At 41.0% G+C, this 115,419-nt stretch overlaps 1 protein-coding gene across 3 annotated transcripts; it reads left to right on the top strand.

Annotated features, from left to right (window-relative positions):
* The first annotated feature begins 11,773 nt into the window (after positions 1 to 11,773).
* stard13a (StAR related lipid transfer domain containing 13a) lies at positions 11,774 to 98,678 on the top strand. 3 transcript variants are annotated; one of them, XM_072658289.1, is made up of 15 exons: positions 11,774 to 11,854; positions 20,348 to 20,378; positions 77,817 to 77,888; positions 81,239 to 81,320; positions 85,917 to 85,980; positions 87,844 to 89,141; positions 89,420 to 89,590; positions 90,713 to 90,872; positions 91,263 to 91,461; positions 91,551 to 91,764; positions 93,409 to 93,523; positions 93,705 to 93,953; positions 95,170 to 95,387; positions 96,072 to 96,248; positions 96,970 to 98,678. In XM_072658289.1, the coding sequence occupies exons 2-15, from the start codon at positions 20,360 to 20,362 to the stop codon at positions 97,085 to 97,087; spliced, it is 3,156 nt and encodes a 1,051-aa protein (XP_072514390.1). In that variant the 5' UTR covers positions 11,774 to 11,854; positions 20,348 to 20,359; the 3' UTR covers positions 97,088 to 98,678. The 3 variants fall into 3 exon arrangements, with proteins under 3 accessions (XP_072514390.1, XP_072514389.1, XP_072514391.1); XM_072658288.1 differs by lacking the exons at positions 11,774 to 11,854; positions 20,348 to 20,378 and adding an exon at positions 48,481 to 48,862; XM_072658290.1 differs by lacking the exons at positions 11,774 to 11,854; positions 20,348 to 20,378 and adding an exon at positions 64,345 to 64,478.
* Positions 98,679 to 115,419: the final 16,741 nt, after the last annotated feature.

The following is a 115,419-nucleotide window of genomic DNA, read 5'->3' as shown; positions in this document are numbered from 1 at the left end:
AGATGTTGTGCAGTTGTTTTTTCTAAATAGATTAGACCAGTGTCTACTCTGAAGTGCTGCTGCAGTGTGCATTTTTGTTTCAGTCCAGACTCAACATATCAGATAATTAACAAACACTTCCTGACTGTGCATTAGGTCCAGAGGTGGGTAGAGTAGCCAGACTTCATACTCAAGTTGAAAATTTTTACCACGTTAAAGTTATTAATCAAGCAGAACAAAATGTTTTGTAGAAACGTAGGAGGTTAAACAATTGCAAGTACTAACTTGCATATAACACCACAGTTGAGTTTAGTATATTCAACATCTGTCAGCATAGAAGCAGAAGTTTATTTTGCCCTTCTTGGAATAACTTTGGTCATTAGTCAGTTGCTAAAACTGAAATGTAAGACTGTAAGTAGTATCTCAACATGAATGGCTAAAGCGAAACTAGGTAGAAAGTAGATGTCTATCTCTGCAAAAATACACTATATGGACAAGGTATTGTGCTTCCTGCTCATTGTTTGTTTCTTTCCAAATAAAGGTGATTAAAACGTTGATCCTGCTCTTGTTGGACCAAATGTCTCTACTGTCCAGGGTAGGCTGGTTCTACTAGGTTCTGGAGCATTGCTGTGATGATTTGATTGAATTCAGTAAAAAGAGCTTCCCACCTCATCCCCAGCTCCTAAACGCATCCCAGAAGTATTGGATGAATACCACTATTCCAGAGAACACAGTTTCACTGCTCCATATCTCCATTCTGGGTGCTTTATACACCTCTAGCCCACCCCTAGCAATAGGCATAGTGCCAATAGGTTCATGTTTATCTGCTCCAGGGAGTCCTATTATATTGGTAATACTTCTTTACAGGCCCTAGACAAGCTGTGTTTGTGCATTTGCACATTTGTGTCAGCAGTTTTTCAAGTAACTGAATGCATTCATTAGAAGGGGTGTCCACAACCTTTAGAACTTCAGGTTAAAGTATTATCATTTGGAATTCTAAAATCTATAAATGTGTAAAAACCCACACAAACAGAATTGAGACAATTGTCAAAACTTATGGCCAAATAGACACTTTAATTGATGGTAATGTTGCTCAGAGTTCTGGCTTTGAGGTCAAAACTTTGCCAGCTTCTGGCGGTTGCCTCGGAGAGTCAGTGGGCTTGTTTATGAATGAGTGAGTGACGTGTGAGTGAGCCTGGCTGTGTCTGCATGTTCGTATGCAGGACACAACAACACAGGAGATGGTTTCCTCTCACAATGGCCCAACGTCATTCCATTCACTCTCGTTCTCACAACATAGCAACACCAAGAATACCAGGCGTCTCCACTCATCTGAATGGGGCAACTGTGGGAGATTTTCACTTTGTTCTTTATAGATATCGATCAACTTCTGCATTTTTGACTGTGTGTATTGTTGGGCTGTGTGCTTGTGTCTGTGTACATGATGTATGTGCAGGCATGCACAGGCGTAGAGGAACATTTGTCAAGTAAATGTAACATTTACACACACACATATATATATATATATATATATATATATATATATATATATATATAATGTTTTCAACAATGTATAATAATGGTGAAGATATGAATGCTTAAGCATGCAAAAGTAAACTAAATTACTTTAGTTTTTTACATTCCTCAACGAAACCGCTCCTTTGTCTCGATGCAGCTTTACACACTTTGCTTTGCACTTTTTGTTTTAAAGCTGAGCCCTTGTTATAAAATTATTTGGAATAAATTCACACACAGCCTTTATCCTCATTTTTAGTATGTTTTATAACCATGTAATCATAGGCCTTTAGATATAAATGCCTTTTAATATTGTGCAAAAAAGATACCTAACATTTCTGAAAACGTTGAAACCAAATGTTGTCCAAACTTTTGACTGCTACTGTACCTCAAGGCTTAAGAGTACCAGGAAAGCGCTGTGTGAAACACTCTGTACTCCAATCACCCACCCCCACCCCTCTCTCTATCCATCCCCCTCACTGTGCCTCTCTTTCTGAAAGAGTCTCCTCCCCTCTCTAAGTGTACACAATATAAACACCCTTATGTCATGTGTCTCCCATTGCACAGGTAGTGTCTGGAAAAAGGAGTACACTACAAGGACAGTCTATCAAGCCAGACTGGAGCACCGATACAGTGTTTTTGCATGCAGTATGGGCTGAGCTTTCCCTGAAGTAGGAGTACCATTTTTGAGACAACACGGTGGCCTTTTTCCGAGTATATGCTCTTTGGATTGTTGAACATTCAGGTAACCAGCTCCCATGCATGCAGAACGTTCTAGTATCTCCATCTCTCTTATCACTCAGTTTTAGTAATGAGTAGTAATGTTAGAATTATGTATTATATCACTTTCAGATAAATTAGAAATACCTTGTTGCTTGCAGGAGTACAGTTAGGGACCTACCAATAGTACATGTGGTCAATGGTGGCTGGGAAATTGTATTGCAACAAATGGGCTATAGTCTACATTTTATAGACATGCTGAACATTTGTAATGGACCTAATGCAAGGTTTGTGGAAATGAGCAGTATTTTTCCAATTTAGTGGAGGGTGAGTATATCTCAGTAGTATTTGTTTGCTTCAACAAACAAATACTATTGCTAGAAATAATGTAGTATACAACCTACACTGAAAAAATGGTAAGTACCTGACGTAGATCTGGCAAGTGATTGCAGATGAAATCAACAAAAATTACTTTCTTTAAGTTTACAAAAATTATGTTCATGTTGCACATTTCATTCATTCACAGCCACATGATACATGTAATTGATGTGCTCTTTCTGCATTTAAATGTAATGTAAATTCATTTTCTCCAGTACTGATAAGATCTTTTAGGAATGGAATGTGTTTTCTCAGCTGAAAATATCTAAATGCATGATCATGTAAAGTATGATATGCAGCTTTGGCTGTGATACACTGCACCGTATGCAAATTTGACCGCATAATGAAAAGAGCTGAAGGTAATAAAACCGCTCATAACATATCCAGGCTTGAGAGCAGTTACTGATGCCAGAACTACCATGACATGCAGAATACTTAATACGTGTTCACAGGTTTTTTATATGTTAAGTTGTCTTTAAAAAAAATACTTAACCCCTTAATTCCAGTTTATCATTTAGTTATAACGCTTACATACTACAACTAATGAACATTTATTACATCTTAAGTATTGTTCAGTAATTACATGAAAAACAATGCCTACTAGTTGTGTTATTAAATAATTGGTGGGAGGAATGAAGGTCTGGAACTGCTGGCAGTTCTGGGGAGTTGTAGAGGCCAAGTTGCACTGTTACTATGAATTAGTTAGTAACTATAATGGAACTAATGTACTAATGTTATGTAGTTAGGAGAGTGCGGAAATAAAATGTGGGAGCCTATATTTTGCCTTTGCAGTTTAGCCTTGAGTTGGTGTAAGGAATAATGATGTAGGTTGATTAACTGTGATCCTTCTTGTATGTTTTCAGGTTTATGACTGCAGAAGAGTTGAAAATGAACGGCTCTTTTTTTTTCTTCTTTTTCTAAAGACTCAGTGACTGTGATTTACGTTGGTCCACAGAAGGAACTGCACTTTAAATCAAGAGAGATAATCATGTCGAACCTCTGTGGCCCTGTCTTGACCCTTCCAATTCACCAGAGCTCTCGCACCCTGGAAAGGGAAGTTACAGTCCCGTCCATCCCACTCCTTTTCCAGTCTGGGGGCGGCTCTAGACCCGTTTGGCACTCGGCCAAGCTGTGTGGCCTAACCCAGTGTACTTGGACTTGCTGCTGTCCTGCAGCACAGCCTTTTTATGCTGGCCAGAATGTGGCCCAGATAGAAGCTTCACGATCGCTGCCTCGCGTGGTTAAGCATAAGCCCAGCTCAATCGTGTTCTCAGACAAGAGTGAATCAGCACAGCACAATTACTTTATCAGATCTGAACACAGACTCTTCAGCAGTGAGAGTTCAGATGGAGAGGCTTCCTCAGGGCAGTGTGATGAAGATAATGATGATGATGATGACGAAGAGGATGATGATGGTGTTCCTCTTCAGCTGTACAGGCAGTTTTTCATTAGCCACAAACGGAGAGACATGAACAAAAATAGGCTAAAAATAAGAAGATCAAAAGTAGGGCCAGTCCCAATGACCCAAACCCAAGAGGTCATTGCAGTTGAGGACAAAATGCATGGTGTTACAGTAAATGGAGAGAAGGTGAGTGAATATTCCACTGCTTTTATGTATGCCTGTTGTATGTTTTGGCTTAGTATGACCATAGCTCATAGAAACAATAAGTAGATAGCTTTAAACTTATTTTCCTGGAGACTTTTGTAGAGATTCCTGGTTGGTAACTGCTTGATTCACGTACGCTTGAACACCTAACTTGAAGATTTTTTTTCTTTTCTCCCCTTTGAATCTTTTAGTACTGCTGCACTTGCACTAATGAACCTGTTTAGTTGTAAAACTCAGAAATCAAAACACACAGTGAGATGAAATGAAATGAAAATTTAATATTACCATTATAGTGGCCAAAATTATTGTTACTGTGCTTAAAAAGTAAAAAAAAAACTTTACTGATTCACAAACTGAAATTATTTCAGTGGCATTACTTGGGTTGTCTGGAGAATGCACAATCTGGGGAATAGCAAAGGTATTAGGGTTCCCCCTCCCAGAGAACAAAAATGCGTCTGCCTCCATCATATTTTATGCGTCTTCCGGCTCTTGTCAAAACTCTGCCGTGTGTCTTAATGGAACATTTTCAAACAAGTGTTGCAGTCTGTGGATACCTGTCAATTCCTAAAGTAAAAGCATTTCATCTTTCATCTACCCACACTGATTTGAAGCTCAAATCCAATTCTTGAAATCTTTTGGAAGTGTTTTGAATGTCATTGTAATACTTGTCTGATCACACAGCAAAACAAATCATGCCTGTTCATGATTTCATCTAAACAGAAGTGTGACTTTGCATAAAATTGCTAACAAAGAGGAAAGAAGGTACATAACTGTGCATAAAGGAACCTGAAATCACATTTTGAGATTGTGAGTAGAATTAATGACTGAATGATTGACATCAGTTATGTGCATCATTTGTTACCCATTTAGGTTTCCTATGCTACATTCGTTGTGAAATAACATTGCATTAGACTGAAATCATATTATGTTTGTTTTTTTTATTTTTAATACACTTGTTAACTGCACAGTGGTAGAAAGCATCTTTAAATTCACAAGCTCCCGTTGTGGCTTATTAACTTAGTCTTTTTAGCTACATTTTGTTAAGTTTTAAGTTAAGTTAGATTATGCTAGAATTGGGGACAACAGTCTTTAGGAAAAAAGGAATGTTCAATCTGGGCACTATTCGTAGCTCAGTAAATTGATAAAGGGCTTAAAGCTACAGATCACTGTAGAAGTGCCCTTCCTCCATCGGATAAATATGGTTTGCCTACATTTAAAATTGTTTATAAATACAAACTTTAATATCTCTGGAGGCCTTTGGAATTTCTTGTTTTGCACAGGAAGTGGTTCCTGGCTGCAGACAGTTTGGGAACCTCTGCTTCAGATGCACTGCAGATCAGTGTTTTCCCATACGACTTATATTGTCAAAGGATCGCTTCACTGAGCTGCATCAGGTGTGTTGGAGCATACAAAACACACAACTGCAGTTCAGAAGGACTGCAAGAACAGAGCAGGGAACAGCTGGTACAAATCAAAATGTATCCACTGCTGTGTTCTAGTTGGTTTATGCTGGTCTGGTTCTGAAATGATATAATGCACAACACAACATATGCTGTTTTTTGCTGGTTACGGACTATTGTGCTTTTATTTATTTATTTGTATTTTTATTAAGTAGCAAGGTCCAGTGTTATGTTTGTAGGAGACCACTAGAGGGTGGTGCTCATACACTGTTCAGTGCTTCATCCCCTGACGTATAACCACTGTTATGTGCATATTCAACCAGGACCTCTACATGGAATACTAGTGCCGTCCCTGTCTATTAGCTTCAAATCTGATTGTTATAGAGCATGTTGGTGATCAGATATTAACTCATGAGATACACCAAAGCATGTCTAAGGTAGCATTTGGTAAAGGTGAGAGGGAGTATGAATGTGTTTACAATTCAGCACTGGCATGTTCAGCTTCCAGGCTATTCCTCCTGAGAAAGCCCTGACATTCACTTCTCCCAGCATGCACTGCAGCTGTATGTTATGAATTTTGGATGATCTTTCTCTCTCACACACACTTTCATTCCCTTTCTGTCTCTCCCTCAATCTCTCTCTCTTTCTCTTGCCACCTGTCAGAACAGATCAGATATGCTGGCATGCCTTATTTATAACCCACATTATGTGTGTTACTAGGTGTGTGTTGTGGGCACTTAACGTGACGTTTTGAATTAGTCCTTTACCCCTGGAGATCATTCTGACTGGATGGTTCATGTGCCTTAATTTAGTGACGCAGTTCATCATAGGTGGCTTTGTTCTCATGTATGTTTATTTAAAAATTTTTATTTATTGTAGCTACACTAAATGTCCGTTTTTGTGGCCAATCCTTCTAATGAATTTATTCAGCTAATTTAGGTTGCACTGACACCGATGAACACACAGCTTGTCTATTCCCTGTAGAGAAGTATTGCCATTAGAATAGATAACATGAACCTGTTGTCACCATGTCTAATGCCAGGTGTGGTCTACAGGAGTTTAAAGCCCCAGCATTGAGCTGTGGGGCAGTGGAACTGTGTTCACTGGAATGATGGTGCTCCATCCAATACATCAGGGATAAGATGGGGTGGTGATTATCCAACACCCTTATCTCACAAACATTCTTGTTGCTGAATGCAATCAAAAAACTTTACAGCAATCCTCCAAAATGCAGTAAATGTAGTAGAAATGTAGTTTTTTTTTTTATACCTTTGATTTCAGAAGAAACAATGACTATTACTTTGGGTACATGCCTCAGCAGGACACCATGTTTTCACCATGCTTCTTCAGTCCATTTTCTATGCAACAACATATTGGAGTTCTTAAACTGGTTTTTGGCCTTGTAACTTAAAGAGTCAAAGCTAGAGGTCATTTCTTTCTGTCCAATACAAGGCTTCCATGAAGGAAAGGGAGATTATGTAAAAGCAGTGTTGGGGAAGTGACACATTACGTATCATAAATCATTGAAAATTATAGTGGACAAAGTGCGTTCTCGAATTAAATGAGGAATGTTCTTTAGGGGTAATTAGAATGAACACAAGCCATGAAAAAGGTCAAAAAGCTAAAACTGGCATTGAATTGAACTGAAGCTTTCGTTGTCGTTGTACTATGAGACTCTATATCAGACATTTTTTCCCAGGCTATGGTGAATCCTACACTTACACTGGCTTTTCCATTGAGGCTTTTCTGCTTTTAGAATGTGACCCAAGACTATGTTTAAAACAGGCTCATTGTCTCTAAGCGTTAGTGTTCCTTGTTCACTGGCATGTGTTTTTGAGTCCCCAAGCTACTATATTGGCTTCATTCATTCAGAATTATAGCAACGAGCCTAGAATGTTCCTCAGACTCAGACTGCTTTACTGGCAGAAGGGGAGGTGTCTGATTATACTACTGGCAATGGTGAGACCCCATGAATGTCATTATTGTACTAAGGAAAAGAGAGCTGATATTAATGCAGCAACCATTTATATTATTATTTTATATAATTATCAGCTATGGAAAAATATATACTTATGCAATAAGAGAAAAACACAAGAAAGAATTCCCAAGAAAGAATACTTGGCCAAAATTCACATGTAACAGACCTGTGAGTAGAACCTACAAATAGTGGGGGGTGATAACTCGCATTACATGTTTGAATCGATCGTTGTGTACAGACAACGCCTGCAATTTACATGTATGCAGTGTATGAAAGTAGTCTGTCTGACTGACATGCTGCAACGTGGATGATCACACTGCACATGAAACACAGCCCCTGGGCAGAGTTCTGTCTAAAATACAAGCACTCAATTCAGCAGGATGAGGCACCCTGTATATACAAAATGTTGAGAAAGCACATAGCTTTGCTAACTTGTGCCATGCTGTGTGCTGAAATTCCACGAAAAGAAGACGTGCATGTACCCGCAGGTGGCTAGGAATATGATACGACATGTGAACAGTCAACCAAAACATTTTGATCTCTCTCTGTGTATTCGAATTAAATTTTCAGTAGTGTGTAGCTATATATCCAATGCTGAGAAATCAGCTTGCAAGACTGCTCAAACAGCAAGGCAAGCGACTGAAATAATCCATCCGATTATCCGGACTTAAATCACACAGGCTACACCTGGTTCCCACTTCCAGCCAGATGCTAGGCTATTGCTTGCTGTGGTTGCTATGAGATTCCTAGATGGTTTCTATGGTGTTGCTAGGTGGTTGATATGGTGTTGCTAACCTAGGAGAGTCTGAAATTGCATGAAATACAGTGAGACAGAGAGAAGTACAGAGAGAGTGTTGTAGGCCTTCATAGGTTCACTCCTAACATCAATGATTTGGCACATACTCCCTACAGATCCAGCCATTCCAGGAACTAAGCAAATTAGCTTTGTGCTATGCTTTGTGCTTTGAACCCTCTTAGCTGTTCCAGGCCCCTGGACGTCAGTCTTGGCCTCACAGGGGTCTCTTTGAGCTGGTTCTTGAAGAAATTCCCCCAGTCCACCCCAGTAATGGCAACAATTACGAAAAAAGAGCCTCCATTTACTGCCTGTTGACCAAGCCACTTCCTGCTAGTTTACAACCCCAGATTTGCAGGGTCCTAAAGTAAGTGTGTGTGTGCGCAGAGAAGCTATTTTTACTCACTGGAGGCTGGGAGAAAGTTCAGCATGCATGGAGTGATGGAATTTCTTCAGCTATGAATGGCACAGAGTCATGCTCGCACAGACAGACCCCTTGCTGACACGCATGAGTGCAAGCACACTTGGACCCACAAATACTGAAGTGCTTTTAGCATTCATAAAATGTTGATGAGTGCTAACGTCACTGAGCAAAATGTGGAGAATAATTTGCGAGATAATAGAAAAATAGATCTAAAGTTTGAGCAATTGATAATTAAAAATTGACAATTAATTTGAACCACATTAACATGTGATCAAACCTTATGTGAAGTTTGTATTTGAAACATAAAATAAGACCATCAGAAACACAGGGAATAATATGAAGAGGAAGACATGACAATGCACACCAGGTATAAACAAGACACTGGCCTGTCATTTTAAATGATTATCTAATGAGACTAATCTCCCGACTCCCAGACGTCTTGAAAGGCGACTTTACCGTTGCTTTGCTGTGTGAATAATGATGACTTGTTTACACTGATAAAATGTGTTTATCCTAATTAGCGCATTTTCGATGTTCATGAAAATGAGTTGTGTGTGAAAATGAGATCTGTGTGTAGAGACTTGAGATTTGACTAATATTTAAAATCATGTCGATTAATTAAGATTTGTTTGTTTAGTTGTAGGTGTCTGGAATATGGTTCTGGGTGTTTTGTGTGCTTTACAGTATTCATTGTCACAGTATGTTTCCAAATGAAAGGATCTCTACACAGGCCGTTATAAAAGCCAAACCAAAGACTGTATTTGACAAAATCTACCATGGGTTTAGAGCAAAAAAATAGCTAATTCATACTAAACCTATGCATTAAAATATACTATTAGTTGCAGATGCAACAACATCCAATTTGAATGAATACAGTTCTCATTTTTCGTAATCCAAACATTGTCCAAAATATAGTGGGAATATCATATTGTGAACTTTGAGTCAAATCTTGGGTGATTTGTTACACTTCTATTAGAGTTGTGTGAATCTTCCAGAGGACTTACTTTTAAAGCTGGGTGACATTTCAATGATGGGCTTTCTACATGACTCCCTGGTGTAGGCAGAAACGCATAAACATATTCCCAGACACTAGTTCAGCATATTTATCAGCAGGCTGTGGAATGTGTTGCCATGCATGCATCCATTCCCTCCCATTAATCTGGGTTTGTATTAATTAAGGATAATTGTGTTCGAGAAAACCTGTTGTTATTTTTCCATAATAAAACCCCTTTTTTAATTTGGTTGGCAGCCTGTACCATCTGGCTTGCAGCTGAAAGTTCTGCTATTTTTGCTTAGGAAGCTAATGTGGCCTATGGGCTGCCAATCTGCCAACCACACACTGCTCAGAGTCTTGGGGTTGTAGGTTGGTGAATCAGTGTGTTTTGCTCAATACACCAAATGAAATGCATTAGGTTAAATAATTACAATCATGAGCAATATGGCTTTCATTCGAGACTTTAATTCTCAGCAAACTTACCACAAACGTGGTAAGAAGAGGAAGGAGAAGACACACCTTATATGCAGCACAAAATGATCAACCACAACATTAACATCACCTGCTTAATATTGAGTCGTTCCCCTTTGTGCCGCCACAACAGATCTTACTTTTTGAGGCATGGCTTCCGCAAGATGCTCAGTCCTCTAGCTATCCCAATCTGGACCATGTTAAAGTGGCTCAGATTCTTAACAAATTTTCACCTTCCCTTACGTTCCCTTACTGTCTGATATATCCACCCCTTGCCAGATGCCAATGTAGAAGAAGATAATCAATGTTTTTCTCTTCACCGGTTCTATTGTTATGGCTGAATGTCTGTAACCCTATTTTGTCAGGGTATTTGGAATTTCACTTTGCATCTATTATAGATACTTAGCTCTTGCTAATTCATGTGTAAGCTTTTCATTGGGTCAGTCTGAGATGTTAATTTATGAAAATTCTGCATTCTGCATAATGAACACCTCTTTGTAAAAAGCCTGGAATGGGTTCAATTAATTAATGTGTCATTGTTGAGCTCAACTAAATAGGGTGTTACGGTAAGCCCTTCCATTTGTGAGTGGTATGTTCATGCCACACTCGCCTTTTACAGCGTCAAAACCGCTCATAAATCCGTATGGCCTCATGCCCTGTTACTACCATGGAGTCTCTGTAAGAGGATACTAGGGAAGACCACCCTCTAACTCGGCTGCTTACCATTAATGTAGAGTACTGTATAGCTATAGTAAGCGTGGGATGAGGCTGGAGCACTGAGATGCCTCTTATGTGTCTGTGTCATGGGAGATGTTGTCGTTTGTTGTGGTACTGTGAAAGCATGAGTGGCAGCGCAAGGACGCCCAGCCCGGGCCTGATCCCAGCCGGACATTCCTCTCTAGCTGAGAGGGAGCTGGGGAGACAGGCGGCCATTGTGAATAGGGCAAGGGGTGTCCGGGGCCGGGTTAGGGAGACTTAAGGGGTGCTGAAAAGAGGGAGCATGTTTTGCAGCCCCCTTACCACCACCCTCCAAAATCTTGTACGCACCCATGCAACACAAATACCAGGCTTACATCACTCTCTGAATTCGCTTTAGTCAGAGAGAGAACAAAAGTGATCTTTTTCGACGAGGGTGTTCCTTCCCGCCTCTTGCAGTGTGGGTGACGTCTGCGTTACAGTGGGGTGCAGCTCTATGGTCCACACCAGAGGACAAACAACCACTTAGATGCAGAAGGTTACAAATAAGCTTGCTAGGGAATAACCAGAAAGTTTGAGGATATTTTGCTCAGTTTTATTTTGCCCTGACACTCTACCTGTAGCCATATGCACAGAACAATGAGGGATCATCTGCTTCACCCCTGGCAAAATGTGCTTTGTGTAGTGTGCTAGCAGAAAATGGCTTGGGCTGGGGGTGCAGTAGACTGCTGTCACTGCTCACTGCTGTCCTTATTTACATGACAGGCTACTTGTACCCCGAAGTCAGCTGTGGTTGGAACCGTGGATCATCATCACCATCGCATTTCCAGAGTCCCCATCAGTACGAAATGCCATCTCTCCTCCATTAAGAGTAACAAGAGGCACCTTGTTCACAATAAGGTAAGCTAGATAATTCCTGTGATTTCATTTTTTCATTTTATTATTGACACTGACAAAACTTATGTGTTGAATTTACTTGGTCAACATAACTGTGATTTTAAACTGTTATTTAAACATATTTAACATCATTTTGCCAAAGCAAGTAATGTGAAAGTAGTTGTAATATATTTATGTATGTGTAAATAAATGAAATAAAATCAATGCAGCCCTTTTTGCCTCAGTTTATGGCAGTATAGTCTGGTGAACACTTTGGCTGGAGGCCTCACTTTACCAATACTTTGCTAATATCAGATTAGTTTGGGTCACCAAGCGACCAAGATATTTTTTATTTGCAGAAAACAAGTCAAGAAAACCTAGGTTTTAACTTCTTTGTGCTGACGGTATATGCCATGATCCCTGACCGCACCGTCCTGCTGTAATGCACTGGAACAGAATGATGTAATAGCATTAGACAATGGGGTAACTGTGTTGATGGTTGTTTGTGCTTGTGAACGGTTGTTGTTGTTGTCTAACCCCAGGGAGCCACAAGCTACACGATATAGACAAAATGCTAATATTACATATTACAATTGTGATACAGTTTGCAATATGATAAAATTAGTAATGTGGCAGAAAAAAACAGTTTTGGTTCCATAAAAAACATTTTTCTAAAGGAGATGTCACTGTAAAGAATCGGTATTGGTAGAGAACTTCTTAAAACCTTTAAAAAAATCTTCTCATGTACATCTCTTTTACAAAAAGGGTTCTTTATAGAACCAAAACAAAGAGTAAAAAGCATTGTGTTTGTTTACAGGACTCATTTGCATATTATAAACGTTCTGCTGTCAGTATTGCAAAGGTCAATACTGTATATTGATAATGATTAACAAACACTGTATTGTGTAGCCCTGTACGGGAACTATGTCAATCGTAATCCGTTTTATAAGTGTTATAAAATAATGTGGTGCTTCAGTGCTTACACCCATCAATGTAGCACTTCTTTAAGTGCACAAACTGCTACAGTTTATGGCAGTATAGTCTTGTCAACACATTGAATGGGGGCCTTGTTGTCACAACTGTCACAGCTTTGCATATTTCTGCATTAATTGGTGCTGTAGGGCTGTTTCCTTATCTAAATTCACCCGGAGACCTTGAGCTTTTGCTTTTTTGGGAGATACACAAATATCCACAGAATTCACCTGTGTTGACATATATCCTAATGACCTTGAGGCACTCTTTCCCATGTCATTCTGTTTTGTTTAATTTTCAATGCGTGCACAGGTGTGAGAGCCGTGTGTGTATGGCTCTGTACATCTTCTCATTTAGTGTGTTCTGTATCTAGACGTGTATGTTATCTAGGCACACATACAGTCTCCACCATGTGGAGGAACAAGGGATCTGCTCATTATTCAAAACATATGAGCTCATCTGTTAAGTATGGTGGAGGTACTGTCAGATTGGGAATGGGCTAACAAATGTTTATTGATGTAACTTGTGATTGTAGCAGAATAAATATCCAGTCTAATTGGGAAAACCTTCAAAATGCAGTGAGACAACACACTGTCCACAAAAAAAAACGAATGAAGTTGAAGGGATGAAGCGAAAGAGGTTTAACACTGATAAAATTAAACACCAGAACAAATCCCAAATCCCAAAGTTGAAATTAAAAAGCCCCAAACAAGTAATAGACATTTTGTAAAAGCACTACAACAATTTTAAGACTACTTTTAAAGCTTAAAAACTAGATGGCCTGCCACCAAGGAAGCAATGTTCTAAGCCGTTCAACACATCTATATGTAAATCTCGGGAAACAAAACTGAAATCGTCATAGTTTTTTGGTCTCAGATCGAAATATCTTCAGTTCTAGCAAAAACAAAAAAAGCATTGGTTTTTGTTTTTAAGCTCACTGTACATTCACACTATGTGTCATCGTTTTGCCTAGCCCTGCCTTTCTAGAGTCACGACACTAGTGGAGTTTCACTTCTTCAGTGCTAAATTTAGTGAAGGCTGTTTGAGAGCTCCCTTCTTGCTTCCTCTCAGGGAGAATCAACTGTCCGTGTCACAGAGAGAAGGCTTTAAGCCTTAGAATTTCAGACTCGACTTCTTATTTTTCTATGTTTACTTACCAACACAAATGTGGCATTTATTAAAGAAAGATTTATTAGAAGTATAAACAGAATTTGCATAGTTTTAGTGAGCTATAAGTGAGAAATAATTCATTTAAATCATACAATGATTCTCATTGTATATGCCCACTGCCTCCTGGACAGTTTTTTTTTTTTTAAATAACTTCTCTGTATGACTTCATTAAAAATACTGATCTTAGGGTTAGCACTTATTTACTTTTATAGCTATGATATATTTATCACATTTTCGTGGTTTTGTGAGGTGTAAGGGTCCCCTTATTCCAAAGCATGGCCTTTTAACTTCTGTCATTTAAGAAGAGTAAATGTGTCTAATGTGTGTAAAGGGCAGAGAGGGAATCAGAAAATGGAAAAAAGGCTTTTGGTGAATAAAGTTGTGGTTTTGAGAGATTTCCTGGGAAGCATTGTTCCATTCCTTTTGAACTGTTTCACTGTCATTGTATGAAGATAATTTCAAGGGAATAAGAATAAGCTTTTTCAATGTTTTTAAACCAAAAGGCAGACATAGTGTAGTGGTTTAGTAATTGACTGTGTGTAGCATCAGTTCGAGGCCTCTAGCATTCAGACATTTTCAGTCATTCCAGTTGTGCATTATCATCTTCTAGCTGCTTTTGTAAAGCCCTGGCAAAGCCCTGGAAGAACTAGTCATTTACTCTGAGTAAACACTCTTTTCATCTGTCAAGGTCCCACTGTGACGATTTAATGTCAGCTTTTATCTGCTTTTAGTTCAGCATGCAACAGAGATCACATATGGCGCTCAATAGCACCCCTTGTGATGCCTTGGGACATTTTTTTAAGCGTGTGACTCCCGTGCTGTTGAGTCAGGCCCTTCTTCAGGGAGCAAAAGCTTAATACAGAGGAATAAGATGACTGGAATGCTTTATGTCTACAAGCCCACAGCCCGTTTGGTGCTCTAGAAAAGAGAATCTTTATTTTATTTTATTTTTTTAATATATTTTTTGTTTGTGGGGGGCGTAAAAAAAAGAGGGTCAAGTGTTATGGAGGTGGACTGTCATTAATCATAGGATTAAAAGCACAATGTTTGTACATTCTTTAGGAAAATATTGAATTTTTCAGGTATTCCTGTACTTTCATTTGGGCGAACCACATGGTGCTCTACTATTACAGCTAATTGCTTTATTTATAAGTTCATATTTAACCTCATATTATTCCTAGTAATATGAGTAACATATATGTAGAAAAATCTGTTGGGTGAAAAAAACTCATTTACCAAAATACCAACAGCAAAACCCGCATTCTCCTACATTGCACAAAGTGGCAGCAGTATAGTGCTATATCTAGGGAGGGAGTATGATGTGCAGGTAATTGAAAATTTAATAAGTGTAGTATAAGTATTCAGGTAAGTTCCAGGCATACAGTGGCGTACAGCGAACCCCTTATTAAACGACTGTTTCATTAAATAAAAATCTTGTAAACAATGTGTAAACAAACACATGGTCAAACTAAACACAAAAGCTAATGTTTGTGTTCAGTCTCTCTTTACTGCACCAGATAATAAGAGCATGGTCACCCTTAGCAACTTGCCCGTTTCGATTGGTTAGCTGTGTTGGATGTTGTTAAATGATAAATGAATTCTTGCAGATAGAGCTTTCATTTAAGTTTCTTCTTTAAATATGCCTCTATTCTTTAGACCTTTTCTGAAACAATGTCAACAGTGAACGACCAGCGCTTGTTTTAGTGTAGGTTATGTTTTATTTGCAAGCATATAAACATGTTTAATCATTACCATTATTTATAATTCTTCGTTAGAATGTAATCATTGTGCAGTTTTCAACAAAAAAACACCTCAACTGCTTGATTTCAAGAATCTCAGACAACTGACTTGTCTCCAACCTTCGATTCGTAGACTTTCAGGGGCAGACCATATATATATATATCAAAAAAAAAATTATTTTGCTCAAAATACTAAACCTTTTCAGATTTTTTAAATCAAATTTTAACTTACTTTTTACATTAGCACATTTTGTTTACCATGGGTGCCCAAACATTTGCATGCATGTGTAATAGTTTATTTTTGTACATTGTTATAACAGGTTTCTACTTCACACTTACACTGTGTATTACAATACCATTTGCCAACCTATCATGTGTTGATATTATGGGCCAGTGAGACATACTTGCACCTTGACCTTTAGAACATACAACACACACACCATTTAGATTTTGAATCTTATTTTGTCTGGGAAGGCATGTTGTGGATGAGAAGACGTGGGAGTTTATAGTTGATGGATGGAGCTGAAGAGATCTAAGGGGAACACTTACTAAGCACCTCAGGGTGCGATACTAAGATTAGCATGTTGGGCCACTTCATTTGTTTTCAGACTCTTTGCGTAAGGAGGATCAGCTGAAGGGCCAGATGTTTTTGGAAACCCTGTATGAGGAGGCATTTCCTAAAATTCAGAGACTGGCTCAGAGTTCACTTTAAAGACCTGAGCGGTAAAGCAGGATTACAGAGGATCCATACTCCTCTCATAACTCCATAAATGAATAATAAATCCAAAATTTTTTTGATCTTTATGCTTGAAGGTGACGATTTGTAAAAATTGTTAGTTGTTACAATATCTGCTTTTTGGCCATGAAGCCAGAGTACTCCCTTATATGAAAGTTTGTTAGTTCATTAGATACAGACAGTAATTCATATGGGACTGTGCCATCACTGTAATGTCCAGTCATTGTTCCATAAATTGTGTCCCGGAGAGGAAGGTTCCCAGCACATGCATATGTAAGTGTATGTGTGCATGTATGGCTGCAAGCAGGGGAGTTTTAGGCCGTGGGATCAAACTGGGCCTCTGCGGCTAGGGTTTATTTTTCCTTGAGCTGTGACTGATAAAACACAGCTGTCCAAATCTGCATCTGAGCGGCGTGTAAGCCACACAAGGGCCTGGCGAGGAAGACCTTGCTCTCAGTCCAGCCATCTGCAAGCAAACAGATCAAACTAGGCCGCTGCGCTCCCCCCACTGCCAGGGTTGAGAAAACAGCTGGGGTGGACGCGCATGACCAGGTCACGGTCCGCTCCTGGACCGACGCACTTAAAGGGCTCCATTATTCCCTCTGGGCTGCGTAAACATGGTGGAGAAATGAGTTAATTCAATTGGATGAAGAGTTGCGAGGCCTGGTGATCCACATTTCTTTGGTAGCGTTTTACTTCCTGGCTGCGTAAATGCAGACCGCAGAGTTTCTAAAAGCAGATGCGTGGTCTGTTTTAGCCTAAAAAGAGCGGATTATAGTTCACACGGCTTCCAGATGTACTAGAGGGACCATGATAGTAGATAGTTACATCTGGCTGTAGTATTACAAGTATGTGGAGGTTCACAAAATGACAGAACTGTTAAATGGGCATCAAATTAGTATTTTCCCCTTGTTTGAAAGTAGTATATCAGCCAGGAAATGTTAGGTGTCTTGTTATAAGTGATAATTCAGTGAGAAATCAAAATAACAAATTCTGAACTTTTTTAGTTTTACACTAACTCCTCACTCCTCATTGCATATTAGCCTCAAATGTTGTCAAATTGGTAAGTACATATAGACTGCTGTTAACTAAGCTCTAATATGAAGGTTGAAGCTTTTTTGTTAAGAAATTGATAAACACAGCCTCTGCATATAGCCATACAATGAACACTGTTTTCAGCAAATCCTAATTATTTGCATACTATTAAAGCACTAATTAAATCTTCACTGTGGCCTGTGCAAAGGTTTGGACACCTCACAGGCTAGCTCTGAGATTCTTTGGTTGCCTTGCCTGCACAGCTTGTTTAAGGTCTGTTCATACATTTTCGCTAATTGAGTTTTGTGATGGAAGTGCATGTAAGTTTTTATGTAAGCAACGCTGCACATTGGATCGGTGCACCGCCCTCTTGACTCTAAACTTTCTGGACGCTAAACCTTTAACCAGGCCCTTGACAGTTACATGGTGGTTTCAATTTGCCCTGTCCTACCAGCATACACAAGGTTCTCTCTCAAAGTTTTCTTGGTCTCATTTTGACCTCCACAGTTCCCCTTAGCTGACTTTTTAAAAAATATCTTTCTTATATCTTACCCCTGCCTTGTGGGCAGTGATTACTTTCATGTTTGGACTTTTGGACAGTTCCTTATAGGAGCCCACAGTTGCTGAGTGTTAACATCAGGTTTAAAGAGTCAAAGAATTTGTAAAGCTTGCAAATGTGATTCAGCTGACAGTTGCTAATTATAATCTGTGATTTGCCTCTGGTCTGATTTATCATTAGTGTCTGGGACCTTGTCAGAAAATAGCACTGAGTACTTTATGATCCACTTTATGTTCTGAAAGACAGAGTAACTGTTCTTTAGGATTTGCTGTAAATATTTTGTTTTATATTTGATTAACTACAGAGGCTAATTCCATTGTATTTCCCAGGATGAAAATTACTGCCCAAAATCTTGCCTGCAGCATACCTCACAGATGCTTTTTATTTGTTTTATTGAATTATCACTTTAGGGAGGAAAGCAAATGGGTATTTGTCTGGCTTTCATACTGTCATTTAGGTTTAGCTTGACCCAGCTATGATAATCTGAGAAGTTCTTGAGAACCAGATTCTTCATCATTTTCCCTGCAAATAAACTCCTCTCGTGTTTGTGTAGCTCAGTGTCCAATAACATTTTCATTCAGGGATTGTTGGTGTCACTCTTGATCTGCGTTGGAAGGACAGCCTGTCCTATAGGGCATTTCTTTTGTGCAACTGAGGTAGTTTATATCTGGGTCACATCAGAGGCACATTGTGACTTTAACCAGCAGAATGTCCTTCGTCCCTCTCTGAACTAGAGCAGTGCTCAGACACTCCTGAGAATAGCAGAGAATGAGATGCAGCCAGAGCCCAAAAATAAACTCTCACTTCCCCACAAACGTCAAGTGTTTTTAGAGCTGGAGCTTAACCCCCTGTTCAAAGGGGAGAATGTAATATAAATTCCTAAATATTTTTGTAATGTGATCTGGAAACTCAAACTGGAGATTCACAGCTTTTGTAACATTTCCGGAAAGTTATCCATTTGTTGTAAGTGAACCAAATCTGTATGTGAAATCTATGGAGAACCATTCAGAATAGAGTCGAAGAGATGTTTCTTAGGCCTTTATCTCTTCTGGCTTTTTGGGTCAGATCTAAAAAGAGGCTTTCTGTCTGCCTGCCTGTAACAACAGTGAAGATGAATCCATCATAGTAAAGCCCTCAGCTGGAAATAGTCACTATCGATCACTGTGTAGGAGCCCTCTGTCCACTTGCGCTCTTCGTGTAATTGATGCCTTAAATCAATAGAAAAGAAAGCTGGTTGGGAGCGTTAGATCAGCATTCCTAGACGCTGTGAACTGGAACGTCTGTGTCAGCGTCTGTGTCTCTCGATTGTCTCTCCCAAAGCTTCCTTGCCCAAACATCCACCCCTGTGGCACTTCTGCAGTTCTTATTCCTGGAGTTCGAATGGCTTCTCCCTTTTGGTAGGAGGCCAGTCACCACCCCCCATTATTTGGAACTAGGAATGATAGATGACTGGTTAAGAGGGATGTGACTGGGAGGTGGAGGGTTGCGCATACTTGTTGTAGACGTGAACAAGGTAGGGCTGGAATTAGAGGATGTTGGATTAGGAAGGAGGGGCTTCAGGCATGTTCCTCCTCTCAAAATTCTGTTATTTCATGCAATGTAGTTTTGTTTTGTTTTTGTTTTATTCTGTGATGAAACCATTTTTGAAAAACAAAAGCCAAATACCCATCCTACCCACTCAGAGAAAGCCAGTTATGCAATTATGATGGCTGTGGCATCACAGGGGATGGAACCTGCTACCTCCTGATGATTGGGCCAATACTTAGATGGCCCCAGATAAAGACTCTTGACATAATAGTTCATCCTTAATGGTAATTACTGTTAATACTTGTGCAATGTTTTTAATATTTTAAAGTTTGTGTGTGACCTTGGTCACTTCCCTTGCCTGAATTTCCCCTGTTTTAATCAGTTGTATTCATGCAGAATTATGGCTGTGTGTATGTGTAAATAGGAATATTGTTTTGAAGGAAATAAATAAATCATTTAAAATATCTTTGGCACATGTTTACTGTAATAAAGGAACTTTGCTAACAGACATTGGATATAGACTTATGCTGTCTTTAGTTTAGAATGGGAGATACACATATCAAACATGTATTGATTAATTGACTGCATCTGAGGTAGGCAATTAAACCTCCGCTGAACCCTTTTTATTATAATACCAAATTTAGCCTTCTCATGTTCCATTCCCATCTCAGCACTTTATTTTTGTGAGCATTACCATATTATTTTTTCTTAAGGGGTCAGAGGTGGATGTTTACATTCTCCAAGTGTAACTCTCACTTTTCTTTGTTTGTGCTTCACAGGTGGGGCTTAGGATGAACGCTGGAACAGCAGGTAAGGGAACCAGCTGAACGTTATATATGTGTGGTCATGGTGAGTGTGCAGTACTGAGGTTTCAGGACTGACACAGACCCACACACTTGCATTCTCTCCAACACACTTTCTGTCTTCCACCCCCATGTGTGGACACACACACAATGCTTCTGCACCAGTATCCATTTCAGTGCATGAAGACAAAATTGGATTTCTGGGAATGACTCAGGGCTTTCCAGCATGGCGAAACTCTACCACCCCAAAAAAATGTTGGGTTGTTTTTATTTTGTGCTGCACATTCATAAAACAACACCCTTTCCATAAAAGTATCAACCACAATAAAGAAAACACGCTTTGTTTAGATTAGAGGGTCTTTTGAGTGGATCGATTGCAGTGCAGAATGAAAGAACAGGCCTTATTTTAGATGGCGGTTTTCCCCAGTAGCACCTTTCTCTCACAGTTTTATTTCTATCAGCACATTGTTGCCATTCATGCTAAATAGTTTTGGTATTGCTGGGAACCGTTTTGTGATCTCTACATCAGGATTGTGAAATGTTTCCATGGTTTAGTGCTGAGACAGGCGTGGAAGAGTGGGAGGCCACAGCTAAGTTCATGACTCAGGCTCAAGTTCATGAATCAACTGTCAACTTTAGAAATCATCTCTTATGGGATTCTGAAGAATATTTGTTTTTGTTTATTTACTTTTCTGTACAAGGTTGTGTTGTGCAGTGGTCATCAGCACTCCTCTTGGAAATCTACCTTCCTGAAAGTTTCTCTTCCAGCCCAAATCTAACACACCTTATTTAGCTGATCTAGGACTTCTAAAGGGAATAATATGATGGATCGGGGGGGGCTGGGGAGTTAAGATAAAGTCTACAGGTAGGTGGCTGTTCAGGACCACTGTCAGTTCCTCTGCGAATTTACAAGGTTACAATCCTCAGAATTCATGCCGTTCCTTACAATATTTGCAAGGGCTCGCAGACTCTCCAGCATTATTTCATTATTTCAACACATTGAACATGTACATTTGTAAAGCTCTTCCACAATTAGCTAAACCACTGACTGCTTCTAGCACCACTACACATGGCATACTATGATAAGTGTGCGCATATGTCTAAGCTAAGCTGCCATAAATCTTAGTTTTGTCAGTCCAATTTTGATTGCCTCTCCACATGTCCATGGGAAGGTCGAACGACTTTTAGTTTCACAAAGTTTCACAAAGTTTATTTGTTTTATGTATTGATTGATTCAAAGCATATTTGCCATTATCTTCATGTTAGTTCTTGACTTGATTTCACTAACTTTCTTCGGATTTCCTGAATATTCCTTAGTTTGTTTAGAAAATATGTAAATTTAAGAAGTTAAAGAAATATCACACTAAAATGCTGCTTTAAATATGATGCATAGTTAGTGCTCTTGAAGGCTCAGCAATCTAATGTGTCCAGTGGCCCAGGGGTTGCAAGTTTAAATCAGCGGCTGGAATTCGAGAGAGAGGGTGGGTGGATGGTGTTCTTGGGTGAAGTTGGCGGCACAGGCGTCTGTTAGCGTTTCAAAAAGAGGCAGTGGCTTGTGCAGCGCCACCAAAGTTACATAGTGCAGAATTAGTGTGATTGAGGCTGCTATTTTAAGGTAAAATTCTATGCATAGTGTTGCTTTAAATAAGAAACAGTTCATTTTAAACTTCTGTACACTAGTCTCTGTGTGAGCATTCTGAAGAGAACACTGTTCTTCTGTCATTTGGAATTGTGGTGCTGTGCTGGGGCAGTGCTGTGGCCATTACTGACAGAGGCAGGCGTCAGACTGACTGCTCTCGGGCAACGCAAGGCCAGCTTTCCTGCTGCCTGACCCCACTCAGAGTGTTTGTAGAAGATTCAAGTTTACCTTGTCCCCCACCCCACCCCTGCATGGCAGGGCCGTTATCAGGAGGCGGGTGCCTTCCTTCTTGCTGGACTGTGGTAGGGAAGTGTGTGAGTGTATTTAATGGCCCCCTGGAGGCCTAGGATCGGTCACGGGTCATGCCATTCTAGGGGGCTGGCGCCCTCTCACATGACCTCAAAGGAGACAGACAGTGGCGATTGAGAAGTGTGTGCGCACGTGCATGTGTGCACATGCATGTGTGTTTTTCTTTGTGTTAGCTGGTGTTTCTATGAATTTAAGGAATGCATTGTGTGTATGTGTATGTATGTACGCCTCACCGCATCTGATCCCAGTATGTCATGTCCAGATGTTTACAGTAGCTGTAGTTAACACTCACACATGAACAATGGTCCTGATAAACCACTGTTCATGGGCTTCTCAGTAAGTCTTCCTGTATGGTAAACATGCGTGTTCTGATCCTCGTGTTCTCATTTTTAGAGAGTGAACGATACTGTTAATTTACAGTGTCATTACTGTTAATACAATGCACTGGAATGAATAATTGTTATATCCAACTCCCACCCTCTAGCTAGGTCTCCAATTATCACACAGCGCTATGAGCATTGGGAGGGTGAAGGCTAGCCACGCACTGAGTGATGAGGTAGAGGGAGGGGTGTCCTACCCACCAGAGAGAGTAAGGCAAATTCTGCTCTTGTGGAGTCCTGGACACAGATGACTCCCAGACGCTGATAGTATCACAAACGTCCCCAACTAAAGGGTCAGCGCATAAATTCCCATCATCCCTATTGTTTGCCATTTTATTTATGTATTGAATAAACATACTAAACCTAAAAATCTAAGCAAACAGCAAATGCCTATGAAATCTAATGGTCAAATTCAGAACTTGTGGTGTACTCTCAAGACTTTGCTTCTGTTGGTTTACTGTATTTTGCACCTTTCAAGGGAAAATGTGAATACAAATAAAGTTTGTGAGTATTGTTCCTGCTTTTGATACTCACCAGTAACGGTGAATGCTGATTGCTTGTCTAATTTTCTTAAACACTCTAAGCAAAAAGGGTTCTATATAGTAGAGATGCAAGAAAATTATTATCTATCGAAGTATCATGATATGTTTTGCAATACTGTATTGATTCTCAAACACAGTATTGATTGTTAATTAATAGTTTATGCTGCAAGTGATGATTGGTGGCAGACAGTGATTCATTCTGTGTTGTTTAAACCCAGACTGTTTCAGATCTCACTGTTCTAATTGTGCAAAAAGAAAAGTAAACTTTTTCTTTAGACTTCATGGACTTATTTTTTTATACTATGACAGTTTTCCTAATATGTGATTTAATATTGGTATATATCCTTGATTACAGTATTGCTATATACTGCACAAAAGAATTCCCTATAGGAAGTGTTGTTCTTCCAACAACAATCGAGCAAATCTGACAATCCACAAACTTAAACATTTGCCACACATACAAGCTACGTTCCTAATATGTACCCAGGCAAGAAAAGTTGTCTTAATACAGAACTCTTGTAGAATCCTAATTTTGAAAAGTATCCATGAAGCGGTTGTGCACGGCCAAGTTGTTGTTGTTTTTTCAACCACATCTGCTCAAAATGTTTGAATGCGTCTTCAGACCACTGTGGGATAGCAGAGCATTATAGAAAAATGTTTGATCACTTTGAGCATTTTCAGAAAGGCTAATCACGTTCGCAAAAGGTAACAGTTTGAAGGTTGCTTTTTGTCTGAAAGTTGGATGGACCACCTGAGTTGTTCAAATGGTGCTGGCTGAATTGTCAGTTAACTGTTTGTGGTGGCCAGTCAGCAAAGAAAGTTGCTGTAGCTTATGCAGTGGAACAGTAGACGGCTGGGGAGATGCTGGCATCATACTCTCATAGAGAAGTCAGGCTTGAATCTGTATGCCTTGTACAGAATGTTACAAAGAAGGACTTTTACACTGTGGGATTGTATGTTTAATATAATTCACTGCATTTTTACACACCGTTAAAGACACACACACACACAGACGTATAGCTAAGATTAGCATTTTGATTTCTGTACTGCATGCTTGTCAGCAGGCAGATAGGAAAGTGTGCTTTGTACTTTATTGCTCTGCGCTTTCTCCTGGGTTAAATTTAACTTGGCTTAGGATCTGCTCTGGCTGCCTGGTGGCTGGGACTGTGCTGCAATCCAGGCTCATAGATGGGTTAGTGGGTTAGTGTGTATAAGAGTTGTTTGCGGGGGTTGGGGGAAGGGGTGGTTCTGTCAGTGGTCTTTACTGTCGGTGTTCTCGACTGAATCTGAAAGGCACTTTGACCATGGTGGTTGACCGAAGCTAAAAAGATTCCTTTTATACAATTGGCTAGTCTACACTAGTTAGCCTCAGCTTGTTAATGCTGCCTTAAAGTCTTTCTCTGAGGTTTACATTTGTCTGTTTGTGGTTAAAGAGCAGTTTCAATGGCATAATCCCATGGTCATTTCTTGCATGCGGTTGTGAATAAACCAAATATTTTACCCTGCTGAAAAACCAAAAACAGTATTTAGTGACACCCTCAATTCAGAAAACTGGGGCTCATTGAAATATTTGATACACTATCATTGAAATACTGGTACACACATTGATGTGACATTGTAGTGGTGTTCATGACCAGTCATCTCATACATATGATATTAATCACATGACTTGACAGCATAAGTGTCCAGCTTTCCAAGCTGTCAAACATACAAGCAACATACAAGCAGCAACCAGAAATTGCATGTAACATGTAAACATTTAGTGCAGTCTCACACCAACCAATTAAAGTGAAAGGGTCGGTTCCATGGATCGTCCTAATTATCCGATACCCGATCCAGCTAATTTTGTTTGTATCGGGACCGATATCTGATCCTAATATCTAATATAACTACTCATTTTCCACTTTTCCACTTCTTTGGAAATAAATGCCTAATAAATGCCATTCTTGCCTTCCTGGCGCAACCTTTGCATTTTAGTTGTTTGTGGTGTCTCTTCTTTTCACGCTGTTGTCAATCTTGATTTGATTCACAATTTAAAACAGCTGAGTTCCTATCCACTCTTCAAGATCCAAGGATGTGTCTTTTGAAAAGGGGCGATGATTTATCACCCTAAAGCCATGTTACTCCACTGCTGCGTTCTCTTCACTGGCTTCCTGTAGCTGCTTCCCGCATCAGATTCAAAACCCTGGCGCTGGCCTACAAAGCCAAGAACAGACCAGCCCCTCGTACTTGATGGCAATGGTCAAAAGCCGATCTGCACTAAGAGCCCTTCAAGCTTCAAGTACGGCTCAGCTCGACCTGCCATCCCTCAAAATTCACGGAAGACAAGCGTCCAGGCTTTTTTTCTGTCCTGGCACCAAAGTGTTGAAACGAGCCTCCCCTGGGTGTCCGAACAGCCGAGTCGCTCGCTGTGTTTAAACACAGACTGAAGACCCACCTCTTCCGAGAATACTTGGGCGAATAGCAGAGTACTAAGGTCACCTTATTGACTTGTGTTTAGTAATGTCTAAAGCTTAGAGGTATCTTTGAATTTTTAGTCTATTCAAACTAGCTGAGGTTTTTCTTGGGTAAATAGCAAAGCACTTTTGTGAGTCGCTCTGGATAAGAGCGTCTGCTAAATGCCTTAAATGTAAATATAAATCTAAAATAGACTTGCTTGTGAACATTTACCATTAAGGGAGTGGCATGTGTTTTTGTCTTTATACGTGTGGGAGGTGAGGCGGACTGTCAGGAAGAATGCGCTTTAAAGCAACTCTATGTAGCATTTTTACCACAAATGAACAGCTTCAAAATCACTGAGATACTGCACTGAATGTAATGGTTGAGAATACCACCGCTGTCTTTGGTACTTCTGGCCCGCAACAATAAGTGAGCTTTGGAGAAGCGGGCAGGACAACGCTCACGAGAACTGTGTAATGCTGTGTACCCAGAGTCATATTATTTTACTTTTACATATTATATTACTGTATTAGGTCAGTCCACATGCTTCTTTTACTTTCAGTGACAGTTCTGTATCTTGATTTGTCCGGAATTACACTTCCTGATCTGTAGGAGAGCCCGGGAGCAAGAAATGTAAATTTTCCATATTGTTACTTTAATAAATGCTTTTACATAGTCCACAGAAATTGGCTCAAATTGGCCCACTGGCAATTTTTACGCTCCCAGTTGACCACTCTGGCATTACACAAGAGCCATTAAAAATATTTGTTTTATCTTTGTTGAGCCTAGCAAATATACAGTTTGACATAGTCTTTTGTTTGGCTTTTCTCCTTTTTTTTGAAACTTCATTCTGTGAAAATTCAGAAGTTATTTGAAGCTTGCAACACAGTGGATGGTAAGTATATGGCTGAAGGGAATGGGGCTGGGTGTCAAGCCAGTATCAGATCGTAGCAGTTGCTGTGTTCTGCTGACAGCAACATTAAAGTATAAAGTATCTGGTGCTTGAGGTAGGCTTAATCCAGCGAAGGGAACACACTGATGGGGGGAAGTGCCTAGCTGATTACCCCGATGAAGAGGTTGTATTGTAGTGGGTGATTAGGGTAGGGGTGAAGGGAATGGACTGGGCCCTATGTGTTTCATCACTTCCTGTATTTCACAGAGAACACTTTGGTGTATTACAAGGTGATGGGAAGGCTAAAGTTGATTGTCAAGATTTTGATTTGATTGATTCCTATACAACAACAGTCCGACATACTCTGTGCCTGCATGGAACAACAAATACTATGAGTTCAGGCCTATCAACAGATACTGAACCTGTGTGTTCAGAGGATACAGTCAGTGTCAAAGCGTTATCTTTGCTTTGATTTCTTTCGTTCTTGTTTTCTGCCTGTTTTATTGTGCTGCTCTTCTCCATTTTAAAGCCTGTTGTTTTGTGTTTGACTTTGCAGTGAATGTGATCAGAACAGAATTGCCTTTCACATGACTATGCTGCCAGGACTGATTCATTCAATAACTGCTGCTGTGAAAGAGGGGGAGGATACTGTAGGTTCTGTGGAGTTAACATCTCCTACATGCAGCTGGTATGCTGTTTTGGTCATCAGCTCTTTCTGTAAGCGGTCAAATGGACACAGTTCACTGGAAATATGTCATGTGTCATGAGCTCCAGGCAACGCTTCCTTCTAAAGCAACCGGGCCTTTACAGAAAAAAGGGAAAAAATTAATTCCGCGAAAGTTCCTTCCCAAATCCGACCATGGGATTTATTTTATACATCTCACCCCCAGGAATTAAAATGCAATAATGCTGCATTATTTTTATAGATGCTTAAGAGCTTAACGGCCACTGTGATCCCAAATTTTCAATTTCATTTGAACAGCCTAATCCTTTCATTGTGCTGTCCGCTAGCCCCAGTGACCTACAGAAACATGGATGGGATGTGTGTGTATGGGGAGCTGTGTGTAGCTCTGCTGTTCCTGCTCTTTCTCACAGGATGTGGAAAGGGAGAGTCCACTCTTCTTTTCATTTTTTTCCCTTCCCATGGTGAAGGAGGGATATAATGTGTCCTAAACAACATCCTGTGTGCACATATAGGGGTGTGCAAGGTAAAGAGAATGTTGGATTACATGTTTTTTTTTATTTTTTTAAAATATATATAATCTTTTATAAATGCAGACCTTATATTCTGATGGCTTTAAGCCTAACATAAAGCCAGCACAATCATCAGATAACAATTTAGGACGTTTCTAGCCTATAAGCCAGACGTCTACATCTATCCAGCTCAACGAAAGCACGCACGTTGGGCCTTGGGTCAGTAATACACTGTATTTAATCACTGCAGTCCTTTTTCATGATTGATGGAGTGAGAGCGTGAGTGTGTTTTGAGGCAGTGTTTTAAGTCCCGGACTCTGGACTGGCTGCCCGCATGGCCTTTCCTCTGTGGTTAGCCATCACTGTCTGCCTGGGTCAGCACTGGACCTGCCTTATATCTGACCTCCCTATCGTCTTCTGTCAGAAACTGTATTATCAGCAGTCAACATAAGGCTGAGGTTCAGGGTGTTTGAGGGTGGGCTCGGGCAGAGAAACATACAGGCCGAAATGCACTCTTATTTTTTTTTTGATGGTCATCATTGCTTTTTAACCTGCTGACTATGACTGTCATAATAATAATAATAATAATAATAATAATAATAATACAATGTAAAGATGCCCAAGCAGTCGATCTAGCAAGCCTCCAAACCACGATGTACAATTGCTCCAGCATCTGGCCCAGCAAACCTCAGAGCTGTGGTTTAAAGTCACTTTGACAGCCAGCACTAAAAGACTCATGACTGCAATGAAAATTGAATGAGATAACCACCTCTTTTGATCAGACCAAATTTTGGTCCAGACCATGGTCTAAAGCACCTTTCACACCTGCTATTTTGGTCCGGATAAAACTAAAAGGTCTTAAGGTCTAAACCAAACAAGGTAGGTGTGAAAGCATCCTAATTTACAATTATTATTATTATTATTTGTGTAAAATAAGTTTTGATTATTTATAAATACATTTAAGAACCCACACTAATGCTGATTGAATATTGGTCAAATCTAAACATCTATCTAATGCCATTTTTTAAGCAAACATCTGCCAATATCCTGATGATTACCTTATGCTATGATATCCTTGTGCCTTTCTACTCTAAAACATTTAACAACATGGTTACAAAACACAGAAATGCTCCAAATCAACTGTACCAACTGTACAACCTTGCAGAAAAATGGGGTCACCACCCAGACACAGGGAGGAAAGCACTGATAAGACGATGTATTGAATGTGGCTGGCCAGAGCTCACACTCTACATGAAGCACTAAAGCAATTTCATTAAAGCTCAGCGAGTGTTCTTAGCGATGGTGCCATGCTCCCTGATTCTATGCCTGCCAAAAGTGAGCCAAAATGTGCCAGTGCTACTTTTTTTTACATTTTTGAGCTAAGAATTAGAGCATTGCTAAAGTTCTGTGAATAAGCTGTGAGACATGTGCCCAACAGAAATACTTTATTAGGCCATAGTTTGACCTAAATCACACTGCAATTGAAAACAGACGGTACTGGAGAGTACTGATATTCAGGCACTAAGTATACTGCTTCCTTTAACGTTAGTGTGCTACAAGTACAATACTGATTGGACTTATCCTGAAGTGCATAAAAATAATAAGATTCTGTGTTCCGCATCTTTGGTTCTAGATGACCTTATGGTCACATAATAGTTATGTTACTTGTTCATCATTCTTCTAGAGCCAGTTCTGGACTAATTGTTAAATGAGTAAACAGTGAACATTCCTGGGTCTGACGTGTGAGAACGTCTACACCTGAAGAAAAGGGAGATGTTTGCTTTCCACATTGTGTCCCTCAAAAGCTTCAGCTTTTTAAGATCTGTGACAAAAGAGCAGGCAGATGCACTTACAGGGAGGCACCATAACTGATGCGCAGGATTTATCTTTTTCTATAGAAGAGTTGCCCCCATCAGTTACATGAGAGACCCAAGGGTTTTCTAGAAGCTGTTAGAAACCCCTTACTCGTATGTCCACTTTGCTGGTGCACAGTGTACAGTTAACTATGCTTTTTTTACTGAAAGCAGCAGTGGTCTGATGATTTTAGTACTGTTTAGTCCTGTAACATGTCCTTGTCTTTTTCTAGTCTCCTCATACAGGATTTTGGCTTTTGCTTGAATGCTGTACTTTTGAATGCTATAGGTTCTGAGCATCTGAGATGTATCCTGTACATATTAAAGGGACACATGAACTCAAGGTGAAGTAAACGTTAAATAGCTAGTGCAAACATGAACAAATAAGGATGAACTTGGATGTGTAGCTAGAAGAGGAGATATGAAAAGGGATGGGTGGTGGAGTGAGCAGTGACTCATTATCTTTTAAAGGAACAGGCACTCAAACCCGACGTTTTGAATTGGTTGTTTAGACAGGGTGAGAAGGGTGCTGTTGGAGTTGATCCTGAAAATATTTTGACCAAATCGTTTTTTCAGATATTTTGTTAAGACCCCAGGGAACTGTAATAGTTGTTGGGGAAAAAAAGAGTATGTGACCTTTGAACTTATTCTGAATCACAAAATTCTAAATGTTTTCCAAACAGCAAAACAAAAATGAAATGAGACTTAATGTAATCATTTTAAATTAACATTTTACATGTTAATAAATGTAATAATTTTACATTCTATGAAACATTGGAGTACTGTAAACTTGTATGTCCTGTGGTGATTTTTTTTTTTATTGGCGCCCCATTGTGAGACTTTCATTACTAAGGAGAGGTGTTTTTTTGTTTGTTTGTTTGTTTGGGGTTTTTTTACACACCCCCTGAAACTAATCCAATCCAAAAAGAGCTTAAGATCCAACACAGAAGCAGCAAAGCATTTCACCAGGGAATGATTGAATAAATCCTCTATTCACATAATCCACCGCTGTAACCAGAGATTAACGCTATTCTGATTTTTATGAATAAATACATAACTGTGGCTGAAGGGAAATCCCCAGTTTTTATTGTGAAGTCATACTTAGACCTGCAGGTAGTGTATACTCCACCAAGGTTTTTCAGGTTTCTTTCTGTTTAATTGTGGGTATGTGTGGGCATGGGGCAATCGATTAAATGTAAACACAGGTTCACTGATATGCAGATATTAGTTTGTCAGCCTTCTGAATACATATATTCAGAGCCTGTACTCTCCCCTTTGTTTGCCCTTTTAACAAACCACCAAACCAGTTCAATTTCAATCACACATTAACAAACATCCACCATTAATACATTTATTTATTTATTTTTTACTTTTTTCATTCTCTGGTGCAAGATCAAAAGACTGTGTGGTCTGATATGGAACAGATGGTGTCAACGCAGATTGTCAGAATTCACCAGCTGTATAGATAACATTACTATTGTAAAAGCTAATGTAATGAGAACTGACAGCTTCTTTCCACAACCCCAAGCATTTCTTCAAAGCTTATGATGACTGGGTTTAGGGTCATGTGAAAGAATTTGTGTGGCTGAAGTTTGATTTTTAAGAAGGTTGATGTGGCCATCTTTCTGACTGTCTATATATTCAACATATGCTACATCAGTAGGAACTCACGTTTGTACATAGACTTTTCTGTGTGCAGGGCCTGCAGTCCTGGGGCATCACCGTTTTACTACGCATTGTTTTCTCTAGGATTATTTTTATTTTTTTATTATTTTACTTTGAATCTGAAGTTGGAATGTCAGATGTTGTTTCCTACACAATCATTTGTAACAAAAAGACAACTGACCCTTGATCAGCACAGATGACCATTTTTTGCACTGTCCCTTTTAAATGAACACACTCTTTCAGCACTGTTCTATACAAGAAATCATAAGTGTGGAAGGGAAGTATATCTTTTCATGCCCAATTTTATTTTTTAAGGTTTGTCTCAATGTTGTCTCACCTCAGGAATATTCAGTTGGCATGCAGAGAAACTGTTTATACTTGCTGACCCCATTCAAAACACCTGGTCACTTTATATGACTAGTATCTGGATTGTATCCCAATGAGATTTTAGCCACATGCGTTTACACTAGGTAGTCAAAAGCATCTCTAATTAGTCCAATCACTAGTATGCAAATCCATTCATTATGCAGCAACCAGTTGTTTATTCATTCAGTCTATTCTTCCTAGGCTGTGCTAAGATGGTCGCTGTTTCTGTTCGCAATTCGACATGCCATCGTCCTCCATGATCATCTTCCTCCCTGACACAGATCACATACCCAGCGATGTACAGCATGGGGAGGTGTTTCAGTTGTTTGTTAAATGCATCTTGGATAGACAGTTGTGTTTACACTGCTATAACATGTAGTTCAGATGTGTCTCAGATCACCTCCTGAAGTGGTTTGAATGATGAGGTTTGTATCTGGTTTAAATGAGTCTTGGCTTTTTGCTTTTGCTGTGGCTGAGCGTTACCTACCGTCTACTAGACTGAGTGTGTCTTGAACCTGTGTCAGTGTGTTTTGTATGCGTTTGTGTGTGTGACTGTGTTGATGAGATGGTAAATGTGTGCAGTCTAATCACGCTCACACTGTGTGGCATTCAGATGTGATAAACTCCAAACCCTCTAAATAAAACATGCTGCGTTTTCCAGGCAGTAAAAAGAAAAGAACTGAACTCAGCAGTTAAAAACATGCTGCCGTCTTATCTGTTTATTGCCATTTAACCAGATTAAAATTTCATGCATCTGAGTGATGAATTGTCGAGTGGAGGCAATGAAGTCTGACCTCAAAGCTCATTGTAGAATGGATAGAAATGCTAGAAAGATGTTGATATAGCTTTGCTTGTTTCCTTACAAGCATTGGTTAATTAGCTTGCTGTACTGTTAGTGGAAGCGAGGAGAGATTTTAATGAGTGCTACTTCAGCACTCAGAGTTTTGGCAAGTTGCCTCTTTCCCCTCTCGCTCTTCCACTCTCTTTCTCCCAGTTTGAGAGGTGTTGGCATTGGGAGGAATTTTCCAGCAGACTGTGCCACCTGGTCTCGCCCACTTGGGTGGCTCTGAGTTTCCCATCCCGTGCTGGGATTGGGGCTGGGCAGGTTACTCCTTATTCCATAGCTATCCGAAGGGAAACAAGCAAGCTGAAGTCATATTAAAGGCACACCAAATACTTTTAATAAAAATAAAAATAAACAGTTAAAAAAAAGCTTCCAAGACTATACCTGCCGTTCAGTGTAGGATGTTTTCTTAACGTGAATTCTCAATGCTGTTGTCACATTTATTTTGATATGACCTGAACATTTGGTATGGTTTTTTTTTTGTTTGTTTTTTGATTTTGTCTCTCACTGACTACCGTTCTGAAGGAAACATATAAATAGAAACATGCTTAGCACCTCAGTTGCCTTTTATTGTTATTGAGCAACTCAATAATTGGCTCCTAGAGTTGTGAATTCCATTCTTAATGTGTGCGCACACTTGCTCAGAAATCTATCATGGTGTACCCAACAATAAGGACAGCATTGTGCTTTTTTATTTAGGCTAGTGATGGACCTGCAGGACTACACTCTTAAAAATAAAGGTTCTTTGAATGATCCCATAGAACAGGGGTGTCCAGTCTTGTCTGCAAAGGAAAGAGAAAGCACATGTTTAATCAATTGGTGAGTCTTCAAACAACTGATCAAGTGGAATCAGGTGTCTTGCTGGTTGTTTGCAATTAAAACCTGCAGCCACACTGGACCTTTGTGGGTAAGATTGAACACCCCTGCCATAAAAAAATACTTTTTCTTCCTTTAAAGAACCTTAAGTTGAGGTAAATGTTCTGTACACACAATGATCACACTACCTTTTTCTTTCTTTCTTTCTTTCTTTCTTTTTGTTTGTTCATCGACTTATTTCTTTTTCTGCCCCAATTTGGTACCACCTGTTTGTAGCTGCCCCATAGCACTAGCAATGCTTCAAACACAAGGGAGGTAACGACTTAACACAGGTCTCCTCCAATACATGTGAAGCCAGTGTAGCTGGACAGCCGACATGCTCGGAGGAAAGCTTCAGCTCCACCTCACCAGCAAACTGATGATTGTGCCATCCAACATCGCTTTAAGAGTGATGAGGGGAGAAAGCACTATCTACCCACCTGGAGAGATCGCGGCCACTTTAGCTCTCTTTTGGACTCCGGTCGCTGATGACAAAGCGACATGGCTCGGGATTCAAACCTGTGACTCCCGGGCCATAGTGGCAGCTCCTAAATGAGTAAAGCATGCATGCAGATGGCTCCAAGATGGTAGAGATAGTCTTGAGGGCAGGCAGCAGGGGCACCCAGTCAACTAATTTAAAAGGAATTTGCTATCCCTAATTGCTGTTTTGGTTTGCCATTCAGATTTAGTCAATACAAGTGTTGCCCAGCTAATATGAGCTTGTACTAGTGATGAGCCATTTTAAGAACTGACTCAGAATTTCTGGTCACATTGGGGAGGTTGACCCTGGATGAATAGGGTCATGTTTTCCTTCTTAGCCAGTCTTGTCTACGTGCTCTCTCCCATGCACTCTGTCTCTCTGTTCAGCATCAGTGAAGGTTGTGTTTTTTTGTTTGTTTGTTTGATTGTTTTTTAATAATTTTTTTAAGGAAACAGTGGTTGTCATTCTCAGCTACACTATGTGGACAAAAGTATCGGGACATTATTCATTGTTTCTTCTGAAATCAAGGGTATTTAAAAATAAAAATGAAGAATCCTGCTTTTGTTGGAATAATTGTCTCTACTGCCAAGGGAAGGCTTTCATTGCTGTGAGGATTTAATTGCGTTCAGCAACTTAAGTGTTAAGTGAGGTCAGGATGTTGAATGTGCAACACGGTTCCACAGCTCATTGCTGGGGAGCTTTATACACCTTTAGCCTACGCCTAAAGGGACTTGACAAGCTGCATGTGTGTGAATGCATTCAGTAGAAGGGGTGAACATATAGTTTCATTAACTTTTCTTTTTCCCTTCTATGATCAGGGTTATGCTAGATAGAGGGCAGTATGGAGCCAAATCAAGGACAATGAATTATTAAAAACGCAAATCGCTAATATCTAAAAATGTGTCTTTTAATTCAAATAAAAATGACCCTTTTTTAAGTTTAGTGACAGTTATTTGTTACTTATCTTGTGTGCGAGTTTTTACGTCACACGGCTGTTTTGATGTTTGTTTAACAAGGAGGATATGAATAGTTTAAGTCCCATTTGTTGGAAGCAATTACTGCAGGCAACCCCCAGCTCCTTAAGGGGCATTGGGTTCATCTCTGCCTGAAATCTACAAGGCATTACACTAATACTGGAACACAGGCTCTCCCCCCATTCTTTCTCACAGTCTCTCACACAAACATACATGCATGCGCGCACACACACACACACACACACACACACACACACACACACAAACGTGCGCACACACACAAAAGGCATATATTCCCAGACCCCAATCTAAGTGCTTAGTGCATAGACAAAGCTGTGTTAATGGTCTGCCTCTATTGGTCTATTTGTGGCATAAGCATCATTACCCCCACAAAAATGTTGGAGGTACGTCTAAAGACCAACCTCAGTGTAAACATTGAGTAAGTAAGTGGGCCTCTGTAATGTGCCTTAATGGGTTGTTTGTGTGTGTGTGTGTGTGTGTGTGTGTGCGCTCATGTGTACAGTATATGTTGACTATAGAATGCAACAGGCAAGAACACATGAGGAATTTACCCTGATGTCATCTACAGAGAATTCATATGTAAGTATGTGTACTCTTTGCAGAGGAAAGTCTTATTACTATGGGTGCGCGGATTTGATACTGTCCAAAAAACGTACTGGATCGGATATCGGAATGGAAAAAAGTATAATCCGACCCCTAAACTATTGTGAAAATGTGTGCTTCAAGCCTACATGCGGGTACTCTAGGCTTCCTTACTCAGGATCATTGTAACGTTACGCACATTGTAACAAGCAGCAATACTTACTCTATATAACCATGTCTTTATAGTGTTTACAGGCAACTCCAATTCCAGGCATGGAATTATGATTAAAACAAATATAAACATTTATACAAATATGTAAATTCTGTTCATCTTTACATTTTAAATTCAGACATAAGTAGTCTAGAATCCCCTGAAAATAACATGGCATGTGTGACTGTCCTATAAATTCTTTGGATTCTTTAGGCGAATAGAATTATATCAAACTATCAAAAGGATTGTGCAAAATTGGCCTACAGATTGTATTGCTATTGGTAGCGGCACATACTCAAGGTTGCGGCATTGGTATCTGTATCAAACATGAAAAAGTGGTAAAGTGCCACCTGTACTTATTACATACCGGGAGTTACAGGAGAGTAACAAAATATATCAATCAAGCAGATTGTACTGTATCCAGGACCCCTGATTTTGACACTGTATGAAAATTTAAACCTGTGTGTGTATATGAAGACAGAGACTCCAAGCTATAACCCAACCTGCATGTAATGGAACCCCTTTCTGCTCCTTCTTTCTCCCTAATTCCTTATTTTAGACTGTCAGGAGCAGTGAGGATTTGGGGTAAGGTGGGATTGTAATCCCCCAGCATACATCTATGTACCAAACAGAGGGGATCGAGTTGCTCTGGGTGGCCAACAAAAACACAGGGCTCAGCTGGTCAGGCAAGCGTTCTCACGTCTTCAGGGTTTCTCTCAGCATCAATTAGATATTCGTTTAGCCACTTCCCAACTCCAGAAATCCTCACCTCTGTGATACCAATCTTTGCTGCTATGCTTTAGGAACCAGTTCAAATAGCTGGAGGGGTGGAAACAATGTGCTGGTGTATTTTTGGTGCTGTAGCAGGATCTGATGGGGTTGAGCTATCCGCTGAGCGGGAACTTCACAAATCTCCAAAGGTCTCTTGACTTATTTTAGAGTGAGATGGTGTCTTTGGGACAAAAGAGGCTAGACTTTATTTGGGCTGAGGTAGAGGCTTTAGGGAAATTCACCATGTAAGGAATTACAGAAGACAAACTGTTCTACATGAGCCATGGCTATCAATACTGATACATAGCTGATTGATCCTTCCATCTCAGATATCATTGTGGATGCTTCATAAACTTTGGTTATGTCTCCTCGTTAAATTGATCACAGTAAAATTGATTAGTGCTTTGCTGAATGTGTTCTGTCACTATAAGAACTACAGTGCTGCCTTTATTGTTGAATGCATTCTGGTGGTTTGTGAGCAAGCATGCATGCATATTAAGCATATTAACATAGGAATTGACTGGTATCTGCTTGCGTTCTCAGAAGAAAGTCCTGCCTATACAACTGCCGGATATTAAATGGAACGCTAAAGGAAATGGGGAACCATACAGGAAATGGTTAATGGATCCTATTTTTGTAACTTAACCTTTGCATTGATTTCCTAAAACAATGTCTTGCAGGCCACAAAATTATGGCCGATTCCACAGCATCGGCTTCAAAAGGTTTTGTAGTTGGACTCCTGCCAAAGTAAGGACGTTTGGGTCAAAGATATTTTTCCATGCGTGTGAACACTGTTCCAAAGCCAGTACAACTTGTGTATTTCCTGTGTATTTCACACTAATCGTCACTGGATCCTCTGAATTATAAGGTCACTAATGAGTCTAAATATGAATACTGCTACAAGCAAACTAATGTAACCTAAATACCCCACACAGAACTGCATGTTTTTGTTGTTATGGTGGTTAAGTTGCTTTGACAGCAGTGAAATTGTACATACAGTAGTGGTTAATAATGCCAGTAACACAGTACTGCGAGGACCGATGAAAACGGGTTCTTGCAGTTCTCTAGAATCTTCGCATTCCAAGGTCATAGACAAAGATGTATGGAGAGGCAGCTGTTCGTGTGTATGGCCTTCATCTTTGTAACCATTTCCAGAGTATTTGGGGGAGGTGTACTTTATTTTAGACATTTTTAATAATGCTTTTACTTTATAACTGTCTCCATTTTATTAGTCTAGTTATTATATTAATCCATTGTTCCTATCAGTCCTGCTCTGTGATTCTTTTTATTACATTATTAAATATTATCAATAGTGACATTTTTAATACACTAAGCATGTATTAGCATTTTTGACACTATTTTGTAACTTTTGGGATCCTTTTGGGACAAAGTTTTGACCAGTCACAAATCTTAATGTAACAGAGTAAAATAACTTCTTATATTATTTTAGAACTGTTACTGCTGTTTCAGCTTTTCTGAGGGTTTCTTTGTGGCTGTAAGTCAGTTTGCACTTTGAGATACAATTGCTTGTATAAATAGTGTGGTATAAATATGTAATTTGATGAAACTAGCAGAGAAGCCTCTTCTTGTTTCAATGCAAAACAGATCTCTCTACTTCTGATCCGGCTGTTTGTCACCTGTTCAACAGCAGGTTCCAGTTTGGGCAAATTGCTCTCAATTGACAGGATTAGGTCAGATTCTTGTAGCAGGGTTTTTGTCGCCTCTGTGCATGATTCTGACTATGGACGCTGTTAAAACACAGGGCTCAGCATTAGGCACTTTTTTTTTTTTTACTGAGGAGAAAACCACAAAACCACACATAAAGTGAGTGAAAACACCACCATCTGCTCGACAGCTTGTGGCCTTAATCCCCATTCCTCACACTTTAAAACAAGACAGAGGGGGAGTGATTCCAGAACAGTATGGGGTCAACAAAAGTTAAGAAGCAGCAGAAAGTCAGCTGTGCATTACTGGGAAGATTTTGAGGATGCTTGCGCCATACACTGGTCCAGTGCCTTGTGTGTGGGTTTTTTTTGTGTACTTTTTATTCCAACCAGAATAATAATGTTTGAGAGGTTTCTGAAATCAAAGCAGGGTCAAATATAACCAAATATACACACAGCACACCTAATATTTGGTTCAGTGTACCTTAGCAATTTTCTCCTTCGCCACACACTTTTGGTATCCACCAGTAAGCATCAGGCTGAATTCTTGTTGGATATTTGACCACTTTGACCAGAATTGATAGAATTCTTGCACTGTCCACATATTTTCAATAGAGATAGGTCAGCACTTTGGGAAGGCCATTCCAAAATAAGTTATATTTTTTGGATGTTAGTCTGCTTTATACCTACAACAACCACATTTGATGTATGTTTTGTTGTATTGCCCTATTGGAACACCTAAATATGTCCAGGTTTCAGCTCATCGTAGCTGATGGTTTGAATATTCCATCCATTTTGTGTACTGTACCAGTTCCACTGGCATCCAAGCAGCTTCAGAGCATTGTGGTGTTCTTAGAGTTGAATGCTTCACCTTTACTCTTCTAAACCTTGTGGCCAAACAACTCTGGCCAAAAATCTGTTTCTCGTATGGCCATAAAACCTTCCTCCGGTAGGCCTTGTCTTTGTTTGTGTAGTCAGCTACAAACTTTAGTTAAGCCTGAAGGTGCCGAGTTTGGAGCAGGGGTTTCTTTCTGAGATGGCAATCTCCCGGTTCATGATTATTTAAAACTCAGTAAGACAGTGTAACTGTTACTGTAGACCGTTACTCTGGTTTTCAGCACCTTCAGACCATGGCAGGCTTGTTTTGGTGATGCTTGGGTTGTTCCTGACCATCCAAACTAATTTCCTCTCAGATGATGGTGACAGCTTGAGTCCAGATGGCAAAGTAACTACACCTCCCAATTACTCATACTTATGAAGTTTGAGCAGTTGATCTTGAAATCTGCAGTTTAGAAATGGCTTCAAGAGACATTCTTGACTTCAGAATGATTCCTGATTATGATCATCCCTCTAAGCTCCACATTAAGGACTTTTCTGTTGTGTATTGGTCACTCCTAACTCTGTGGGCACAGAAAAGCTACCAGCTGTAGTCAATCACTATCGCTAACAGGAAGTTAATTATTAATAATCTAAGTGAATGTTTGTATGCTTGACCCTGTATGTATAATTTTGACCATGTTTGGATTTCAGTTTATTCATTCTGGCCCAGAAAAAAACACAGTTCTAGGAGTCAGTCAATAAGCAGTGTTACAAAGATGCAGAATAACTAAAGATCCCATGTCTTGATAAATACTAAAGGTAATTATTCTCAATTATTCCCAATCTGCAATGCATAGTACTATTATTTGCACAATAGAAAATATTACATTTAATTATAGACTGTATAAACAGAACACCAGCCAGTTACATATACATTTTGAATGTCACTTGGAAAAAAGGTAAAGGTAAAAAGATGCACTCTGCACTGCACTGCACAGCGAAACCCATCTGTGGTAGTGAACACACACACTACTGATCTAGGGGCAGTGAGTACACACACAACCAGAGCGGTGGGCAGCCAACAGAGAGGGTCTTGCCGAGCCCGGGTATCGAACCCACAACCTTGTTATCGATAGCCCAGCGCTCTAACCGCTGAGCCACCACTGCTAACATACATATGGACTAACATACTTTTTGCAACTGGCAAATAATGCCGGGATGTTAAAAAAAATTGTGGTGAATGAACTCTGCATTACATTATCATGCAAGCTTAGTTTTTACCCAAAGACTGGCTACTTTTATATGCAACTGCAGGATTTAATCCATTTAGCCTCTTATTCGGAAAGTGTAATGGGGTATCTTCTCTGATTTCCTGCACAATCACTGGGAATTTCCCAAACACAATACATGTTTTGATGAAGACTGTGTCCATGTAACCCCATGGCCTTGCATTCCTGACTGGTCACTAAACTACCCCAACCTTTTAATCATTGACTCATGCACTGCATGCTGCTACTACTACTACTCTTCCTAGTAGTCTGATTTATTGACCCTGGATCTTACTTGCGCTGCTGTTAATGACAACAATGGTGTTGATAGTGGTGAGGACAGTACTGATACTGTATTATTCCCAAGGGTTCTGAGTGATAAATCCCAATGAATGAAAGAATTAGAGTGTATGTCGTGTTTTTCTGAGTTCATGTTGTGATGGCTTCTGTTACAGACCAACGCTTTCGGCTTGGCTCCTGCATTGAGCTCGAATTGTGTGGTCCTGAAACACAATCCACCAACATGCGATGGGCGAGTATTTTGCAACAGCATGGGAAGAAAAAAGGAGAAAAAAAAATAAAGCCTCTGCCTTGTCTCGCTGAATGCTGCAAACGGGGAGTCGTCCAGTACTTAAGTTAATCCCCTTTGCCCATTGATTCTGTAAACGGTGGCCTATCCTATTTCCATCCCATTACACGCCCATACGCAGAAGCATGCTTACCCACAAAAACAGCCCTGCTGCTATGATCGGCATCTAGGGGGCTAGTGTCCTGATTGCGTGGGATCGGAGGACACATTCTAGGACATTCCATGATGTGTTTGAGAAATCCACACAATGTGAAGAACCAGTGGATTTCATAGGCCGAAATTGCCCTCGGACACCGGACGGCCTCACGCATGCATATTCATTAAGATCTCCTAAGGGGCCCCTCGTGACTCTGTATGAACTTTAACTGCCATAGAGAGAAGCAGTTATTTAAAAGATAAGCGGAGTAATGTAGAGTGACAGTGCTATATATGCAGTATGCCTGCCTGAAATATAGTGATGTTCCAACACCAATGCTCATCTGTAGCCCACAGTCCACCCCTGGGTTAGTGTATTCTTATGACCTGCAAAAATCTGATCCAATAAAGTCTATAGGGCATTTATAGGGTAAGTCATGTGCAAGGTTTAGATTCTAACAACCCTCTAAGTAAGAATATTTATCATGTTCCTGGTGAATGAGTTTTTTTTTTACTTTGTCTAGAGCCTGTCAAACTCATTTCCACTTTGTCAAGCTGTAAATATAAACATTAACAGTTTAACCTGAGCTGATACCCATTCAGCGCCAGACTGGCTCCATGTCCTCTTTTCCCTGGGGTAAAGTTACCTCACTGCTTTATTTTGGAGGTCCACTTGTGTAAATGATCTTTCTCCTCTAGTACTCCCCTCGTACAAGTCCAGGTTCACTGTGCTGGGGGTCAGGGCATGTTACTTTGGTGTAGGGGACAGCAGGGCACAGAACTGTTTTTCTACTAAATGAAAAAGTCAGGTACCTTTCATATTTTTTAACACGCAACTTCCACATCCGTGCTACATGAGGAAATGTAGGAAAACATCAAATTTAAACTGTTTTAAAAAGGTTAACCTAAAATGGTTAATAAAAAAAAAACAATCCTACCAACCTACATACTCACAATAAAGGACTTTGAAATAGCTCTAAAAAGAAACATGTTTGTAGTAGAAATGTAGTGAGTAGAAATGAGGAGTGTAGATTTAAATTTAGGTTCCTTACGGAACCAAATGTGGTTCATCTATGGCATCGCTCGAGGAACCATTTGAAGCATACAAAATATCTGCTTTTAATTAAATATGAAATAATGAAAACTAGCGTTGTCCCATTTCGGGTGTATTTGAATGGATCGGGTATTGGCTGTTTTAATCCCAATCCCACATTCAGCACATTCAGAACTGAATGGAGGCTAATGTGAATGCTAACACACACACACACACACACACACACACACACACTATAGAGAACCCAAATCCTAGCACATGCACCCACTATAAAACTGTAAGTTCACATCAGTAGTCGACAGACAACAGATATCAGTCTAGAGTGTGCAGTGTTTTAAAGGAGCTGGGGGCTGAATGTTCAGAGGGGATTATAAGATACAGTATTAAGCACACTATAAAATAGTCATTTTAAGAAAAGTCTCTGCTAAACTAAATCAGTCAGTCTAGAATCTCCTGCTACTAGAAATAAAGGGATTTTACTTCAGTATTAATCAGCAGCTCATTTCATCTAAACTGCATGACTGTATTATTTATACAAGCACAAAGATCGGATCCGTATCGGCTAAGATTCCGCATTAAGAGACTCTGTTCGGATCGTGGACAAAATTGCCTGATCGGGACATCCCTTATAACAGAATGTGGCACAGATCTGGCAAATGTATTTTTGCTGGAAATTTACATCAAATATCAGCAAAATACCATTTAAATATGTTTTATTTACATGGAATCTACAATACACAGATCAGTACGATTGTGTAGGGCCCTCTCGTGCCACCGAAACAGCTCTGGTCTGTTGAGTCTTGGCCTTCACAAGACCTCTGAAGTGTCCTGTGGTATCTGGCATCATGACATCAAGAGCAGCAGATCTTTGAAGTCCAGTCCAGACGAGATAGCCTTTGCTCCCTACACACGTCAGTGGGCTTTGGGTGCCCATGACCGACAGAGTTCCCTGGTTGTCCTTCCTTGCATCACTTTTGGTAAGTACTAACCACTGCATACTGGAAACACCCCCACAAGACTTGACTTTTTGGAGGTGCACTGATCTCCCCACTCATCTAACCTTTACAATTTGGCCAATGGACATTTTTTCTGCTTCCAACATCATCACCTTCAAGAACTGAATATTGACTCGCTGCCTGAAATGTAGATCCCACCCCTTGACTGGTTTCACTGTAACAAGGTGATCAATGACCTTTGCTTTAACTGTCAGTTTGTTATGGTTGATGTAAATTAACTTTGCTGCTTTATACAAGGGGCATGCAGTACATACTTCTAATAGTTTCTCTGGGGAGGCTTAGTTCTAACACTAGTAAAACTAACCTCACTGTGTGAATGCTGTGCTTTATCCTGGCTTGCTCTCTTTGTCAGGTATTAAAATGTAATACATTTCAAAATACTGCTTTATTTAAAGCAACCAAGAAGGAGATTAAAATAATGTGGGAGTGAATTGTTTGACTTAGTAATCAAAAAATATTGATGAGAGAAGTGAAATGTGCTTAGCTAAATGTTTTTATAGGTATCGTTGAAGTGCATTTGGGGAAAGATCTGTATTTATAAAGTTAAAATTCACATTTGACATTTAAAAAAATGGTGAAAAGCATGCTCTACTTGGAAATATTTAACATGTTCTGTTTTTACCCCACTTTAGTTTGTATTGTACCTTCTCCTGTCTAAAGTCAAGCACCCTACTAGTGAAAGCTGTGATACTGACTGTAGTAGTGCAGTAATGTTTATATATGTATATGTGGACAAAATCCCACAATGGTCACAGAAATAACTTGAAACTGACAAAGGTAATAATTCATAAACCCATTAAACAGGCCTGGAGAAAAATAATGGTACCCCTGAAAATAATGTGACCAAAGGGACACAAGTCCACTCAAGGTGTGTCCACTAATTAGCATCACAGGTGTCTACAATCTTGTAATTAGTCAGTGGGCCTATATATAGGGCTACAGGTAGTCACTGTGCTGTTTGGTGACATGGTGTGTACCACACTCAACATGGACCAGAGGAAACGAAGGAAGGAGTTGTCTCAGGAGATTAGAAAGACCATTATAGACAAGCATGTTAAAGGGAAAGCATGGTTGAAAAGCAATGTCTAATTTTCATTGGTTAATTTTCATAGAATTTTTATTTATTATTACTTTTGTCAGATTCAAGTTATTTCTGTGACCATTGTGGGTTTTTCTCTCATTAACCGAGAGGTACCAACAATTTTATCCACGTGTGTACATATAATATATAAGATCTTTAGTAAGAATGGATATTCAAGAAGGCAAGAAAAGTGTTTGCACCAGTGTCCTTAAATCATTTCTGTGATGGTCGTTTGGTGAATTGTGAATATGGCTGAGGGATTTACCCACAAACTATAAAGGATCAAAAATAGGGTTTGTCACAGATTTGCTGTAGAACAGTAACAAATGTTTGAAGGTTTCCAAAGTCGCCACTCTCAAGCTACTGGCCTGTAATCAAACCGAGATCAGTCAGTTTGACCCGTTTGAAGCCGGAGACAGTCGTGGATAGTTTAAGACAGGCGAGGACATTTCCATTTTTCATTATAGGCATTTTTAAACACTCCCTATAACTATGCAACGTGAGCTAGCTCCTCGCCACAGTGCCAGAAGGAATGTTGTCTGGCTCTGCTGCTTTTGTAATGTTCTTGTTTTCTGAGGAACTTCTGCCGTTCTAAAAGTGAGGGAGGAGAGTGATGAGCTGTGAGGTCAGAATGCTTATCAGTGCAGTCTGTAATGACCAAAGACGACCAGCTAGATTAGTTATCGGTGCTGTTTAGCATGCATTGTAAATACCAGAACAGGCATTAGAAAAACAAAAAGAAAACCAGAGCATGTTTAAAGGCACAGAAAATGCACCATCAGCGAAGGTAGATGGTATATTACTTGGTATCTGTTTAGGAGCACCATGCCACAAAATGGAAAAGATGTGTTCTGGAAGTGTACAGTTCCTTCTCTGGAAAGTTACAGAGCTGTTTACTTCCTTAAAAAGTTTCTAAACCTCAACGGAAAAGGGCCTGTTTTGGGGACTTTTCTTAAACTAAGGTCTTAGATGGGTGTAGGAGGTGGACATTGATCAAAATGACAGTAAAACTGGTTTAACTCCTTGACCAAACTGGGGGATGGGGGGGTCAGGACTCTTCCGGTTGAAACTGGTGGCACTCTGCAGGGAGTCCCAGACAGCAGTGGTGTTGTTTTTAGAAAAGTCTCACTGTCCCTGTTTCAGTCCTTCCCCTTTTACAGAGACTGCATTCACACAGGGCCCAGAAATGTGTGGAACACTCAAGAATGGTCAAGAATGCCAAGGGACTTGTAATTAACTGGTGATACTTTAGTGCTTTAGGAGATTACACTTCTTTTTTCCACTCCGGAAACCTATTGGCCAGATTTTTGTGCTTTAGCTTGGGTAGTCTTGATGCCTGAATAAAATATCTGGGCAAACAATCATCAATTTCTCATTGATGAGCCTCAATGATGTTGTTTTGTGGAGGTTCTGAGTAGCTGGAAGCCTGCTAAATGAACAGCATTGTGAAGGTTGTAATGTGGAATCATGACTCTGTGAGGCAGAGAGCTGAAATCCTTGAGTAATCTTTATTTGACCTGGCCAGACGTGCTAGTTCATCTGTTTTCCTAGTGAGTAAGCAGAGAGGCAGAATGCAGGACGAGGCTCAACATGACGTGATGGTATACTCTGGAAATTGCAGTATGCATCATATATGATGGTTTAGTGAGGATTACGCTACAGAAGATGACATTGAACCCATTGCACTGTGCTTAATTTCTCTAATAGAGACTGACTCCAGGCACAGCCAGGGATGCTTGGGCACCAGAAACCATGGCTGACGTAGGGAAGCACCAGAAGACACAAAAAAGATGAAGGAATAGACTGACGTATGCTGATGTTTTTGGCCTCATGTTGGCCTACATTACCAACGTTGACAATCTCTTGCTCACTTCTTCGAGAGACAGCAGCTACAGGTAGAAAGGCCACTTCTAGAATCTACCCTTTTGGTAGGTGTCCTGTAGATGAACTAATGATGGCACAAAAGAGCACAGCTAGCAAAGAAACAACAAAGCCGCCATTTGTCCCGTTACTGCATGCCCCCCCCACCCCACCCCACAACTGGCGGGTGGTTATAAAGAGGACTACCGTTTCTGAGTGGCTGATCCCAAACAAACTAGTAACCATATATGCAAGTCATATTTTTGGAGTTGTTGCCAGTCGTGTATTACACACTGTTCTCTTTGTTTAGAGACAGCAGTGTAAGCAACCACTTAAGCAGAGTGAGATTCAAGTGTCCAGCCCTAATGGTTGGGTTTGGGGTGGTAAGGGTTTTGGCAGGATTTTGTTTTTTAGTATGACTACAGTATTGCGTCTTCTCTACTCTCTGAGACTCTCAAGAGTCCTTGAAGGTTCCTCAAAGCACCTCCACAGTTTCAAATTGCAGAACCCCTAAAAGTTCCTGAAGGAGCTTACGTTTGTTAGAGTGTAGTTCGTCCTTCACCCCTTTCAGAAGGCCGCCATTGCTGACCCAAAGCGTGTTTAATCAGTTAAATCCAGAGTGGCAGCTGTAGAAGACTTTCTCAGCAGTCACGTTCACGCAGAAGGTGTTTTGGAGGGGAACGAGGGGCCGTTAAGAAATGTGTGAGGAATGGCAAGTGTGGCGCGAGAGCGTGAGATTAGAGCTAACTCTCACGTCCAATGCGTGAGAGTTGGCAGCACTGTTTGGTATGAGGTAATGGAGTTTGCTGTGGCACTGTTTGGTGGAATATGATCTTCTTTGCTTGTTAGCTACATTAACCTTGTTGCTCCAGTGCAAATAAAAAAAATAAAAGAAAAACAATCTTCAGACACCAGACCAGTGTTTTAGCTGGTTGGGTACATTTGGTACTGTTGTTTTAACCCCTTGAGCCCTAGGTTTATTATTCAGCCATTATTCCTAATGCTGAAACTATTGTGAATAATTTGGTGACCCTTTTGTTTTGCCTATCTTGTGGAGTCCTGCAAGGCTCTATTTTGGGGCCTATAAAACTGATGTTAATGATGACAGTGATGTAGTTACGAGAGTGACAAAGTGTGTGGATACAGGGTCTATCTGTCTACTAGAATGGGTTTACGCATCACACCAAATCTGAGAGAACTTCACTGTTAGGTTTGATATCCTGTAACTAACTAAAGTTCTTCATGGTTAAACACCAGAATGATAATCGAGGCGAAGGGCCTGTTTACTCCTATTCAGTATCTGGATCTACTTTGACCGGATTCGGTTTACACTTGTCAGTAAAATGCTTACATCATTTCCGTCATGAACAACAGTTTCTCAACCAAATTGTCCTGCTCCAGGAGGCTGTAAACAGTGTAGCGTAACGGTGGTGGTTCGACAATGCGGTGGTACAACAGCTTTATCAGACAAAGTGATGGACCATTTCAACTGCAAGGGAACAAACTCTGCAATACTTCTCTCATGTCCCAATAAATAAGCATGAGCGTGTGCACAAACACATGACGGAAGCCAAGATCCACAGTGAGAACTTCTCGTGTTAACGTTTTTCCCACAGAAAACACATTCCGTTTGCACTTGTGTTAAGTGTGTCAAATGAGGTTTGAGCAATCAGATTGTAATCCGATCACAATGCGTCTCGGGGGCTGTTCATGCGGACCGGTGAAATCCGAATGTGATCCGATCAGCTAAAACGCCCGGTAACGCCAGCTGTGAGCAGGCTCCAAGCTTCCCGAACGGGTTTTATCTCAAAGGTCATTGTTAGATGGTCATAGAGCGTGCATCACACTGAACGCTCCCTCTACCTCTAAGACTTAAGACAGTCTTAATACTAAGATGCTTTTGGGGAAACTGGGCCCGGATTGTTTGTGTTTATGCTGCTGAGTGTAATCTTCGATCTGGTAATGCTGACCTGCTGCAGCTCCCTAGAGAGGAATATAAAAAGTGCAGAGGCCTCCTTCTGGGTTCATTCTCGGAAGCTCTTTGACAAGCAGCTCAAGACTCACGATTACTTTAGCTTTTGATTATTTTTCACATGTTGATATATTTAAGGTTATAAACCTTTCAAATGAAAGCAGGCTCTCTGTGCTTGTGTTTTTATTTGTGTGTGTGTGTGTATATATATATATATATATATATATATATATATATATATATATATATATATATATGTATTGACCTGTTCTTGACACTGAAGAGAGAGATGCCGAGACAGAAAGGGGGGGGGAGACAGTGATTGAGAGAGAGAGAGAGAGAGAGAGAGAGAGAGAGAGAGAGACAGAGAGAGAGAGAGAGAGAGAGAGAGAGACAGAGAGAGACAGAGAGAGAGAGAGAGAGAGAGACAGAGAGAGAGAGAGAGAGAGAGAGAGAGAGAGACAGAGAGAGACAGAGAGAGAGAGAGAGAGAGAGCGAGAGAGAGACAGAGAGAGAGAGAGAGAGAGAGAGAGAGAGACAGAGAGAGAGAGAGAGAGACAGAGAGAGAGCTCTCCTTGTTGTGAGAGCACCAAACCGACTCTGCAGTCTCTCTCGACTGCTCCAAACCCCTCCTCCTCCTCCAGCTCTGTTCGTGTCACATGGCTGCAGTCCGGCGCTGCCGAGCGGCGCTTTCACGCGCACGAGCAGCAGTATGACGCACAGCGCGCGCTCTTCCCCCAGCAGTAGCAGCAGCAGCAGCAGCAGCAGCACGCTCGCGCGTCCGAGCAGAGCGGGACCGGGCTGCGCTCGCGCGCGGTGACGCAGCGGAGTGAGAGCACTGCGGCAGCACGCGCGCCGCGCTCGCTGTACTATGCGCCCTCCTCGCTCACAATGACGACCAAGAGAAAGTCGAGCAGACTACAGCTCCGGCGCTCCATCAGCGAGCAGCTGCGCGACTCCACCGCCAAAGCCTGGGATTTACTCTGGAGGAACGTCCGCGAGAGACGACTGGCAGGTCAGCAGCCTCACTGTCCGGCAGCCTTAAACTTATCCAGACCGTGACCTCGAACGAAAGCGGCCGGTCCGCATGATGATGATGATGATGATGAGGTCAGGGCGTTTGGGGGAAGGTCCGGCTGAAGTTAGCGGTGGTGATGATGCCAGTTGTTGTTGTTGTTTGTTTGTTTGTTTGTTTTTTATACCGCCTTCATGCCTCTTTATAGTCCTCTGTCCTCTGGCGACTTGAGTGACCAGTCTTTTTTTTAATTATTATTTTAATTTAAAATTTAAAAAATAATAATAATATTTATTATTATTACTATTTATTTAGCACTTGTTTTTTTTTTTAGTTTAAAGTATTTTCATATATTTATTTTTTTATATAACAGATTAATCAGTATGATTATATTAATTCAGTATGCCTACATTTTATTAACATTTATAGAAATATAATTAAATATATGTATATATTCATTTATTTAATAATTTAATCATTTATTTTTTTATTTGGTATTTTTATTTATCTATCTATTTATTTATTTATTTATTTATTTTTATTGATTTCCCTGAAATTGAGAGCCTACTGCAGCTCTCTCCACCTCTTAGCACAGCATGCAGAGCTTTTAAGTAAATTAAAAGCAAAGCGTTCTACTGAATAAGAGAAACTGAATGACAGGTAATAGAGGGGAGGGGGTGATTTGTAAGATGCTGGTGCCCAGTGTTCAGCTTTTTCCTCTGGCACTGTTGAATTCTGTTGCAGGCTAGACCGTGAGTCTCTGACTTCTACAAGAAGTCAGCTGTAATAATGAAGCCTTGTGGCTGAAACAGGGCTTGCTTCCACGAGTCTGTTCGGGACAAACAGGGCACAGAGAGTCAAAGACAGGAAACCGTTGGTTGAAGGCCGTCCAGACGCAGGCCACAGTGCACAGATACACCTTTGTCACTCCTGTGACCCCCATTCAGAAGCTCATGCTTGACTTGATCTGCTGGTGCTGGTGGGGAATATGCTCTGTACTCTTTTGTACCTGACCTCTGTTTATTCCCGCTAGTTTTCTAATTGATTATGAAAATGAGGAGATGAGTAAGTGGATCCTTTGAGTGGATTAGCTCCTGTTTGCTTCCAATCTAATGGAAGTGAAATTTGGGGATTCCCACGCTCAACCCAGTTGGTGGGATTATGGTATGTGGATTGTCTGCTGATGTAATCCAGAACATCTACCTCAGATGAAGTCAGGCTAGTCCCACAGTGTTGTCAGTAGAGCTGCATTGCTAACAGTGAGTTAAATGCTTACTTGTTTGGAGTTTCAAGTTTGTGATGGTTGGAGCTGATACCAATGTTGAAAACTGTGTGGAAACTGTTCGAGCCACTAGGGTTAGGGACTTGAGTGACGGCTACAAGCTTGGAAACACACAGTACTAACCTGTGCAAATCTGTGGCTTTTAGTAGTTTATTTTGGTAGTGACTGTGTGTTTGTGTCTCCTGCATGGTTGGTTTTGTGGGTGTTTGAGGCTGGTTGCTGATTCTGGCTCGAACTAATGTAGATAGACCACTTCAGTCTTTGGCCTGTGGTTGTGCTGATGGGTTGTGCAAGCCCTACCATGCTGTTTCCTTCAGGTTTCACGCTCTCCAGCCTGTGACCCGGTTTGAACTGGCACTGGCACTGGCACTATTTTTATTTTTTGGGTTTCTCATCAGGGTTCAGGAGAACTGGGGGTCATATGTGTCTTCTCACTGTATACTCTGATGATTTCGAGAGCAATTAGTCTTTTTCATATGTTGGTCATTGTGTTTGTGAATGAGCAAGACTATGAGTCTACAGGTTTTTGAGAAATGTCCAAACCTACATGGATTGTACCAAACTGAACCCTTTATGGACAGACGTTTCAAGCGCAAGATGAGGGCGACAGAGGCAGATGAGAGGCTGTTCACACCTTGCATTGACATGCATATCATATCTGGACAGTGTCTGGATTTAGTTTGGCTGGATTCTGTTTACACGTTTCACAAAAATGCAGATAAGCCCTGATTTACTGATCCACGCAGCATCACAGCAACATGTACATAATTCCCGTTTTACTTCCTGTAATGGTCCGGCTCTGACTTTTCGTGTGGTCAGGTGATCTGATCTCCTAAAAAGCATGTTAATGCCAGGTATCAGCAGCTTCAGTGAACCTGTTGAGGAGGATGCAAGAGGAACTGAAGAGTTCCTGAGTGGCGCAACTGTCTAAGCGTATTGTCAGGAGATCACAAGATCGATCTCCGGTGATGCCACAGCTGTCTGTGGCCTGGAGTCCGAGAGATACTACAAAAAAAATGCCCTCCATCTGTCTGGGTGGGTAGGATGGCCCTCCTTCTCCCCCCATCAGTTGCTTACATAACAGAACTGTCTGCTAATAATCTCCTCCAAGTCATGATGTTAAAGTTGTATGGCTTGACACGTCTCAGAAGAAGCATGTGCTCCACCATCCTTCAAATTCTGGTGGCACTGTGTGTTGGAAATCTTGCTCTTGCTCATGGGTTGGCATTAGCAATGACTAAATGAGGAAAACAATTGGGATACCTTTCCGAGGTGTTTAGTGAGCCTCCTTATAATCTTCTTAATACACTTTACACCCAAATGTGGTTCCAGGCTCGCTCGCTCACCTACCTTATACACACAGCAGGAGGGAAGAGGCCTTCAATAAGGGTTAGCAAGTGGTTAATGGTTTGGAGTGATGCATTGTGTGAGTCTATGTGAGTGTTGCTCAGTGCAGCATCAGCTGCTTGTCATTCACAGACTTGCACACACTGCAAGCAGAAGAAAGCATCTTACTGGATGCAATGTGACCTAGTTTTGTTAAAGTGCAGGTGTAAGAGAAGCACTGTGTGTGTAGTAGTTTTGTTTCTGTGGGTGAATATACAGTATTAATGCAGTATCACACTCTGTGCTGCATTAAAACTCCTCTTACATTTAGATGATTTGGCATTTTATGTGAATGTGCCACAAGGGGGAGCCCACCCACACATTTCAGTCTGTTTACCTCGGGCTGAAGAGGGAGCAGCCACATATTGATCCCTGCTGTAAAGCTGGTGTGTGGTACATACTGACAGATTACGCCATGTTACCACTACCAGTTATTATCATATCAGATGTATGTAATGTTTGATGTCTTGGCTTTAAATTGGGTGTCATGTTATGAAATATTGTAGCATCTTTAATGACATTGACTGCAGGTTTTCAGTCCAAACAAGCTGAAGCTCACCTGACTCTACTTAGTTACCCCTGGATAATGGTAATATGTATGTTATATACCAGGTACCAGGTATTCAGTATTTTAAGTAGTTCTCTGATGTCTACATAGAACAAGCACTATGGACTAAAGTATTGGGACACCTGCCCCTGCATTGTTTCTTTCAAAATCAAAGAATATTAAAAAGTGTTTCTCCTGCTTTTATTGGATTAACTGTATCTACTGTCCAGGAAAGGCTTTCTACCACATTTTGGAGCATCGTTGTGAGGATTTGACTGCATTCAGCGACAGCAGCGTTATTAATGAATTAATGATTACCACCAAACCTCATTCCCAACTCATCTCAAAAGTATTGGATAAAGCACCATCACTCCATAGAATCACAGTTCCACTGCTACACAGCTCAATGTTGGAGGGACCTTTCTAGCTTAGTATTGGCTACATGTTAGTAGCCAGTATGTTAGTCGTCAGTAAGCTACATGAAAGTACAGCAGACTTTAGCGGTTGCATCACTTTGTGGTTTGTCTGTCTGTCATGTGGAGCAGTGTAGCCAGTGCGCATGTCAACTTGTAGTGAGTCTATCAAGTTTAAAGGCGTTTAGCGCCTTTAACCACAGGCGCAGGCCTCCTTTTTTTGTATATGGTGCCTGGTAGCACCCTGCCCTTTTTGCACCCCTTAAAATAGCTCCACATAGCGTCAAAAAGTCTGTCTGGATATTATGTTAGCATAGTGATCTGTTTAATGATTTTCTTCAGACTGCATTCACTATGAATACGATACGACCATGAACCGTTTGATAGGAAATGACTATAAATTCTACACTTGAAACTTGCTGTTGCGAAATAAGATGGATATTTCCTTCACACTGTTGATTGATGTTGGTTAAGACCCAAGTTTCTAATTTTTGAGTGTCTAGATATCACTGTTATCTTCAGTATGAATGCAGTATTGAGTGTGCTCCAAATTTAACCCATGCAAGAAAATCATTCCCTTTGCTTCGACCCACGACTGGGTCATGAGCACAGTTTGAAAACCAAATGGTTAACAGAACTGCAGTTGATTAATGAAATCCGCTGGTAACTACTATGCCAGGTGGAATGTACACAGTCTCAGGTTTTTTTTTTCTTGACTCAGCCTCTACTTATAGGCACAAATATCATGGATGTGTTTGTGTCAGGTTGCCTATATTGGCCAAGATGTTCTGCACTGCAGTTACAGGGTATTGGTGGCTAATAAAGACTAACATTCATTTTAAAGAGAGAAGATGAGTTTGCAGCTGCTCTTTATGATGAGCAGCAGGAGTTTGTGTTGGCATGTTCAGTAAATTCCTGAGGCTGCATATGGCTAGTTTGAGGGATGATGGATTGAGACTGCTGGCAGATTACCAAGCGTGAGTCGCTCTGCTACACACACTTTCTATGTCTCCGCAGAGTGTTTGTAGGTGCATCTTCATTTTCCAATAAAAATGTACACACACTTTGTATCTTTGTCAAGTTACATTTGTTTACTAGAGATGCACTGATGTGAGAATGGTGGGCCGATGATGATATCCAATATTTTTCATGTATACACTACCAGTATAGAATTTGAAGCAATGTGTTGACTGATATATTGATAAAAGGCAGATATTGGGACTAGATTGACCTGGATCAGCATTGTGGAGAAATGTATAACGTCCATTGGGGAAATTAAATGAGTTGAAGTCATCTAAATATTCAATATGTAAATGGTTCCTGTTCTTCTGTGATATGGAAAGCCAAAATCGTCCACCATGTTGTCAAATTTGCTTCCTTTGCAGTAGAGACTCGCCTATGCATTTGTTTAGACTTGCCTCCTTTCACAGACCAAGCGTGTGTCTCAGACCGGCTTCAGTAAGCTTACAGCACAGCCTAAAGGCTTCTGTATGGGCCACTTTTCCTTGATCAGTAGGCTACTCTACAGCACATCCAGCTGTTGGTCATCCAACAGATCATTGCTTTAGATTTAAGAGTGCATTAATATAATACATACTCAGTAATATAGTAAGAATCAGAATGTTTTAAGGTGTATTTGGCCTATTTGGTAAGACATGAATTTAAATACTACCGATTCCAGCACGTCTAACTAGGCTAACATTCGCTTTCTGGCTAAAAACTAATTAGACCACATTGCCTTTTTTATACTAACATCAGACATACTGAAAAAAATGCAACAAGCTTTGTAAAAAGTGTCTGTTCATGCCACCAACAGAATAGCATCACACAACTGCCAAAACATCTAAATTTAACAGTTATAAAAAATATTAGTGTAATTAACTAGCTAGTTGCTTGGCAGCTTAACTGGAACTCAAGTCCTGCAGACGGTTGGTGGATGTCAATTGCTTAATTCCCAAATGTAGCCCTGTGTAACACCAGAAATCAGTGTTTAAAACCTTATTCTGCTAATTCGTAAGAAGGCGTTCTTATGATATAGCAGAATAACTTTTAAATAAAAAATAAAAATAAAAGAAGGTCAGTATAGGGAAAAGTAACTGTTGGAATTAGAAAGTTGATATGGAAAAACAGAAATGGAGATGATAAGAGGTTGTTCGGTCTTTGATACATTGGGATGGACAGAGCTACACAATATACTGCAACCAGCCAGCAGAGGCGCTAGACCTGTGGTGGCTTCACTTTTGAGAGACGTTGCACTGTCCATGTTTTCCTACAGTCTAAATAGTAAATACCTGTCTAATCCCGGTATGATTCTGAGATCATGCTTTTCTTTTCACAACTTTAGGTGAATCTCTACTGCCACCACTACAGCCACTTGTGGCTCGCCTACGCATTTGTTTAGACCTGCCTCCTTCCACAGTCCAAGCGTGTCTCTCAGACCAGCTTCAGTGAGCCTGGCTTCTGTATGGGGCACTTTTCTTTGAGCAGTAAAATACTCTACAGCACATCCATCTGTTGGTCATCCAGCAGATCATTGCTTTAAATATTTTTTTAAATATATCTGTGGATGTAAAGAACATTTGGAAAAGTTTAAAGAACTTTCACTTGATGTAAGGATTCTATTAGTGCTTCTTCACACTAATTTTTCTAAAAACGTCTTAGGGTACCTTTTTTTTTTTTTTTTTTTTTAAACCCAATATTTCTCCCACTTTTTAGATAACCAATTACCCAACCCTTTCATTATTACTCTCCCTAATCACATGTAATGCTCCAGACACTGGGAGGGTGAGAACACACGCCTCATCTGACGCATGCACACCCAGCAACGCCTCTTTTCAATCTGACGCTGATGTAACGTCACCAGTCAACCATCATAAAGGTGGTTTTTCTATGGCATTGCTCAAGGAACCCTTTGTAACACAGTGACTTTTAACAGTGTAACCTAAGTCTTAGCTTCAGTAACCACAAAGCAACATCTTACATATATTACTTTTTTGAATATATGCCACATTATAAGTAGGGTAGGTAGATTTTGGGAGCATTTTGCTTCACTTATAAATCTGCTAAATATCCTCTCAGCTACAGCTCTGAGCTCAAACTTTCAGTTCACTTTTACACACTTTTTTACTTTTTTTTCATGGGGTTTTTTCTATCGGCTCCATCATAGGTTTCCTCCTTGGACTGAAATAGGAAAAGAAAAGCACGTTTCTGGCTGAAGTTCTGTTGGCAGCTTCCAAATCTTCCACCCTCATTGGCTCCTCTCTCAGCCACATGACTCGGAAGGTGGGCCGATCAGAAAGGAGTGTTGTCTTAGATCAAAACTGATATCATGCCTGTTGCTTAGGTGTGTTTGTGTATGGGAGTTTGTGAGTGAGTGGGTGCTGTTGATCGGTGCACACCTAGCAGTTTTGAAATAATGTCAAAATCCTTTGAGCGTGTGTGAGTGGGGCCTTTGACTAGGATTGACTGGAATGTGGAACGCGTGCGGAGCTTTGTGTGTGTGTGTGTGTGTGTGTGTGTGTGTGCGTGCGTGTGTGTGTGTGTGTAAAACCTGAAGGAGTGTCCAGGAGATATCACAGGCAGACAGAGACTTTAGGTGTCCCAGAGATTCCGCTGCTCACGGTAAAGAGAGTGAGAGACACTGTGAGCGAGTGGCAGATCAAGCCAGAAAGTAAGGGATAGACGTGATGGAAATGGAATTCCCAGAGGAATGTATGGACGTGGAGTATTTGGGGAGCATGACTGTCGAGAGTCAAGACATTTACCTGAGGCTGGACAGCCGTCGCAGGCGCTCAGGACTGCGTCTAGCCCGGATCATCGCCCGACAGCAACTCCTCAACAAGATAGCGCGAGGTAGGACAGACATCTGACTACTCCCCAGGTCCTGAGTTAAAATGGTTCTCTGTAGCAGTGGAAAGAAGGTTCTTTGACTTACAACAATAGAGGAACCCGTTCTCTAGCTGCATAGAACCATTTTTTTTAAAAGACTGCAGAACCATCTACAATATGAAAATCTCTTTAACCAGACAGTGAACCATTTAAACACCTAAATAGTTTTTGAGTAGCTTTCATGGCACTATTCCTTTTGCTAAAGAAACCTTGAAAAACACTTTTTGGTGTAAAAAGGTATTGATCTGCATTGAAGATGGTGGTTCAAGCATTAGAGTTTTATCAGTTTATCAGTAATTATATGCATGTATATTAGGCCAGAACTAAATTATGATTTTTCAAAAAAAAATGTAAAAATGTAAAAATAAAAATCTAAGTAAAAATGTAGAGTCATGAAATAGATACTTAAACATCCTGTACATATACTTAGATATTAAGACATATTAATACCTATATTAATATATTCACATGTATATTTGTCCATATCTGCCTATATTCTATATATACTGTATTTATTGTACATTCTGCACTAGCTGTTTTTTAGATAAACTACATCCCGTTGCCTTGTACTTGTACATGTGAAATTACAATAAAGTTGAATTTAATCTAATCTAATAAATGAACTCGCTATAAACAAATTTCTAATTAATCTATAGTAGTAGCACTTAAAAAATAAAAAGAAATAGATCTCTCTGTCTATTGTAGGCTTTAAGGGTATCTAAAAATAATGATCACAATATATTCTTGTTAGAAAATCAGGGTTTTTAATAATGTAGCTGCAGGCACCCTTCCCCATGCCCACATGCTTTACATGTGATTAAAAAAAACTAGGTGTTTTCTCGATGTTATTTCTGTTTAATTCAGCTGTTTAAGATGCCTCTGGCAAACAATGAATTATTAGCTGCTGATCATTCCATCAACCCCTGGGACGCTTAAGCAAAACGAAAAAAAGCTAGGCGTTTTTTGTCAGTGTGTCGCACTCCCAAGACCCTGAGTGCGACACAGTGGAAAATGTACTTCACTGGAGCCTAACAGCTTATTAGTTGCCCGTAATAATATTTAATTGTATCTATCAAGCTGTGACACTGCAGTTATCATCTTTAAAGCATTGTCATCATGTTACGTGAGTCATCGCTGGTCTCTAATTACAGCTCCTAACACCCAGGCCTAGTGAATTGCTTTAATTATCTATATTCTGTATTACTGTAGTGTAAAAAGGTCTTTCCTTTATGTAAATACATTGTATGTCTGAATCATACAACACTAAATGAATCCAACTGTGATGAAATTTAAGATTTAGGGATGCGTTAAACTGTTACTTAAAGAATCCACATTACATTAAATCATTGCAATATAAATTATTTAAACCTTGCTTTTTAAAAAACCCTTAAAAAGCCTTTTTTAATAAAAGTTAGTGTGGACTAATTTTACTCCAAGGCATTCTGGACCATTTTTATTGGTTCGTTCTGCATCACATTTTGACACAAGGTAAAGAACTGAATCTGAAGCCAGATTCAAGTAATGCATTATATATCCGAAAGTTTGTGGACACCCCTTCTTATGAATGCATTCAGCTATTTTAAGTTGCATCCATTGCTGACACAGATGTGCGAATGCACACACTTTTCTAGTCCCTGTAGAATAGTATTGCCTAAAGAATAGAACTCTCTGGAGCAGATAATGTATTGAGCAGTGGATCTGTGTTCTCTGGAATGATGATGCTTCAGCCAGTACTTTTGGATGGAGTTGGGGATAAGGTGGGGTGGTGATCATCTAAATAACTCACTAACGCTCTTCTCATTTAAATTTAAGCCATTTAACATTAACATTAACTTACAAAAGTATGTCAGTGTTTACTCAGAAAGGCTAGTTTGTATAGGCTAGCATTCAAAAGGTACCTCTAACCTTAGGTGCTACTACTTAAAACAAAAGTCACATGACCACCTGGAGACCACACTTTGCCTAAGCACTCTAAGTAAATAGGTAAAAGTCTTCAGTCTGCGTTTGAAGACAGCAATCGACTCTTCCACCTAGACACCCAGGGGGCAGTTTGTTCCCCCACTTTTTAAATACCCTTTATCGGACAAAACAATGATTAAGCGGCTGTCCCGATTCTTTTGTCCATATAGTGTTTTAAACTTGCCTATAGCTGCCTGGTGGCTGAAGACAGGGTTGAAAAAAACAGTGCTGTCAACAGCCGAAGGGGCCCTGGCCTTGAGTCTGGCTTGCCCATCTCTGTCTAAGGTCTGTTTGGGCTACAGTTCCCAGGTGTCCTTGAGCAACCAGCCATCTGACATGCTGCAGGTGCAGTGCCAGCTGCTGCAAGATTCTGTTCTGCTCTTATTTTTGGACTTTGAGGCACAGACGACACATTACTCAGACTTTTTTCACTTGTCCATTTCCTACCTTTTTTTTTTAACATTTAACTCAAAGCCATGTCTGAATCTGAAGACTGCAGGCCCTTGCTCTCAGCGTCCTATTGTGTAACTCAAATCTAGAGCCCCAGTGTTATTAATGAAGGACTTTATTCACACTTTAGTCTTATGAGAGCTTTACACATGACTTTCTTATGTTTGCGCATAGCAGGGACCACGTGGCCAAAAAGTGCCGCCTTAAGCAGACTGAGCGGTCTGCTTGAGTTCTTCCATGTAGTTCAGGTGTGAGATGTTTGGGAGGTCCATTTTGGTGTTTTGTGCTTGGTGTTCAGATTCAGTGTTGGATAATGATTGGCATCAGGGCGGCTGTTGGAATGCGTCAGCAGCGCTGGGTGGACGCTCTCCACTGAGCTGTGCTCTCCGGGAGGATTGGGAAACCAGAGGACGTGTCTGTCCTTGCTCCAGCTTGCTCTCACGTTGGGATCTGAGTGCTACATTATCCAAACAATATGTGAATTAGACAGGATTTGTAGTATTAGTCACTCTCATGTTTATGATGTAATGCACTGTAATAATAGTCCTTTTATTGAAGCAGACGCTATTACATTACCCTGCAGTAAAACAGTAATGCATAACATAACATGCCCTTCATCAGTCCTGTTTATTCACATATTTATGAACTTGCTTCTCGTTGCCACATTGTGGTCACCTTAAATGAAGAAAATCATCCCTGTAGATCTCCTGTACTCGTATAGTAAAGCCGTATTTAAGTAAAGAGAGTGCATAGGTTGAATCATAACGGTCAGACAGGCAGCTGTGAGGCACGTGGATGAAATTCACCGCAAGGGAATATTAGTAAAAAATGACAGGAATTTTTTGTTTAGCTTCAGTTTGCACGTTTAGTTCAGTATGAGCTGAGGCAGAGGCAGCATTCATATGCTGTGATTTATTTAGGTCCTAAAATGTCTACATTTATAAAATAATTTATATAAATGATATGTAATATACCACATACCTCATCATAAGTCAAAAAGTCCAACAAAAAGGTCCAGTCACACCACATTTAAATTATAAATCAAAGCCACACTGATTTGAACCCCCACTAAATGCTGTTCACCAGGGCTAAATACGCCCTCTTGGTAATGAAACATGCAGTTATTCAGTGTCATTTAAAGGTGAATTCCATTGATTTAGCAACATTTCCACATAATTAAAGGGGACAAACATGTAAACAAAGTAATTTAAGAGTGGTTTGGTGTGGAACGCTCCATTCCAGGGATACTTCAAGAGTCAACCAAAACCAGACGTTTGAAGAGTTTAATGCCTCTAAAATCTACATCACATAAAACGTAATGCACAAAATGGTAGCGTATGTTGCCTGAAACCTGTGTCATTGTTTTAGACCGTTTTTCAGAGGTTATAGTGCTAAACCACAGTTTTTATTAAGTCGTTCAAGGAGGAGAGGTACATGCAGCGTTGTGTTGGGAATGGAAAGTTCTTTTGTATTACCATCTTCGACATTTACTTGTGTGTGTACATGCATGTAGCTTCACTGGTAAGTTTGAATAGTAGCTAAAATCGCTGTATTTCTGTTGCAGACAAACCACTCTGAGTGGAGATGCACCGATCCGCTATTTTATGTTCCGATACGATGCATAAAGTTTGCGTATCTGTCGATACCGATCCGATACCATTGTTGAATGAATAAACTATATACTTCACCATGTGGGAGAGAGTTACGGCATCAGGATTGACTTAAACATTACTTTACTAACGTTGTAAAATAAACTATAACAAATGAGTTTCTATTTTTATTTATTTATCATTAATATGAATAACTATATTCTAAACTTTGAAGTCTGTGAGACCAAAAAGGAGCGAGCAGCTCCTCCCTTCTCGGTTCTCCTCATATGGAGGACCAGCTGTGTCCTCCATTACAGACACAAGTCTCCAACCGAGCAGTTTAGCTATCACTGAAAACCGTCAGAAAACACAAAGCTGAGGCTTTTAAAAATGGTGATGGGGATTTAAATCTGGAATAAGCTGATATGTAGTGAAGAAACATGTAATCTGTAGGTTTTGGACACTTCTGGGACTCGGTCGTGTCTGCCTGCATGTGTGCCTGTGCGAGAGCCCCCGCTCGCTCCTTCTCCTCTCTGTGCTGCTCTTGAGTAAACAGAGCAGGCTGCTGAAGGCCATGTGTGTGGGTTTTAGCTGTTTTTCAAGCTGGATTACTCGCTTACAGTTGATGAGTCGTACCCTATCCAGCTAATTTTGTTAGTATCGGGACCAATATCCGATCCTAGTATTGGATATGTGCATACATAACTCTGAGTAACGTCGTTTTCGGCGCAACCATTAAATGCTGCAGAAATCAGTGAAAGTCCCCTTCACAGTGTGCTTCGGAAGGAATGTTGTGACATAACATTGCATCACATAATGTCACAAGTATCATGATGATTAATATGATCATTCTGCCCATCCGTACTAATGTGACTGTGTGTGCATTTCTGTATGTGTGTGTGTGTGTGTATATATCATAGATTCCTCAGCTGTGATTGTGCATGTGGATTTGTCTGAGCGTTCTGAGCTGCTGTGGCATGTGTGCTGTTTCTCAACAGTGGCAGTGGTGTTTCGCTGGAGGGTTTGGGCCCAAGCAGGGAGCTGATTCACAGCTGCCATCTATATGTTGACGTGTTGGTGCATTCCAGAGGAGTTCAGTTGTACATGGGAACCTTCATGCACTTATAATTTACCGTTGAACTGAACAAAGTGGATCCAGTCAGTGTTTGTCACTAGATTAAAATTTCTGCATAATTAAATGGTTGATGACGAATATTTGATTTTTACTGTCCCATCACATGCAATGCTCCGAACACTGCCCCCTCCATCCCGAACTGGAGCTGATGCAACGAGGAAAGAGCCGTGTACCTGGCTCTCATGCATCGGCCGGCAGACGCCAGTGCCAGCCAGCATTGCACTGAAGTGATGTGGGGAGAACGTGCCATCTACCCACCCTGGAGAGACCAAGGTCAATTGCGCTCACTTGGCAAGCAGTATGGCAAGGATTCTTAGTGACTGCGCCTTATTCCGCTGGTCCACTCGGGGGCCCTCGCTATCCTTTTACTTTTTTAAAGTAGCTGTTTAACTGTGCATATTTCATATTATAACCTGTACAAGACCCTTAGCACATTCTAAGGGTACTAAAGAAGTACAAAGGGAGAGATATAGAGTTAACGAGTTGAAATGTTACAAATAATGTTAAACTTGAAGATATAAAAAGTGCTGCAGTGGTTTGTTGAGAAGGTTTCTCTGAATTTATCACAGGGGTTGTGATATGAACCACATGTCTGAGGTGTTTAACCTCATATATATATATATATATATATATATATATATATATATATAAAAAGCTCAGACAACACGTTAGGTTCATTAGTTCTTTGAGATGTAAAAGAAGTAGCTGTATTTGCATTGCAAGCATCATGACCCCTGATTCCTATTACCACCACATCAAACTTATATGACAGGACTAATAACAATATTTGTATTCAATATATTAGTGAACCTTTAATACCTGACTGATGACAACCTGTATTTAAGACCCTTAAAATAACCCTAATCTATGAAGAACAATGACCATCAGCCATCAGAAACCAGCAGTAAGGCTGGATAGAACACTGGATTCAGCTTGGTCCACATGGGACCCCTCTCTGTTGCACTCTGCTGCCATCTGTTGGTATTTCCTGCACACTTGCACTGCTATTTAGAGCGCTTTTGGTTCTTATGCTAGCATGCCGAGACAGTCACCCTACATGTGTGTGTGTGTGTGTCTGTTTTAGCCTGCAGTGCTTTGAGGTAGAGTGTCTTTATGTGGTCAGTGATGTGGTCAATTTGATTTATTAGCAAAGAGGTGGTGGATTAATCTGCATTGGGACTGCACAGTGTGTGTGTGTGTGTGTGTGTGTGTGTGTGTGTGTGTGTGTGTGTGAAGGTGGATAGGTTGTGTGTGGGGTAGTTTAGAGGGGAATGCCACTTTGCCCTCAGGCCCTTCTCTGTGGCGGGGTTAATAAGCAGCCTCCGTGCTGCCCTGGGGGTGAGGAGTTCAAGTGGTTTACAGCTGTTTCAGAGGGGGGCCTTTCTCACGTTGAGCGTGTGTGTCTCGCGCCTTCTTTCCTCACCACTCCTGTACACATACACACACACACACACACACACACACATGTGGGTGCCAAACACACAAATAGTCTCTCTCTACTCTCATTTGCTCATTCTTTTGTCACATCACACACACATGCACACACACAGCCTCTCGCAGATGATTTTTTTTATATCAGCAGGGAGATTCTTTTAACAGGCCCCTCTCCTTCACTGTAACTGTGCTGGGCTCCACACTAAGAGAGAGGGAGAGAGAGAGAGGGAGAGAGAGAGAGAGCTGTAAACACAGTTAAAGACTGAGCTGACTGAGCTGCAGTTAGGACAACACTGCAGGAAAGTCCCATTCCCTCTGTGCCTTTGTTTTCACTCGTTCTGTCTCTTTCCCTTTTCCACTGCAGCTCTCTCTCACTCTCTGTCTCTCTCTCTCTCTCTCTCTCTCTCTCTCTCTCTCTATCCTGTTCTCTCAGTCTTTCTCTTCCCTCTTTTCTCTTTTTACTCCCTCACTTTCTCTTCCTCTCCCCCTCTCTGTCCATCTTATTCGCTCTTTCTCTCTCCACTCTTTTTTACTCCCTCACTTTCTCTCCCTCCATCTTTTTCATTCTCTCAGACTCTCCCCACTTTTATCTTTTTTTTTACTCTGTCACTTTCTCTCTCTCTCTCCCTTCCCACTTTTATCTTTTTTACTCCCTCATTATTTTTCTCTCTCTCATTCTTAGACTTTCTCCCCCAACTTTATTCTTTACACTCTTGCTCACTCTCTCCCCCTCTATCTCCCTCATTCTCATTCTCTCAGACCTTTTCTCTTTTACTACCACACACTCTCTCCACTTCTTTCTCTCTTACTTTGTTACATTTCTATTTCTCTCTCTCTCTCTCTCTCTCTCTCTCTCTCTCTCTCACTCTCTTTCATTCTCTCTTTACCGTCTTTCTCACTTTCAATCTCTATTCTTCAGTTTTGCGGTTTCTCCATCTTTTTCTTACTCTCATTCTCTCTCGCTTTCTTTTTTACGCCTTCACTCTCTCTCTCTCTCTCTCTCTCTCTCTCTTTACCCTTCTCTTTCTCACTGTCAATCTTTTTCTTACTCTCTGTCCCACTCTCGCTTTCTTTTTTATACTTTCTCTCTCTCTCTCTCTCTCTCTCTCTCTCTCTCTCTCTCTCTCTCACTCTCACTCTCTCTCTCTCTCACACACACACACACACATCCCTGTTCAGCATAAGGCAGACAGCAGGCAGGTTGTCTCTTTAGCAGTGTGTGAGTGCACATATTTATATATATATAATGTGTGTGTGTGTGATTGATGGCACTTACATTCTCTCATGGTTTGGGTGGGGGTGGTGGGCTGCAGACAGTACATGATCCAGCTGTTGTGAGAGGGAGGGGAGGAGGGGAGGGGTCAGAACATCAGCAGTGGAGGAGAGCAGAGGAACAGAAGCACAGTGGAGGAGAGAGTGAAGGAGAGGAGATCAGAGAGTTAAGGAAACACTGAAGAATCCGGTCATTCACTAGATAATGACCACAGACCCATCCACAGATCCATGACCACTGTCAGCTACGGATGCCTAAAGGTAACAAAGCTCTTCAGTTGTACTTCAGTAGTCCTGCACGGTCCTCTGAATTCTCAGAGCAAATTACTGTGTTTATTTTTATGGGGAATACCAGGAGCAAATCCAGGGCTTGAGAACTGTGCACTGACTGAATTTCTGAGGTCTTCCACTCATTTTCATAGAAGATTTGTTATGAAATGATTGTTCTGCTTTTATCAGTGTTGACCATGTTGTGCACATTTTGGCAAAATGTTGAATTCTCATACCCCCCCCCAGCAGTTTTAGTCTATTTATAAACTCTTCAGCTAGAGGTAGGCAATATGACAATATGTTATTGTAATGTGTAATGTAATGTGATTGTGATTTTCCTTTTGTCTGACCTTGTTGTAGAGACTTTAGGAACTTAGGACATTATGATCACTGGTCAACTGTATGTTTCCTGAGGAACAGGAGAATTAGTCCTGACTTACAGCATGTAATTTAGCAAATGTAAAAATAAATAAATAAATAAATAAAATCAGCAGGTTTTAACATCTGACACAACATGCTTTTTGTTGTGTCAGAATATTGTTATATATATATATAAAAAAAAGGTAAAGGCTTGTGCTAGAATATTTTTGCTATATTGACCACCTATCCCTTCAGTTATTTGTTCCTGTTTCCCCATTTTCCAGACCTTTTCATTCAGGGTGACGTGTGAATACAGTAGTGGACAGTTCTTTTGTAAAGCTCCGAAACGAAGGAATTCCAGAGTAGTGTTTGTGTTAAAGAAGAGTGCAAATCTTCATTGTGATCCCTTTGCGGAAAGTACTTCAGCATGTGTGGGAAAATGGCGGACTTCCAGATGTGTTGCGGTGTGTGTGTGTGTGAGAGAGTGACATCATACAAAAGTGATGGGCTAAATTTTCATTCAATGTTCAAAAAAAATTGGGTTTAGAATGGGATGTCATAAAAGCTCCAGTAGGTGTAATTTGGTTAGTGTCTCTATACTTTTGTCCATATAGCGAGAATCACAATTTCAGTTTGTTTGTACTTAAAACTTTATCATAAGTCATTAGTATGGATGAGCTCCTTTGCAGCTCTTCAGCAGGTCTGGAACTTATTCAGCAGAGCATTGGTGACTCATCCACAATGCTTTTCAGCACTGGGTGACTCCGCACTGTAACTTTACATGGTCTGTCAGTTCGTGGCTGAGTTGCTGTGGTTCCTAAACGCTTCCTCTTTTCAATAATTTCTCTCACAGATAATGGTGGAATTTCTAGTAGGGAAGAAATGTCACCAATGTCTGTGGCAACGAGACTGATTAAAACACCCGAATTCAGTGATTAAGAAGTGTGCGTCCCAATACTTTTGTCATACATATGCACGCTTGGTCAGCTTTATTCATCTCTTAATGATAATTTCCTTTATTTGTAAGCAGTGTAGTCCTAACATTTGTGTTGACAGTATTGGGTAAAATAAAATCATGAAACTTCAGGCCCGTATCAGCAAGGCGCTGTTGGACAAAATAGTTTATTTACACCAAGTCATCCATCAAGTCCGTGAATGTGTGTGTGTGTGTGTGTGTGTGTGTGTGAATTGTTTATGATTTAGATCCAGAGCTCTGTGTGTTTGCTTGAGAGTCCGCTAAGTGATTTTCCATTGGCAGTGAATCGTCTGGTGTTTACAGCGTGGGAGTGCCTCTGTCACTGTCCTCCATGCTGCGCTGCACTGTGTCAGCTACTGCAAATACACTGTACTGAACCTACAGTCTGCACAAACGCACTCTCTACTGCACCGGCCTCCGCATGCACCTCCTCCACAGCTGGACTGTAGACTGTGTTAGAGCTTATTATTTCTGTTCTTTATGTTTAACGGACATATGCCAGGCATTCTCAGTGTCTTAGGTCTAAGGTCTATATTGCTATACTGCAGCTACATATAGACTGTGTGTGTGCTGTAATGGCAGGGCGATGGCAGACTCTTTCAGCAGGCAAGATAAGGGCATTGTTTTGATAGAGGGTGTATCCTGTGATAAATGCTCTGACTTACACTGTGAAAAGGAGCTCTCATGATTAAAAGGATGTGGATAAAAGGGAAAGTGTGTTGTGGGGGAAATCTCTATAGTGAATAAGGTACATTTTTGGGAGAGCAAAACTGTATACTGAAGAATTTGTTAATGAGGGAAACTCTTATTCCCAAAATATAGTCACAAATACACTGATTTTTCATTTACAAGGCGATGGAGGTGTGCTGCTTACATACAAATACAAATTGCACTCAGGTCCTGAAAGTTGGGTGATTACTGGTGAAATTTTAAAAAGCCAGCATGATCAAAAATGCCTTGTATTCAAAAACCTCAGAGTAATAATTCTGAAGTGCGTTACCTTCTATAATTCCCCAAACCCAGAGCTCCCTCAGTAACAGTAGCTGTGTTCAAATCACCACCGTGCTGCTAATCCTAAATTCACACTACACCATTCCAACAACAGTTTTTGGAGATATTTTTTTTGGTTTAGGTCCAAGTCCCAGATCAGAGCTAAAGGAGGATGGCTTAATTGCTATTTTTCAACTCATCCCCAAAGCTTGTTAAAAGCTCACGGATGTCATGATTATGATGCATGGAAGATACCTAGCGAGCTAAATATTGAAAGCTGTTGAGGAGTCCTAATTCAGTAGCGAAAACAAAATGTGTTGTGACTCTGTTGTGTCGGCCAATGAGGTGACGAGCTACAGCCGATTAAAACCAAAACAAGAGGTGAAAGTTTTTCGAATCAATGTGTAAACTACTAGGATCGTTCATTTCTTATGGTCTATCGCATGTTTTTTTTTTATTGGGGGGGGGGGGGGTTGGGTTGCGACAAGGTGAAGTTAAAGGCACTGTATATGATTCTGGTCAACTGTTGATAATTAAACAGCAAAACAAACAGCCATCATGGTAAGTAATTTGTTTTAGCAAGGTTACCGTTAGCTAGGTGGGGTTAGCAAACTGTTGCTACAGTTGTTGGTGCCAAGCAAACCAGTCGTGGTGATCTACCGCAAGCATTCACAAACAGGACAAAACTATACTGAGCTACTCCTGCAAAACAGCAAAAGTCAATGTTCCCCTTCTCTCCAGCAGGACTAGAGCGACATCATCCCTTTTCGTGCCTTTTAACGTTCAGAGGTCTCGCTCCACCATCCAGACTCTTTACCAATGTTGACACATGTCTTTGCCCTTGCCCCTCCCCTTCCCCCGTCCTGTTGCTGATTACCTGTAATAGTGTTGTGTGGCTTGGTCAGAGGCACTATTTTTGTTTCCCAGTTACAGAGCCAAGGCTGAGTATGAACACCGGACATGTACAGAGCCAGCAAACCGCGAGGAAGTATTCATTGAATATTGGATTCAAGGATTGTAGGATTGAAATCATGTACAGCTCCTTTAAAAGACCAGACAGGTTCTTTGGAAATTCTTCTTGGTAAACCCCTTAACTTATTAATCATGTGTTGTTCAAATCACAACGACTGTTGACAAGGTCAGTGCAGCAATCTGACAGTACAATGTACAGTAGGGTGTACATGGCTTTATAGACAACGGCACCTTTTGTGGTGAACAGAAGACGAGGCTAACCACTAATGTGGAGTTTAAATCGGCACGTTTCCTTCCTCTCCACTTTCAGCAAAGACTGCTGTAATCAGCAACGCAGATTGTTAAACCAAATGATCACACTTTACTAGCCTCATGCTATTTGTTTAGCTCTGGAAATTAGTTGATGTTGTTTGTTTGTGAGCAGTGCTTTATGACTGACAGGGGATGCACTCAGTCTGGTTGGGTTTGTGATTATGTAGTCTGCCTGTCCCAGAGTACAACAGTGTGCAAAACAATCATCATCAGCAAAACACATGTTGGAAACGCTTCGCTCTGATTGGCCAGGTACCGAAGCGGTTCACAAATAAGCCGCATAGCTTTGTTTTTAGCACTGTAACGAGACCATTACTTTTGTAAATAATAAATATAACGAGTCCAAATTGTTTTGTTATAGTTTGGGAGTTTTGCTATTAGCTTGTCTTACAGCTGTTTTGGTTATGACGATAAATTTCATTTTCAGAAGATTTGGTTAAACTAGATATTAGGAGATGTGTTTTGCTGTGCTGGTGGTCAGATATTTTTTTTTCTACTGCAGCTACTGCGTTTTAAAGCTAATTGGGTAACAGTTTTGGAGAGGTCTGCAACACTCAACGCAGTCAGCATGATTATTTAATAATAGTCATCTTAAATAGTTATGTAAGTATGTAAGTAAGTCATTTACAGTGAGTCCAAGAAGTATTTGATCCCTTGCTGATTTTCTTCGTTGGCCCACTAATAAAGACATGATCATTCTATACTTTTAATGGTAGATGTATTCTTACATGGAGAGACAGAATATTAAAAAGAAAATCCAGAAAATAAATCTAAGGAATATATATTAATTGATTTGTATTTCATGGAGTGAAATAAGTATTTGATCCCTTAGTATTCATTAGCAGTTCTGGCTTTTACAGACCAGTTAGACACTCCCAATCAACTTGTTACCTGACCTGAAGCCACCTGTTCTCACTAATCACTTGTGTGAAAAACACCTGTCCACAGAATCAGACAGATCACACAGATTTCAAGTCTCCAACATGGGTAAAACCAAAGAGCTGTCACAAGACCTCAGAGTCAGAATTGTTGACCTTCACAAAGCTGGAATGGGCTACAAAAAGATTAGTAAGGTGTTGGATGTGAAAGTAACAACTATTGGTGCAATTATCAGAAAGTTTAAAGAGTATAACATGACAATCAACAGACCTCGGCCCGGTGCTCCAAAGAAGATTTCGCCTCGTGGGGTGGCAATGATGCTGAGAACAGTCAGAAATCGTCCTGCAACCACTCGGCAGGAGTTAGCAAATGACCTGAAGGCAGCTGGGACCACAGTTTGCAAGGAAACAATTGGCAACACTTTGCGCAACAATGGATTCACATCCTGCAGTGCCCGAAAGGTACCCCTGCTGAAGAGAGCACATGTGGAGGCGCGCCTCAAGTATGCCAATGATCATTTGAAAGATGAACCAAGTTATTGGGAGAAGGTTTTGTGGTCAGACGAGACCAAAATTGAACTTTTTGGCCTCAACTCCACCCGCCATGTGTGGAGGAAGAAAAATGCTGCCTATGACCCCAAGAACACTGTGCCCACCGTCAAGCATGGAGGTGGAAGCATAATGTTTTGGGGGTGTTTCTCTGCCAAGGGTACAGGGCTACTTCACCGCATCACTGGGAAGATGGATGGAGCCATGTACCGCACAATCCTGAGGGACAACCTCCTCCCCTCTGCCAGGGATCTGAAAATGGGCCGTGGTTGGGTCTTCCAACATGATAACGACCCTAAACATACAGCAAAGGCAACAAAGGATTGGCTCAAGAAAAATCACATTAAGGTCATGGAGTGGCCCAGCCAGTCGCCAGACCTCAATCCGATCGAAAATCTATGGAGGGAGCTGAAGGTCAGAGTTGCCAAGCGACAGCCCACCAACCTTCATGATTTAGAGAGGATCTGCAAAGAAGAGTGGGCCAAAATTCCCCCTGGTGTGTGTGCTAAACTTGTGGTTAACTACAACAAACGTCTCACCGCTGTGCTTGCAAACAAAGGCTTTGCCACTAAGTATTGAGTGTGTTTGGCAAGAGGGATCAAATACTTATTTTCCTCATTGAAATACAAATTAATTAAAATATATTCTTTAAAATTATATTCTGGATTTTTGTCTTGATATTCTGTCTCTCCATGTTAGAATATATCTACCATTAAAAGTGCAGAAGGATAGTGTCTTTATTAGTGGGCAAACAAAGAAAATCAGCAAGGGATCAAATACTTCTTGGACTCACTGTATAAGTAATATAATTTGCAACAGCATATGCAAAGTTAAACAAGCAGTAATGAATTACATAAACAAAATGTAAAATCTGTTATTTTCAGCTCACTGGTGGACTATTCATGCACTGCATGTCCTAGAAATACAGTTTCAAATTATTAGGGAGTTAAACAATGTTGTGGGAGCAACATGTGCCGGATATAGCAAATATGAAACAAAATTATTGCCATATATGCAAATTGTAATTGCATTTATTTTTAATAATTGATCAGAAAGTCACATACACAGTCCAGTTTAAAAGAATTAGAATTGCCTGGTAATTATTTGATGCTTCAGGCTGTAAAGGGTTAAGTCACTGCTTGTGTCTGTGCTCTTGGCCTGTAGTGAATAGGAAAAGCTGCTTAAGGTTAGTACTTCAGTACTTCACTACTTCATTGAGGACAAGAGCTGATGAGCACTTATTTATTGTCTTGGATTACAAGGCATGTGTGTGTGTGTATGTGTGTGTAGATCAAATTAGACACAGTTGTCCAAGTCCTATTGACCTGACTGTGTGTCTGTGAACACTGTGGAATGACAGTTCGCCAGTCTCTCCCATCCATCTGCCATCTCTCTTTTTTTTACTGCAGGAAATGTTGTCCCCGTTGTTAGGGGTTACCTGTCTATGCCTTCCTCGACCCTGCCTTGGAAACCGAACAGACAGGAAGTGCTTTAATTCCAGCCTCTTTCAGGTCCCTTGGGTGACGGACACAGCGCTGGCTCAGCCTGCAAGGGGCTGGACGATTAATTAAAGAGCGAGAGAAGGAAAGAAAGAACGAGAGCATGGTGGGGTTTAGGACAGGAGGGGGATGAAAAGACCTGAGGGACATTTTTGGGGCGGCGTGACTTCTAAAGACGCGAAGCACTGTTCATATGTAACGGGCAGTCCTGCCTGCTCAATCCAATAGAGAATGCCTTTGATTGGTGGCCTCTGGCCCCAGAGGTATTCAGCTTCTCTGCGGTTCTTTTCGGACCTCTCTCACCTCCTGCTGACCGTTCTTCTGGCTCTCTGCCTGCTACCGCATTGAGGTGGGCAGGAATGTACGACGGGGTTCAGGCCTGGACCCCAGGATTAGAGCCTACAGCCACATGGTGCCGCAAGTAGATGACTGCTATGCGTGTGCTGTTTGTCCACACACACAATATATATGTATACAATATATATATATATGATACTGTAACTAGTAAAGTAAGTAAAAGCTGACCTGGTTTCCTTCTTTTTCTTTTTACAGTTTCAAAATAACCAAAAAAGCAAAAGTTTGGGCACCCTGCATGGCCAGTAGCTCCTTTTGCAAGCACCACAGCTTGTAAACACCTTTTGAGGGTCTTTCATTACTTCTTTGGGGACGTTTTGCTCATTCCTCTTTGCAGAAGGCTTCTAGTTTTGTGAGATTCTCAGTCCACAGGTCTGTCCACAGATGTTTGATGATGTTTAGGTCAGTAGACTGTGAGTAGACTCTACTAGTGACTTCATGCCTTTTGGAGATCTTACACTGACTTTGCTATTCACAGAAAATGTCATTTTGACCAGGGGTGCCCAAATGTTTGCGTGCCACATCCAGACAGGGTATGAAAACAGTCTCTTTGGGTAAGTGATGTATTGGGCTGTTTTGGTGGCAGTCTGTGTGCATGGCCTTGTTGTCGGGTGTGTGTAGAGCCGCTTATTATGTGTGGCTTTGTGTCATGGCTTTCCTGTCGTAGAACACATGAGATGCCAGGGGTCTGTGTTAATTAAACTGGGTGGCAGAAAAACAGCAGCACTTTGTTCCCACAGCTCGGGAGTCTATGATTCTCGCCCTCTTTCTCTCGCCTCTACCCAGAATCCCCTCTGAGCTTTAGAAGGTTTTGGAGTGTCTTTTATGTACCGCTAAACAAGCCTGCAGACCTCCTGCATTCAGTCTGAGGAGGTTATTCTACTTTTCCTGTTCTGAGGTTGTTTCGTCATGTTCTCTCAAGGGTTGAGGTTGAGTCTGGAGAGATTCGGAGAAAGGAAGGGTCTCTGACCTCTAATTTTATCTCTATAATTGTTTACATTCATCAGTTACTTTACTGGAATCACCAAGAACTCCTTGAAGGTACGTCTTTCTGCTGTACAGTCAGTGCTGCTGCTGTACAGTCAGTGCCACTGCAGCGTTGGGAGCAGTGCACCATCAGATATTCAGAAATGAACCCATCAAGGATGGAGCACCTGGGTGGCTGACAAATAATGCATACAAATAAGTGACCTACGGTTGTTAGAACTATATAGAGGAACTACACTACATGTCCTTATGTTTGGGGACACTCTTCCTAATAAATGCATTCAGCTGCTTTATGTTGCACCCATTGCTGACACAGATGTGGAAATGCGCACACACACACACACACACATTGTAAAGAAGTGTTGAATGTGTGTTGCCAATAGAATTGGACTCTCTGGAGCAGATAAACATTAACCTGTTGAGACCATGCTAGAAGTGGGCTAGAGGGGTATAAAGCCTTCCAGCATTGAGCTGTGGAGCAGTGGAACTGTGTTCTCTGACATGATCGTGCTCCATTTAGTACCATTTGGGATGAGTTTGGTCCCATTACCTTTGTTTCTTTCATCCAGTATTTTGTTGTTTAAGTTCTTGAAGGGACAGTTAAGCAATTTGGTCAAATGTCAATGTCAGACTCCCTTAATATTTCTTAAGGATTCCATAGAAAGCATTTTTCCATAGTTTTTTCCAAGTTGTTCTCTGATGCCTGCAAAAAAGGTGTGGGACTTTGGTTGGGGTGAAACATGCTTACATGTAAATTTGCATGCCCATTTCCAACCCTGTAATATGGCCTTATAATTAAATAAGCTAATTTTCCTTTTATGGTAGGATATAATTTCATGAGATATGCTTTGCAGTGAGGCATGACTGCAGCTTATATAGAAGCTTTGTTTGCTTAGTTTTGCTTTTAGCACTATATGTATATATTTTTCAGTTATTTGTATTCTATTGCCAGTGCTGCTGTCCTGTCGGTGTGGTGTGCGGTTAACTAGCCAAAGAGACGTTAAATCTGGTTGGCTTGGGTTAGCTGTTAGCCTAGCACAGGTATCAACTCACTCCCCCTGCTTTTACTTCCTTATCTTATCCATATCTGAATGAGTCTGGTAGTGATATGCATACATTAGATGTGGTTGATGCACATATTGGTAATGATTGTCTTAGGAAACCAAATACAAAAGCAATGAAAGCACCATATTTGCCACTGTTTTACCAGTAGAGCAAGAATGCTAGTGTATGTCAGTATTGGACTATATGGTATACGATTCACATCATTTTTATGTAGAGCTCAGCACAGCAAATTCTGGTAAGACTGTCTTACTGTCTTAAAAACTTAATCTACAAAATAGCAACTTTACAGGAGAAGGTAAAATAACCTGTGAACAAATAGTGATGACATTTGTAGGGTGTTGGGACGGGAGAAGAGGGGCTTTAAGAATGCTCCTCCTCTCAAAATGTAGTTATGATGATGATGGTAAATGTTGCTCGTAATGCAAACTCAAGTACATGGAGTCCAACCATGTTATCAGCATCAGCTCACAATTCCCACATCTATCCCTGGTTTTGGAAAATATTAGATATAACATTGAATTTATGTTTATTGTACCTATTGTATATAAGCACTATTACATTACTCTTATGCAAGACTATAGCTATTAACTGCACTTTTAAATGTGCCAGTTAGGTGCCATTTTTAAGATTTTTTAATGTGACACCGTGGCACGAAACACATCATGGGAATAACAAGTGAAAATGCATTAGGACATAAAACTAAACTACTGCCTAGAGGGATGATGAGAAGCTCTCTGCCATGTTTACAGAATACAGTGTATTATTGGAGAATTTCTGCTGTAAATTCAGCAGTTTTTCTACAGTGTCCGAGTCAGTCAAGCCCCAAATAAACAAACAAATAAACAGTGGAGGAGGCGGAACGTGCACAGCAGCTACAAAGCAGCTTCCTGTGTGTGAGTTCGAGTCTGGCTGCACCCCGCTGAGTGCTTCCCCTGACAGCCGCGTTTCCACCTTGCGAAAGGCCCCATCACGTCTCTCTCTAATGGCTTCCATATGCGAGTGGAGATTCTACACAGTGGACACGTTTTAACAGATCTGCGCTGTCCCTGTAATTCGTCCACTCCAGAGCAGATGACAGGATACACAGGCGAGAGCTGTAAAGATGCTGTTGGTAAAGGTGCTGTATGTGTAGTGACTAGAACGTGTACAGTGCGCACAGAGGGATGATATTTAACAGATTGTGACTTCAGACTTCAGAAGTTTGGCCTCTGGGATTGTGCATGGCATGTGTATACTCATTAAAAGGAACCATGATGGACCTATGAGGCTATTGTAGCTAAGAAGTAATGGGAGCTTAAATCAGCACACAGTTGAGATGGCCATATATATAGAGACCAGCTTATGTATTTTCCCCACATACTGTCATCTATATTTTTTGTCAAAGGTGGTTTATGCTGGTCTGGTGCTGGTTTAGCTGGTCACCTAGCATAGACATGCTGGTTTCAAAATACGTCATCTGCTTTGCTATGCTAAAATCTCAGAAATGATAACTTTGTCAACTTTTGATGTAAATTAGGATTTTAAAAATGAAATCAATGTGTTGTTGCAACTTTACATGAACTAAAGACCAAGTGTACCTGCAACGCAACTGTTGTGAATGTGACCATGAGACTACATGATGCAATTGTGCGGGTGCTAAATTTGCTCGTCCTGTAGTCATTTTATTGCTGTGCGAATGTAAGTTTTATCACTGAGGATCTCTTAGAGTTTTTGAAAATCTCTCCTTCCACACGACAATGCAACAATGACCCAAAACACTCAAGTGAGCATGCCAGTCCACTAACACCACACAAAGCTTGATGTCACATTTCTAAAGATGCAAGGATAACAGCCAAAACAGACCTAAATATAGCGTGAAACTGAAGCACCCTTTCTCACTGTGTGTTGTTTAAACAGTTTAAACCTCATGTGTACCCAGAAAAAAAGGATAAAATCAAAAATATCTACTATAGAGTTGTTGTGTTTTTCCTACGTTGCTGTAATGGCACCACTGTCTCTAAATCACCTGCATGCTTCTGATCTAAGTTTTTGTAGTTTTTCCAGATGTGAGTGCAAGACCATGCGACAACCATGCACAATGTATTTGTCATTATAATGTCATTGTAGTCAGAAAGCTGTGTTAAACTTACTGTTCTCAAAAGTTCTCAAAAATCTCCACCTTGGACAGATGCCATGTTCCTGAGAATGTGTATTATTTAATCAAGGATTACTTCAGTATGAATTAGCAGCATGTCTTATTTTTCGGTGTCAGTGTTGTTTATTGGTATTAGCAAAGCATTAACCACTTAAAAGGCCAGTGGCCCACCAGCAAGCCGAAAGTGTTCTTACACACTTCCATTACTAAAGAATTGCCCCACCAGTTCACACAGAAGTCCCTGTAGTTCCTGAATAATACGCATTAGTGTGTAATAAGCTTTTGGAGTGTTAAGAGTTAAGGTCTGATTGGGTCAGGGGCCAGAAGTGAGTGCAGGACATTCTGTCAGTGTAGTGCAACGATAAACACAGTCATTAGTCGGCACCAACCATGCACAATGTGATGTAATGTCAGCATTATCAGAAAGCTGTGTTAAACAGTTCTCAAAAGTTGTCAAAAATCTCCACAATGGACAGTGTTTTTAATATTAAACTAAATTTTCATATTTTAAATGCCATCTTCCTGAGAATGGGAGATCAATTAAAAATATGTACCATTGCAATTGTATTTTGGTCAAACAATATCTATATTTCTAATCACTATTGCAATCATAGATCACCTGTGAATAAATGATGATCGCACAGCATCATACTACATCACACACCTGTGGGAATTTCTTTCTTTTTTTTTTTTTTTTATAAAAAGTAGTGGTAATACTGTATAGCGTCAGTGCCCAGCCCACTGATGAGTATTTACACCACGGTGTTAGCAATGCAGCTTTCTGAGTATGAATAGACCAAACGGCCAGACGCAAGCCGGCTGTGTTGAGTTTCAGTCCATGACGAAGTGGAACCACCTTTCCAGCCGTCAGAGTCAGAGATTTAGCTCTCGGCGCCATGAAAGCAAGACACGTTCTCCTAAAAGTTCGTAGATCCACCAAGAATGTTTAGTGAGCTTGGTCAAACGGCGCAGGTGAATCTGCTGTGTTGTTCGAGTCATTTATTTGTATTTTTTTGCTGATGGACTGGTGCGCTGGGCCTTTTTTTTAATGACAGTGTGCTTATTTAAACATTGTGTTTCAGCGCTCCAGCTGGTTCTGAGCACTTTCATAAAGGCCGCATTTTTTTATTTCTTTAATATTATTTTTCTATAAAATATTCAATATTTTTGTATTTATATTTTATAACACTGTAAGCAACGTTTTCTGGTATTTTTCTGATGTCAAGCTCTAAAACTGAAGTGAGAGAGAAAAACGGAGAGACAGTGAGAGAGACACAGAGGGGGACTGATTTCATTGCAGTGTTTTAACAAAACTGGGAGCTGAATGATCAGGCAGGTCAGTCAGACTTTGTTTTAATATATTATAAAAAGGCTGCGTTCATATTACTGGGCTTAAATCTGATCAGACCAAAATCTGATTTGGTTGCCTCAGTGTACCACAGATCTGATTTGTTTGAGTCACTTTCATATGTGGTCCTTGATCAAATGCTTATCCGATTCATGGGCACGCAACATGAATGTGAACGATCAAATCGGATTTCATGTGTCTTTTTGCCTGTACGCTGTCGTCATCAGGCAAAGTGCATAAACGCATCAGTGAGCATGTGTGCTGTTTCAGGGGCAGGTTTGTTCACATTACAGCTCACTTACATTTCTGAATGTGATCCGTTAATTAAGCAAAGAATTGCAGTTGATTAATGAGGCTTATGAAGTAAACACAGCCAGTGATTTAACCTCAGTATTAATTAGCAGCACGTCTTAGCTGAATGTGTGGCTGTGTTCTTTTACGGTGTCAGTATTGTTATCAGGATCAGCAAAGCGTTAACCACTTAAAAGGCCAGTGGCCTGTCAGCAAGCTGTTCTTAAACACTTGTATTGCCAAAAGAATAGTCCCTGTAGTTACTGAATAATACACCTTAGTGTGTAATAAGCATTTTGAGGTACTCTGATTGGATCAGGGGGCATCTGTGGCAATTTTTCAGAAAAATTTTCATAAAACTGGGCTTTTGGGTTGTCTTTTTGAACTTGGGTGATTGTTTTTTATGAATCTGGTGCATCTGGTTTACCACCCATCAGTCCTTCAAATTTCACGTCTTGTCTTCTGTGTGTTCAGTGGAATGTGTGTGAATTTAGCTATGCAGTCAGATGAGGGGGCATGTGAGTCTGTGTGTGTGTATGTGTGTGTGAGAGAGAAAAAAAGGATAAAGAAATAAAGAACTAATAACATTTTTTTTTTTTTTTGCTGTTTTTCAGAAATTGAAGCAAAGGAGGCATGTGATTGGCTGAGGGCAGCAGGATTCCCACAGTATGCCCAACTCTATGAGGGTATGTGTGACATATACACACACAGGAACATACACATGACTAAGCTTCCAAATGAACTGTCTTTGGACCAGTATTTGATATCATTGAATATCGCAGTTATTTATTTAGGTACTGACATTATGCAAATGATCACTCTATTAATCTGTCACATGATTTGTCTTTATATAGTTCATTTATTTTAATCGATTGACAGTTCAAAAAATATTTACAGCAGAAAAGACTGCATTTATATAGAGGCAGTACAAACAGAACATCATCTAATTAACTGCATATTGCCATTGTCTCACAAAAGCCTTGTATCTCGAAGAGAATTTCAGTAAGGGTAAGGGTAAGTAAGGGTATTTCAGTCCAAATCTTTTGGAGCATTTCTGTGTGTCCATTCATTATAAGAAAAGTGGATACAATCAAGAACAAAAGTTTTTACATAAAGTTTCAGTCTGTTTTACATATAGTTTGTGTTTGTTGATTTTTGGCAATTGGTTGATTGGATGCACCCTCTCGCCACTACAGACTAGACTAAGCTTAGCTGAGATAGTACTAATATCTCCTTAGCTAAAAATCTAGTTTCTGCCCCGAAGCTTTTAAAACTGTTAATATCCAAATGTTCTCTGCATTAATTTTGTTGCTAAACAAAATATTTCCAAATTACTGCCATACTTGTATATTATATTTATATTATATATGTATTTTATATACTTTATATTAATAAGTAATATGTAAAGATAGCCCAGTTAGTCATTTACTGTCACAAAAAATTATAACTGTGAGCTGTATAGGTACAAGATCCAGAAATTGGATAGTCTCCGGTATTCAAACATGATATTTTTTAATGTAAGAACAGTAAAATCAGAGTGGTAGAATTGAGCTGAAGCTGGCTTTTTATTCCACCTTGTACAGCAGCAGATTTATTGAACTTACATTACAGAATGTGACTGGTGCACCATTTAATGTGGAATGAAACCTTGACAATTTGAATGAAAAGTTGAAAAGTGAAGCCAACTTCAGCCTTTTAGTGGGATGCAGAGAACAGTTAACTGGCCTGAAACTGTTAAGACATTTATTAAAAGGTAAAAATACTTGAATATAAATACTACTATTGTATTTCATATTTCATATTTGTTACAAGTTCATGGCACCTATTTCAGCCCCGCTGTATGGTTTACACTCTGTAACGCTCACCTGTGGAAACTGAATTTCACTCATGATTATATATATTATATACAGTTTATCACATTCCTATCATTTTAGATTATTCTTCATTAAACACACATTGGCGAAACTGTTATTAGCGTGTAGAGAAGTGGAAAAAGGAAGCAGGTCAGACAGATACAAATAAGTCATCTACTTTCAGACTGTGATGTACAGTATGCTCTCTTTATCTGGCTCATACCATCGCGCTGGAGATATCCTCCCTGATCCATCATCCAGTAGGAACGGCCTGGCGGCTGCATTGACACAGCTGTGTGCTCTCAGTTTATAGTCGGGAGGGTTTTTTTCCGCTCTTCGGTCCATTCGAGGGCCACGCAGAGCTATTTCCAGCCTAGAGTTTCTGTCTAAGGGGAGCAGGGGGTCATGGGAAAAAGGCTCTGCTATCGCTAGCTGGAAAACTCAGGCCTTTCCCTCAGTCTTCCCTCAGAAGAGTCAGAATGTCTCTCTCTCACCCTCTCTCTCCCTGCATCCTCCTCTCCTACTCCTCTCTATAACCCATATGACAGCTTGCGTCAATCTTACACTTAATGCCAAGTATACTGGGATTGCATAGCTAAGCTCTCATGAGAAAACAATGGGAAACAAAGAGCTATTTAGACATTCTGAGTCATCAGATCAGTATGATCATATATAAGGGCACTGTTTTTCTGACTGGAACCAGATTGAGTTAGTTACTGGACAGAATCATGCTGTAAATCATAGGAGGGAGAATCACAGGCCCCACAAATATATAATACAATATTTTTATACATTTTATTCAGACATAATTCTGCATATTTTAAAAATATACTGTGATTTAGTAGATTTATTACTATCAGATATAATATCAGATATCAGATGAAACAGAAATGTACTCCAAACAATAAACTCCAAGCATGCATTAAAAACATCTTCCTTTATTACATGTTACAATTACATATTTAGAAAAGAAAAAGAAAGCAATTTACAATGGTTGTGATTATAACCATGTAACTGAACCCCATTTTCTCACGTTCTGGACAACTGTGTAATGCACTATTCCAGCCAACTACTCCTTTAAATACCAAGGCTGATAAAGGGGCTCACTGGGAAGAAGATGTCTTAGCACATCTTGTGGGCTAAGCATCTTGTGGGCTAAGGCAACTGTGATTTTTGTTTTCCTGTGAGTTCAAAACACTCAAAATGTATGTGGGCAGCTGTTAGCTGATGTAATAGTGTTCTCCAGGCGTCCAGTGACATTGCAGTAGCAGCGGTTTGAAAAGATGCGGGTGGCTGGCTGTGCGTGACTTGCAGGAAGAAATGTGCCTATTGTCTGGCGGGGAGTTCTGGCTGGAGGGAGTGAGAACTGGTGATGACCAAAAAATGAACTCAAGCTAAAAATTAGGTGAAATAGACAAAAAGAATGAACTGAACAGCATGACTTGTGCCGTGTGTATTTTTAGTGTTTAAAATGATCGCTTTATTTTTCGTAGTTTGTCTCATACCTTAGTGACAATTGGCATTCTCCTTTTTCTTAGTAGGGCTTATGTAGGAAAACTAGGCGTAAAAGTAAATGAAGTAACATTCCAGCAAACGTTTATTATTTTTTACATTTGTTTAGCTTAATTCTTTTCTTTATATCTGCTCTGCAATGTCCTGCTGTTTGTAATACATGTGACAAAGATTTTTCTTTTTAAATCTCTGTCTCTCTGACCTGTAAGTACACACAACATTTTAGGAACCCACTTTCACTTCACTCCAGAAATATCTCACATGCATGAAATAACAGGCAGTCATAGAATAGTTAATAAAATAGTCTGTGGTGTCACTGAACGTACTGCACGAACATAATGTAGCACTGTAGCCTTGCTCCTGTGTTTCTTGACATTGCATGACTTTCTGTATTTATGTATAAATACAAACACAAATATGGACAACATGGAAGGTTTAAGAGGGTTGCTACAGCTGTTGTAGCAATGTGAAATCCTTACTACATTTACTTGTTAGCTACATTAGCCTCATGACTACAGTGAAAAACCAAAGAAGCAAACTGACAGACACCAAACATATCTATCTATATCTATGTTGAAATATTGTGATTAATTTTTAATTATTTCTAAGTTCTAAGATCTAAGTTCTCTTGAAAAACAGCCTGGTCATGTACGTGATTTCTATTTCTGCAGATTCCCAGTTTCCTATTGACATATCTGCTGTCAAAAAGGATCATGACTTCCTTGACGGAGATCTGGTGGAGCCCCTGTGCCGGTAAGAGAGCAGTTATTTGTCTTCATTAGAATTTTAAGAAGAGATTAAAAAATATATATATGTATGTATATATATATTCTTCTGGACACTCCCCAGACCAATTCACGCTCACTAGCACACTTGATTTAACATAAGGAAATATTGATTAGTCAAACTCGATGCTGAAGTCATAAAACTGGATCAAACAAACCCAGTAAAACAAATGACACAATTTCTTTTATTTATTAAAGGAAAAATGTTCAACATTAAATATTTAGTAAAAAGTATGTGAATCGTTGCTTTAATTAACTGCTGTTACCCCCTGCAATGTTTCTAGTATGTGGTGACCAATCCTTCACAATGGGTTGAAAAAAAAATTGGTTCATTCCTTCTTCCTTCCTCCCTGCTCCTTGCGTTGATTGATTTTCATGTATTAGACGCTCTTTCTAGATCCTTTCACAGCATTTGTATCGAGTTAATGTCTGGACTTACATTTCTTTTTCAGTAGATTTCTATTTTCATACCTACATGCAGGATTAAGGTCGTTGTCTTGCTGCATAACCTGCTTACGGTTAAGTTTCCGTTCACAGACAGGTACCCTGAATTTTTCCTGTGGATTTTTCTAGTACAAGATTAATAAAATGAATAGGCCCATTAAAAATGACAAGCTGTCCTTGAGTGGAGGCAGCAAAGCTGCTCCAAATCATCACACATCCACCACCACATGTGACACGTGGAATATGCCAAAATGCCAAACAAAACACCTTTCATTTAAACCAAAAAGTTCTGTGTTGGATTCATCTGTTCACAGAACATTATTCCGATAGACTTCAGGCCTTTCCATCTGAGGTTTTCTCAAGACCACATGGAAAATCCAGAATTAATCCAGAGTAGTGTTCTGTTTAGGATTCATCTGTCCACAGAACATTATTCCAATTGACGTATGACTTTTCCATGTGGTCTTGAGCAAATGTCAAATGGAGCAGTGTACTTTTTGGAGAGTAGTGGCTTCCTCCTTGCTGTCATGTCTTGTTCAGTGTTTGCCTGGTTATAGACTTATGAACATTGACATTACTCAATGCAGAAGAGGCCTATAGGTCCTGTAGGGAGTTTTTGGACTTCCCATATTCCCATATTAGATGGTTTGTAATGATTCTTGATGGACAGTCACTTCTTATGAGTGTGACAGTAGAATGATGAAGACTGAACGTTTTAGCAATATAATTTTGTAACTTTTTCCAGCATTTCAGTAACTTTCTGATGTCCTCTGGAATCTCCTTTATTTAAGCCATGGCATGGCAGTTCTATAAACCTGTGTAGTAAAGACTAGACTTTGAGGGAAGACCCAAGTTTATGCTCTTTAAACGTGACAGGGCCTGCTTTAAATGGGACCCCTTAAAATGAACTTGCACTCCTAGAGGTTATATACCTTTTCCATCCAGTGTATTTAATGGTAATTTTGCTTAACACATGAATGTAAAAACTGCAAATACCAGATGTGTACCAGTGTAGCACATGAATTTTAATTTTCAAACTATTGCACATTACCAGCTACAGGAAGTTGTACCTGAAAACTACAACTACAAAACTACTTCTACAGATACATGCTTGAAATCATTCAGAACCTTTAGAGTTCCCACTTAAGCCTTATTTACAGTTTTATTTTGTTAGAAATATTGAAAGAGAGATAATGGGGTGGAAGAGAAAGGTGTCAGAAATGGGTCTCTCCTGTCTCCTGCAAGTGTACATTATAGAGAGTGGCCGGGAAAGTGTGTGTCAGGCCTGTAGTGGCGCTGGGCGAGTGGCGACCCCACCTCTGGAGCTGTCTGACCCGTGTCCTCCATAAAGTGTGTCTCTGTCTCCGCCGCTTTGATCCCTAATGTTTCCCCTCTGGAGCCCACTCTGATGTCCCTCTCACAGGCCGGAGGGAGCCTTGGGGGGCCAGGGGCTGGCGTTAGACACTAACAGATGGCTCTGGCTATGCGTGTGTGTGTTTCATGAAGGAGCAGCAGCCCTGAGTGTTTTTAGCAGGTTCAGTCCCTTCTTCAACAGCATTAATGACAGCGTTAGTGACATCTGAAATCTGTCACAGAATACACACCTCTCTAGAACCAGTCTGCAGTCTTTAAAATGAGAACGTGACCATGTGTTCATCCCAGCGTAAACACTCATTTTCTTCATAATTGTGGCAGTCTGGACCCCTGATGTTTAATAAGGCCGAAGTGCCGTCATCAAGCCGCATGGCCAGGTACACAAAATTACTTATGAAGTCTGTGCCGTCTGTGCTTAGATGTATGGAGAGTTCATTAAAGCGCACTGATTAAACCGGTACATGTCACGAGCTGGGGATGTTTGAGGGATGAGGTGTTGAAGGTGCCGGGTCTGGACGTTATGCAGCTTTTATAGAAAGGGGTCTGCAGCCTTTAATAGGGGCTCTGTGTGTTTGTGTTTATAATATGTAGTCTTTTAAAAAGCGCTTGTCAAAAACAGGGTTACACATATTAAACATGCTGAATGTGGTCAAAAAGCTGAATAAAGTTTTTTATATAATTTGTGCCTAATTAAATTAAAATTAAAAATGTTAACCATGTCAATCAGAGTGGTTTGGTGTGCCACACTACCTTCTATAGAAACATACTGAACCCGTTTACACCTGGTCACTTCATGAGACTAGCTTGTGGATTGTATCCTGATCAGATTTCAACCATACGAGTCTTGTAGAGACGGCTGTGTTTACGCTGCTAAAGCATGTGTAAAGCATCTGGCTTAAATGCGTCTTGGGTGTGTTTACACTTGCATTTTTATGTGGCTCTGTCTTATTCAGATATAATCCTGATGCTTATTAGTATATCATATATATATATATATGAAAGGTAAAAGTAAAAGTATTTGTCACTGTACTATGTGTATGTGCCCTCTGCATTTGAAGACACACACACACTACTGAACTAGGGGCAGTGAGCACACACACACACAGAGTGGTGGGGAGCCAACTCCAGCGCCCAGGGAGCAGAGAGAGTGAAGGACCTTGCTCAAGGGCCCAACAGTGACAGCTTGCCGAGCCCGGGTATCAAACCCACAACAGCCCGAAACTCTAACCGCTGAGCCACCACTGCTCAAATATATAAATAAATGATACTTACTCATAACTACATACAATAACTCAAAGGATTTCTGTTTGTGGGTTCACTAGTGGTTTTGGAAAGTAAATATAATGGTTATATCTGTGTTTTAGGCAAATTCTGTCTGAAGTGCAGCTTTTACACTTCTAATAAATATCTCTTTTGTACTCACAAGTAGAAGAGCTGATGCTTTTTATTATGATTTTTATTAGGGCTGCACAGTATATTATTTCTGCATTGGCATCGCAATGTGGGTATGCGCAGTAGTCGCATCGCAGTGAATGCAGTGTCATCTAAGGCAAATTGAATTCAATTTGCAATTTCTTTTGCTGCTTGATGCAAAATGAACATTTGCACAATTGTCATTTTCCCTGGCATACACTATTTGTACATTCTTTCATTCCTCTAAAACCAATTCTATAAAAAAGGCGTTATCCTACTTTCCTTGGAGTAACTGTCTTTGCTGTTCAGGGGAAGGCTTTCTGCTATACTCATCTAGGCCATTCCTGGCATTAGGCATGATGCCCGTTTCATGGTTCATGTTTATCTGCTCCAGAAAGTCCTATTCTATTGGCAGTAATTCTCTACAGGGACTAGACAAGCTGTGTGTGTGTCTGTGTGTGTGTGCATTTCCACGTCTGTGTCAGCAATGGGTGCAGCTTAAAGTAGCTGAATGCATTTATTAGAAGGGGTGTCCACAAACATTTGCTGGGGGCAGAATATTTATGTCCAATGTCATTTATTTTACTTAAATTTGGATACTATGAGTGCATTATTATTATCCCCTCCTGTTGGATCATTGACTCCTGTAGAAATGTGGTGAAAATATCTGAATTCTTTAAATATCGCAATAAATATATATGCTGCGGGAAACTATTGCAATGTCCGTTTTTTCCAGTTTTGCAGCCCTAATTTCTGTATGAAAACATGCTACTGTTTATATTTTCCAGTTGTTTTATTTCTTAATTGAAAAATGGGAAAAATGTTATTAGTGAAACCTCAAATCTGCACCAAAAAGAATGCAAATTCATTTGAATAGTGTAGCATAGTGAAAGTAAGAACTCGTCTGGGCGTCTGGGTGTGTTAAGGGGTGGACGGTGCTGCTCCTGGGGTGAAGATCAGTCAGTTTAGAATTGTTAAAGGCTGCTTAAGGGTGACTTCAAAGGAAAGCAAGCGAAGGCTCCAGCAGCCCCTCCCCACTCTCTGAGCACACGCTCCGCAGTGGTCACTCTCTCCTGTCTGTCTGACCTCTTTTGAAAGAGCGCGAGAGTCCTTGCTGACTTGCCCACCCTCACCCGCCCATTCAGCCAGTCACGTCCCTACTAGGAGTTTTTCTATACCTGTAAGTGGGAGGGGCTAAGTGACTTTGAGTGTCTCGATCTGCTCCTGCCTCTCTCTGTTTCCCTCATTCTGCCTCTCTTCTACTCTGTTGAGGAATGCTTCAGTGAATGACTTGTGGGCTCTTAACTCAACCGGCGTCTCTTCTCCTTTCCAGGCGGCTCAACACTCTAAACAGGTGTGCCCCCATGAAACTGGACGTGGGCTTCCCCAAGAAGAGAGTGAGTTACTGGTTTATTTTTGCCATAAAAAGGCACTTTTTAACTGTCGTTCTCAGTCTGTAGTTTGTAATGGTGTTGTTGATTTGTACCTGTAATGGTTGTACTGTTGTATTATAATAAAGGCTAATGTATTGTTTTTGCTGTTCTCCAAATTGGCCAGTCGATACAGCTCGAAATCAGTTCAGTGGCAGGGATTGAAGGTCTCGTGTCACTTTTTACAGCCCTGTGTACTCTCTGAGAAAGAACTGTACCTTTCAAAGTACAAACGCTGTCATTGGAGCAGTGCCCTCAAGCTTACATCTACAGTACCTTGCGTTGGGGAACATAACTGTACCATATTCCACTGTAGTTATATTTGTAATTGCATTTAGTCCATACTGTCTATAGGCTTTTTTATCATTATTTGTATCATTTAAAAAGGTGTAAATATCACTGCTGTCCAGTGAAATACTGTAAATCTGTATCTCTATGGTTTGAGCCAAGTAGCTGCTCTGTATACTGTGTAAATACGTCTAGATGAATAGACCAAGAGAAATGCTCTAAACTACTCTGAATAAACTCTTATTTCTCCTGTAAAGTCACCATGTTTGAGATACATGTTTTTCATTGGACAGCAACAATATGCAGCTGTCCCCTATGAAAGTAAATGTAGTGTAGTTTGTAGTTTGTACCTCGAGGACCATGTTGTACCTTTGAAGAATTGTTTTTATACCTTGTCCATTATCCCTTTTCAAGGATATTTCAGTTTTGTTCACTTTTCCTTGCTACAGTGAATCATTGTCAAAGAATCACGTGTGGTATCTTCATGCTGTTCTCCATATGCTGCTGACCTGGGCTTCTGCTTAGTAGTGGGAGGGGGGGGGGGGAGGGGGGATGAGAGTATTCCTGAGGCATTGCTTTCCTGGTTGAAGATATCCCCCTTGTTTTTTTCTCTTGTTTATTTGTGACTGTTTGAGATTCCAACATTCCATTGTTGCCTTTTTAGACGTGTCAGCTAATCTGCCTTTAGGGTGATGCGCATTTCTCAAATGCTATTTTATTTTTTTCATATTCTTCAGTATCTTTGTACATTTTTAGATATTTTGAAGGAATGTTTCTTCAGGATGGCTTGTTTGATGATACCTGTCACAGCTGTTTCCTCTGCTGTGAGATGCCCATGAGTTTGAGTTTAGTCAGCTTTCACGTTTATTAGAACCATCTGTTGCATTGCTGCAGACTGTTCAAACATATGGGCCGTAATAGGTGCAGTCTCATCAGGCAAATGTGGACATGACATTGTATAGGTAGAATTCTCATTGTAGAACTCATTGTAAGTCTAATACGGCTGAAGGATGAAAGGCATGTGTCAGAGGAGACTTGTGTTAAGCCCTTACACTCCTAGTGCCGGGGCATAGCTGGTGCCAGGAGGAGGTACGAACGGCTGGGTTAATTGGGAGTACCAAATTGGGAGAACACAATGTTCTCTGTATGGGTGTGTTACCTTATTTTCGATTAGAAAGTCAACAAAACCATGGGTTGAGTGAGAAATTTCTTATTTAACTGGCCATTTGCTGAAATCTGAGGTCTCATCTCTCACTACTAACTTGGTATAGTAACCTAAACATTAGTCTTTAACATGAATTATCGTTAGACACACTAAAATAAATGTTATAAATACAAATACAGTAACACATATAAGTTTTATCTAAGTTGTATCATATAATCTTTATCTTACCTTAGAGTTATGATGATTAAACCAAGTAACATTAGAGAAGCCCCTTTAAATCTTAGTATCTGTTGCTTGTTATTGAATTCTTTACTTCATACCATTAGTTCTATAAGAGTTTAAGGGGTTAATAGACATCTCTCTCATATCTCTTACAGAGTGAGGACTCAGATGAGGACGACCTGCTGGCCATCAGCAGCAGATGGACGTTTGAGCGGAGCAGCCGCCGCTGGTCTCGTCTGCAGGACATTGACCTCTTTCTTGGGGGAGCAGATGGGCGGAGCCCCTCACAAGGTCCTGGCCTGCGGACAACAGTGAGCAGCGAGAGCGTCCTGACCGACCTGAGCGAGCCGGAAATCTGCTCCCTGCACAGCGAGGACTCTCTATCCATCATGCTTGACTCCGCCTCCCTCGCCCCGCTAAGTGTGCCCCGGGACCTGCCACACTACAACTCACTTCCTGCAAAAAGTGGGCGGCGCGGGCGCACGCGCGCCAAGGACTTCTTGCGGAGGATGGAGACTCTGGGGCGCTCATGGGCACCTTCAGCGGGCCGCCCGGAGCGCCGTTCATTGGCCATTAGTGGACCAGTACTGCAGAGTCAGCCTGAAGCACTCAAAACACTGCGCTGCGTACCAATAGTTAACGGAGAACCATTAAGTGTTGCAAAGTCGCCCCCAGCTGACAATTGCTCAACCATGCTTGCTAATAGTGATGAGCCTACCCAGTTAGAGAACAGCGGCATTACTGGGCCTGACCTGAAGGAGCGTGTATCCAAACCCCATAGTGCCAGCAAGCGGGCAGGGGTGTACCTGGAAGATCTTGATGTGCTTTCCGGTGTTCCCCAAAGGAGGAGGCCTGTAGAGCAGAGTCGCAGGCATGAGTTCTGCTCCTACGATGACCTGGTGGTGCACATTCCTAAGGACCACAAGCCAGGCACCTTCCCTAAGGCACTGTCCATTGAGAGCCTGGCCCCAGCTAGTGGGAACACTGGAAACTGGAGGGTCCAAGAGCCAGAACGACTTCGGCAGCCACGGGTTGTGAAAGCTGCGGGTCAGAGAGAACAGAGGCCTGTGACACGCTGCTGCCCACGAGGCAGCCGGATCAGCGTGTATGACAATGTGCCGGGTTCACACCTGTATGCCAGCACTGGAGACTTGATGGACCTGGAGAAAGAGGATCTCTTTCCGCATTTGGATGATATCCTGCAGCACGTGAACGGCCTGCAGCAGATCGTGGATCATTGGTCCAAGAATGTTTTGCCTGAGGGCGAAGGCGAGGGTGATGGGGGGATGACAGATGCTCAGTCATCAAGTCAGATCACATTGGATTTCGAAGGGACCTCAGTGACCACACCCAGCGACGGAGACAGGGACGGCGTATCTCTAAATGAAACTGACACTTCCAGCACCAGAGAGAGGCGGGATTCAGGGGTGGGGGCATCACTAACACGACCCTGGTAAGAGCTTGCCCAGTAATACCCCTCCTTTTCCTTTGCCAGCTGATGGACTGAATAGTTTGAGAACAGATAACCATTGCCTAGCAGTGTAACAATACACAAGAATCAGAACTTGATACAATACAGTGATGTTTACTGTAAAAAACACATTATGGGTATCGACATTAATGGTACGTCACTAATTTCAAACTTCGAAAAATGCATCAAAATTGAAAATGCATTGTTTAATAAGTCAGATCTGGATGCAGTATGGTTCATTGTTTGTTTTTTCACCTCAGTCTCAGGTGGCCCAGCTTCAGAATGTCCAATCGCCTCAGCCAGTCAGGAGCATTCTTACAAATCTCCAGCCAGTCAGCAGGCCAGCTCAGCTTGTTGCAGAAATTCTCATTGCTGCGTCTCACGGCCATCATGGAAAAATACTCCATATCCAACAAACACGGCTGGACCTGGTGAGTGACATTTAAAGGCCACAGTAGTTATGTTTCCATCCAAAGTTTTTATTGTAAGTCTGCAAAATCTTTGTTGATATAAGGTATGGAAACTGATATTGTCTAATATTTCAACAACACATTTTTCTGTTCAATTAGTTGGTTAGCAGGGAAGCAGAAGGTACTCAGGTTGCTACAAACAGCTTTTTAACTGATAATCCATAACCCTTAAAAGGCAGTGTGAAGGAAAAAGGCTTCTGGACAGCAAATAATTGCTTGCAGTTTGCACCAAAAGTTGATGAAATACATAGCTAATGTGCATATCTAATGTGTATGAAAATACAGCTAATGTGCAAAAACCAAAAGCGAAGAATAAACCTTCTGAGCTTTCAGTGGAAGTCAGTGTAAAAAGATTTAAAACAAACTCATGTTAATATGTCATCATACCAGGGCAGATCCATTCAATATATTCAAGTATTTTCATATTTAATGCAGGCATTTGAAGTGATTATACTTAAAAGCTCTCTGTCTAACAAAAGCAGATGGTTTTCGTGCACAGTACACCCAGAAGACCTCCTATTTTAGCAGGGGAAGTTAAAGTGCTTGAGTGGGAGGCTGTCAGTGGTCTGCTTGAGCAGGTGTGTTTTGGGTGAGAGCACTGGTGTGTTGAAGGGTGAACACTCCTCTTATCTAACCAGAGTGCCCTATCAGTGTCTAACTTCACAGAAGCTTAGAACAGCTACAGTACATTATCTGTGTACTGAGGAAAGGAAGAGAGTTCGTATTTAGCTCTTTGTTGGGGCCCACACAATGTGCCCAGGATAGTAGACAACATGTGGTCAGACACGATCAGACAAAAAATGCTTAGATTTTTTTTTTTTTTTTTTTGCAAGATAAAATGCAGAATAAGAAGGATGAGGTCAAAGCTGGGTTTAGGACTGTTTGTATTATTTGACTAGATTTGAAGATCTAGAAGTAAGTGAGAGACAGAGACTTGCAGAGGCAAAACTACACTCTTCTTTGTGGATATCTGTGTTCACGTCACAACAATACAAACCCACTGACCACTGCTTTTTAAGTCTGTGGACTTTACTACTGAGATGCACACAACTATCGACTTATTTCTGTATCCTCCTTTCCCAGGTCAGTGCCAAAGTTCATGAAGCGGATGAAGGGACCAGAGTACAGGGATAAGAGTGTGTTTGGAGTGCCTCTGATTGTGCATGTGCAGCGCTATGGCCAGCCTCTGCCCCTCTGCCTGCAGCTAGCGTTGCGCTACCTCCGGAGCCAATGCCTCGACCAGGTCAATCAGCTTTAAGAACAACAATGCTCTATTAGAGCCGTGTAGTTTCAAAGAATGAAATTTGGAGTGTTTAACACTTGATGTGCTCAGCAGCAACAGCCAAGCAAGAGTTCCACCCAGAAACCTTAAGCTGTGAGCCTATAGCAAGCTAGCAACACACCGGAGCTAGGAAACTTCCCTGCTTCTTTAAAATCAGAGAGGGTGTTTTCTAGTCTCTTTGCTTTATCAGCAAAGTTGAGCTTAAGCTTTGATTGTTTAACTGTAGCCCCAGTGGTACTTTTATAAGAAAAAACCTACAGTCATTTTCACTATATGTCACAGTGCCCTTAGAGTGGAGTGTTAAAGTGAAAAATGTTTTTTCATGGGTTGTCCCCCCTTGTCTGATCTCAGGTAGGGCTTTTCCGCAAGTCTGGAGTGAAGTCTCGGATCCTGGCTCTGAGGCAGATGTGCGAGAGCTCACCGGAGAGTGTGGACTATGAGGACCAGTGCGCATACGATGTGGCAGATATGGTGAAGCAGTTCTTTAGAGACCTTCCTGAGCCATTGCTCACCAGCAAGATGGGCGAGACCTTCCTCCATATTTATCAGTGTAAGCCTCTTTACACCACAGGAAACATTCCTCCATCAATCCTCCGTGATCCTCGCCTCACTTTCAGTATCCTCTCTGTCTCTCTGTAGATGTCCCTAAAGAGCAGCGCTTGCAGGCCGTGCAGGCAGCCATCATGCTGATGGCAGACGAGAACCGCGAGGTCCTGCAGACCCTGCTCTGCTTCCTGAGTGATGTCACTTCCTCTGTAGAGGAGAACCAGATGACGCCAATGAACCTGGCTGTGTGCCTCGCTCCTTCTCTTTTCCATCTCAACATTATGAAGAACGACAACCTTTCACCAAGGTAACAGGCATGCACATTACCCATCCTTTTGTCTCTTATCTTTCTCTCTGTCACTCTCACTGTGTATCTATAGTCATAAGCATGTGACAGTGCTCTGTCATTAGAAGCCTGGGGCGCCGACACATTTTGTAGAGGTGCAAAGTGTTTTATGAGTTCATGCTGTGTCTCCAAGCTCCACCATTATCTAGCTATTTATGGGGTGTTGTTTGAATCAGAACAGTCACAGTGGTTTGACAAGGCCAGAAAGGATCGTAGGAGCAGTATAGCGGTTGGTATAGCATAGTGGATAACAACACTGCCCTCCACCTGTGACAGACTGTGGTTCAGTTCTCTGACCGGGCAAGCACACCATGTTTCCAATAACCAAATGCCATAAACCAAATGTAAGTAAATGAACGTGCAATATTATCATTTTATCAGAGAGGACAACATTTCAATCAAAGCTGATCAAGGGCAATGCAAAGTAGTGGGGGGAGGTTGTAAGGTGATCTAACATAGTATTATGCCGCTGCTGCCTGTTTGGTGGCCGTGCTGAAACCTAGATGGACTCGTGCCTGTCTGACACTATTAATATCACCACTATCAACTTTCTGTTGTATCTGCTTTGGTAATTTTTATCATTAATGTTTAAATAGTCTGGCCAGAGGAGGATGGGTCCCCCTTGTGAGTCTTGGTTCCTCCCAAGGTTTCTTCCTCCAGCTCTGAGGGAGTTTTTCCTTGCCACTGTCGCCGTTGGCTTGCTCACGGGGGTCTTTGACCCTTCATGTTATTTCTTCTTTCTTCTCTGTCTCTGTCCTTTATTAAGTGCTAATTATGTAAAGCTGCTTTGTGACGACAACAGTTGTAAAAAGCGCTATACAAATAAATTTGACTTGACTTGACTTGACTATTAGTATTATTATTATAATTATTATTATTATATCCATGTATTGTTATTTTATTACTTCATTAATAAAGGAATTAAATAGACTGGAATGCAATTGCTTTACCAGGAAAATCTCCTGGGCAAGACTCATTACGTGACATTCCCTCACCACTGCAAGTTGCACAGTAAACAGACATCTGCTAAATACACTATATGTCCAAATGTTTGCTGACACAGATGTGCAAATGCACATGAGAAGTATTGCCAAAAGGATAGGACTCTCTGGAGCAGATGAACATGAACCTGTTGGCACAATGCCAAACGCTAGATGTGGGCTAGAAGACCACCCCAGCATTGAGCTATGAAGTTGTGGAATTATGTGCTCCACCCAATATTTTTGGATTGAGTTAGGGACCCTAATCTACACTCTTTTCGCAGTCAGGTCCTCACGACAATGCTTTAGAATGTAGTAGAAAGATTTCCCTGGGCATTAGAGGCAGTTACTCCACAAAAGCAGGATTAACTCTCGTTTAATACCTTTGATTTCAGAAGAAGCAATTAACAAGCAGGTGTCCAGATACTTTTGTCCATATAGGGTATATGATAATAGATCTAAATAATGTAATGGAAGTTTACTGCTCTAGTGCTTACGGAGACTGCTTACATTGCATGCTGGTGCTAGCATGATATATCTAGTTGAACCACACGAGAAAGACACCATATTTATCATTCTATTGCAGCAACATTAAATAAACTTTCCTCCTTCCACAATGCCTCAGGTCCATTCAGAAGAAATACGCCACTGGACGGCCCGACCAAAAGGACCTCAATGAGAATCTTGCTGCCACCCAAGGACTTGCCCATATGATCACAGAGTGCAACCGACTCTTCGAGGTATAAATTGTACCTTAAAGCTTTCTAAAGAACCCCTCTGCTCCTTACTTCTCTCAACATTTGTTGCTCTTAATCAACTACAGTGTTTGTGCGCAGGAAATTCTTCTTCAGGGTTGCAAACAATTTGTCTAGTAGTGCAGTGGAAAGTTGCTCCCTGTCCTCACAGGATGTTCCTCTACAGATTCCTCAGGAGATGGTCACTCAGTCCAGGAACTCTTACATGGAGGCTGAGCTGCTGGCGCCCCCTCTGGATGAGCTGTGCAAACAGTGTCAGCAATATGAAGAGGATGAGGAAGAAGTGGAGGAGGAGGGCTCATATCGCTGCCACCTGCAGGGGCAGATCCAGAGCCTGCTGAAGGAGGCCAGGGACAAGACCAAGTGCTGGGTGGGCCGTCCCAATATCAACAACACGGAGCTGGCATTCAAAAAGGTGCGCACACTTTAAATGTGACTGCCTTGCATTTTTACAATTAGAATTTTTTTTTAAATAATTGAAAAATGTTTGTATATTGACAGGTCCGTGTGTGTGAACAATCATACCTGGCGTATAAATCCTGATTCTGGTTCACAAATGTATATGAATATAATTATATGAAATTAAAATGATGTAATTTATACAAATAAGACCACAGATCATTCCAATCCATTGTAAGGCCATCTTTCTTGAACTGGCTTCACATTTCAGTAGGAGAAAGTGCCTATTTTAGTATGCTCCCTGACGTTTCACGTTAACAATTGGGATTGAGGTCTGGTCATTTTGCTGGTCAGCCAAGGTGTCCAAATGTTCCATTTGTTGCACCAGTCACATTGGACCTATGAACCCCACAGTTGCCATCCTGGAATGTGAGAGTGTCAGCACTGCTTGAAGTGAGGGGGGGAATGTGCCAGTACTCCTCTTATTTACTTATTTACCCCTAAACGAAAGCACATTGGAGCCATGCTTTTGGTTTTATATAGTATGGTGATATTTATTTTTCTGTAGTTTTTTTTAATATAGTATGGCGATATAAAGCACACTAGGGTCACATGGGTTTCCACCATGTTGAGAATGCTGTGGCCAGGGGCTTTTTATGATTTTTTTAAATTATTATTTTCATGCCAAGCTAAGCAATACATACATAGAATAGTCAGTTGTTATTAAAATATCCCCATGGTGATATTTATTTTTCTGTAGTTTTTTTAATATAGTATGGCGATATAAAGCACACTAGGGTCACATGGGTTTCCACCATGTTGAGAATGCTGTGGCCAGGGGCTTTTTATGATTTTTTTTTATTATTATTTTTCATGCCAAGCTAAGCAATACATACATAGAATAGTCAGTTGTTATTAAAATATCCCCTGTTCGACAACATTCAGTCCTCCTGGTGGGTCTGACAGGCTTGGTAGGTCAGTACTTGGAGACAAATAGGGGTCCTGGTTCAGACAAAAGTAAAATGTAGAAGTGCCGAAAGTGTCAGTGTTGTTCTTGTATGTAATGCATAGAGGTAGTTGAAGAGTGGGTGAAAATGGACAGAAACTCAACAGACTGGTGTAAAATCCTTACCTGCATTAAAAGCCTTCTCCCTAATCCAGTCCTTTTGGCTTTGAAATTGAGATGTCAGGCGTAACTCACACATTGATGTGGCTCCTCTGCTCTTTCTCAGGTGGGCGATGGAACTCCACTGCGGCGTTGGCGTGTCTCAGTTGAAGTGGAAGCTCCACCGTGTGTAGTGCTGAACCGCGTGCTGCGTGAGCGCCATCTATGGGACAGCGACCTCCTGCAGGGGAAAGTTCTAGAAACACTGGACAAGCAGACTGAGGTGTACCAGTACGCTCTCAACAGCATGGCTCCTCACCCCAGCCGAGACTTTGTGGTGCTCAGGTACCTATCTACCTATGTCATACACGTCAGTGGGTGTCTTTACACCCCACTGTACAGTTTATCCACATACAGTGCTGGTATTGTTCATCAATTCAATTTGATTGATACAAATTCAATCAATCCTCACTTTAATAGCAAGAAATGTGTTTTATGAAGCATCAGACATATTGAAGAATTGGTGTGGTCCTCTAGTTTGAGCTAAAATGATGTTAAGAGCTTTTCTCTGAGCCAGGTGATGAGATTTGTGCCCACTAATATGTTGCAGATGTTCACATCCAACAAATAGGCCAAAGCATGTGTGTATGAGAGGTGACTAGGCAATGAGACTAAAGGCTGACGCTCCCCCTGAGTGATTCATGTTGCTTGAAGGTTAATGAAATCTGCTCTTGGCAGGTTGACACTTATAACACTTAGCAGCAGTATGTGCTGTTTCCCTCAGAGCTAACCTTGCATATATGGCTGTGTGTCCTCTCGCTTTACTCTCAGTGCTGTAGAGGTCTGGATTAAGTTTAAACTTTTAGTTTTGGTTGAGCGTTACCAATTATGGAGCAGTATAGATTAGGCCTAGCCATGACGTTTGCATAAAGTTTTCTTTTGTTTGCTTCTCTTAGACATATTCCAACACTCTGATCTCAGAATGGTTGTGTGTATTTTATACAGTTTATCAAATATTTCTCCTTTTAGGACGTGGCGGACAGACATGCCAAAGGGAGCGTGTGTGTTGGTGTCCGTTTCCATTGACCATGAGGACAGCACATCTATGGCAGGCGTTCGGGGCGTGGTTCTAGAGTCACAGTACCTACTGGAACAGTGCGGGTCTGGCAAGTCCAGACTCACACACATCTGCCGAGTGGACCTCAAGTAGGTTCTCTTTAATGAAAGTCAATGCAAGCCGTATTTTACCACATCCCTTCCATGTGTTTATTTGTTGCAAAGGAGGGGGGGGGCACTCTCACAGTGAATTTTATTGAAGTTTGTCTCTCATTAGATGAACCAACAAAACACTAGTGTCTGGACACTAGTTTAGCATTAGCAGATAACAGTCAGCTCACCACACGGTTGTCTCAAATCATGTCCATTGGTTAAGTAATCTCAGATGGACTTGTGTATGCGTTTCTTGACAATGTATGACGTACTGTTCCTAGGAGACATGCACATGTGGGACATGTATGGGTAGCCCAATTGGCAACCTGAAGGTTTTATCCACGGGTTCCATGTTGGCACCACATATGGACGCCCACCAGGGTCAGTGATGGGACCAGGGGTTAAACATGGATCCCATCTGGATTGCACATGGGGTCTAGGTGGGACACATGTTAAATTAAAGTGGGCTGTAAGGATGGGGGCCATTTGGAAAGCCCAGGTGGGTCCCAGTGACAACATATATATATATAAATCCACTCAAAGCACATACCCATGTGGAACCCGCCTTGCTCACATTCCCATGGGTATGTTGGCGGGGTAATCTGTAAAAAATAGACTAAAGTGCCTCCGAATTATATAGAACTGGATTACGTCCACATGTTTGTCTGGGTCTTTCCTGCATTTTTCTGAGTGTTGTTCTTTGTGTGCTGTCTTGCAGGGGAAAGTCTCTGGAGTGGTATAACAAAGCCTTCGGTCAGCTATGTGCTGCTGAGGCGGCTCGCATCCGCAACTCCTTCCAGCCGCTGGATGCAGAGGGGCCTGAGACCAAAATCTAAGCCTGGCTGTGAAGCTGTGTCTGAAGGGTTTGGGTGGACAGGGTTAGAGCCAGGGTTTGGGGCCAGAGCCAGGTACATAGTCCAAAGGGTCTGGGCGGACCAAGGTCAGGACGAAAGTGACGATGAGTTAGGGTTAGGTGGACTGACTTTTGGACAATGTGACGAAACTTTGGATACTGTGACGAAAAAAGTGGCGAGAATAGAAGGTTGAGAAAGTGAACTGGGAAGAGAAATGAAAAAGAACGATGGGACATTTTTGCAGCTTCAACCAGACTCTCGAAATGCTGACAAACAAATTACCCCCGACCCGGATGATCGGGCGCTTGGCTTGTTGTATTTCTGGGTAGTCCAAACTCCACTGCCAGCTTGAGAGTGTCCCTGACTGGTGGATTGTTCTTTTTGTGAGCAGAGTGGAGGTATAGGTATAGGGAAAGAAGGCCAGGGAAAGTGATGAGAGAGGCTCTGCAGCAGTCATTCAGCTTTGCATATAGAAGCAGTCCGTGTGAAATGGCCTGCTGGTCTAGTCTAGTTTTCACAGCTGTGCTTTGAGCCTGCCTGCGCAGACAGTACTGTACTTACTCCTGCAGATAGCGCTGAAACATGCAATACTGCATTAAACATTACATGATGTCTTTGACGCGCACTACGTACAGCAATAGCTTCACAAAGACGTTACATTAGTTAGCCCCACTGTTACAGATTAAAAGTGTTTGATTTCTGCATTTAGGCCCCACTTGCTGTTGCACTTCTTACTGAGGCGATACTTGGGTATTAGTCCTTGTTAAATTCGTTCTGGATTTGGTTATGCATTTTGCATAAATAACCAACCACAAGCCATTTCCTTTATTGTGTCATTTGTGGTTCATGCCATTCAGGAGAGACACTAAAATCCTGTAATACTGACTGGGAGGAAACTGGTTGGACTAGCACACGACCACATAAGTGAAGCTATACTTTCAGTGCAGATGTGCAGTACATCAAATAAAGTGTTAGATAATGGACAGACATCAAATAAAGCGATATAAAGTCATATTATTATTATTATTATTATTATTATTATTAATATTATTGTTGTTGTTATTGTTGTTGTTGTAGTGGTCATGTCATTGTCATGCTATACAATGTCTAGGACATTAATCCATTCCACTGCTTCTGAGAAGCATGTCTGTATTCATTTTTACACAAAACACTGTATATCTAGAACGGACTGTGTCACTGTAAATATCTGCATGTGTATGTGTATATGTGTATATATACATATTTTACAGTATATTTTGTACATAAGTGATGCCAATAGGCAGATTGACCTGCTTTCTCTGCTCATAGCTTTGTTTTTTTCGTGTCATATTAATATGTTGAAAACAATGCAATACCCAAAAAATGCAAGCTGGTCTTTCCATGCTTCTCCTTTGTTGCGTGAGTGTATGTATGTGTGTGTGAGTGAGTGAGAGAGAGAGAGAGTGAGAGAGTTTGACGGGAGCTCTGTGAAGACGGGTGATATGGCTCCAAAAAAGTAGTTTCGAAGCTGTAGAGCGGATGACAGGGTGTCTCAACATCGTGATCAGTACGATTAAAACCTCATTGGAATACACTACTGTGGGGGTGAGTTTTTTTTCTTGTGAAAGTGTGTGTGTGTGTGTGTGTATATATATATATATATATATATATATATATATATATATTCCCACCCTCTTTGTTTATGAATGTGTTATTAATGTATTTAACATGACAGTCTTGATGTCTAGCTCTCCTAATTAATTCACTTACTGGCCACTTTAGTAGGAAACCTTATCTTGTAGTTTGACCTTGCTGGTGTACAGTTAGAACTGTAGATATTTGTGTAATTCAAATAAGATGTAAACTAGATTTAGATATATTTATATATACATAAACATGATATATTTATTGTATATCTATATTTAAGCTAATAAAAAAAAACAGTGTATTAGCCATCTTTTGTCCCTTAATCAAAGGTGGATCACTCTCAGCAGTAACACCAAGACACCTGTTTACACCTGGTCACTTCATGTGACTAGTGTCTGGATTGGGTGCTGGTAAGACTTTAGCCGCATGCGTTTACACTCGGTTGTCAAATGTCTTGATTGTCTCCATTTGTTCAGACCGAAATCCGATTGCAGTGTGGGACTAAATATGCAAGCAGCAGTTATTTCTGGAGTTTTAGTTGTACTGAGAGAGGTTTTGGTTGTTGAATGCGGGTGTGGATGTGTTTACACTGCTATAGCATGTAGTTCAGATGCATCTCAGACCACCTCCTGGAGTGGTTTGAATGATGGGGTTTGTACTTGGTTAAAATGGGTCTTGGGTGTGTTTTATGGCAGTTTTATGTGACTCGGACTAATAATATACTCAAGACGCATGAAGTGAACAGGTGTAAACAGACTCTGAGAGCATTTTTACACCTTTTTTTTTATTTTTTTATTCATTTTCACCTATGGTGTGATTCGTTTGGGCAAGTGTGCCCAAATACAGTAATCACACTCTGATTCGGACCAAAACAACTGCACCATGACCCTTGACAAGACGTGATCTCTGTCTGGTCCCAAACAAACTCTGAAGCCATTCGTTTGTGGTGAAACACCCCCCCCCCCCTCTCTCTCTCACCAGATAGATCTGAGCTAAAAGTGGAAAAAATGTTGCAGCATGGTTTTTTATAATGCATTTTGGTGCCAAACCAAGGGACAACGCTCCACTTTTACACACTTTTTAACTGATTGGACCAGAATAAACCTAGTACAGGTGTGGGAGGCCAAAGGTAGATAAGGAGCAGCAGTGGCTCAGTGGATTGAGCACTGGATTCCTGGACACAGGGTTGTACATTCAGTACCCACGTCTGCTAACCTGCCACTGTTGGGCCCTTGAGCAAGTGACTCTCTGCTTCATAGCATAGCTGACCATGTGCTCTGACCCTGGCTTTCTAAAGCTGGGATATGAGAAGAAATTCCTTGTACTGTATGCTGTTTCTCATTGTACTGTATAATGACATTAATGTATTTACATTGTCTTTCAACCAATAAAAAATAAGTTGGGAGTTATCAGTAATCACATCATTGGATGAAGTATTTTATTACCATAAGTCATATGAAAACAAGTAGTATCTGCACAACAGCAAATATAACAGAAAGAAGGTTGCTGACAAAGCCTGTGACTGTACACCCACTCCTATTGTGCACCTATAAGACCGGTTGGCCTGGGCAGGGCTCCGAGTGGTGCAGTGGACTAGGGCGCTGGTTTAAATCCCAAGTCATGCTGCTTGCCATCAGCATTTGGCCTTGCTCTCTCAGGGGTGGACTGAAGGCACCTTCTCTGCACAGGAGTCCATTAGTTAATGTGTCTGAGCTGGGCGGCCACACTGCTGGGTGTCTTGCAATGCTGCATCAGCAAAAGAGGCAGTGACTTCACATGTGTTGGAGGAGACATGCGCAAGTGTTCACTCTCCTAGTGAAGGGGGCATTGCTAGTGATAATAGGAGTTCACATTGGGTAACTGTAATCTCGCCCTTGTCCACCAGATGGCAGTGTTGAAGCACTCTGGATGCTTGTCCAGACCAGATTGCCTCTGCAACAGTAAAACAGTGGAACAGTGAAACTGCACACCTCAATGGCAGCCAGCTACTCAAAGGTCAAAGAATAATTTATATTTTGAAAAACAGCCCTGAACACCTTGTGAGCCTCTGAAACTGAAACGCAGGAGCGGGACTATTGATCAGTCCTCTATTGGAATAATATGTCTAAGCAAACAGGACCTGGTGATACAGAGGACATTCTGAGCCAGTAGTAAATCTTCATTAGGCTAAAGTGAGCCAGTGGAGTGTCCTTCTCTCCTTTAAGGTCTCTCCTTTATGCATACATCACCAAGAAGGCATCAGGAGGTGGCACAAAGCCTTTCATACTGTGTGTGTGTGTGAGAGAGGGAGAGTGAGAGATTGGTTGTATAGAGGGATATGGCCATGCCCTGCTTGACAGTCTTAAGTGTTTGGCATGTTTTACCTTGATTGTATTAGACAGGGGTCAACAGAAGGGTTGAAGAGAGGAGGAGTGAACCTAAGCTTGTGGCTGTGGAAGTGACGTGACCCCTACTGGTGGAAGTTGGCACTTACACTATGCACCTGTTTCCTACAAAGGGAATTTTACAGATTTTTCAAGATTTCTGTATAATGACGTCACTATGATGTAAACAAAGTCATTCAGGGTGGTTTGATTCTACTGGTTTAACGTGTTGGTCTTCAAACACTCAGTAAGGAGGTAAACTCCTGCTAAGTTGAGACCTGCAGCCACCCCGGCCCTTTTGCAAATAAGACTGGAGCCCCTTCTTATCTCTATAAGATTCCTCTTAGAAAGTAGGTACTCAGGCATCGTCTGATGTCTGGAACATCTATTTTCCATCTATTATAAAAAAAATAAAAAAAATCACATCACAGTGGCATCTGTCAAGGGCTGGATATGTTAGGCAGCCAGTGAACAGTCAGTTCTTGGAGGTGATGATGGTGTTAAAACCTGGAAAAATAGTTAAGTATAAGAATTTAAGCCGGTTTGACAAGAGGCAGATCGTGATGGCTAGACGACTGGGTCAGAGAATCTCCAAAACATCAGACAGATCTTGTTCCTGGAATGCAATGGTCAGTACCTATTAACAGTGCTCCAAGCAAGGACTACAGGTGAACTAGCAACATCTTGTGGTGCTGGCTATATCTTGTGGAGTCCATGCCTTGACAGAACAGTGCTATTTTGGTGAACAAGGGGGAACTTCACATTTTTTTAGAGACCAACGAGATCCATTAATACTGCTCTACCGCCTCAGTCCACATGCTTCTTTACCTTCAGCTGTCAGTTGGGTATCTCTCAGCTGGTCAACAAATGCATGTGTACCGAGAGAGGGGGCGATCAGAGCATTACTTGTATTTACTGCAGTGGTGTAAAAGTCAAAATACTCTTCCCACCTGTAGGGGGAGCCCAGGAGCAAAAAATACAAATTCCTAAAATTCCTAAAAATTCCTAAACTTTCCATAAAAAGTGCAACTCTACTCTGTACTGTATTCTTTAACTTTCTTTACTTTATTTTTTTTTCTTTTACTTAGCTTTGCTTTACTTTAGTGCACTTAGTGTATGTATATATATATATATATATATATATATATATATATATATATATATATATATCTTTTTTTTTTTTACTATAGTTATTCTGTTTCTCACTTTTTTATATTGATATTTATAGATGATTTTGATAAATGGAAGAACTGCGAAGTAAGAATTTTCTTGTACAGTGTAACTGCTTGTTTCTCCTGACACACGACAATAAACTCTTAAATCTTGAATCCTGAATCAAAACTATAGGCTAAAAATACCAGATGCCACTATAAATAGCACAGTGTTTAATCAAATAAAGTCAAATTCATTCATAATTTGTTTACCATAAAAACTGTTCATACACTGTAAGAGACCAACCCAGCAGCAGAAGTGCCTCGTGTACTTCTATGGAGATGTAAAAGGTCAAACACACACGTGGAGTGCAACATGCTGAGGTTGCTCTGGGGAGAAGAGAGAGTTAATCAGATGGTGTGTGTGTGTGTGTGTGTGTGTGTGTGTGTGTGTGTATAAATCATTGCTCTGCAGTTAACACATTTACTCCATTGTCCTTGGGCAGGAGCAGACAGGTCCACAGCTAGTAGTACACCACTTACACACTCACACACACACCTGTCACATACTCTCATTTTCCATTAATGTGGTGTCACATGCAGCCCCCACCCACACACACACACACATACAGACACACACGACAGACATGCTAGAGGTGTGTTCTGTAAGGTGATTGGCTGAAAGAGGGAAAGACCCTGCAAAGCCACAGCTCTCAGTTTTAATCTGCTCAGAGCCCTGCTATGTAGTCATTCATAAATAAAAGATCTAAAGCATGAATTATTGATGCATCTGTGTGTGTGTGAGTGTGTGAGTAAGTGAATGTGTTGATGTTTGTGTATGGGTGCAAGTATCTGTATGTCTATATATTTATGTACATATATATATATATATATATATATATATATATATATATATATATATATATATACATACACTATATGTCCAAATGTTTGTGGACGCCCCTTCTAATGCAAGGTTTCAGTTACTTTAGGCTGCACACAGTAGAGAAGTATTGCCAAAAGAATAGGACTCTCTTGAGTGGATAAACATGCCTAATCATGCCTAATGCAGGCTTGGGCTAGAGGGGTATAAAGGCCCCCATCACTGAGCTGTGAAGCAGTGGAACTGTGTTCTCTAGAATGATGGTGCTCTATCCAAAACTTCTGGGATGACATAGGGTGGTGATCATCCAACATGCAATGCAATCAAACCCTCAGAGCAAAGCACAGGTCCAGTACAAATCTAGTATAAAGCCATCCCTGGACAATAGAGCCGCATAAACTCTTTTAAATACCCCTGATTTCAGAAGAAATTATAAATAAGCAGGTGTCCCAATACTTTTGTCCATGTTGTGTATGTGTGCCTTGTTATTTGTGTGCTAATATGAGTGTGTCTACATGTGTATGTTTGGGTATCTGAATGTGTGTCTGCATTGTGTCTGGTCTGGCCTCTAGATGAAGCACAGTGAGCGCGAGAGCTCCATTATTGAAGCACATGAATTTTTCATACTGCCCTCACTGTTTTCATATCTCGTCCGGATTTTAACCCTAAACGAAGCCATCTAGTAACTTCCCACTCCAGTTCTGCTCCGCTGTTCCAGTGGAAGCCCACGGATCCAGCTCTGCAGGTCTCTGGCGGAGCGGGAGAGCGGGGAGGTCACTCTGATTGCTGTGTCCAGTGCAACGGTGAGAGCTGTTAGAGCTCCATCAGCCCTCATCCTCTGTGCACTTCAGTGAGAGCGTCATTTCACCAGTAAGAGAGCGAGCATACTGCCTAATGCACAGCTCAGAAGAGAGAGAGAGAGAGAGAGTGAGAGAGAAATAATACAGTTGCCGTGACTACCGTTCCATTTTTCTCTCTTTCTCTCTCGCTCTCTGTATCTGTGGTCCTAAGCATGTGTAAACGTTCCAGTGGCCACGACTGCAGTTTTCCCATGTCCCCTAGAGCTCGGTTAGCCCATCATTTGGGAACTGAAGGAATATGGCACATGTGTAGATCTGCCAAGAGCCGGACATCCTCACAAACTGAGTGACCGTGCAGGTAGGAGACTAGTGAGGGAGGCCACCAAGACTCCTTATGACTACTCTGAAGAATTAAAAGCTTCAGCAGCTGAGATGGGAGAGACTCTGCATACGACGACCGTTCTTGGGAATGAAGTTTCGGCTACTGATCACCCAAAGGCAAACACTGCACATCACCACAAACATACCACATACAGTATCATGCAGTCACAGGCTGCTTCTCTGGAGAAATCTGGGATAAGATTTTCTGGGAGATTCATTTTCCAGCAAGACAGTGACCTGAGCATACAGTGAAAGCTTCACAGTAATGGTTTAAAGGCAACAAGGTGAACGTTCTGGAGTGGCCGAGTCAAAGCCCTGACCTCAGTCTGATTGAGAATTTGTGGGTGGACTTGAAAAGGGTTGTTCACACCAGATCCTCATGTAACCTGACAGGGCATGAGCAATTTTGAAAAGAGGAATAGAGTAAAATTAAAGTGTCCAGATGTCCAAGCCTGAATGAACGGTATTCAGTGCTGTGATTGTGGCAATAGGTAAAGTTAGTTAGTACTGGGGGTGAATATTTGACATCACTGTGTAGAAATCTGTTTTCACTTTGATGTTAAAGACAAAAAGAAAGCATGATTAGTCAACGCATTTGCTATTTGATCAAAATGCAACTGCAACAAAGTGACTGAAGAAAAACTATATATATATAACAGAAATTCCTCTGCATACTCAAGGTTCCTCCCACCCCCACAAAACACTATACACTTGGCTATACTCAGTTGCCCCTATATGTGAGTGAATGGCTGTGTGTGTGTGTGTGGTACCCTGTGTCAGACTGTTGACCTGTCCAAGGTTGGGTACTCTTGTACCCTTGTGCACAATGATTTCACCGCTGCCCTGCCTTCTTATTATCAGTTGTAATTGGAGTGATTTAGAAACCACTTAGAACGTAACTAATTCTTAATATTGTAATCACAAAAATATAATAATAATAATAATAACAATAATAACGATAATAAAATGAGGAAAATGAAGAAGATGAAGAACTATATAGTCACCTGGTCTGTTGACCCCAGTATTAAATTTTATTTCACATAGACAGCCAGGTTTGTGTACAACGCAGTGTGGGATGTGCTGGAACAATGCCATTACCGCACAACTTTCAGGACTACAGATTTGCTGCCAGGTACCACAAGACAGCCTCAGAGGTCTTGCAGCTTATGTCATAATGTTTTGGCTCATTGGTGTAGAGCTAAAACACATAAAAAAGATTAAGATTAAAATCAGTAATTGAGTATATTGATTCTGTAGGCCTTTGTTGGTTTTTGGTTGTGGGTCGTGTGTACTGTCCACTTCCGCTCTATGCTTATTTCTAGGATTTGTGGATTGTCCTCAGCCTTCCTCTTTGTTCTCTTCTGTGTTTAGATAATCACTGTGGAGAAACTGTTCTCCAGTCTATTTGCCCTCGTTTTCACCTCAGCTGTGAATCTGCCCACTGACTCTGCTTTTTGGAGAAGCTAAATAACAAAGAGCTCTGCATCCACCCAACCGCGTCAGGACTCTGAGTCTTCGGGACACTGGGTTTGCTGTAGGAATAATATTGCTAAATTGGGAAAAGCTTAACCTTGTCACTTGTACACACGAGGCCGGGATATTTCATCCTTCCTTGGACACGACATAATTAAGTATGCTATTCAGTTTTGCGATGCACTGAACAAAGTAAATTTTACAAAGTATGGCAACCTTTCTCGCCCCATTATGGATTCAATAAGGTCTGACCTTCCAGGCAGAATGTCCTTTTCTCCAGCGCTGCCTCTCTGGGCTCTTTTCTGCCATATTAAAATGCTGAAGTGCTTTTCTATTCTTTCCTCTGAACGTACAGAACTAAAACTTGGGGATTTGACCTTTTTAGTTATTTTGTGTTGCTTCTGAGTAGAATTGTCAACAGTTCATTTCCAGGGCTTCAATCTGTGGAAATGTCAGCAATAAACAACAAAAAAAGACAAATAATGAAATTAAAGGACAGAAATGACAGGAAATTTAAAAAAAAAAAAATTATAATTTGAAAATTGCAAAATATGTGTGTAAAAAAACTATGAAAAATGTCATGAAAGCACAGGTATATTGTGTAGGTGTATATGGACAAAAGTATTGGGACACACCTCTTAATCATTGAATTCAGGTGTATAAAATCGAGCACCTAGCCACACAGCCTGCCTTTACAATCATTGGACGCCACCATTGCTACAGGTCAGTTGGTGAAAATTCTTACCTGCTAGATATTCCATAAACAGTGGAAGTGTTCAGGAACCACAGAAACTCCAGGAAACCATGAAGTGACAGTGCCTGACCTGCATCTGCTGTTCTAGGGGAATGGGCAGGGAGTTCGGCCTCATCGTGAACAACATCAGTAGAGTAGCAGTATAGTAGCACATCCTCAGTGGGGTATTCAAATGAAGATGGGCTCTTGATTGGAGGCCCAGCTGTTCACACAGACCTGACAGCACTATGTTTATTTGCAGGGATCAGTGTGTCTGGCAAGAACGATTGGGGTGGTGGTTTGCAGCTAAGTGTGTTCTGTGAGCTGCTGGCTTTAGCTCAGGGCTGCTCTCTCTCTCTCTCTGAGCTGTTTTCTGGCTCACCAAGCTTTTTCCCCTTGCTTTGAGTGGCAGCAAGGGAACCTACACTGCCCATGGTATTTAGCATCCTTCTGTTGGCACCACACACACACACGCACACACACACACACACACACACACACACACACACACATTCCAGACAGACGGACGGACAGACGGATGGACAGACAGACAGACAGACAGCTAGACAGACAGACAGACAGATATACAGACAGATAGATAGATAGATAGATAGATAGATAGATAGATAGAGACTACTGTCCTATCACTGCCTCTCTGACCTTCACACACACACACACACACACAGTGGCAATATCATCTGTCTGTCATGTCCGTTTAACCGGGGTAATCAGCTGTAAAACATTTGAGGATCAAGTTCAATTGCTGACCACTCTCCAGCTTCTCACCTCTCAAACATGATATGTGTGTGTGGGTGGGCGTGTATAACAGCACATGAAGGCTGCTGCAGTGGCACCTTCAGGTTATTATGAGTGCTGGTTATGTTGAAATGCAGTACAGATTATTTAGTTCTTGCTCAAAATATTTGTGTCAGGGTTTAGACTTAAGTAAACAGACACTATCAGAACAGCTGAATGGGAGACAAATAGACAACAGCAGCGGGCATAATGTTTAACCTTCAGGCTTCAGACTCATCTTACGCTAACACACACCGTTCCAGACAGCAGCACTGTTGAGAATGAATCTGCTCTCAATATCAGTTCTGAATAGAAGTCATTAGAAAAGCAGCAGAAAACACAGAACTCCAGCTTGTGTGAGAGGATCTCTTTGGTAGAACCACCGTTTGCTGCAGCAGCAGCTTGTTGGGGTGAGTTTCTTCCAGCTCTGCTCGCTGTTCGGAAGTGATTTTCACACATTCTTGCGTGTGTTTGCTTGTGGAGGGTCAAACAGGGCCAGATTCCCTAAACAGCGTTTGGATCATTGTCCTACTGAAAGGTGCCATTTCTCCCAGGCTCCCAGGTACTGTCTCTCCATTCCACTCTTTAAAAGCATCCCCTCGATGATGCCGCCACCCCCATGCTTTACTGCTGACACAGTGTTTGTTTAGGAACGAGCAGTGTTAGGTTTGCTTCACACATAGTGTTTTACATTTTGGCCGGAGAGCTCCATTTCTGTCTCATCTGACCACAAAGCCTTATCCCATCATTCAGCTGGCTCACACTGAGGCTTTCTGGCAGACTCCAGTCATGCTTTGATGTGTTTGTTCTCCAGTAATGACTGTTTTCTTGCCACCCTCCTATAAAGGCCAGTTGTATGCAGAGCTATTGATGTTGACTCATTCACCTTCACTCCAGTCTCAGCCCCTGAACTCGCTAGTTTCTTCTTAATGGTTCACATTGTAAGCCAATCGTGTCTTCGTTAGAACAGTACCTTTGATCTGCATAAGTCTGAAGCTTCCACTGCACACAATCAGCATTGCTCAGCATTTGTTGAGTAATTTTCACAGTTCATCCCTTTAATTAGCCCTTTTAGTTTATTTCAAAACATTATAAAATATGACAGCGCAGAATATCAGACGAAAACGGTATTTTATAGGGATAAGAAATGATTTAATGTGGTGTAATTCCAGTCCAGTCGTATGTTTTGAGCATTTCAGTTAATCCTATTGATCTTATTTGTGCAGTGACCAGATGTCCCCCATTTCCTGGAATGCTTCCTGGGCCCGTATTTCAGCTTCACTTCTGGTGCACTGCCATGTTTCCAGTTTCATATAGAAATGCTTTTGCATTCAGCTTATGTGTGAATTTCTGACAGCAGGACGTTGTGGATTAAAGGCTAAACAGGCTTGCCCTATCTTGAGGCAGCATTCTTTCTTGAGGCAGCATTCTTTTATGGATGTAGAAAAAAACTGAAGCCTGATATTAGTGGAATATCAAGGATTGTTATGGGTCCCAGTGCAAAAAAGAACAGGTCTCTCAATAAAATTATTGAGATTCTCCTCCACCTCTCTGCAGCTTTTGATACACTGGACCACAAGAACCTCTTGTCTGTCCTCACCAAACTTGTCAATGGTTTGCATTGTATCTGGAGGGGCGCTCATACCTGGATAACATGGCTGGGGGACACATCCGCTCCTTGTAGTCTCTCCTCTGGCGTTCCACAAGGCTCTGTGCATGGACCTCCTATGCTCCTATGCCCACCATCACCATGCAGTGGCAGAGTGAATAAAGGGGAAGACGGGGTGGAAGTGGGTTGTAGGCATTTTCCTTCTCTCAAAATTGAGTTAACTCATATCACCCCCTTGTTTTATTAAATATTTAGAATCATGGAAGATTTTATAATATCTATATAATATTTAATAGTTGAATTATGAATGATAAAAAGGTAAGGTAAAGGTGCACGTATTTGTCACTGTACAGTGTGGACTGTACAGCGAAATGTGTCCTCCACATTTAACCCATCTGGTAGTGAACACACACTCACACACACACATGTGTTAGAGTGCACACACACACCCAGAGCGGTGGGCAGCCAACTCCAGCGCCCGGGGAGCAGAGAGGGTAAAGGGCCTTGCTCAAGGGCCCAACAGTGGCAGCTTGCCGAGCCCGGGAATCGAACCCACAACCCTGTTATTGATATCCCGGAGCTCTAACCGCTGAGCCACCACTGCAATACATTAATTACACATACAGTCCACACATGACATTGGACATTCATTAATTATAATTATCATAATACTTCATGCTCAATTCAACATTCAACTGCCTCCTCTGCCCAGCCACCCCAGGGGTCAGGCTGCTCCCTGACATCTGAAAGGAAAGGCGCTCATAAGAAAACCTCGTCTCTCTGAATTACTCATTTCACAGGAGAAGGAAAGACGTGTCTAACTCTAATGTAATGAGTCATTCTGAATGGACAGCTGGTGGCATTTTCGCAATGATTTAAGAAAAGGGGGAGGGGGGGAGTTACAGAGATGTTACAGCAATGTGAGTCTATGTTTCTTTAACAAGAACAGTCAGAGAGAGCTCAGGTCTTTAAAGAGTGCACATCTGTGCTCACATCTGCAAGGCATTGTTTAGGGCTTTCTACTATTGATGTCAAAGCAGTAGCCTTCTGTTGCAGTCAATATGTGATCATGTGGGAGTAGAATAGGGGTGTACACGGTCTCTCCTATGGAAAGCAATGGAAAAGAAAATACAGTCAAACAGAGGAGGAGGGGGTTTGTGTCCTTTTGAGGCTCTGACCCAAACTTCTGTAAAGCTTCTTGGTAATAAACAGCAATATCTGAACATTTCCTCGATTAACCCCTCGTGCTCCGTGACTTTTATTGCACCCTAAGGATGAGGTAACTACATGCAAAGCAATGCAAACTGGCTTAGTTGTTCCTAAGTTATAACAGTGGGGGGGAAGCCAGAAAGCACTTGTGGCGTCAAGTGTTTATCGCCTCTAAAAGCTCCCTAATACTTGAAATGCTTGTAAATGCTCTGTCTGGTGCAGGAGACAATATTTTGGTATATAACATATTTGTAAAATTTTCTATGGGGGAATTATACACTTCTATTAAATTCTATACAAATTATGCTGGGTGTTGTAAATCAAAATAGCCCCCTCGCCATCATCTCGCCATCATCACCAGAACATATCAAATCTCAGAAGGCGTAGGTTTGGATAGCACATGAAGGGACCCGTTCCCATTAAACCATTCTGACAGTGTTTTTTTCATTCGTTGATTGAAATATGCAGAAAAGTATCCAGTCTGTATTGACTAAAGGTCTGAACTGTATAAAATGGTAACCATGACTTCATTTGGCAACAAGTAACAGATGACTCATTTTCCTACACAGTGTGTACTACACTGTACACTTTTACACTTAGTCCAGTTAGCCAGATTTTTTCATCATATTTCTGATTAATGGGGTCTAAACTCTCGTTTTCACCCTTTTCCTGGTTTAGTCTGTAGGTCTCTGGATGTTACTCTCAGTACTAAGGCGCTTGGTGTGTGAGTATTGTTTCTGACATGTGCTACATTCTATGCGTTCAGCCAGTATGATAGTAATGATGGTAATGAGCGAATAGCAGCAGGCACTGCGCTGTAAGTGCTCCACTTGACTAGTGGACAAAAGAGAGGCAGTGGGGGAATAAAGGAGTGTTCAGCTGATCAGACAATAGGAGCCAGTTAAGACCTTTATTCCTCTTCTTTTGTTGGATCAGTGACAAAAAAACAGGTTGCCAGTGACGGCCTTTGTGTTATGACAAAGAGCGAATGCCTATGTGTGTGTGTGTGTGTGTGTGTGTGTGTGTGTCTGTACTTATAGTGCCACACTGATGGAAAATAGACAGTGTGAGCTCCTTTTTATGTTCATTTACATACATTTGTTTGTTTTGTATGCATGTGTGAATGCTATGCATATCACAATATTCACAGCTGGACTGGAGAAGATGCAGTGGTGTTTACATTCTGTACATTTTATAACACATCAAAAATAAACAGTACCTGAAAATCTAATATTTTACTTTTTTCATTTGACTTTATCAAAGTACAGCTATTTTATAACAATGTGATAGGTAAGCTTATATGCTAACATAAATGAGCATAACCAAGGCAATGACCAAATGACCAAAACCAAACATTGGGTCTAGGTCACCATACCTCACAAATAAAGGTGATTGTTTTGTGTGATACTGATGTAGAACATACAGATATCTGTGTGCTGTAAAGACTATGAGAGCTTAGCCAAAACCCACAAATCACATTGTAAGCGGCGATCATCAGGGGTCCAAGCACATAGTGGCATTATGGAAGCAGTAGAACACAAACGATGGGCAAAGATTTAATAATTAATTAATCTCTTTCTCTCTCTCTCTCTCTCTCTCTCTCTCTATATATATATATATATATATATATATATATATATATATATATATATATATATATATATATATATATATTACTTTTAATGAATACTTGGATTATAAAATATCCAATACCAAAATATCCCCAAGTACCCAAACGTTCCACAGTTTCAGAGCCCCGGCTCACATCTTACAGAACTTAAAGGATCTGCAGGTAACATCTTGGTGTCAGATACCACAATGTCAGACATTTTCAGAACGTCTGGTGGAGTCCATGCCTTGAAAATGAAGGGAAAATAAGTAAGTAAAAAAGTAAACCCAGTCGTCGGTCCAAAGGTGTCTTGTGGTATCTGGCCCAAAAACATTGGCAGTAGATCCCTGTAAGATCCTGTAAGTTGTGAGCTGTGGCCTTCATGGATCACAGCTCACAACATGGGCACCTTGTCACTGACCACTGCATATTGGAAACACCACACAAGACCTGAGTGTTTTTCTCCTGCTTTTAACACACCACCTTCAATAACTGACACCTGCTGTCTAACTTCTTGATAGGTGGCATTTTAATAAGACAATGAGTGTTAATTACTTCATCGGTCATTATCTTTAATGTTATAACAGACTATAGACTATAGACTATAAAGAACCATAAACAACAGGTTTTCCTTGTATTTGAAGAACCTTTAAACCATTTAGGTGTTTGAATCATTCTTTGATTTGTCATGTCACCTCCAGGATTAGACTGACACTGAAGTTTGGTTGGAAATAGAGATTCCAAAAGTTCCAACATTTGATCGGTGTCTGAGTTTGGTTGTCTCACGCCACAAATTTAAACCAACAAAATATCGACGTCTAATAATGTAAGAATGTTGAGTGGATGTTAAGATTCTGGACGTTGACCAGACATTGGGTTTTGGTCACCATACCTCGCAACTAAAAGTCAATATTATGTCAGTATTATTGTCTGGTAACAACATATCAACGTCTTAAGATCTTAGAATATCATGTTGAGTAGATGTTAAGGTGTCATACATCATGTGTCATACATCATGACTAAAAGACATGATTCACCGTCTATAAGATGGAACTTAACATCACAACTTCAAACCAGCAAAATATCAACGTCCGCTGACGTCACTAATCTATGTGATATTGACGTCGGCATTAGTCATTGTCCTGCCGTTGAATTTTGATCACCTGACATTAGAACCTACATTCAAGCAGATAATCAACGTCTATTGGTGTTGGTGGGCAGCTGAATGTCCACCTTATTTTCCATTAAACGCAGGCAGGTGGCCATCATTGTTTATTTTGTGGAGAACTTCCGGTGCGACAGCGGTTATAAACATACAGTGAGTAGTATAACATGCTCAGTTAGAGGCTGCCACAGTGATTGGAAGAATGGGGGAAAATTTCACTGTGGAGCTCCATATAACTTCCATAGAAGAGGACCTGCATCTGTGGTTGAAGGTGCTCAATTTAAAGCATCCACCCCATCCGTCCATACGTCTGCTCTTACCGTTTTGTAGAGGAGAAACCAACCCCAGAACATCCTTATCCAGAGAAATGGCTCGGCTGTGAAGCTCCGGGGAAGCTAACACACCAGGTTCTTGTGGGGCTCTTAGGTAATGTTAGGTTAGTGCTCAGGCTAACGTCTTACCTGATAGGCTCAAAAGCACCAGTAGTCTACTTCTAGGCTAGGCTGCATTCCCTTCAAATACAATACGACCACAAACCATTATACCATCTTATATGACCGGGAATTATTTTTCTAACCTCCTGAAAGAGGGCGTGGCCAAATAGGATGGATATATTTCCCATTTTTAGAAAGTGTGTATTGTAGCGTGTATAGCGTCTTTCTCCTTCCCTCTCTCTCTCTCTCTCTCTCTCTCTCTGTCTGTCTCCATCTCTCTCTCTCTCTGTCTCTCTGTCATTTCTGTTTAAAGTTCAGAGCGCTGATGAATATAACACAGACAGAGACAGACAGGGCCTCACTGACAGCACATATCAGAGCCACACGTCTTTCTTCTGTCAGCAAGTTAATCATCAAATCCTTTCTTCCTCTCTCACTCATTCTATCCAGCATGCGTCCTGGTGGCAGCCTCTATTCTCTACCTGGAGATTAATCATGGAGTCCTTTGTTCCAGTTTTACATTTCTCATCCACCTTCCACAATGCGCTGTGGAGAGTAAATCTCCGAGCCGCCGCCTGTGACTGCACACACTGATCCTGTCTCCACTCCCTGATGGAAATGCACTGGAGCAGATGTGTCCCTGAACACAAAGCACATGGTGTGTTAAACAAGTAAACAAACAAACACACATGCATACACACACACACTGATGGAAATGCCGCTGACCTAAGGCAGCTAGATGTAAGCAATTCTGCACCAGCAGACATGGAAACAAACTAATAAACACTGCAAATGCAGTCTTTCCCAGAAGTGGCTTGTAATAAACTTTGTAATAAAAGGCACAGGCTTCTGTTGTGTGTGCAGGTAGAGACTCACTGTGCTGTCTGAAAACATGCCAAACATATAACAAAGCCAACATCCCAATGAAATATAAAGTTAACAGACCTGAACAGTGTCCTCAAGCTTAGAATATATATATATATATATATATATATATATATACAGTCATGCCCGAAAGTATTCATACCCCTGTCAAAGTTTGACTTAAATTTACTTTTATTTAACCAGAAATTATATTTTTGCCTGGAAATGAAACACAGGCATCTCCCAGGAGATAACACGATGATGTACAAGAGGCATCATTGTGGGAAAAAATATTTCTCAGCTTTTATACACATTTGAACAAAAAGTGGCATGTCCAAAATTATTCATACCCTTCTCAATAATTAATATAAAAGCCTTTATTGGCTATTACAGCAATCAAACGCTTCCTGTAATTGCTGACCAGCTTTTTGCATGTCTCCACTGGTATTTTTGCCCATTCATCTTTAGTGATGAGCTCCAACTCTTTGAGGTTCGAGGGTCTCCTTGCCATCACCCTGATCTTTAGCTCCCTCCACAGATTCTCAATTGGATTCAAGTCAGGACTCTGGCTGGGCCACTGCAAAACATTAATGTTTTTGTCTGCTAACCATTTCTTCACCACTTTGGCTGTGTGTTTTGGGTCGTTGTCGTGCTGAAATGTCCACCGGTTCCCAAGGCCAAGTTTCTCTGCAGACTGCCTGATGTTGTTGTTGAGAATCTTGATGTATTGCTCTTTTTTCATGGTGCCATTTACTGCGATCAAGTTCCCTGGTCCATTGGCTGAAAAACACCCCCAAAACATTAGGTTCCCACCACCATGTTTGACAGTGGGGATGGTGTTCTTAGGGTTGAAGGCTTCTCCTTTTTTACGCCAAATGGTGCACACATCATTGTGGCCAAACAATTCAATTTTTGTTTCATCTGACCATAAAACAGAACACCAGAAGTCTTCTTCTTTGTCCAGATGAGCATTTGCAAAGGTCAAGCGGGCTTTTGTGTGCCTTTTCTGGAGAAGTGGTGTCCTCCTTGGCCTGCGTCCGTGGAACCCAGCAGTGTGCAGTGTCCGTTGAACTGTCTGCCTTGAGATGTCGCCACCAGCAGTCCAGATTCACCAGGATGGCCTTGGTGGTGATCCTTGGATTTTTCTTCACCTCTCTCACTATTCTCCTGGCCAGCACAGGTGTCACTTTTGGCTTCCGACCACATCTTCTGAGATTTT

The sequence above is a fragment of the Salminus brasiliensis genome, chromosome 16 (assembly GCF_030463535.1).
Source record: "Salminus brasiliensis chromosome 16, fSalBra1.hap2, whole genome shotgun sequence".
Classification (NCBI taxonomy): Eukaryota; Metazoa; Chordata; class Actinopteri; order Characiformes; family Bryconidae; genus Salminus; species Salminus brasiliensis.
The sequence above is the reverse complement of the archived record's forward strand: the minus strand, read 5'-3'. Positions and strand labels throughout refer to the sequence as shown.

What these genes read in the sequence shown, in the direction of transcription:
- stard13a (XM_072658288.1), top strand. Translation starts at nt 48,739, where the DNA reads ATGACGACCAAGAGAAAGTCGAGCAGACTACAGCTCCGGCGCTCCATC. An exon ending in CCGCGAGAGACGACTGGCAG is followed by an intron (nt 48,863 to 77,816) that starts GTCAGCAGCCTC and finishes GCTGTTTTTCAG; the next exon opens with AAATTGAAGCAAAGGAGGCA. An exon ending in GTATGCCCAACTCTATGAGG is followed by an intron (nt 77,889 to 81,238) that starts GTATGTGTGACA and finishes CTATTTCTGCAG; the next exon opens with ATTCCCAGTTTCCTATTGAC.